This window comes from Trichomycterus rosablanca, chromosome 10 (assembly GCF_030014385.1).
Source record: "Trichomycterus rosablanca isolate fTriRos1 chromosome 10, fTriRos1.hap1, whole genome shotgun sequence".
Taxonomy (NCBI): Eukaryota; Metazoa; Chordata; class Actinopteri; order Siluriformes; family Trichomycteridae; genus Trichomycterus; species Trichomycterus rosablanca.
In genome coordinates, this window is record NC_085997.1 from 37,027,405 (window position 1) to 37,171,583 (window position 144,179).

The 144,179-nt window shown below is 38.2% G+C and overlaps 5 protein-coding genes and 1 long non-coding RNA gene across 6 annotated transcripts; 5 read left to right on the forward strand and 1 right to left on the reverse strand.

Moving 5' to 3' along the window:
* The first annotated feature begins 5,724 nt into the window (after window positions 1–5,724).
* On the forward strand, window positions 5,725–15,576 carry LOC134322117 (programmed cell death 1 ligand 1-like). Its single transcript, XM_063003987.1, has 7 exons — window positions 5,725–5,777; window positions 9,638–9,976; window positions 10,053–10,403; window positions 12,230–12,328; window positions 12,451–12,546; window positions 15,206–15,298; window positions 15,569–15,576. Exons 1-7 carry the CDS (start codon window positions 5,726–5,728, stop codon window positions 15,574–15,576), a joined length of 1,038 nt encoding a protein of 345 aa, XP_062860057.1. The 5' UTR covers window position 5,725.
* A 117-nt stretch (window positions 15,577–15,693) lies between these two features.
* LOC134322022 (uncharacterized) lies at window positions 15,694–48,859 on the forward strand. The gene is made up of 10 exons (XM_063003893.1): window positions 15,694–15,743; window positions 25,519–25,626; window positions 28,307–28,420; window positions 38,885–38,953; window positions 40,201–40,293; window positions 42,655–42,774; window positions 43,053–43,139; window positions 46,540–46,660; window positions 46,862–46,927; window positions 47,817–48,859. Exons 3-9 carry the CDS (start codon window positions 28,360–28,362, stop codon window positions 46,923–46,925), a joined length of 615 nt encoding a protein of 204 aa, XP_062859963.1. The 5' UTR covers window positions 15,694–15,743; window positions 25,519–25,626; window positions 28,307–28,359; the 3' UTR covers window positions 46,926–46,927; window positions 47,817–48,859.
* Window positions 48,860–57,988: 9,129 nt separating this feature from the next.
* On the forward strand, window positions 57,989–71,306 carry LOC134322118 (uncharacterized). The gene is made up of 6 exons (XM_063003988.1): window positions 57,989–58,059; window positions 58,187–58,350; window positions 60,718–61,056; window positions 61,182–61,532; window positions 70,845–70,906; window positions 71,217–71,306. Exons 1-6 carry the CDS (start codon window positions 57,989–57,991, stop codon window positions 71,304–71,306), a joined length of 1,077 nt encoding a protein of 358 aa, XP_062860058.1.
* A 17,915-nt stretch (window positions 71,307–89,221) lies between these two features.
* On the forward strand, window positions 89,222–93,269 carry LOC134322119 (butyrophilin-like protein 2). The gene is made up of 4 exons (XM_063003989.1): window positions 89,222–89,270; window positions 89,490–89,828; window positions 89,905–90,255; window positions 93,247–93,269. Exons 1-4 carry the CDS (start codon window positions 89,222–89,224, stop codon window positions 93,267–93,269), a joined length of 762 nt encoding a protein of 253 aa, XP_062860059.1.
* A 25,442-nt stretch (window positions 93,270–118,711) lies between these two features.
* LOC134321205 (uncharacterized) lies at window positions 118,712–119,960 on the reverse strand. The gene is made up of 2 exons (XR_010013803.1): window positions 119,898–119,960; window positions 118,712–118,866 (listed from the first exon to the last, which is right to left on the reverse strand). It is a non-coding gene; the product is annotated as an uncharacterized LOC134321205 (long non-coding RNA).
* A 14,868-nt stretch (window positions 119,961–134,828) lies between these two features.
* Window positions 134,829–138,817, forward strand: LOC134322023 (butyrophilin-like protein 2). The gene is made up of 5 exons (XM_063003894.1): window positions 134,829–134,906; window positions 136,574–136,912; window positions 137,034–137,384; window positions 138,386–138,484; window positions 138,615–138,817. Exons 1-5 carry the CDS (start codon window positions 134,855–134,857, stop codon window positions 138,743–138,745), a joined length of 972 nt encoding a protein of 323 aa, XP_062859964.1. The 5' UTR covers window positions 134,829–134,854; the 3' UTR covers window positions 138,746–138,817.
* Window positions 138,818–144,179: the final 5,362 nt, after the last annotated feature.

The window sequence follows — 144,179 nt, forward strand, 5'->3', positions numbered from 1 at the left end:
ACTGTTTATTTTTATTTACTGTATTTTGCATAAAAAGCACAGCAACACATTCTGTATATACTGTATAAAAAAAATCGTGAATCGTGTTTATTTGGGTCCGACCACAAGATCTCATCGACTTCACATGTGATGTTCTGGTGATCAGAGAACCAACTGTGTACCTGAGCAGCTCTGTGAAAACTTACACTGTCCCAAACAACAAACCTGGACTGCTCTGGTCCACCACAGAGAAGTTTTTTTTTCTAATCAATTAAACGCTTAAACCAGTGATGGTAAAACGAAGCTTTCCTGCAAACTGGTTCTGAACTGGGTTCATTACTCGAAGCTTTTTAAAATGCTGCACAGTGGCGCCTCATGTGGTCAAACCCAGTAGTGCACTGTACCCTAGTTTGGAGTGAAGCTTCTTTCATGTAATAAAGTCAACATTAAAAACGTCTCGTTTCTTTTTAAATAAATTTAAACAAAACCACTGTAATTAACACAACACTGCTGTAGCTGTGTGTTATTTTCCCACCTGTATTCAGGATCATCCTGCCACTGCGTTAATAATTAAAACGGGTGTGAAAAGATAATGTTGGATTAATGTGCTCGTCAGTGTTTGGCTACTAGCTAAGCTAACTCTTACAGTAGCCTAAATGCTAGAGGAGATTCTTACCATTTTGAACCGGAATGAGCGGTTTTAGTGCTGCAGTTTACAGTCACTGTTATACAGCAACACTAATAAATGAGTCCTAAACTTTTAACCCACTCCGATGTAAACACGGTGGTGTGGTACTGCTTTCTGCACCCAACACATCCTGCATCCCAAGGCCCCTTACGCAGCGTCTAAATTCGCCTGAATGAAAGGCTTTATACATTTATTTATTTACTCACCCCTATACCCTGGACAGAGTCGCAGTTCCACTGTAGGATGTCACACATACATACACACATAATTCATTTACCTTCTCATAACATTTATATTTTAGTAACATTTCAGGATAAAGCGCTTCCACAGCAAACATAAAATCATGTAACCGAGCTTTCTATAGGGTTCGTTTAACCACATAAAAGTTAATAAAAGAATAAGCGCACACGGACACAGAGTGAACATGAACCAGCACGAACTTTACTTTCTTCCTCTCGCCTCCTTTCCACACCAAAACAATAACATTTTACAGCGCCCCAATAGGGCATTCAATATAACTCATTCTTACATAAAAGTCTTTTACATACGCCCCCCCCCCCCCCCCCCCCCATTATAAAGTCCTCGTTTATACCATGCTCATTACTAAACAAAATCACAAACTGTAAAAATAAACAAAACAAATTATAAAATAAACACTAAATGTTAGTGCATCTTTAACAAAATCCCTAGTGCACTTGAGCATGTCACCTGTTGTTTGTCCACTTTTGTTCTTCTTATTTTTTTCTTTTTCTTTTTTTTTTTTTAAGAAAACAAAACATTTTCATTGAAAACATACCAAAAACTGGGCAGAAAAGTGGCAACAGCACATAACCCCAATACAACCCCATATATTCAACCTTAATTAATATATAACAAAGTCCTGAAAGTGAGATGGGGCACGCAGGACACGTCCAGTGCGGGACACAGCAGCCCTGGACTCTGGTAATCCCAGACCATCCTCCAGATCATTAGATAAGCCACCCAACCCTGGAAGAGCTGGCTGTGTGGCAGGAGCCTGGGCCGCTGGGGACGAATGATTTGGAGAAGAAGGCACAGAGGGCAGAGGCAGCGTATATGGCTTTAACCTGTTATGGTGAACCACCTGAACATGTTCCCCCAGGTCCATAGGGTTAGTAATGGTGTAGGTTAGGCCGGATTCCTCACCTGACTCCATCACCTGTGTAACCTGATAAGGGCCTTTCCAATGTGGTGCCAACTTAGTACGACTCTCTGTGGGATTATTTAACCAAACTAAACTACCCACTACATACGGACGGTGCCGGACCCCTTCATCACAGTACAATTTCTGATGTTCTCGAGCCTCAGCCAAATTTAGCCTAGTCGTCCCAAAGGCCCTCTCAAGCCGCTGCACCAGAGATGATACGAATTGGGTGTGGGACCCGAGCCCCTGAGACCCCAGCAACGTGGATGGTACCAGCACATCAACAGGAACCCATGCCTCACGGCCATGCATCAGGAAGAAAGGGCTGAAATGAGTGCTGCTGTGTTTGGACGTGTTGTAAGCGAAAGCAGTCTGTTTTAAAAAATTGTCCCACTCACCCCCACAAGAAAGCAGCTGCTTGGCTAACTGATCAATCAGCGTTCTGTTATGGCGCTCCACCATGCCATCTGACTTGGGATTATAGGCCGTGGTGCGGGTTTTCTTAATCCCTAACAACCGACAGAGCCCTTGAATTACCTCCGCCTCAAACTGACGGCCCTGATCGCTATGCAAGGTTTGGAACACCGTGTAACAGAACATAGTCATCAAATAGACATTGGGCCACTGATTGTGCTGTCTGGTTTGAGAGTGCGTACAGATTTACAAACTTGGTAAAGTAGTCCTCCACCACAAGAACATACCTATTACCCTTGGATGTCACTGGCAGCTCTAGAATGTCCGCAGCCACTCTTTGTAGAGGCCGACTAACAGGCAACCCCCCCATGGGTGCACGATGTTGTGGCACAGGAGACTTACGCGTCTGACAAGCCTCGCATTGTTCACACCAGCGCCTAATGTCACTGTAGCATGGAAGGCCAGTAGCATGTTTGTTGTGCTTTTTGCCCTCTGTTGTTGGATTTAACACACGGGCCACCGAGGCACCATCCTTGACACTGGTAACTATGTGTGCAATCACTACCCCAGTAGTCTCAGGTACATTAGGCTCTAAGTAACCCTCGAAAGTAACCGATGTCATATCAGAAGTGCTAGGAGCGTATACGTTAACTGGCACTAGCGTCTCACTAAGGGGAGGTACAGTAACTGTTAGGGCCAGAGAAACATTACAGCATTCAGGAACCACTTCCGCACTCCGCAAAAAGGGCACCTGAGTGTCCCACAGTTTTAGAACCCCCATGTCCAAATCTAGCTGAGCATGATTTCTCACCAGAAAATCCATGCCTAACAGTACTGCCTGAGTAGATTCCCTAAGAACATGGAACATGTGCTGCCACATCATTGACCCCAGCCTGAAAGTCACAATCATAGTACCCAACGTGTCCAACATCTGTCCATTCACAGCACGGGAGCCTACATAGGTTTCGATCAAGGGCCGGCTACGCAGAGCAGGGACTGACATACAAAATGCTGCGCTATTAAGTGACACAGAAGCCCCTTCACAAAAATCAACATTAACTGTGTCTGTTGGGACGTGCTGAATTGACTGGCCCCTTAGTGTAGAAGCTGACGTCTGGGCCTCGACATCAGCTACCGTCTGTTTCCCGGCTGAGTGGCACCGCGATCACGTTGAGGTGACTGGAAACGCACAGAACGGTGTGTCTGATCTTCCTCACCACAAGAGCGCCACCCAGGACTTGGGCTCCGCCGTCCCGCTGCCCTAGAAAAGGATGGCTGCACTTGGTCCTGATGCCGAACGTCTGAGCTGTAATCAGTATTACGCTGGGTTTGGCGGTCTGGCAACCGGCCCCTTTGTTGATCTCGATTCACCCAAGACTGACATCCCCGTTCGTTGCAGCTGCAGTTGCACCAGGAACGAGAAGGTGAACAAAAACCACGCCTGTTCTCAGCACCCCACGCTGTGGTCTGTAACCTCCTGTTTACCTCCAGCATCTCCTTCATTTCCAGTCGTAATGTAAACAAATCCTCACTAAGCTTATCAACCGCTCTCCTTAGACCACTGCTCTCAGACACTGAATGTACAGTCATTGGTTCTCTAGCAATGTGATTGTCGGTGTAGGCACTCACACAGTCAGCTCTTAAGGACTCCCTGGCATTTTCACATCGTCCTGCTATAATCAGGGCCTCCTCCTGTCTCTGCGCCACATCACCATACTCTGGGAACGCCTCCTGCACCAATCTGTTAATGTCTGCAGCATAAACTTCCAGACTCTCGTTAGGAACCCGCAAACGGGCAGCCAAGTTAGCTTTGAAACGGTCCAAAACTGTTTCTGCCCGAAAGCCTTGTTTAGTCTCTCCTTAACTGCAGTATAATCTGATTGCACAGCCGCAGGAAAACTGTCCCAAAAGTAAAAACGCAGCTTGACCCAGTCGTGTAGGAAGAATTCTTACTAGCTCGTAGTCATATTCAGTAGCATCCTCAGTTAGCGCCAAGCTGAGAAAGCTCTGCTTCCCGTCTCAAGTAAACGGAGCAGGTAGTTCTATTTTTAATCCACCGCGTGAAACGCTGTTTCTGCCGCTTCCGATATCGTCCATCCACATGTTGAAGTGCGCGCACGTATGAGCTAAAAAGCTAACTATACTGAAGAAGCTAACTGCATCAAACAGCATAAAACGCGACCGCGCACTTTTACATAGAAGTCCGAAATGCGTAAAAAAGAAACACCGCTGCCACCAATGTAACCGAGCTATCTATAGGGTTCGTTTAACCACATAAAAGTTAATAAAAGAATAAGCGCACACGGACACAGATACCCCTTTTCCACCGACGCGGCACGGAGCCCGTTCCGGTTCCCGAACTTGATTTTGAACCGGTTCTGCGTGTTTCCACCGGAAAAAAGAGGTTCCAGACAGTGAACTAGCGGGCCAATCTGGCACCACAGAATACTTGGTTTTTCAGCCCGAACCATGACGTCCATCTGTGGGCGGGTCGTGTTGTACAGCATAGCGCGTTAGCGAGTAAACCGGCTATCTCCGCCGAGAGTCGCGGTGAAACCGAAGCGCAAAACGCTTCTCACGTCAATAAACTAAAGAAAACAAAAACTGAGGCAAACTCGTCACGTCTTCTTATCACCGATTGTTAGATCGATGCTTTTTACATAAAAACAAACATCTGTAACAGCAGCACAAAAGCTCGCACATAAACCACACGCTCCACCATGATATTACTACTCTTAACTCTTAGTAAGTAACACCCACCGCTGATGACGCTGCCTTGTTCTCAAAAACTGGTGGAAACGCGGGTTGGTTCTCTACAGAACACCAAGGTTCAGAAAAACCTGAACAGAACCGGTTCAAGAACCAGGGTTTTTTTGGTGGAAAAGGGGTAAGAGTGAACATGAACCAGCACGAACTTTACTTTTTTTTCTTCTCTCATTTCCACACCAAAACAATAACATTTTACAGCGCCCCAACAGGGCATTTAATATAACTCATTCTTACATAAAAGTCTGTTACACTATTGTAGTTTATTGTAGTAATAATCATACAGCAGTGATATAGCAAAAATCCCTGCAATCCATATTCTGATATTTTCAGGTTTTACGGTGTGAATTATAAATGTTTGTGATGTTACTGTAAGCCGTGATCAGTGTTAGGAGTCGTGCTGCCCCCTGTCGGTGCTATTCTTCCTCTGCGTTGTGTTATGTTGTAGATGTTAAAACAGGAATAGAGAGACTTAACACCATGAATGTTGGTTTATGCAGCACAGCAGTACCAGTTTATTCTTTAAGTTCCAGTGCAAACAGTTCAGGGACTAAAGTGACAGTGACTTTTGATCTTTCATTTTTAGTTGTAAAGATCTTTGGTGTTATTTGATAGTGTTATCAGGGGGTTTCCACAGCACTGCTACAGTGGGTGTGGCACCACAGCAAGAGTGAAAGTGAAAGTAAACGTTTCTTCATTCAGCCTCTGTACAAACGATGGATCGAACGGTTTTATTTCTTCTGTCAGCGTTAATAATCAACTGTGATGGTAAACTTCACTTTTAATCATTATTCTGTTTGTGAGTTTATTGAACTGTTACTGAAATATCATTAAATTTGCAATTTAGCTACAGAAAAAAACGTAAAATGTAAGTAATCTGTTTATTTGTACTGCAAATATTTGAACGATCAACTATCAGATTTTCACTACAAGATTTACACAGGAGCAGGTTTTACACTCGGTGGCCTTTCTGTTTGAAATAATGATTCTTTCTGTTAATATGAGCTACAAACTTGTGTTTTTGTTCTTAAATTAAATTATTTGTTTGCTGATTTAGGTCTAGACTGCACATACAGCACGAGTACCATCAGTGGTGTAACAGCAGCTTTATTTCCTCATGTGCAGTTTCTTCTGAACTGACTGTGTGGCTGTAAACATCACCTCATGTCATCAGAACACTAAAACACCAGCAATAGTCACAATGTTAAAAACTTGTTTCTTTATCCAGGTGTGTGTGTGTGTGTGTGTGTGTGTGTGTGTGTCTGTGCATGTTTGAATTTTAAAAGTTAAGTTGAAACCGCCATGAGCAGGTAAACATTCAGTACTGCACACACGTCAGATGGAGCGTGTAACGTTGCAGCAGAATTCTGGTAATTGTAGACGACTGGACTGGGAAAAAATGCATAAATAGAAAATAAAAAAGCTTGTTACTATATTATTATTATTGTTATTATTATTATTATTATTTCACCGAAGTGTAAAAAACTCACTATCTTTAGTCAGTCATCAACATAAAAAGCCCCAAATACCCAAAATATTTAAGACATGAAAGTGAAACTTTTCATTAGTTAATTAGTTGGTCAGTGAGAAAGTAGCTACACACAAGTTTAATTTTAAGCAATAATAAATAATGGGACATGCCTGAATAAGAAAGCAGGTTTATTTTCCCTCCAAGCACAGTAATGAGGATATTTGGCAAGTCAAATATTCTTTAAGGCTTACAGCTGGAGATTACAGTGGTGCTTGAAAGTTTGTGAACCCTTTAGAATTTTCTATATTTCTGCATAAATATGACCTAAAACATAATCAGAAGTCCTAAAAGTAGATAAAGAGAACCCAGTTAAACAAATGAGACAATTATTGTACTTGGTCATTTATTTATTGAGGAAAATGATCCAATATTACATATTTGTGAGTGGCAAAAGTATGTGAACCTTTGCTTTCAGTATCTGGTGTGACCCCCCCTTGCAGCAATAACTGCAACTAAACGTTTCCGGTAACTGTTGATCAGTCCTGCACACCGGCTTGGAGGAACTTTAGCCCATTCCTGCGTACAGAACAGCTTCAACTCTGGGATGTTGGTGGGTTTCCTCACATTAACTGCTCACTTCAGGTCCTTCCACAACATTTCGATTTTATTAAGGTCAGGACTTTGACTTGGCCATTCCAAAACATTAACTTTATTCTTCTTTAACCATTTTCCTTTAGAATTCTCTGATATAATTCAGAATTCATTGTTCCATCAATGATGGCAAGCCGTCCTGGCCCAGATGCAGCAAAACAGGCCCAAACCATGATACTACCACCACCATGTTTCACAGATGGGATAAGGTTCTTATGCTGGAATGCAGTGTTTTCCTTTCTCCAAACATAACGCTTTTCATTTAAACCAAAAAGTTCTATTTTGGTCTCATCCGTCCACAAAACATTCTTCCAATAGCCTTCTGGCTTGTCCACGTGATCTGTAGCAAACTGCAGACGAGCAGCAATGTTCTTTTTGGAGAGCAGTGGCTTTCTCCTTGCAACCCTGCCATGCACACCATTGTTGTTCAGTGTTCTCCTGATGGTGGACTCATGAACATTAACATTAGCCAATGTGAGAGAGGCCTTCAGTTGCTTAGAAGTTACCCTGGGGTCCTTTGTGACCTCGCCGACTATTACATGCCTTGCTCTTGGAGTGATCTTTGTTGGTGGACCACTCCTGGGGAGGGTAACAATGGTCTTGGATTGGTAGAGTCCAAACTCTTTAGAGATGGTTTTGTAACCTTTTCCAGCCTGATGAGCATCAACAACTCTTTTTCTGAGGTCCTCAGAAATCTCCTTTGTTCGTGCCATGATACAAACATGTGTTGTGAAGAGCAGACTTTGATAGATCACTGTTCTTTAAATAAAACAGGGTGCCCACTCACACCTGATTGTCATCCCATTGATTGAAAACACCTGACTCTAATTTCACCTTCAAATTAACTGCGAATCCTAGAGGTTCACATACTTTTGCCACTCACAAATATGTAATATTGGATCATTTTCCTCAAAAAATAAATGACCAAGTATAATATTTTTGTCTCATTTGTTTAACTGGGATCTCTTTATCTACTTTTAGGACTTGTGTGAAAATCTGATAATTTTTTAGGTCATATTTATGCAGAAATATAGAAAATTCTAAAGGGTTCACAAACTTTCAAGCACCACTGTAGCTACTCCAAAATTGTTCCGATGACTACTCCATTGTTGGATGCATCACCAGGGACAACAAGTACAGATGACTGATCGAGAGCTTCACCATGTGGTGCAGTAAAAATGACCTGAAGCTCAACAGAAGAAAGACCAAAGAGACTGTGGTAGATTACCAGAGGTACAAAAGCCCCCTGTCTCTGTATTCATTCAGGGAAAGGAAGTAGAGAAGGTGGATTTCTACAAGTACCTTGGGGTAAATATTAACAGTAAACTACACTGGACACATACTACTGATGCTTTCTATAGAAAAGGCCAACGTAGGCTGTTCTTTCTGAGGAGGCTGAAGTCATTTGTGCACTTTTTTGCTGTGGTGTGCTGGGGTGGTGACATAAAGGCTGGAGAAGCCAACAAACTGAATAAGCTGGTGAAGACAGCCAGCTCTGTGGTGGGTCTGGAGCTGAACAGTCTGGAGGTCGTGGGTGAAAGGACAAAATCAGAGCCATCCTGGACAATCCCTCTCAACCTCTCAATGAGGAACTGTGGCTCAGCAGTTCATTTAGTCACAGGCTCATTTAATCATTTTTGTTTCCTTAATTTTTTGGTCAGGTTAGTAAGAGGTTTGGGTTTAAAGTTAGTGTGGGTTTTGTTTATTATTTTGGCCTTGCTTACCCCTGGAGAGAAGCTTGTTTTGACTGTATTATTTTATCTATTATTGTATCATTTGTAATTGTGAAGCTCACTTCAGTGTGAAATTGGTGTGTGTAATTTTGGTCCATGAGACACACAGATACCCTAGGCTGGCGTGTAACAGCAAGACAGAGAGCTTCAGACGTTCTTTTGTGCCCACTGCCATCAGACTGCATAACAATAGCAGAATATACAAAATGTCCTGACACTGACACCCCCCCCCCCCCCCCCCCCCCCCACACACACACACACAATAACTCAAAGATCCTTCTTCCCACACTTTTTTCTGCATTTGACAATGTGAAACATTATTCCTGTTGTATAATAATAATTGTACTTATATAGTTAATACTTTTATTTTATTTACCCTATTTTATTTACTCTATCTTTTACTGTATCACTCTGTGCTGGAGCTGCTAAAACAGTTGAATTTCCCACATGGGGATCAATGAAGGAATCTTATCTTGTCTTATAGCAAAAGATGGCAGCCCTTTGAGGTTTTATAGTCTTAAAATCTAAAACAAGATGTCACATCCATATTAGCTATTGAAAACTATTTGGAAGGCTACTTGCTGGGTTTAGTTTGAAGAAAGTGGAATCTATTTATTTTATCTGTGCAATGTTTCCTGTGCCACTGGCTACCACACGTACTCTAAAAGACAAAACTGATAAAGAAAGAAATAATCAGCAGTAGTGTTCAGGTCCAAACTAAAGCAGAGAACCAGTAAACCAAGTGTTCTTAACAATGTTTTGGTTTATTTCAGGGTTCCGTGTGCTGGGTCCTTCTGACCCTCTGAGTATCCAGCTTGGTGGCTCAGTGATGTTACCCTGCTGTGTTGAAACTCCTCTACCGATGGATGAGCTGGAAGTGGAGTGGAAGAGAACCGACACTTTAGTTCATTTGTGGCAGAATGGACAAAGTGAACCAGAGTCTCAGAACCAGGATTACAGAGAACGAGCACATTTCTTCTCTGAGGAGGTCAAACATGGAAACTTCTCACTCTTACTTACTAATGTAACCAGTAAAGATGCAGGAGTTTACAGATGTGTGGTTTATACAGGGAAGGAATCTAATGAAGCTTCAATTGAAATAAAGGAACCAGGTGAATGAATCCTGATTTCATTTGTTCCAGTTTAAATGGTTTCCTGTAAAGATCTTTCTAACAATTCTTCTTTCAGATCATCTGATTGTAACTGGAGGTCACGCTGTATCTGCTCACGCCGGTGAAGATGTCACACTGAATTGCTCAATCAAATCTCATTTACCACTAGAACAGATAGAACAGATTGAGTGGAGGAAAGTGGATGAAAGCATCTTAGTTCTGCTGTATGAATATGGTGAGGTTCTGACAGAATCCAGTGATGAGAGATACAGAGACAGAGTTGAGCTCTTCAGCAATGAAGAAGTTCAGAAAGGAAACTTCTCACTGAGACTGAAGAACGTCAGAACTGAGGACAAAGGGCTGTTCATGTGTGTAGCGTTTCATGAAGATTTATCAGCTAACGCCACTGTGGAAGTGCAGCAGCTTGGTAAGTCAACATCATCATACAAATGTATACATGTGAAGGTTTAGTGGAGCCTAGAACAGCTAAAGCAAGAGATTTACACAATCAAATTGACTTCTCCAAGCAGCCAACTGCATTTAAAAAACCCTAGGTATGAAATTTTAGTTGCCAGTACAATTAGTGGGGTATTTATTTTGCAGCTGTAACAGTCTCTAGTCCTCTGGGAAAGCTTTCCATAAGATTTTGGTGTCTGGAAAATTGGTTGAGAAGGCCTGGCTCAAAATCCAATCTATTCCAAATGTATTACAAAGATGTTCAGTTGGTTTAAGGTCAGAGCCACTAAAGGTCTTTTACACCAAATTTGTGTAAAAGTTAATGTACCTTACTGTTGCCCCAAAGTTGGAATCATACAACGACTAGGAATAACATTATAAGCACTGAGAGGTGAAGTGAATAACACTGATTATCGCTTCATCATGGCATCTGTTAGTGGGGGGGATATATTAGGCGGCAAGTGAACATTTTATCCTCAAAGTTGATGTTAGAAGCAGGAAAAATGGTCGAGCGTGAGGATCTGAGCGAGTTTGACGAGGGCCAAACTGTGATGGCTAGATGACTGGGTCAGAGCATCTTCAAAACTTCAGCTCTTGTGGGGTGTGTCCCGGTCTGCAGTGGTCAGTATCTATTAAAAGTGGTCCAAGGAAGGAACAGTGGTAAACCTGCAACAGGGTCATGGGCGGCCAAGGCTCATTGATGCATGTGGGGAGTGAAGGCTGGCCTGTGTGGTCCGATCCAACAGACGAGCTCCTGTAGCTCAAACTGCTGAAGAAGTTCATGCTGGTTCTGATAGAAAGGTGTCAGAATACACAGAGCATCACAGTTTGTTGTGTATGGGGCTGCATAGCCGCAGACCAGTCAGGGTGTCCATGCTGACCCCTGTCCACCACCGACAGCTCCAACAATGGGTGCGTGAGCATCAGAACTGGACCACGGAGCAATGGACGAAATGGCCTGGTCTGATGAATCACATTTTCTTTTACATCACGTGGATGGCCGGGTGTGTGTACGTCGCTTACCTGGGGAACACATGACACCAGGATGCACTATGGGATGAAGGCGAGCTGGCAGAGGCAGTGTGATGCTTTGGGCGACGTTCTGCGTTCTGCTGGAAAACTTTGGGTCCTGCCATCCATGTGGATGTTACTTTGACACGTAGCTCCTACCTAAGCATTGTTACAGACCATGTTCACCCTTTCATGTAAACGCTATTCCCTGATGGCTGTGGCCTCTTTCAGCAGGATGATGCTCCCTGCCACAAAGCTAAAATGCTTCAGGAACGGTTTGAGGAGCACAACAACCAGTTTGAGGTGTTGACTTGGCCTCCAGATTCCCCAGATCTCAGTTCGCTCGCCAAACAAGTCCGATCCATGGAGGCCCCACCTCACAACTTACAGGAATTAAAGAATCTGCTGCTGACATCTTGGTGCCAGATACCACAGCACACCTTCTGGGTGTCCATGCACAATATTAGGAAGGTGGTCATAATGGTATGCCTAATCAGTGTTTATTTTATATAATTTATTGTATACACCTTTTGGTAAAATGTATGCCTGAAATATCTGAACCTAATATTTTGGAGGGGTATCCACATATTTTGATTATTTAGTGTATAGTAAAATCTTTAGCACTTTAGCAATGGTGGTAGGTAAAATGTGCACAGCTATTAGAACCTAAAATGTGGTTAATCATGTACTATTATTAAAATATTAACAGTTTTGGGTTTTATTTACAGTCAGATGTTACATTATAACAACATTATTAAAATGAATCTCTGATTTCTGTGTTTGCAGGTTTTTCCTCTTTACATTATGGGATTTTTTTCCTGTGTTTTGTTGCACTTGGGTCACTTCTGTTGAGCTTTTCAGCATTTATTTATGTAAAAAACAACAGTAAGTCACGTCTTCATTTGATTAAAAGTTATAAATTTTAGATCCTACAGTACATTGTTACATTAGCATTACTTAATTGTGTTAAAATGAGGCATCCAAACAAATATTCATATTTTTTACAGACTACAGCAGAAGATCTTTGGCTATACAGTGCACACTTGTTGTTTTACCAAATATGGCTTTATTCTTTGCCTTTATTCTTTGGGGTGTAGTTGAGGGTACGTACTGGACTTTATACTTCTAATACAAATAGATACAAAAGATATTTTTTGCATGTGTAGATTATATTCAACTGCTTCAGTTTTAATATTTTATATACTTCTAGTACTTCTAATTTCCACTTATACAGTGTATCACAAAAGTGAGTACACCCCTCACATTTCTGCAAATATTTTATTATATCTTTTCATGGGACAACACTATAGAAATAAAACTTGGATATAACTTAGAGTAGTCAGTGTACAGCTTGTATAGCAGTGTAGATTTACTGTCTTCTGAAAATAACTCAACACACAGCCATTAATGTCTAAATGGCTGGCAACATAAGTGAGTACACCCCACAGTGAACATGTCCAAATTGTGCCCAAAGTGTCAATATTTTGTGTGACCACCATTATTATCCAGCACTGCCTTAACCCTCCTGGGCATGGAATTCACCAGAGCTGCACAGGTTGCTACTGGAATCCTCTTCCACTCCTCCATGATGACATCACGGAGCTGGTGGATGTTAGACACCTTGAACTCCTCCACCTTCCACTTGAGGATGCGCCACAGGTGCTCAATTGGGTTTAGTCCATCACCTTTACCTTCAGCTTCCTCAGCAAGGCAGTTGTCATCTTGGAGGTTGTGTTTGGGGTCGTTATCCTGTTGGAAAACTGCCATGAGGCCCAGTTTTCAAAGGGAGGGGATCATGCTCTGTTTCAGAATGTCACAGTACATGTTGGAATTCATGTTTCCCTCAATGAACTGCAGCTCCCCAGTGCCAGCAACACTCATGCAGCCCAAGACCATGATGCTACCACCACCATGCTTGACTGTAGGCAAGAGACAGTTGTCTTGGTACTTCTCACCAGGGCGCCGCCACACATGCTGGACACCATCTGAGCCAAACAAGTTTATCTTGGTCTCGTCAGACCACAGGGCATTCCAGTAATCCATGTTCTTGGACTGCTTGTCTTCAGCAAACTGTTTGCGGGCTTTCTTGTGCGTCAGCTTCCTTCTGGGATGACGACCATGCAGACCGAGTTGATGCAGTGTGCGGCGTATGGTCTGAGCACTGACAGGCTGACCTCCCACGTCTTCAACCTCTACAACAATGCTGGCAGCACTCATGTGTCTATTATTTAAAGCCAACCTCTGGATATGACGCCGAACACGTGGACTCAACTTCTTTGGTCGACCCTGGCGAAGCCTGTTCCGAGTGGAACCTGTCCTGGAAAACCGCTGTATGACCTTGGCCACCATGACTCAGTTTCAGGGTGTTAGCAATCTTCTTATAGCCCAGGCCATCTTTGTGGAGAGCAACAATTCTATTTCTCACATCCTCAGAGAGTTCTTTGCCATGAGGTGCCATGTTGAATATCCAGTGGCCAGTATGAGAGAATTGTACCCAAAACACCAAATTTAACAGCCCTGCTCCCCATTTACACCTGGGACCTTGACACATGACACCAGGGAGGGACAACGACACATTTGGGCACAATTTGGACATGTTCACTGTGGGGTGTACTCACTTATGTTGCCAGCTATTTAGACATTAATGGCTGTGTGTTGAGTTATTTTCAGAAGACAGTAAATCTACACTGCTATACAAGCTGTACACTGACTACTCTACGTTATATCCAAGTTTCATGTCTATAGTGTTGTCCCATGAAAAGATATAATGAAATATTTGCAGAAATGTGAGGGGTGTACTCACTTTTGTGATACACTGTATATAAAAATAATGAAACTTCATAGTGCCACCAGCCAGGTCTTCCATCCTAAAATAATAATAATAATATTAATATTAATAATAATAATAATAATAATAATAATAATAATAATAATAATAATAATAATATTTAAAAGCACCTTTCAAGATATTCATGGACACTGTACAACCACAGAACATGAAACAGCATGTAAATGTCATAAATGTCAAAACAATAAACAGCACAAAATGAAGAAGTTAAATAATTACAATAAAAAACTACAAACACAGATAAAACTCTCATGTCTGAGGAACTGAAGGCCAGACAGTGAGTCTCTTCCTTACCTCTGCAACACCAACGTTTACTGTCTGGTTTAGGTGTCAGCAGAATTCAGCTTCTCCATGTTCTGTAATAACAGGAAGTGATTAAAGCAAGTGATAAACAACCCATACAGATTATAGTAGTAATAGGTATTGTAACCGTAATAACTCTTATAGTAACTATAATATCTTCTATATTATAATGTGATATGCTATACAAACCAGTAATAAACTAAAATGGTCAGTAATTATTACATTTTAAATTAAGTAATGATGATAGAATATAAATGTTAATCTACTGCTTTACAGGCAAAATCAAAAATCATTATTTACTGTTAATGCTGTACCACTAAAAAGAACAATAAATCAGAATAGTTCTTTACAGATATTTAATAAAACATGAAGCTGGTTTGGCTGTGTTTGTTTTTAACAGCGTGATCAAACTCGGCTAAACTCAGTATATATCGCTACAGGCTGAGAGCCTAAATATTGTACTTTTGTACTTTTTATTGACCGTAATTAACAGTGCCAGTAAATCAAGGTTCTGCTTTACAAAGACAAAATTAACAATATAAAAATTTTTGTTTGGTGTATTTACTTCATTTGAGATGCAAATTATTAGAAGTGATTTTTGTTTGTTTCAGGGTTTTTAGCAGAAGCAGTTACTTGTTCAGCTCTAAATCTTGTAAGAATTATTTTCCTATTTTGGGCAGCTCCTTATTTAGAAGAATTTCTAGGTAAGTATTTATGTACTGAGTATTATTGCTAGAAGAGTACTTACGAGTCTGTGTTCCAATAATTTAATCACATTAAATATATTAGTATAAATATCCTGATGTTATACACTTGTGTTCTGCCTCTTCTGTCACATTACCACATTACCACATTTTGCAGAGGTGCCAGTATTTTGGAGGGGACAGTACATGCCCCTCACAAGTAAACTTACCCATACCTATAAAAATATTATGACAGTTTGAAAGAAGGTGAATGTAAAATGTGTTTTTAAGGTTATTGATTAAAAGTGATTGAGTCATTGTATGTAATCATATTACGTATATTTTTTGAAAATATATATTTAGTTTTCATTGTGATTTTATTTTATTACAGAGAAGCTGAGACAATTAATTATTGAATTTACAATTGTACTGGAATATTCTATAATAAGTAATGCTGCTTACTTAGGTAAGTACATGTGATATTACTGTCTCATCATTTTAAGGTTTTGCAAGTAGAGAACCATAAATAATAAAGTATAATATGTAATGCTGACCCTGGTGAAAAAAAATGATACTTAGGTATACTTATCTTCAATATGCTACAGTGCACTAAAGTATATTATTGTCACACTAATGATCAATACACTTAAAGAGTGCTAAAATGGAACAATAATTTTTGTACTTATTATGCTTTTATTGTACAAAAATAATGCAAAAGCTACACTTTAATTGTATTAAGTGTACTAAACTGTACTAAATTGAGACTATTTTAAGTATATTTAATTCATTTTAAGTATACTACAGCATGTGTATTTAACTCCATGTTTCACATATATTTAAAGTGAACTTAAAAACACATTTAATGAGTATTCCAAGTGCTAATATATACACCGATCAGCTATAACATTAAAACCACCTCCTTGTTTCTACACTCACTGTCCATTTTATAAGCTCCACTTACCATATAGAAGCACTTTGTAGTTCTACAATTACTGACTGTAGTCCATCTGTTTCTCTACATCCTTTTTTTAACCTGCTTTCACCCTGTTATTCAATGGTCAGGACCCCCACAGGACCACCACAGAGCAGGTATTATTTAAGTGGTGGATCATTCTCAGCACTGCAGTGACACTGACATGGCCTGATTTCCATACTTTATCCATATCTTTCAGTGCTGTCTTGCCTATAGCGATTCTTCGTCTGATTATAGATTATTAGATGGCACTAGTTAGCTATAATTCTGCCATTGAAAACTGTTTGGCCATGAAGTCCTGTTGATCAGGTGAAGCTATTTGACTGGACTGTGCAGAGGAAGGCCCAGGAGACCCAGGACTTCTGCAAAGTGAAGGCTGCACAAGAGATGGGTAGATGGGAACTTTAAACATACATTTACTCCCCCAGCTATCCCTTCAGTGGCTGCTGGACCTAGTATTGTCAGTAATGCTTCCTCTTCCACAGTAAGGCCTGTTGCAGATAACTGACCTACACCTGTCTTGGCCCTAATTTGTGCTCCAGTTTGCGCTGTAGACTTGGCATGCTTTTCTGGATTGATGCATGAAAGGTTAAAGCCTATTTATAGGCTTAATATGCAACAGCTAGTGATTGCAAATGTAATGTTTTTATACCAGTAATTTAAAGATCTATTGGTTAATAGTTTATAAAAAAGGTTTTCTTGAAGAATTATTTGCTATTGTGATGTAATAATAAGAAATGATATGATAATCTGTGATTCAGTGTTCGACTGGCGGTGCCTTTTCAGAGGCGGCGCAAACAAAGAACTACTTACACCTCGTTCTTAGTTTTGGAGACTTACGAGGGCTTTTGGGTAACACTCGCAAAATTGGCGTTCTTAAAGTTACGTCATTCTTAAAGTTATTTGTAAATCGCTAAGATTAATCGTTATCGGGAAACGCACCCCTGATTTGTACCTGTAGCTGCTGAGGGGCGGGGCGTAGGGGTGCAGGGGGGCGGGACAAAGTGGGAAATAGACGTAATTACAGACCAATCAAAGGAGCTTGTTTTAGCACACCAAGAAGCTTGTCTGTTTTGGCTGCTTAATGCCAAATAATCACAAAGTCTCAGTGTAGTTAGATCACGAAACATCATAACTCATGTCATAACTTCCTTATTAGTGTTGCTGTGGGTTTAATGGTAGATCTTGCCTGCGTGTTGCCTGCTAGTTAATGACAACTTTTTAGCTAATGCGTTTAACCCTGGTAGTCAGTGGTGGCTTACTTGTAACTTATATGATTTTCCCACCTTTGTAGATACTTGCTTGATGTTTAAATTTGGACTTGGTGGCCCTAATTCTTAAGTTGCTAATTTATCCTGATTACTACGACGACTGAATGGCATTTCCCTTAATGACACGATGGAGTTGCTCCGAACTGAGGTGATGGTAGTCATGGTGACGAGATCGCGACACCAGGTTACGTGTGACGCAAGCACGTAAGTGCGAGCCCTCCCGGAAGCCATTCAGATTGTATTGCAGCGCCTGCAGTTCGAAAAAAAGAGCCTTAACATGAGAGTCAGACTGAAGTCGGCCCAAGTCGACGATGATTGGACTATGATATTCAGAGGCAAGTCACAACTGTGATAGAAACATTTCTTCCCTTTCGCCCTTTGGTGGTGCGTCACCTGATCGCCCCAAGGAACGAGCCGCCCCTGCTACTAGTTCTATATTGGACATACTGCTGGCATTCGAGTTTCTTTCATCTCGTTTATATACATCCAAAAATGAATAAACCTGCACGAACTGACTATGCAGTAAACAAAACAAACTACAATCAAATATATTTTTAAAAGTCTTTCTGTTTATTTTTATTTAACGCTATTTTGTGATTGTGAGCTTCATCTGCGTTTAAAAGCCAAGGGAGCCTCTCAAGAGTGCATGAAGCCATGTTATAGTTCTGTATTACCTAGTGACATTTACCATTCACCACAACTGTATTAAGTATTACAGTATGGGTACAGTCAAATACATAACGTGTAAAAAATTCTAAAAATTATAAAGGGAAATTTTAATGTAATAAGCGATGTAGTTACCTAGTGACATGTACCACCTACTACCCCTAAATTACAGAAAAAAAGCTCTACAGTGTGGGTATAGTGATAAAGAATAAAATGTAAAAAATTAACAAAGGTAATAGTTTTCTAGGTTATAAGAAAATTTGCGTTTCATTTTTGTTAATTGTCTATATTTTATTCTTCATTACGGTACCCATGCTGTAGAACTTTTATTTTGTAATGTTTAACTTTACCACAGTTAAACGCTAATAGCTAATAAGTTGATATTAAGTAGCAAACACTCAGGCACAATCTACTATAAAATCCATAGCAACACGAATAAGAAAGTTATGACATTAGTTATGATGTTCCAAGCTCCTTGTAAAGAAAGAAATATAGAAAATTAACAAAAATCAAATAACACAAATTTTCATATAACGAAGGTTGTAATAGTTTCCTAGTTTATATGAAAATGTTATGTTTCTCCATTTTTGTTAATTTTCTGTATTTCATTCTTTATTACTGTACTCATGCTGTAGTACATTGTATGATTCGTTACTGTTCCCATGCTGTAAGACTTTTATTATGTAATGCAGTTGTAGTAAGTAGTGTAAGTGACATGGTAACTACTACAGCCTTCGTTATATGAAAAAGTACGTTTCTCCATTTTTGTTAATTTTCTATATTTCATTCTTTATTACTGTACCCATGCTGTAGTACATTGTATGATTCGTTACTGTCCCATGCTGTAAGACTTTTATTATTATTACTTTTATTATCTTTCTCCACATATCTACTCGTGACGTTATTTAGGGTCGTACTAAATCATAACATGTTTATTGTTTGTCTTACTCCGCTTTCCACCATCTTTCTTCTTCGCTACGAGCGCCTTTGAAGCTCCAAGTGCATTATGGGATAGCTTATCAGACCGTAAGTGTGCATAGTTTGCATACTCAAAAATGGCTGCCCAGGCAGTAGGTCATCTGGGTAAGTTTTGCTTACTTTTTAATATACAGTTAGGCCCAGAAATATTTGGACAGTGACAATTTTCATTTGTTGCTTGTTTGTGGGTCTTTCTGCCTTAAGTTTTGTCTTAAGCAAGTGAAATGCATGCTCGATCGGGTTAAGAATCTGGTGATTGACCCAGCCATTGCAGAATATTCCACTTCTTTGCCTTAAAAAACTTTGGCAGTATGTTTTGGGTCATTGTCCATCTGTACTGTGAAGCGCCGTCCAATCAACCTTGCTGCATTTGGTTGAATCTAAGCAGAAGTATATCCCTGTACACTTTAGAATTCATCCGGCTGCTTCTGTCTTCTGTCACATCATCAATAAACACTAATTACCCAGTGCCATTGGAAGCCATGCATGCCCATGCCATCACACTGCCTCCACCATGTTTTACAGAGGATGTGGTGTGCTTTAGATCATGAGCCGTTCCAAGCCTTCTCCATACTTTATTTTTCCCATCATTCTGGTACAGGTTAATCTTAGTTTCATCTGTCCAAAGAATGCTGTTCCAGAACTGGGCTGGCTTCTTTAGGTTCACAGCAACGGCTTCCAAATGCAAATGCCACACCTGGAATCAACTCCAGACCTTTTACCTGCTTAAGTGATGATGGATTAACGAGGGAATAGCTCATGCAGCCCATGAAATAGCTTTTGAAATAATTGTCCAGTTACTTTTGGTCCCTTGAAAAAGAGGCAGCTACATATTAAAGAGCTGTAATTCCTAAATCCTTCCTCCAATTAATGTGAATACCTCAAATTAAAGCTGAGAGTCTGCACTTTAAGCCCATATTGATTATATAACTGTATCTTGGATATGTTTTGGTAAACAGCTAAAATGCCTAAACTTGTGTCACTGTCCAAATATTTCTGGGCCTAACTGTATACTACGTATTCGGACATACTAACCACTCTCGCGTACTGCCTTTGCGTAATGTTCAGTATGGAAGTATAAGTTCCTTTGATTGGTCAGTAATTACATCTATTTCCCCCTTTGTCCTGCCCCCTGCGCCCCATGCCCCACCCCTCGCCAGCTACAGGTACAGATCAGTTTTGCAACACGCTGACTGAGATATTTGTTGCAAAACTCGTGGCGGGCAGATTTGAAACTGTGCTGTAAAGTTTTTATTCTCACATCGAAAATAAAAGTACAAATTTATTTTTTACAGGTACAAATTTTTTTACAGTTACAGATTTTTTTTTTACAGGTAGACATTTTACAGATTTTTTACAGGTACAAATTTTGCAGATTTCTTTTTTACAGGTACAAATTTTACAGATTTTTTTACAGGTAGAAATTTTACAGATTTTACAGATTTTTTTTACAGGTAGAAATTTCTGATGCGTTAGCGTGTTTTACCGCTGCACCACCTGAGCGCAATATTCAAAGCTATTGTAAATGTAATAGGCACGTAAGGTATTTTACCACAAAGTTGTTGTTGAACTGAATGTTTTTACATGTTTTCAAAATCTGCTTAATTTGACCTGTAATACTAAAGATATGTAACATAAACTTATTATTCTGAGCTCTGATCACTTGAAAATACACTTGACATGTATATTTTAACTCTTTCATTCATCCGTTTCTTATCATAATTAGTGTCCTTAGCTCATTAGGTAAAACGCAGGAATAATTTTAATGTACTCTTGGAGCACTTGGAATACTCATTAAATGTGCTTTAAGTTCACTTGAAGTGTATGTGAAACATGGAGTTAAATACACATGCTGTAGTATACTTAAGTTGAATTAAATATACTTAAAATAGTCTCAATTTAGTACAGTTTAGTACACTTAATACAACTGAAGTCTAGCTTTTGTATTATTTTTGTACAATTAAAGCATAATAAGTACAATTGTTCTCTTTGTAAAACGTGTTAAAAGCAGTTGTTTAACATATACCAAACATCTATTTGAAAACAAGTGTTTGAGAAGTACAACCCCAATTCCAATGAAGTTGGGACGTTGTGTAAAACATAAATAAAAACAGAATACGATGATTTGCAAATCCTTTTCAACCCATATTCAATTGAATACACTACAAAGACAAGATATTTAATGTTCAAACGGATAAACTTTATTGTTTTTTTGCAAATATTCACTCATTTTGAATTTGATGCCTGCAACACGTTCCAAAGAAGTTGGGACAGGGGCAACAAAAGACTGGGAAAGTTGTGGAATGCTCAAAAAACACCGGTTTGGAACATTCCACAGGTGAACAGGTTAATTTGAAACAGGTAAATGTCATGATTGGGTACAAAGGGAGCATCCCCGAAAGGATCAGTCATTCACAAGCAAGGTTCACCACTTTGTGAACAATTGCGTGAGCAAATAGTCCAACAGTTTAAGAACGTTTCTCAATGTGCAATTGCAAGGAATTTAGGGATTTCATCATCTACAGTCCATAATATCATCAAAAGATTCAGAGAATCTGGAGAAATCTGTGCAAGTAAACGGCAAGGCCAAAAACCAACATTGAATGCCCGTGACCTTCGATCCCTCAGGCGGCACTGCATGAAGAACCAACATCATTCTGTAACGGATATTACCACATGGGCTCAGGAACACTTCAGAAAACCATCGTCAGTGAACACAGTTCGTCGCTCCATCTACAAGTGCAAGTTAAAACTCTACCATGCAAAGCGAAAGCCATATATCAACAACACCCAGAAACGCCGCCAGCTTCTCTGGGCCCGAGCTCATCTGAGATGGACTGACGCAAAGTGGAAAAGTGTCCTGTGGTCTGACGAGTCCACATTTCAAATTGTTTTTGGAAATCATGGACGTCGTGTCCTCCGGGCCAAAGAGGAACAGGACTGTCCGGATTGTTATCAGCGCAAAGTTGAAAAGCCAGCATCTCTGATGGTATGGGGGTGTGTTAGTGCCCATGGCATGGGTAACTTGCACATCTGTGAAGGCACCATTAATGCTGAAAGGTACATACAGGTTTTGGAGCAACATATGCTGCCATCCAAGCAACATCTTTTTCAGGGACGTCCCTGCTTATTTCAGCAAGACGATGCCAAGCCACCTTCTGCATGTGTTACAACAGCGTGGCTTCGTAGTAAAAGAGTGCGGGTACTAGACTGGCCTGCCTGCAGTCCAGACCTGTCTCCCATTGAAAATGTGTGGCGCATTATTAAGCGCAAAATACGACAACGGAGACCCCGGACTGTTGAGCAATTGAAGTTGTACATCAAGCAAGAATGGGAAAGAATTCCACCTACAAAGCTTCAACAATTAGTGTCCTCAGTTCCCAAACGCTTATTGAGTGTTGTTAAAAGGAAAGGTGATGTAACACAGTGGTAAACATGCCCCTGTCCCAACTTCTTTGGAACGTGTTGCAGGCATCAAATTCAAAATGAGTGAATATTTGCAAAAAACAATAAAGTTTATCCATTTGAACATTAAATATCTTGTCTTTGTAGTGTATTCAATTGAATATGGGTTGAAAAGGATTTGCAAATCATCGTATTCTGTTTTTATTTATGTTTTACACAACGTCCCAACTTCATTGGAATTGGGGTTGTATATTAAATTAAATAAAACTTAAATGTAACTAAAAGTATACTTCATGGTAATGTATTTTTAATAAGTATACTTTATGATAAGTATGATAAGTGTACTTGCAATCATTTGATCAAAGTATTACATTAATGTTTTTAACATGTTTAAAATAAGTACAGACATTCAGTAGTTTATTTAAAGTACAGGTATATCTAGACAAATCTCAGTATATTTTAAGTACAGTTAAGTACATTTTTTACTAGGGGATAAAAACAAAAATCTAAAAAATCCTAAATATAAATGTAATAAAGTCAAACTTTAACATTAGATATTGTTTTATTTCGTATCATCTAAATATTATACATTCAGATGGGTGACAGCATTTTTGTGTGGCTCACACCAGGTACCAAAAGAAGAACCTGGACAGAAATGCAACAGAGTAAAATATAACGAGTAAAAATGAATCGAGGTGTTTTATGTAAAAATTACACTTTAATTCCTATAGGCCATAAAATATAGCCAGCTAGAAGTCTTTTTATGCTCAGTTAGAGAGTTGGGGGGAATTTCAAGGGCAAAGCAACACCATGAGCTCCCCATTGTGTTCTTCAAACCATTTTTCTCACAATCTAGTCATATCCAATTACCTGATTTGTATTTTTGTTTCCTCTACTGCTGCTGACCTCCACTCCTAACTGAGGAGGGCCATAACTAACAAATGCCCCCTCTGACACGTGCAGTGCCAACCACTACTTTTCACCTGTACAAGGCAGCTTAATATGGAGATTTGTATCACGCATGAAGAGTCACACACCAATATTTAATCTCCCTGTCTTAGTGCAGGCACCATTAATAAAAAGGCAGAGGTTTTAATTGCAACAGTCTTAAGAATCCCCTCCGGCCAATTATTGTCTGTGTAGGCCCTCAGCTGGCTATTACCAGAGCTGAGGTTTGAACTCACGAGTTTTAGATGTCAGCACTAGCGGGTTAGCGTGTTTTACTGCTGCACCTCTCGAGCACCCAGGATCCCAATCCCTCCACTGTACTGTGCTATCAGTTTTTTGTGCAAATGACCCACCTCTGTCTGGTTGTCTAAATCATCTAGAAAAATAAACAAAGTGTAAAGGACCACCTCCATGTAAAGATTCTTCCATGCTGAATGCAGTAAATGTATTATAATGCACTTATTAAAAAATAGCAAAATACTCACAATATGAGAAGCTACTCTGGCCATCTGCAACAACCCAGTTCTCGAAAAAAGTGGACAGGGAATCCAGGGTATAACATGGATTTAAGGTGTGGTCTCTTCTGGAAATAGAACATCATGTCACCTCTTGGACAATTTGTTCTCCCAGAGCCGTTCTGAGGCCCGAAAGTGTTGCAAACTCTGCCAGGTTCCCATGAAAAGATAAAGTATGCTGGTATTTTATGACAGCAGAATACCAGACGTTATTAGGCCCGGCATCAATATTCCCACCTGGAGCAAATTAATACTAAACGAGGCTCAGGACATTATGTGACTGTACACAGTGAGGATCCATTTTTGGCTGATGCAGTGAAGTGGCTGGTGACTGCACACCTTGGAAATAAATTAGAAGAAAAAGAGTGAAAAGGCAAGAAAACAAAAATAAGTGAATAAGTACATTTAAAATCCACAAAGTTGAATCAGTTCATCTGGACACAAGTTTGTTGTAGAGATACGTTTCGTCACTCAATCCGAATGACTTCTTCACATGATTGGGGTAATGCTCCAATGACGGCATTGTATGATGGTGAGAGATTGTGATGGTGGAGCGTTACCCCAATCATGTGTGAAAGACACACATGACCATTGTAATTAATGGTCATTGTGAATTTCATATAGACCTGATCACCAGTTCCATTGTTATGCAATGGGCGGTGATCGGTCGTTATGCAAATCAACTGCATATAAGGTTGGGGTATTCAACACCAGCTCAGACTGAAGAAGTCATTCGGATTGAGTGACGAAACGTATCTCTACAACAAACTTGTGTCCAGATGAACTGATTCAACTTTGTGGATTTGTGTACCTGGATTATTGAGCATGCATCAACAGATACATTTAAAATGTTACTGTGACATGCAATTGTTATGAAAAAGGAGGTTTAATTTGCATGTTTGAGGGGTGGTTATGTTTCGGCCTATTGTGCACACTCTTGGCAGGCTAAAACCCAGTCCTACATTTACTCAGTTACACACTCCAAGGGACACATTTTTGGGAGGTGGGAAAAACACAGTATCAGGAGAAAATCTGTGTAGACAACAAGCAAAAGTCCTCAAGGACAGTAAGTAAAGTTGAGGATTAAACCCCATGTTGCTATGCACCACCCACTCTAACAGATGTGCAACTGTGCTGCCCCAAATGTGACGGTTCCCCTTTATTAGCATATTTTACGGTAAGGCCCAGTACAAAATCTTCTTAAAATGCACATCAGATGAAATCAGTAAATTAAAATAAAATGAAAATGTCATATTTTAGCTATTTTCTTTCATACAAACTTATTACGAAAATAAACAGTTTATTACACTTTAGAAATCTGTATAAATTGCATGAAACTAAAGAAACTAAAATATTAATGTATTTTATTTGATTTTTTTCTTTTTTGACAGTAAGTACAAGGAGAGACTTTTCATTCATTATTTCTTCTATGTGTGTAAATATTCAATTTGATAAATCTGTATCATTGTGTTTTTGTTGTTTTAGCTTTTATTTGGTCTGTCTGGTATAAAAGAGACCCAAAAAATAATTATATAGACCTGACGTTACTACTAGCTGCAAACCTTATAGGGCTTGTCTGCTGCAGCTTACAAGGTAGGAATTTCAAAATTTGATATTTTTTCATATCATTTATTATAAAGTAGTCTGTAACTCCATCATATAAGCAGTGACACTTTTTAAGTAATTTTTTTTCCACAACAAAGAAAACATAAAACACATTTTTCAAAATGTTAAAAAGTTAACAAAACAAATAGTAAAATTGAGTGTAGGTGTGTTTCTGACTTCTAGTTGCTGATTGGTTAGATTGCCTGTGTTAGAAATTCGGCAAACATGAGACACGGTCTTCAGCATTAGAGTTTTTATTAACACATACAGACATATGGGCACAGCTTGGAAAACCAATAAAATCTGCCTCTAAATATTTTTGGGAAGGTTTTATCTACACTAGGAATGAGGGGAGGAAGTAACAAAAAGAGAAGGAAATTAAGGGGGAAAGGAAATGGGAATGGAAAGGGGATTACAAAGATGGTCTGGAGAACAAAGACTGGGGAAATTTGATAGAGATTGCTGGTTGTTATAGAATGTTTCCCTACCCAAAAGGTGTGAGGAGACAGGGTAAGGGAAGCAGTTATCATATGTTGAAAGATGAATATTTTTTCTCACCTGTTAAAATCATTATCAAACACACAGGAGATATTTTCAGTATCACACATACAAGTTACATTCTCTGCATTTCACAGGTGTTCTTATCCAGAACCACTCACAGACTTACAGATGTGCTTCATCAGTAAACACTTTCTTACTCTATTGCAAATCTACTGAAACCCTGTCAGAATAAAGGTTCGGATAGATGAACAGAATTTTATAGCTAGATGGATCAGTAAGTGCAGCCACTGACATTGTGACATCAGTGAGGTGATGATGTGGCATCAGTGGGGTGATGATGTGGCAGCGGTGATGGTGATGATGTGACATCAGTGGGGTGATGATGTGGCAGCGGTGAGGGTGATGATGTGACATCAGTGGGGTGATGATGTGGCAGCGGTGATGGTGATGATGTGGCAGCGGTGATGGTGATGATGTGGCATCAGTGGGGTGATGATGTGGCATCAGTGGGGTGATGATGTGACATCAGTGGGGTGATGATGTGGCAGCGGTGATGGTGATGTGACATCAGTGGGGTGCTGATGTGGCATCAGTGGGGTGATGATGTGACATCAGTGGGGTGATGATGTGGCAGCGGTGATGGTGATGATGTGACATCAGTGGGGTGATGATGTGGCAGCGGTGATGGTGATGATGTGACATCAGTGGGGTGATGATGTGGCAGCGGTGATGGTGCTGTGACATCAGTGGGGTGCTAATGTGACATCAGTGGGGTGATGATGTGACATCAGTGGGGTGATGATGTGGCAGCGGTGATGGTGATGTGACATCAGTGGGGTGCTGATGTGGCATCAGTGGGGTGATGATGTGACATCAGTGGGGTGATGATGTGGCAGCGGTGATGGTGATGATGTGACATCAGTGGGGTGCTGATGTGGCATCAGTGGGGTGATGATGTGACATCAGTGGGGTGATGATGTGGCAGCGGTGATGGTGCTGTGACATCAGTGGGGTGCTAATGTGACATCAGTGGGGTGATGATGTGACATCAGTGGGGTGATGATGTGGCAGCGGTGATGGTGATGTGACATCAGTGGGGTGATGTGGCAGCGGTGATGGTGATGATGTGACATCAGTGGGGTGCTGATGTGGCATCAGTGGGGTGATGATGTGACATCAGTGGGGTGATGATGTGGCAGCGGTGATGGTGCTGTGACATCAGTGGGGTGCTGATGTGACATCAGTGGGGTGCTGATGTGACATCAGTGGGGTGATGATGTGACATCAGTGGGGTGATGATGTGGCAGCGGTGATGGTGATGATGTGGCATCAGTGGGGTGATGATGTGACATCAGCGGTGATGGTGATGTGACATCAGTGGGGTGCTGATGTGGCATCAGTGGGGTGATGATGTGACATCAGTGGGGTGATGATGTGGCAGCGGTGATGGTGATGATGTGACATCAGTGGGGTGCTGATGTGGCATCAGTGGGGTGATGATGTGACATCAGTGGGGTGATGATGTGGCAGCGGTGATGGTGATGATGTGGCAGCGGTGATGGTGATGATGTGACATCAGTGGGGTGATGATGGGTAATGATGTGACATCAGTGAGGTGATGATGTGACATTAGTGGGGTGATGATGTGGCATCAGTGGGGTGATGATGTGACATCAGTTGGTTGATGATGTGGCAGCGGTGATGGTGATGATGTGACAGTATTTATGTTGAATGAAAACCAGGTGCAGTTGGTCTCTGCAGATTGTCTTTAACTTTCACAATATTATGAACAGTGGATGGTGTAAGACCCAAGCTGATCTTTTGCATTAAGAAATGTTCTGTTTGAACCAACTGACAATTATCTCATGAAGGCTTGGCACCATCATTATTGATTGTACTGACTGATCCTTTGGTGGATCACAGAATAAAAGATTTTGTCTTTTCCTAAAAAAATATAGTTGGGAGGTGCAGTAGGAGAAGTCAGAAGTTTAAGCTTTGTTTTGTTGAAGGTCATTGTAGCTTTCTGTTTGGATAAGAACTTGGACAGGTGTGTGTGTGTGTGTGTGTGTGTGTGTGGATTTACTCCAATCAAATAATTTGTGTTTGTTTTTACTCATAAATATCTTTTCAGAGAAATGTTTTTATTAACATCTATTTTTTTATTTAGAATTCTGCAACAAGGATCATCATAAAAAAATTATTGTTCTGAAATACTTTTTAATGGAATTAATCAGCTGGTGTCGAGTGGTGAGGATTCCTTTCCATTATGAGCGTAATCTTGGTAAGTAACTTAGTAACTAATGAGTTATTGCTCATAACATCACAGCCTTAATGGTTTTAATGTTTACTGCAACTATTATTTTTCTGTGACATTTAAAAATGTACAAAAAATGAATGTTTTTTCATGGGCTGGTGTGTCAAAGATATACATACAGCACACTCAGTATTTGTTTACATGTCGGTTTGCTCTTTTTATCATCACCGGCTGCTTTTTGGACCAGGGGCTTTTTGTCCTGCACAGCAGGCGATGTAAAATTTGCTTGGCTGTGGACAGTGCCATTTTTTTGATGGTTGCTAAATTAAATTTCCTCTTCGTATAGGGTGACAGTTTGAGTTTTTTCCTTGACCCGGAGACCACTGTTCCATGTGCTTTGTACCTACAAATGATTAGTTTGTAAAGATGATAAAAAATCTTTTAGAAATTGCTTAGTGACATTTTGCATTTGTGAACTAATAACCTTAATAGTAATAATAATAATAATAATAATAATAATAATGTGTTATTTATTATTATTATGTAGCGGAACGCTGCTAGAGAAACCGTGGATTATTCTTCAAAAACTTCTTTTTTTTCTATTTTATCCTAAGGCCTTCATGCCAGGATCTGCTTATAATCTGACCACTTTTACAACCCTGAAAGAGAACCTAAAGCTTCTCCCCCCACACTTACAAGCATCTTGCACCTATATTTATGACTTTACAAGGGCTAACAGTGTCACAGCTCGGACCAACTCTTATTTCACCGTAAGGGATATCTTAACTTTGTACAACCTCTCTGGAGGAAAGAGACAAGAAGGTACAAGAAGAGACAGACACCCAATTTACTCTCCCTCCCAGTGCATGCAACACAAACATCCTTCACTCTGTAATTGAACTGGGGTGCGTTTCCCAATAACGATTGATCTTAGCGATTTACGAACAACTTTAAAAACGACGTAACTTTAAGAACGCCAATTTTGCGAGTGTTTCCCAAAAGCCCTTGAAGCCCCGAAACTAAGAATGAGGTGCAAGTAGTTCTTTGTTTGCTCCACCTCTGAAAAGGCACCGCCAGTCGAAAACTGAATTACCGATTATCATATCATTTCTTATTATTACATCACAAAAAGCTAATAATTCATTAAGAAATTTTTTTTTTATAAACTACTAACCAATAGATTACTGGTATAAAAACATTACATTTGCAATCGCTATCTGTTGCATATCAAGCCTATAAATAGGCGCACAATTAACCTTTCATGCATCAATCCAGAAGCATGGCAAATCTTCTGCGCAAACGGGGGCATAATTTAGGAAAGAGAGGGCCAAGACAGGTGGAGGTCAGTTATCTGCAACAGGCCTTACTGTGGAAGAGGAAGCAACGCTGAGATTACTAGGCCCAACAGCCACTGAAGGGATAGCTGGGGGATTAAATGTATGTTTAAAGTTCCTATCTACCCATCTACCCCATCTCTTGTGCAGCCTTCACTTTGCAGCAGTTCTGGGTCTCCTGGGCCTTCCTCTGCACAGTCCAGTCAAATAGCTTCACCTGATCAACAGGACTTCATGGCCAAGCAGCTTTCAATGGCAGAATTATAGCTAACCAGTGCCATCTATTTCTTTGCCAGTTATAAAAATAATAAAATAATTTAAACATTGAAATACAACATATATATTTTATAGTCAAATTTGAATGAATGACCTATATATATATATATACAGTGTATCACAAAAGTGAGTACACCCCTCACATTTCTGCAAATATTTCATTATATCTTTTCATGGGACAACACTATAGACATGAAACTTGGATGTAACTTAGAGTAGTCAGTGTACAACTTGTATAGCAGTGTAGATTTACTGTCTTCTGAAAATAACTCAACACACAGCCATTAATGTCTAAATAGCTGCAACATAAGTGAGTACACCCCACAGTGAACATGTCCAAATTGTGCCCAAAGTGTCAATATTTTGTGTGACCACCATTATTATCCAGCACTTCCTTAACCCTCCTGGGCATGGAATTCACCAGAGCTGCACAGGTTGCTACTGGAATCCTCTTCCACTCCTCCATGATGACATCACGGAGCTGGTGGATGTTTGACACCTTGAACTCCTCCACCTTCCACTTGAGGATGCGCTACAGGTGCTCAATTGGGTTTAGTCCATCACCTCTACCTTCAGCTTCCTCAGCAAGGCAGTTGTCATCTTGGAGGTTGTGTTTGGGGTCGTTATCCTGTTGGAAAAAGGGAGGGGATCAGTTTTCGAAGGGAGGGGATCATGCTCTGTTTCAGAATGTCACAGTACATGTTGGAATTCATGTTTCCCTCAATGATTCGCAGCTCCCCAGTGCCAGCAACACTCATGCAGCCCAAGACCATGATGCTACCACCACCATGCTTGACTGTAGGCAAGAGACAGTTGTCTTGGTACTCCTCACCAGGGCGCCACCACACATGCTGGACACCATCTGAGCCAAACAAGTTTATCTTGGTCTCGTCAGACCACAGGGCATTCCAGTAATCCATGTTCTTGGACTGCTTGTCTTCAGCAAACTGTTTGCGGGCTTTCTTGTGCGTCACCTTCCTTCTGGGATGACGACCATGCAGACCGAGTTGATGCAGTGTGCGGCGTATGGTCTGAGCACTGACAGGCTGACCTCCCACGTCTTCAACCTCTGCAGCAATGCTGGCAGCACTCATGTGTCTATTTTTTAAAGCCAACCTCTGGATATGACGCCGAACACGTGGACTCAACTTCTTTGGTCGACCCTGGCGAAGCCTGTTCCGAGTGGAACCTGTCCTGGAAAACCGCTGTATGACCTTGGCCACCATGCTGTAGCTCAGTTTCAGGGTGTTAGCAATCTTCTTATAGCCCAGGCCATCTTTGTGGAGAGCAACAATTCTATTTCTCACATCCTTAGAGAGTTCTTTGCCATGAGGTGCCATGTTAAATATCCAGTGGCCAGTATGAGAGAATTGTACCCAAAACACCAAATTTAACAGCCCTGCTCCCCATTTACACCTGGGACCTTGACACATGACACCAGGGAGGGACAACGACACATTTGGGCACAATTTGGACATGTTCACTGTGGGGTGTACTCACTTATGTTGCCAGCTATTTAGACATTAATGGCTGTGTGTTGAGTTATTTTCAGAAGACAGTAAATCTACACTGCTATACAAGATGTACACTGACTACTCTAAGTTATATCCAAGTTTCATGTCTATAGTGTTGTCCCATGAAAAGATATAATGAAATATTTGCAGAAATGTTAGGGGTGTGTCACGTGGGAAGAAGGGAGGACTCACACGCAGAGATAAATTTAAATTATAAATTGTTTATTAATAACAAACAAAAAGTAAACAGAGAAAATAAAAAGGCAAACCAAAAAACCGATCGGAACCTCCGACGGAAGCCGCTAAGCAGCGAACCCAAAACATGACAAAAGGGAAAAAGGAAAAGAGCGGACACGAACCCCGGTCTCTAAGGCGAGAGCCGGGAGCGTTAACACCACGCCAATCTGGCGCAGGTAACGAAAGGCGCGTTAGCGCTGAAAGCGCTACGGTGAGCAGGTGCGGGAGAAAAACCTCCGGCGACGGCTAGCCCCAGCGCAGCGGTCGGCTAACGTAGGTATCGATCAGCGAGCGATCAGCTTACGGTCGCAGTAGCTGAAGCACGCCGATCTGAAAAAGAGAAAAACAAGTAAGTTCAGTTAGGCAAGCTCAAACATGCGGATTCGAACCGGGGTTGCTGGCGCTCCAACCGAGTGCCTTACGGAGTCGCCACCCAGCGGTTGTGGAATCCAATGAATAGATTCAATAAGTGCAATACAGCGGAGCACTGAACCAGCGCCGAATCACGGCATGCAACCGCTAATGCTAAATGCTAATCGGGTCAAACAAACAGCAGTACAAGGACTGCACGGCGTCGCACCACGCTATTTCTAAGAGAGGAGAAAGGAACACTAACTACCTCGACCTTACGGTCTACACACCCGGATGGCCTTATGCCACCAGGGGAAACCACCTAAGGCTACAAAATGAGCGTGGACGAGCTGCCACCAGAGAGCGAAAACAAACAAAAGGTGCGACACCCGCTGCTGCACGGAGCTGGCTTAAATAGCCAGCCCCACAGCTGCGGGTGATCAGCCCTAATGAGCCACCTATCACTTAAGGCCTTGTTTTCTGAGCTCTGTAAGATCTGTTTCGCTGGGAACCCGGGGCACGTTCACCAGCTACTACAGACCTCGTTATAGGGTGTACTCACTTTTGTGATACACTGTATATATATATATATATACAGTATATATATATATATATATATTAGGGCTGTCAAACGATTAAAATTTTTAATCGCGATTAATCTCAGAATTTCATATAGTTAATCGCGATTAATCGCATTAAAAAAAATCTGTGTAAATGTTATAGAAAACAAGGATTTTTAAGTGAAATGTTACAATTAAAATGGTGAACACATTTTATGCTAAATGTACTTATGTTAAAAACTGCTGGGACAAGAGAAAACTGTAAGGGAGTTTTATTCACTCACATACTAGGCAGTAATACTATCCAATGGTTTGATGGACGTTTCTACACGAAGTGAGTGTGTTTTGACCCTTTGGGGCTTCCATAGTTCATGGACAACGTGCTTGACTCAGCTGTCCGGTATTCTTTACCGTAACAGAATAAGTTAATAAAGTGTTCTGCTCCCGACAACTTGTGAATATAGCGTGTATTTATTTCTTTATTATGCAAGTGCAGATGCTACGACGCTCTTTTACATTATGTTAACAAACCGCAAATGAAAAACGGTGACATGTCCGACATTAAAACGTTTGTTTTACCAGTCAAGTCTCAACATGAACTAGAATTTGCGTTAATGGCACTATTTATCTTAATCGCGTTAAATTGAGATTGCGTTAATGCGTTATTATCGCGTTAACTTCGACAGCCCTAATATATATATTAGGGCTGTCAAACGATTAAAAATTTTAATCGCGATTAATCTCAGAATTTCATATAGTTAATCGCGATTAATCGCATTAAATAAAATCTGTGTAAATGTTATAGAAAACAAGGTTTTTTAAGTGAAATGTGAAAAGTGGAAGTTTCTACACGAAGTGAGTGTGTTTTGACCCTTTTGGGGCTTCCATAGTTCATGGACTAGCGTGCTTGACTCCGGTATTCAGTGCCGTAACAGATTAAGTTAATAAAGTGTTTTGCTCCCGACAACTTGTGAATATAGCGTGTATTTATTTCTTTATTATGCAAGTGCATCCCTACGACGCTCAGTTATATTATTTTAACAAACCGCAAATGAACAACGGTGGCAAGTCCGACATTAAAACGTTGGTTCTACCAGTCAAGTCTCAACATGAACTAGAATCTGCGTTAACGGCACTATTTTTTTTAATCGCGTTAAATTGAGATTGCGTTAATGCGTTATTATCGCGTTAACTTCGACAGCCCTAATATATATATATATATATATATATATACAGTCATGTGAAAAAGTTAGGACACCCCATGCGAATCTTTGTTTTTTTGAACATATTTAAACATATGAACATTTGAGCTTCATTTGAACAGTACTGAGAGATGGAGCTTATATAACTAAACAAATAAAACTGAAAAAATTACTTTTAAACACAAGTTGTGAAATGTAATGAACAAAAATGGAAATTTATTGTGAGGAAAAAGTTAGGACACCCCCACATTTATTACTACTAAAAATGTCTAAAATTAGAATCCAGTGCATCACATCAGCTACAATGATTAGACCATCGTTAGAGGACATTGGAATTTTATTTACTCCTCAGACATTAGTTTGGTTTGCTCTTGATTATTGAAGTGAGTGTTATTACCATGGTGAGATCTAAAGAGCTCTCTGAGGCCTTCAGAAAGAAGGTTGTAGATGCATATGGGAAGTCTGGGAAGGGACTTAAAAAGATCTCAAAACAATTAGAAATCAGCCATTCCACTGTCCGGAAAATCATTTACAAGTGGAGAACATTTAAAACAACTGCCAGCATGTCCAGGTCAGACTGTCCTAACAAGTTCAGCCCAAGAGCAGACCGCATATGTTCAAAAAGACAAAGGTTCTCATAGGGTGTCCTAACTTTTTCACATGACTGTATATACTGAGCAGCCATAACATTAAAACCAGTTAGTGTGTGTTGTGCTGTATGAGTGGATCAGACACAGCAGTGCTAATGGGGTTTTTAAACACCTCACTGTCACTTCTGGACTGAGAATCGTCCACCAATCAAAAATATCCAGCCAACAGCGCCCCATGGGCAGCGTCCTGTGAACACTGATGAAGATCTAGAAGATGACCGACTCAAACAGCATTAACAGATGAGCGATCGTCTCTGACTTTACATCTACAAGGTGGACCAACTAGGTAGGAGTGTCTAATAGAGTGGACAGTGAGTGGACACAATACTTAAAAACTCCAGCAGCGCTGCTGTTTTTGATCTACTCATACCAGCACAACACACACTAACACACCACCACCATGTCAGTGCCTCTGCAGTGCTGAGAATGATCCACCACCTAAATAATACCTGCTCTGTGGGGGTCATGTGGGGTCCTGACCATTGAAGAACAGCATGAAAGTGGAGCTGATAAAATTGACAGTAGGTGTAGAAACAAGGATGTTGTTTTAATGTTATGGCTGATCAGTGTGTGTGTGTGTGTGTATGTATATATACAGTGGTGTTCAAAAAAATAGCAGTGATTTAAAAAACGTGAATAAAGCACAAAATCATTATAATAACTTTTATTTCCATAAATGCAAATGCACTGAAAATACTCCACTTTCAATTCTAAATCAAAACATTAACAACATTTAGCCAGTTTGTGTTAATCCTTTACAGAAAGTTAAGAAAAATGAATATTAGGCTGTTCAAAAAAATAGCAGTGCAGCATTTTTCTTTAAAAACTAAAAAAAATATCTATAAACTGAAAAAAATGTTTGAGGTTTCACTTTACTTTAAATTACTGAACTAATATTTAGTGGCATAACAATTGTTTTCGAGATCTGTGTTGTATGGAGTCCACCAACTTCTGGCACCTCTGAACAGGTATCCAGTCCAGGATGATTAGATGACATTCCACAGTTCTTCTGCAATTTTGGGTTTTGCCTCATAAAAACGCATTTCAGATTTCAGCCCACAAGTTCTCTATGGGATTGAAGTCAGGGGATTGGGCTGGTCACTCTATTACCTCAATCTTGTTTGTCTGTAACCAAGATGTTTTGGGTCATTGTCATGTTGAAACACCCATTTTAAGGACATTTCTTCTTCGACATAGGGCAACATGATCTCCTCAAGTATTCTGATATATTTAAACTGATCCATCCTCAGAGAGTTCTTTGCCATGAGGTGCCATGTTGAATATCCAGTGGCCAGTATGAGAGAATTGTACCCAAAACACCAAATTTAACAGCCCTGCTCCCCATTTACACCTAGGACCTTGACACATGACACCAGGGAGGGACAACGACACACTTGGGCACAATTTGGACATGTTCACTGTGGGGTATACTCACTTATGTTGCCAGCTATTTAGACATTAATGGCTGTGTGTTGAGTTATTTTCAGAAGACAGTAAATCTACACTGCTATACAAGTTGTACACTGACTACTCTAAGTTATATCCAAGTTTCATGTCTATAGTGTTGTCCCATAAAAAGATATAATGAAATATTTGCAGAAATGTGAGGGGTGTACTCACTTTTGTGATACACTGTATATATATATATATATTTATATATATATATATATATATATATATATATATATATATATATATATATATATATATATATATATATATATATTAGGTAAGCACAATTCAAGTATAAAGTATAATTTAATATATATATTTCATGATAGGTAATATTTTTTATAAAGGTGATGTTGCGGTGTATAGACCCAGTGCGTCTGTGAGCTTTTTTAAAGGCAAATTGGCTTATTTAATCGTTTTTGTGCACGCAAAGTTCAAGTTAAGAAGTACTTAGTGAGTTACGAATGGGTCAGACTACTCTTAATTTACGAACAATTTTAAGTACTACGTTAGTTACGAAGGGTTAGCGTTACGAATGTTTTGGGAAACGCACCCCTGAACAGTATCCTTAGACATACTGTCTCAAGTTTACCTTTTATGTATCCCTTTTATTTTTGATACTGTCTTTGACCCAAAATATAGTGTTAAGAATTGTGTTTTACCAATATCCTGTATACAAAGCTAAAAGAACATTTGTACTGCACACTTAACTCACATATGTAACGATTTCTGTGTTAGACCTGTTTAATCTACATACTGTTATTTAGATTTTGTTCTTTTATTATGTTAGTGATGTTAAGAGTTAAATTTTACAAAAAGTTTTACAAACTTTCACAAAAGTTTCTTTGGGACCAACTTAGAATGTTCTTGTCAAAACTAAGTTTTCAGAGTCACCTACTGACCCCAAGTGAATAACTTGCATGGTGGGCGGAAACTTTTTCGTCACATGATTCTAATGAAAGTTTATCTCCCATTGGCTACAACTACTGCATGTCACACCTTTCAAACTGAGTTGAAAAGAGGCGACACTGTCATTTGTACCCAGGACTCGAGTAAGCCAAACCTCAAGGCTCTTCTTTGTACTGGTACCCAAGTGGTGGAATGAACTTCCTCTGTCTGTCCGAACATCTGAGTCTCTTGCTGTCTTTAAAAAATGATTAAAAACCTTCATCACCTCTTTACTGAGCACTTAAGCTGACATGCACTAACTTACTAACTAATGCTCTTATTCATTTCTTGAAAAAAAACAAAACACTAACTTTAGTTCTAACAGGTTTCAGCAGATTTGTATTCTTGGACTGTTGTTTACTTAAACTAGAGTAAGGTAATGTTCACTGTGGAAGCTCTTCTGTAAGTCACTCTGGATAAGAGCATCTGCTAAATGCCAAAAATGTAGAGTTTTAAAGCTATCTCAGACGTGTTAAAGAGTTAGGCCAAACGAGCTGGCTCAGTTGATTCAGTAGTTCACTGTTTGTGTTTCTGCAAGTTTGGATTTGACATGAATTGTCTATATATAGTATGCGTATATACATGGCGGCTCCCTGATTCCCGCAAGTCAGATAAAATCACACACACACACACGCAGGCGACACAGACTTTGTTCCTCATCGCATATTAAATCTGTTATCTGATATACAATCTAGTGCACTGTGTAGGGAACATAAACCAATTGTCTAATTTACTATCTAGTGCACTACTTAGGGAACATAAATTATTTTCTAATGTACAATCTAGTGCACTATGTAGGGAACATAAATCTATTGTCTTTCACACTATCTAGTGCACTATGTAGTACACATTAGTGTGTTTGTGACGCGAACAGTTAGCTTAGTAGCTCAGTTAGCAGTTCCCAAAAGTTCTATCACCCATATCCTTTGGTGTGTGCGAGAGGTTTTTTTTAGCTTTTTTAAGGTGTGTGTGTGTGTGGGGGGTGGGGGGGGGGGGGTGCAGTTGGCGCAGTTTTCCAGGGTGTGGGCGGTACACAAAATTTGCACAAGGGAATCCCAGATCGCAACCATCTGACGCAATTTGGGAACTGCTCCGTTGTAAACCACAACGTTGACTGCAGCTCCGTCTGTGCAAACTGAAAACAACTTAGTCTTTTGGTACGCAAACGTGCTTCTCGTTGTAATACATGCTGCGCATCGTTAATTTTGAGCGCGCATGCGCACCTGCGCATCACTTATGTGCATCCCTAATTATAACGATAGCAACTCTCTGATTACCAGTACTGTACCTTAACCACTGAGATTTACCCCAGCTTCCATTGTAGAGCATCGTTTGAACAAATTGGCAGTTATCCTGGTCAGTGGAGAGTCATTTTTAACCCTCTACCTGCCTTAAGCTTTATTGTCTCCTGTGTCTGTTGCCTGACCCTATTTTAATGAACCACCATATTTTTAAATTTGAGGAGCAACCTGACACTCACTGTATCCCACTGCTAGTAAAGCCAGAATGAAACCCTTTTCCCTCAGTCAAAGCTTTTCTTTTCCACACTTTTGCTATGGTCAGTGGTGAATGTTCCTTGCAGAACCTCCGTTTAGTAGATGTTTTTGTTTTTTGTATCATTCTGTGTAAACTCTTAAGACCAGGAGTTTAGCAGATTGTGACCAACAATCATGACACAGTAAAAGTTACACAGATCAGATTTTGTCTCCATTCTTGTTTGATTGGAACATTCACTGAAGCTCTTGATCTGTGTCAGTTGAATTTTATTATTTTGTGCTACTGACACGACTGGCTCAGTAATTACATGAATAAGCAGAATAAGGTGTTTCTAATGAAGTGGCCAGTGAGTGTATATAAATTTACTGTATCAGCACAGTTACCAATATGAATACTTTTGATAAAATGATAAAATTAAATCTTTCCAGCAATCTGGACCACATTAATATGATTAACTTTCTGTTTTTCAGCTTGGTTGTCCCTGTTGATAGTTTCATTACTGGGAACCTGTGGCATGTTGTTACACATCAGATATAAAAGTAGGTGAATGGAAAATAAATATATAAATAACATATAAATAAATATATAGGAGTAATTTTCACAACTTCAAACCTGCCTTTTTTAGACATATTCACATTTGCAGCATTAAAAATTATTAATATTTTCTTTTTCATTTGACAAACCCCCTCTCCTCAACTCCACTGCATATCTGTGTAGGTAATGATAGCTGAGAGGTTTAGGTCCTGTTGATCAGAAGGTAATAAATTAAAGCTGATATTGGTAAGTTTTTAGTCATCTTTAAGAACAGCCTTACTATCTGTAATTCTAAAAAAACACCCTGACCAGCTTACAGGAGGTATTATAAAGCAGGTGAGATGCTGGTTTTCCTTTAGCTTTTCTTTTTAGCAGCCAGCAGTCACTCATTTATAGTACAGAGAAGCTATACATACAGCTATACATACTTTATATGCTGTGTAAGGACCCTGGTGAAAGAGACGTCTGTGCAGAGTGCAGGGGTGAGAAGAGGAGGGATGTAGACGTGTCGGAAGAGGCGTGTGCAGCGACGTGCTCTCCTCGGATGCAATGTGGTATCTCTCAGCAGCGGAAGACAAATTAAATGCGCTAAATAAAAAAGTTATAGTTGTTTCTTGCCAATCAGCATCTTTTAAAATCTTTTTAAAACAATTAGTGCCCTTCAAACCTGTGCTAGAGAAAGAACATGCTAACCTTATGCTTTCTGATAAGTTACAGGTGTAAAACTGCTTACTCACCTAAACACCTACATCTGTAAATAACAAGTGTTAATAGAATAAAAAGTAAAGAGTTTCACCAGACTCTGTTGCATTTACACCTGCATTGTCTGCAATGTTTTAAATAAGTGAAATTTTGTAAAATGTAGTATCAGGATCTTGTAGGAGTTTTGTGGTAATTCAGGATTCTGGTCTGTAACAAGTTTAATAAATACGTAGTTTTAAATAGAGTGCTACGTGTGTTACACCCCTGAGCTCAGGCCAGTGTAAACAGATGATATCACCTGTAAACAGGGTGAAAACAATAAGACACAAGGAGTCATGGCTTGTCTTTACAAATGTCTCTCAAGTCTGAGACACAGACAGAGCGACAAACAGTAACATCTAGCCCGCCCAAACCATGCCGCTTTCCCTACTGGACATTCCTAGTCACAACAGTTAAAAACTGTCACTTATAATAAATACATACACAATGAAATGCACACCACATATCACAAATGTGAGTTTCACACATGCAAACTGAAATATTTTTGCAGAATTGTGCTGGACATCATTATATTTAATCTCTGAGGTCTTGGGTTTATTACTGGCAGTCTGCTTTCAATATACATTTCTGAAAACTGTAAAAGGTAAGAATCAGTCATATTTCATTATGTTTCACTGAAAGAGAATAAACTAGGGCTGTCGTTAATCGTGTTAATTAACGCGATTAACGCGTTAAAATTTTTATCGCAATTAAAAAAAATAATCAAGATTAAAATTTTTAATCTAACTATTTGGATGTAAAGCGCATGAACCGTACACGGAACACACTGGACTGTATAAAGCAGCATGTATAAAGTCCGGGGTGTTCTGTCCACACCGGATCTGGTTTTATACGGGCCGCATCTTCTGTTTTAAACTGCATTACTTGTGACCCGCCAGCGCAGTCAAACAGAAAAAAGTAATAAATTATTGTCGCTGTCCGATGAAAAACTACTGTTAGCGGTTTTTTACTATTTTTACATGTTGATGAAAAGATGAATGAAATCACGCAATCTTTGTAACGAGTATCTCCACTGGCTGCTAGACCTGTCCATCAAAACCGCGTAGCTCCACCTCCCTTCCCTCAGGTACTGTGTGAGACAGAAGTGAAACTGCATGATGTTTCATCTCTACAGTTTATTCAGGTTATTCTATCACATGGCTATAAACATAATTTATATTTGTGATGTTTGTAGTTTTTTTTTAAAACACATTCGTATCTGATGTTTATATGGAGTAAGTGTTTGCATGGACTGTATTAAATAACACTTTTTACAGCTACAGTTAATAACTTAAATATAACGTTTGGTAACTTTATTGTTTTAGGTATTTATAGATGTTTAAATGGTAATTTAGAACAGTATTTCCCAGTCATGTTTTTGCACAACACAGTATTAAAAGCTTTTCTTAATAGATCTATGAAATAATCATATCTGTGTTTTGTTATTGATGCATAATATTAGATTAAAATATTTTGAAAGGATGATTTCTGGGTTAGCCAGAAAGCTTAAGCACTCGCCAAGTCATTTTTATTATATTACAATTTTTTTTTTAAAAGGTAAAACTGTGCATTAAAAATACCAGAGGCAGGAATTGTAACTTCTGAGTGACTTTTAATTCATTCTGTTCAGCCATCAGCATATGCAATTTGTTGAAGGGGCCCAACTTTTTTTTTTTTTTTTTAACTGGGGCCCATGAGCTCCTAGTTACATCACTGGTGTTGCATCTAGAAATGGTTCTTGCAATAAAAATGTGCATAACTGTTCAAATTTGCTTAATTATTAGTTTGCGATTAATTTCGATTAATCACGATTAATTTGGCTCTTTAATCGCGATTAAAAAAAAATATCGCATGACAGCCCTAGAATAAAAGTTTTCTTTCATAATCTAGTTTACAAAATATTAGATCATACATTATTAGAAGATATTTAATCAGGACAGGATATGTTTCTTATAGCATCTAAATATACCATGACTTCTGTTTGGAGAGCTAAATTAGTTACATCCAAATGTTAAGGAAGTCGCTTCTGATGTGAGTCTGTAAAATTTCCCTGTATAAAAATAATGGCAGTGTTCTAGTTTTTAATAATGTCATTAAGTGAAGTGTAAAGTGTACTGGGTGTGACCCAAAAGTAAAGTGTTCTGGCTGTGACCCAGTACTGCCTTCTATGTTAAATCTTTTACTAAAGAGTAATGAAGCATTTAATGTTGTCTGTGTTAACTGCAGTTTAATACATAACTTCTTTTGTTTATGTGTTATTAAACATGGTGGCTAAGTGGGTAGTGCTGTTGCCTCACAGCAAGAAGGTCCTGGGTTCGATCCCCAGGTGGGGCGGTCTGGGTCCTTTCTGTGTGGAGTTTGCATGTTCTCCCCGTGCCTGCGTGGGTTTACTCCGGGTGCTCCGGTTTCCTCCCACAGTCCAAAAACATGCAAGTGAGGTGAATTGGAGATACAAAATTGTCCATTACTGTGTTTGATATAACCTTGTGAACTGAAGAACCTTGTGTGAAGATAAACTACTGTTTCCTGTCATGAATGTAACCAAAAAGTGTAAAACATGACGTTAAAATCCTAATAAACAAATAAACAAATTAAACACGTTTCCTTCTAACCACTTGTGTTATGCTGGGCTGAGAAGTTTGGTCTAATAAATCAATCAGTTTTAAAGTTTAATTGTTTTACTGGCTGCACGTTTAGTTTTTTTTTTTTAATTAGTAATTTCCCATTTGCACCCCCCACATGCTAGCGGTCACTGACTATTACCCTTCCCAATGACCTGTGGGGTTGTCAGCCATTCGTTTTCACCAGCCAGTGGTGGATGGAGGATTATGTGACCTAAACAACTGCAATTGAGGTTACAAAGAAAATTTGTGGTCGATGTTTTAATGATTAATCAGCAGATTTGTGGTGGATGTTTTTTATGAAATTTGTGTAAGAATGTATTTGTATTTTACCCATTTTGCAGACCGGGATGCTTGGATCTGTATGACTGTATATATATACATTTTGGTTTTGATGGAAGCTTTTAGCCACCCAGTTCAGTCATCAGTTCAGTCATCAGTTCAGTCATCAGCTCAGTCATCAGGTATTTAACTTTCATTGTGAACATTTAAGTACTAAAGTTTTGACAAAAATCTGTTAAACAATCAACTGTATTTTACAGCTTAAATTTAGAATTCGAGGAAAATAGAGGAATAGTGGAATTGTACAGTATGATTTATTAAATATAAGGCAATGCCACTAAAATACTAGCTGCTTGGGTTGTGAATAATTAATTATTTTATGCATTTTATTGTTAATTTAATTAAAATGTTTCAATTAAACAAATTTATAATAATAATTAATCATTCTGTCTCATTACAGATCGTAAGTTTGTGTACATGTTTGGTGCAGTGACTCTGATTATTGTGAACACTGTTGCTTTGTTAGTCGAGCTGATCCTAAAAACACGTGAGTAAAATCTACAGCAGTAACATCACATACAGTAACTCATCACATAACATCTAATCACATAACATCAACTCATCACATACAGTAACTCATCACATAACATCTCATCACATAGCAGCACATCACATAACAGCACATTAACATCAACTCATCACAAAACATCTTATCACATAACATCTCATTACATAACATCACATCATCACATAACAACACCTCACCACATAACACCTCATCACATAACAACACTTCATCATATAACTGCACCTCATCACATAACAACACCTCATCACATAACACCTCATCACAACACCTCATCACATAACACCTCATCACATAACAACACCATCATATAACTGCACCTCATCACATAACAACACCTCATCACATAACACCTCATCATATAACAACACCTCATCACATAACACCTCATCACACCTCATCACATAACACTTCATCACATAACAACAGTTCATCACATAACACCTCAGCATATAACATCACCTCATCACATTACAGCTCATCACATAACATCACCTCATCACATAACATCACCTCACCACATAACAGCATCTCATCACATAATATCACCTCATCACATAACACCTCATCACATAACAGCTCATCACATAACAGCTCATCACATAACAACACCATCACATAACATCAACTCATCACATAACAGCACCTTATCACATTACACCTCATCACATAACACCTCATCACATAACACCTCATCACAACACCTCATCACATAACACCTCATCACATAACAGCTCATCACATAACAGCACCTCATCACATATCACCTCATCACATAACAGCACCTTATCACATAACACCTCATCACATAACACCTCATCACATTACAGCTCATCACATAACACCTCATCACATAACACCTCATCACATAACATCACCTCATCACATCTCATCACATAACCTCTCATCACATAACATCACCTCATCACATAACACCTCATCACATAACACCTCATCACATAACATCACCTCATCACATAACATCACCTCATCACATAACAACACCTCATCACATAACCTCTCATCACATAACATCACCTCATCACATAACACCTCATCACATAACAACACCTCATCACATAACACCTCATCACATAACACCTCATCACATAACATCACCTCATCACATAACACCTCATCACATAACAACTCATCACATATCACCTCATCACATAACACCTCATCACATAACAGCACCTCATCACATAACAACACCTCATCACATAACATCACCTCATCACATAACACCTCATCACATAACATCACCTCATCACATAACACCTCATCACATAACATCACCTCATCACATAACACCTCATCACATAACAACAACTCATCACATATCACCTCATCACATAACACCTCATCACATAACAGCACCTCATCACATAACAACACCTCATCACATAACATCACCTCATCACATAACACCTCATCACATAACATCACCTCATCACATAACACCTCATAACAACACCTCATCACATATCACCTCATCACATAACACCTCATCACATAACAGCACCTCATCACATAACATCTCATCACATTACACCACCTCATCACATAACAGCACCTCATCACATAACACCTCATCACATAACACCTCATCACATAACATCACCTCATCACATAACAACACCTCATCACATAACCTCTCATCACATAACACCTCATCACATAACAACACCTCATCACATAACACCTCATCACATAACACCTCATCACATAACATCACCTCATCACATAACACCTCATCACATAACAACAACTCATCACATATCACCTCATCACATAACACCTCATCACATAACAGCACCTCATCACATAACAACACCTCATCACATAACATCACCTCATCACATAACACCTCATCACATAACATCACCTCATCACATAACAACACCTCATCACATAACATCACCTCATCACATAACACCTCATCACATAACATCACCTCATCACATAACAGCTCATCACATAACAACACCTCATCACATAACATCACCTCATCACATAACACCTCATCACATAACATCACCTCATCACATAACAACACCTCATCACATAACAACACCATCACATAACACCTCATCACATAACAACTCATCACATATCACCTCATCACATAACACCTCATCACATAACAGCACCTCATCACATAACAACACCTCATCACATAACATCACCTCATCACATAACACCTCATCACATAACATCACCTCATCACATAACACCTCATCACATAACATCACCTCATCACATAACAACAACTCATCACATATCACCTCATCACATAACACCTCATCACATAACAGCACCTCATTACATAACAACACCTCATCACATAACACCTCATCACATAACATCACCTCATCACATAACACCTCATCACATAACATCACCTCATCACATAACACCTCATCACATAACATCACCTCATCACATAACAACAACTCATCACATATCACCTCATCACATAACACCTCATCACATAACAGCACCTCATTACATAACATCACCTCATCACATAACACCTCATCACATAACATCACCTCATCACATAACACCTCATAACAACACCTCATCACATATCCCCTCATCACATAACACCTCATCACATAACAGCACCTCATCACATAACATCTCATCACATAACACCACCTCATCACATAACAGCACCTCATCACATAACACCTCATCACATAACACCTCATCACATAACATCACCTCATCACATAACAACACCTCATCACATAACCTCTCATCACATAACATCACCTCATCACATAACACCTCATCACATAACAACACCTCATCACATAACACCTCATCACAACACCTCATCACATAACATCACCTCATCACATAACACCTCATCACATAACAACAACTCATCACATATCACCTCATCACATAACACCTCATCACATAACAGCACCTCATCACATAACAACACCTCATCACATAACATCACCTCATCACATAACACCTCATCACATAACATCACCTCATCACATAACAACACCTCATCACATAACATCACCTCATCACATAACACCTCATCACATAACATCACCTCATCACATAACAGCTCATCACATAACAACACCTCATCACATAACACCTCATCACATAACAGCTCATCACATAACAACACCTCATCATATAACACCTCATCACATAACATTCTAGTCTGATTCTAGTCAGAATAACTAATAACCACACAAACATTTTTTGTGACTAAATTAAGTAATAAAAGTAGTTTTATCGATCGTATCACATCCATAAATCAATGATTCTAATAACATTGTTTATTTTATAGTCTCAATCATTGAGATTTTTTTTTAATATTTATCAGGAAATGGTGAACGAAATGTGAAGGATCTGACAGTTATAGTTCTACCATCTGAAAGTGTGTTTGCCGTTTGCTGTCTTATATTACAAATAAAGAGTTACCTGCATGATCTAGCTGTAAACAGGTACGTCAATAAATTACCTTTAAGAGAAAAGAAACTTAACATGTAAACACTTAAGATTGAGACTCGGTCATAACAATCCATTTAATCACTGCAGAACCAAAATAAAATGAGCAGGAATGTAGTTTAAAAGAAATCAGTGTTTCTCTGCAGTCATCATTTCTCATATATCACAAAAATAAATGCTTTTATGTTTTCATACAGGAATCAAACAATCAAGATGAATGCACTTTATACTGCAGCACCAACTGCACCTCAGAGTCTCTAGAGGTAAGAAGTTTCACCAATTACAATTTAAATACCAAATTACTTAAATTACACATTGGTACATATTATTAGTACTCATTATTAGTACTCCTCATACGTACACATTGTTAGTACATATTGTTAAAACTTATTATTAGTACATTATTAGTACCCATTGTTCGCAACCATTGTTAGTACTTACTGTTAGTATATATTGTTAGTACTCACTGTTATGAGTGCTGTATGAGCATGGACGGGTTAAGACTTGCCACTGTGCCAAAAAAAAAGACATAAATAGTCCAAGACAGTAAATAATCCAAAAGATTAAAAACCAGGTTCTTTATGTTTCACCCTTTACAGTACATAATATCATTCATTTGAATTTGAAATATTTGTGCTTAGATCGAAAGTCGGAAAAACAGTGTGATGTTCTGATGTCACTGTGTTATAACCAGGCTTGTTTTAGCGTGAAATAAAACCACATGAGATCAGGAATAATATAACAGGTCATCATCAGTAAAAACAGTCTGATGATGCATGAACTAATGCAGGTTAAGATTTGTATTGTGCATCACAGAATTCACATCTATAAACATAAACAGTGCCACAAAATCTGCAACTGTGATGAGCAGTACAGAGGTGTGTTGTTTCCAACATGTTTAAATATTAGGCGTCTTAATTAAAACATGAATAGAGTAATTAAAAACAAAAAATGAAATACTGATGTAAATAGGTAGGCTACCATATATAGTGTCTAGTGTTGGGGTAATGCTTCACAACAAAATTAATGATGTGTCTCAATTCCATTTGTAATGTTTTTAATTTATTTCCATGTATATACAGCATTTATTACATATTTTGCATCTATACAATCTGTACAATAATGTTTTGAATTATTTATCTGTTTTTACAGTGAGCTTGTGGTCTTTTGTGATCTTATTCAAGATTCAGATGTTTTATGCCATAACGCAAAGAAAAAATGTGCAAAGTGAAGCAGCATCTCCACTACAAGTCTTGATTAATGATTTCAATGAATACGCTAGAATTATTCTTTAATTACTTTAATTTCAGTGGATTTTGTTTCTAGAAGGCACAAATGTTGTGGATTTCTGTTATTAGTCGTCAGTTAACTGTTAACCATAACCAACCAGCATTCCATCAAATATAAAACACATCACAGAGTTTCATATGAACAACTTTATTCTTTATTCAATGTTAACAATTCAACACAGTGAACGCAGCAGTAATGTATAAACATAAACAATATGAGCAGGGCCAGTTCAGAGTTCTGAATCTAGATTTTAAACAGTAGCTGGTAGATTTTTTTATTACACAAAATTAAATAAAAGGACTTAATATATAAGTATCATAAAGTTCACCTTAATCACTTACTGTGATATTAGGACTTTAAATTGGTTATTATACTGACTAATAAACTTTAATGTACAGAATATCAAATAAAGTGGATCTGAAGAACGTTTTATAATAAAAAAAAGTTCATTTTTGCAATTTTTGTGCATTTTACTTAACAATGTCCAAGACTGTGTTTGATATAACCTTGTGAACTGATTAACCTTGTGTAATGAGTAACTATCGTTCCTGTCATGAGTGTAGCCAAAGTGTAAAACATGACGTTAAAATCCTAATGAACAAATAAACACACAAATTTAACAATGTTGTTTAAAATGGTACCATGAGTAAGAACAAAACACTCTATAACAGTAAATAAGTGTAAATAACTGCATTGTGTATGTAACTTTTTAAGTAGGAAAAGAATGAAATACGTGTGTATTTCTATTTCAAATAAATATGTTATCAGTCCAGTTGTGCTTTCTGAACGTTTTTAATGTGAATAGCATTGTTTTTATAACTAGCAGCTAAAACTGGTCATGTTGTTGCATTTGACAAACCCCAAGTTGGGATATTTTGTAAAATACAATAAAAACAGAAATACGATTTGTTTGCTGTCCTGAATTACAAACTTACAAAGCAAAGATTTTTCTGCTCAGCTTTATTGTTTTTTGTAAATAGAAACACATTTTGAATTCATATTCATACACATCACCCATACTGTTTGCTGTTTACCTCCATTTTCATTGTTCTTGTTTTACATGCTAAATTTAGCAGATTATCAGTTTGTACCTGTGAGGGATGCGTTTACTTGCCTAAGACTTCATTACACAGTTGTGGAGTGCAGTGTAAAATAAAGACTTTACCATGATTTCAAACACCTAATGACATGGGTGCCAGTTCTTGTCACTCAGGTTTAAATTTAGGTGCTGATCTGTTTTCTGGAGGTTCTTGGATCACATCTGACCATGTGGGCAATTTTTTACACAGTGTGAGATCACAGTTTGTGTTTTCTTCCCAACCTTGACAAGAGACGACTGTTCTGTGTGGTATTTAATAGGTGCAGTGGAACTTGCTTTGTTATCATGGGCATAGAGAGGTCTGATCAGCTGTACTTATACAGCTTTCTGCACCACTAAATGATTTCTTCAGCTGTGTGAAGACCCCACATCATCCCAATAGGATTAAGGTCCGGGCTTTGACTTGGCCATTCCAGAACTTTCCATTTCTTTCTTTTGATTCATTCCTTGGTGGTTTTACTGGAATGTTTTGGGTCGTTGTCATGTTGTGTGGTCCACCTCTGCTTCAGCTTCATTTTTTGAACAGATGGTCTTACATTTTTATCAAGCCCCCTCTGATACAGTGAAGAATTCATCATGGATTCTATAATGGAGAACTTGCCAGGCCCTGCTGCTGCAAAGCAGCCCCAAACCATGACATTTCCACCTGCATGCTTTACAGTTGGTATGAGGTTCATCTGCTCTAATGCTGTGTTTGGTTTATGCCAAAAATGTCTTCTGTTATTGTGCCCAAATAATTCTTTGGATTCATTTGTCCAACATTGTTCCAGAAGTCCTGGGGGGTATTCCAGAAAGCGGGTTTACCAAACTTTAAACTTAACCCTGAACTCAACGGAGTTGATTTGCAGTGTCGTAGCCAGAGTTTTCGGTTCCAGAAAAGCGGATCAGTGTTTGGTTACTCAATTCTGAGTAGATTGAACCCAGCAGAAGCGCGTTCACAGGAGTGGTGATAAATGGATTCACCATGGATGTGAATGAAAGAAAAGGTAGTCCGTCATATTGTACACTAATAAAACTGTAAATTTTAATGTTTGCGTTTGCAGATAATGAAAATGTTGTAGACATAAAAGTAATACAGCAGTGTCCATAAAAAAAAGAACATCGCAAATGGCAAAAAAAAAAAAAAATGCTTACAGAGTTAATGTGTGAGTTTAAATTATATATATAAAAAAAAACTTGTTAACCATTATTTAACATTTAGCAGAATAATGTTTAATATGTCAGTTGTAACATCTGTCTCGATTTTACACGGTTTTTTTTTTTAATTTACTCAATCTAGGTGTAAATCAAGTGGAATCAGATGCACATGGAAGCAGATAAAATGAAAGGAAAGACTGTTCAAGGCTCTTCATTACATGTAAATCATTAGTTTGTAGTGCATAAACTGTGGAATATTAAGAACTGCATTGGTACAGTCCGAACACTTTTTATTGCCATCTCTCCAGTGATTGGTGGTGTGGTTTCAAGCCTCCTGCAATTGTTAGTGATTTAAATGTCCCTAAATCCTGATGAATATAAATAATGTTCTTTAATAAAGAAACCATCTCCGCTCCCTCAGAGTGGGATGATACTGGGAGGCCTACAGAGGTACAGTATATGTTGAACATAGAACATTTCATTTGATCTACCATGATAATTTCATTTGATCTACCATGATAATGTGTATGACTGTCCTCTAACAGAATGTGATGGGCAGTTCCAAATCAGATGAGGGACCAGAGCTCAGCTTAGAACAGTAAAAATGTCTTACCAAATATCTGAAATATCTAGAACACAAAAAGCTGTTTGATCATAACATGCTATTTTTGTCTCTTTCTTTCAAGGTGGGTGTAAATGATCTATACAAGGTCCATCTGGAGAAACAAACTGCAAAGTGTGATCCTCAGGTGGAGCATATAAAACAGACATGGCTCGAAATTTAGTTGCTTGATTTTAAGGTGGGTGTCGGTGCTAAGGGTGTATAAATATGAATGTTCTTACTAAAGTATAAGGACAAGGAAATGAACTTGTTGCATTGTTTTATTTTCAGTGATCATGCAGAGAGCCTGAACATTTGGCTTCAATACTGGGTCGCATCACATATGATCTTGATGGAAACAGTAAGTTGCAGAACGTGTATTAAATGTTACACTGTTTTATTTAAAACATTTGTTAATTTTTTAAGATAATGGCCACTACCTGTATGTGGAGGGATATTCTGTCTGCTGTTCACATAATCCTTTTCATTTTTATTACTTTCTAGTTTTAATCTTAATTAATAAAGACAAACCTGTGATTCTGTGGCATTCCTCTGGAATGTTTATTACAGATAAACAAGCGTTAGGCATACTTTTCAGATGGACCAACATACAGTTGCCTTGCCTATATATTCAGCATCTCACACATTAATGAAAATGTTTTATTAACAAAAAATGCAATGCATAAAGTCTGCAAAGAAGTGAGGGCAATATTGCAATTGCAATATCAGATCTAGACCAATATAGACAGACAGATAGATAACAATCATGTTTTGGGGTTAATGACTACAATCAATAAATTTGAACCACAAATTATTTTAGCTTACTAAACTGTGTGTGTTAAAATTATTCTATATTAATCCATAACATTCCATCCATAATGTCATAATTAATGTTATAACAAGCCTTTTTATTATTATTGTGATTATTGTGATTAATAATGTTGTAACCGTACTTACTCTCCCCGAACTGACTGACTGATAAACAAAAAGGTTCACGGAGAAATTCATCAGGAAATAACAGGATATTTAATCTGAGATTAATAACTCGTTCCTGACTGAGATCTCTTCTCATAATGTGCTTGTCTGTATCTACTGGATCCTGGAGTAAAAGACGCACCAGGTGTGCATGAGAGAAGCGCGTGTAACCCAAGTCCTAAACTTAAACCCCGTGATGTAGTACTGAAAAAAATGGTGTGATACTGTTTTCTGCACCCCGACACATCCTGCACCCCAAGGACCCTTAGGCAACGATTAACTCCGCCTTATATAAAGTCTTATTTCATTGATTAATTTACTCATTGTCACTAACAGCAAAAACAACGTTGCAGATGTTAAAATTAGGGATTGTAAAAATATCGTTTCTACGTGGTTGTGTTTGGGGTGGAAGCGTTTCTGTTGTTCTGCTATCGTTGCTAAATAATCAAACAGCAGTGATGTAGCACAAATTCCTGCAGTCCATATTCTGATATTTCCATTCTGCATCGTTTGTGAGTTTAGAATCAAGTTTATTTAAGGTTTTACGGTGTGAATTACAAATGTTCGTGATGTAAATGTAACCCGTGTTCAGTGTTAGGAGTCGTGCTGCCCCCTGTCGGTGCTATTCTTCCTCTGCGTTGTGTTATGTTGTAGATGTTAAAACAGGAATAGAGAGACTGGACACCATGAATGTTGGTTTATGCAGCACAGCAGTACCAGTTTATTCTTCAAGTTCCAGTGCAACCAGTTCAGAGACTTTAATGTCAGACCTCAGTACAGCAGCTTCAGATCTACACCAGCACTGTCCTCCCCTTCACAGTGCATAATAATGAACTCACATTACTGTGTACCAATAAACAACTAATCATTTAAAAGTAACATGAACTGCAGAGTATAAAATGAAACATAACACATATGCACAGTCACACTGATTAAAGACTCGAACATTGGTAAACTGTGACCATGCTGCTTAATGTAAACGTAATAACATTTGGAGAAACAGTATAAAAGTAACACATTTATCACCCGTCATAACATACTCTTAAATAATCACAATCTAACTAAAAACTGAACACGGGTGTCTTACAAAATAGAGATTATTAACGGCAAATAATCAGAGCACCCCACCTTCACAATGCATAATAATGAACTTAGAGCTCATGTTTCCCTCTTAGTTCATGTGTGCTGGAAAGTAGGAGACTCACCCTAGACCCTCACCCTACAATAACATAAAATATATAAACATAATATTTAAAAATATATATATATAAAGAACATAAAATAAAACAAACAAACAAAAAACTACAGTAAGACTAAATGTGCATTTTAAACCAGTATGGTGAGCAATTGTACGTTGTGCAAATCAAACAGTACCAACTACAGTACAAACTACAGTACCATCTACAGTAAAATCTACAGTACCATCTACAGTACAAACTACAGTACCATCTACAGTACAAACTACAGTACCATATACAGTACAAACTACAGTACCAACTACAGTACCAACTACAGTACCATCTACAGTACCATGTACAGTACAAACTACAGTACCATCTACAGTACAAACTACAGTACCATCTACAGTACAATCTACAGTACCATCTACAGTACAAACTACAGTACCAACTACAGTACAATCTACAGTACCAACTACAGTACCAACTACAGTACCATCTACAGTACAATCTACAGTACCAACTACAGTACAAACTACAGTACCATCTACAGTACAAACTACAGTACCATCTACAGTACAATCTACAGTACCAACTACAGTACTATCTACAGTACCATCTACAGTACAAACTACAGTACAATCTACAGTACAATCTATAGTACCATCTACAGTACAAACTACAGTACAATCTACAGTACCATCTACAGTACAAACTACAGTACCAACTACAGTACAATCTACAGTACCAACTACAGTACCATCTACAGTACAAACTACAGTACAATCTACAGTACAATCTATAGTACCATCTACAGTACAAACTACAGTACAATCTACAGTACCATCTACAGTACAAACTACAGTACCAACTACAGTACAATCTACAGTACCAACTACAGTACCATCTACAGTACAAACTACAGTACCAACTACAGTACAATCTACAGTACCAACTACAGTACCAACTACAGTACCATCTACAGTACAAACTACAGTACAATCTACAGTACAATCTATAGTACCATCTACAGTACAAACTACAGTACAATCTACAGTACCATCTACAGTACAAACTACAGTACCAACTACAGTACAATCTACAGTACCAACTACAGTACCAACTACAGTACAAACTACAGTACCATCTACAGTACAATCTACAGTACCAACTACAGTACAAACTACAGTACCATCTACAGTACCAACTACAGTACCATCTACAGTACAAACTACAGTACCAACTACAGTACTATCTACAGTACAAACTACAGTACCAACTACAGTACAATCTACAGTACCAACTACAGTACCATCTACAGTACAAACTACAGTACCAACTACAGTACAAACTACAGTACCAACTACAGTACAAATTACAGTACCATCTACAGTACAAACTACAGTACCATCTACAGTACAAACTACAGTACCATCTACAGTACATACTACACTACCAACTACAGTACAAATTACAGTACAAATTACAGTACAATCTACAGTACAAACTACAGTACCATCTACAGTACAAACTACAGTACCAACTACAGTACCATCTACAGTACCATCTACAGTACCAACTACAGTACAAACTACACTACCACCTACAGTACCATCTACAGTACAAATTACAGTACCAACTACAGTACCATCTACAGTACAAACTACAGTACTATCTACAGTACCAACTACAGTACCATCTACAGTACAATCTACAGTACATACTACAGTACCAACTACAGTACCATCTACAGTACCATCTACAGTACATACTACAGTACAATCTACAGTACATACTACAGTACCAACTACAGTACCATCTACAGTACCATCTACAGTACATACTACAGTACCAACTACAGTACAAACTACAGTACCAACTACAGTACCAACTACAGTACCAACTACAGTACCAACTACAGTACATACTACACTACTATGAATGAACTTGAATAAATGAAACTTTACATGTGCTCTTCTTTGAGTGAAGTGCTACATCAAAATATGTCCCCCTAGAAACACACTAATAATCTTCGTACTTAATCTTCTTTTTTTTGGCGGATGGCAACTACATTTTTGGTGCATTACCGCCACCGTCTGGACTGGAGACACTTTCATCCTATTTATCCCTGATTCGTCCTGATTCGTCCTGATTCGTCACTTCCCTCTGCAAACTCCTGTCCACTAGTGATGGGAATTTCGGCTCCTTTAAGAGAGCCGGTTCTTTTGGCTCGGCTCACTAAAAAGAGCCGGCTCTTTCAGCTCCCAAGTGGCTCCTTAGATTTTTTTTGTTGCTTAAATTAATTTATTACCAAATTACATGTAAAATTAATTACTAATGTAAAAAAAATTGTATCAAATGTTTATTATTTAAATTGCTTAATTTATATACTCAACATGGAACAGAGTGCTCCAACAATAAATTATAAAATACAAAAACAAAGACCCATCTCAATTAGACAAAAAGATCTGATTGTGTATATTATTTGTACATTTGCATCTAGAGTGGGATGGCACGGTGGCTAAGTGGGTAGCACTGTTACCTCACGGCAAGAAGGTCCTGGGTTCGATCCCCAGGTGGGGCGGTCCGGGTCCTTTCTTTGTGGAGTTTGCATGTTCTCCCCGTGGGTTTCCTCCGGGTGCTCCAGTTTCCTCCCACAGCCCAAAGACGTGCAAGTGAGGTGAACGTTCCTGTCATGAATGTAACCAAAGTGTAAAACGTGACGTTAAAATCCTAATAAAAAAAAACTAAATAAACAATCATCTAGAGTGAAACAACACATCAACAAAGCATCACTCAACAAAATATAAATGAAAATGTGCAAAACAAAAAGAAAATCCAGGTGAAAGCATTCAGGTGACAGTATTTGTAAGTATTTAGTGAAGATTAGCATTCAGAAAAACCAAGCAGCTCATCTTTGAGGGGTTGATCCTGTTTCTCTTTTCTGTTATGATCTGCCCTGTTAAAAAAGTTTCTGTCTGAGGGGACAGATACACAGTCTATGTGCCATCACATGTAGAAGATGTGGGTAGACTGAACACTTGGTCTCCCAGTAAACACTTGGTTCAGTGGGTCTGAAATTCTCTCTAAAAGGGGATTCTCGTGTCCAAACTTTACTATTTCCTATCACTCATTTTCCTCACCTTTCCAGCATGTAATGTCTGGCTGTGTAAAGCGCTGAGTTCTCTCTCCCTCCTGTTTGTGTGCACGCTGTCTGTGTGTGTGTGTGTGTGTAACCCCTCCCCTCCTGCTCAGTGTAATTACACAAACGCCACCACGTATCTTGACCAATCACGTGCTGTTTTGACAGAAAAAAAAAAACGGATCCCGTCGTTCACTTTAAAGAGCCGGCTCTTAGAGCCAGATCGTTTGCGACCGACCCATCACTACTGTCCACTCACCGCCTGCAACAGCGCGTCACGCCGTCCTCCCATCGCCATCTCCAGCCGGACGAGAGCCCCCTCCAACCCTGGCTGGTCATGTGCGCAGATCCTGTCCAAAATATGACCACATTCCTCTTCGTTCTTAATACAAAATATTACAATTTGAAAACACAAAAGAAAAAATGTATCAAACATGTAAACAAACTTATAAAATATAAACTGTCATTTTATGGCAGTTAAAGTGACTCTTGATCTTTTATTTTTAGTTGTAAAGATCTTTGGTGTTATTTGATAGTGTTATTGGGGGTTTCCACAGCCCTGGTACAGAGGGTGCGGCACCACAGCAAGAGTGAAAGTTTCTTCATTCCGCCTCTGTACAAATGATGGATCTAACGGTTTTACTTCTTCTGTCAGCGTTAATAATCAACTGTGATGGTAAACTTCACTTTTAATCATTACTCTGTTTGTCTGAGTTTACTGATCTGTTAGAGAAATGTCATTAAATTTGCAACTTAGCTACAGAAAACAGTCAAATATAAATAATCTGTTTATTTGTACTGCAAATATTTTAACTATTAACTATCAGATTTTTACTGCAAGATTTACACAGGTTTTACACTCGGTGGCTTTTCTGCCTTTCTGCTCAGAGTGCCATCAGTGGTGTAACAGCAGCTTTATTTCCTCATGTGCAGTTTCTTCTGAACTGACTTGTGTGGCTGTAAAAATCACCTCATGTCATCAGAACATTACACAAACAATAGTCACAAAGTTAAAAACTTGTTTCTTTATCCAGTTGTTTGTTTGTTTGTGTGTGTGTGTGTGTGTGTGTGTGTGTGTGCATGTTTGAATTTTGAAAGTTAAACATAGGTTACTCTCAGAATCATTTCAGAATACTTTTTACTTTTTTATTAATAACCTCAATATTTCACTGAAACAATCTAAGCTATATGTAAGTTTATTCTAGGAAAAGTAAATCATTATCAAAAAGTATTTAAAAATGGTTCACTAGTATTGGCACCACTAGAAATTTAACTCAGTTAACAGATCCCCACGTGAAACCACCTTGAGCAGGTAAAAATTCAGTACTGCACACACATCAGATGGAGCGTGTAACATTGCAGCAGAATTCTGGTAATTGTAGACGACTAGATTGGGGAAAAAATGCATAAATAGAAAATTAAAAAATGACAAAAGCTTGTTACTATATTATTATTATTATTATTATTGTTATTATTATTATTATTATTATTATTATTATTATTATTATTATTATTATTATTATTATTATTATTATTATTTCACCCAAGTGTAAAAATAAACTCACTATCTTCTGTTTTACTAGGGTATAAATATTAAGTGATCCCAAAATATTTAACACATGAAAGTGAAACCTTTCATTAGTTCATTAGTTGGTCAGTGAGAAAGTAGCTACACACAAGTTTAAGTTTAAGCAATAATAAATAATGGGACATGCCTGAATAAGAAAGCAGGTTTGTTTTCCCTCCAAGCACAGTAATGAGGATATTTGGCAAGTCAAATATTCTTTAAGGCTTACAGCTGGAGATTAGCTACTCCAAAAGTGTTCGGATGACTCCTCCATTATTGGATGCGTCACCAGGGACAACAAGGATGAGTACAGAGGACTGATCGAGAGCTTCACCATGTGGTGCAGGAAAAATGACCTGAAGCTCAACATCAGTAAGACCAAAGAGACTGTGGTAGATTACCAGAGGTACAAAAGCCCCCGTCTCTGTTTTCATTCAGGGAAAGGAAGTAGAGAAGGTGGATTTCTACAAGTACCTTGGGGTACATATTAACAGTAAACTGGACCGGACACATAACACTGATGCTTTCTATAGGAAAGGACAAAGTGGGCTGTTCCTTTTGACGAGGATGAAGTCATTTTTGCTCCTTTTTGCTGTGGTGTGCTGGGGTGGTGGCATCGAAGCCAACAAACTGAATAAGCTGGTTAAGAAAGCCAGCTCTGTGGTGGGTCTGGAGCTGGACAGTCTGGAGTTTGTGGGTGAGAGGAGGATAAAGGACAAAATCAGAGCCATCCTGGTCAATCCCTCTCAACCTCTAAACGAGTAACTGTGGCGGCTGAGCAGTTTGTTTAGTCACAGGCTCATTCCACCCAAGAGCACGACGGAACACTTCAGGCATTCTTTTGTGCCCATTACCATCAGATGGCATAACAATAGCAGAATACACAAACTGTCCTGGCACTGACCAGCCAACAAAGCACACACAATAACTCAAAGATCCTTTTCCCCATGCTTTTTCCTGCACTTGACAATGTGTTCTGTTATACACAACATACATATGATATTACATAGTTTTCCTGTATAATTAAAATGTGTCATACTGTTGTATAATAGTTGTACTACAATTGTACTTATACAGTTTATTCTTTTATTTTATTGACCCTATTTATTTACTCTATCTTCAACTGTGTTACTCTGTGCTGGAGTTGCTAAAACACTCAAATTTCCAACATGGGGATCAATGAAGGAATCTTATCTTATCTTATCCTTTGAGGTTACACAGTCTTAAAATCTAAAATAAGATGCCACATCCATATCAGCAAACTATTTGGAAGGCTACTTAATGCTGGGTTTAGTTTAAAGTACAGTGTATCACAAAAGTGAGTACACCCCTCACATTTCTGCAAATATTTTATTATATCTTTTCATGGGACAACACTATAGAAATAAAACTTGGATATAACTTAGAGTAGTCAGTGTACAACTTGTATAGCAGTGTAGATTTACTGTCTTCTGAAAATAACTCAACACACATTAATGTCTAAATGGCTGGCAACATAAGTGAGTACACCCCACAGTGAACATGTCCAAATTGTGCCCAAAGTGTCAATATTTTGTGTGACCACCATTATTATCCAGCACTGCCTTAACCCTCCTGGGCATGGAATTCACCAGAGCTGCACAGGTTGCTACTGGAATCCTATTCCACTCCTCCATGATGACATCACGGAGCTGGTGGATGTTAGACACCTTGAACTCCTCCACCTTCCACTTGAGGATGTGCCACAGGTGCTCAATTGGGTTTAGTCCATCACCTTTACCTTCAGCTTCCTCAGCAAGGCAGTTGTCATCTTGGAGGTTGTGTTTGGGGTCGTTATCCTGTTGGAAAACTGCCATGAGGCCCAGTTTTCGAAGGGAGGGGATCATGCTCTGTTTCAGAATGTCACAGTACATGTTGGAATTCATGTTTCCCTCAATGAACTGCAGCTCCCCAGTGCCAGCAACACTCATGCAGCCCAAGACCATGATGCTACCACCACCATGCTTGACTGTAGGCAAGATACAGTTGTCTTGGTACTTCTCACCAGGGCACCGCCACACAGGCTGGACACCATCTGAGCCAAACAAGTTTATCTTGGTCTCGTCAGACCACAGGGCGTTCCAGTAATCCATGTTCTTGGACTGCTTGTTTTCAGCAAACTGTTTGCTGGCTTTCTTGTGCGTCAGCTTCCTTCTGGGATGATGACCATGTAGACCGAGTTGATGCAGTGTGCAGCGCATGGTCTGAGCACTGACAGGCTGACCTTCCACGTCTTCAACCTCTGCAGCAATGCTGGCAGCACTCATGTGTCTATTTTTTAAAGCCAACCTCTGGATATGACGCCGAACACGTGGACTCAACTTCTTTGGTCGACCCTGGCGAAGCCTGTTCCGAGTGGAACCTGTCCTGGAAAACCGCTGTATGACCTTGGCCACCATGCTGTAGCTCAGTTTCAGGGTGTTAGCAATCTTCTTATAGCCCAGGCCATCTTTGTGGAGAGCAACAATTCTATTTCTCACATCCTCAGAGAGTTCTTTGCCATGAGGTGCCATGTTGAATATCCAGTGGCCAGAATGAGAGAATTGTACCCAAAACACCAAATTTAACAGCTCTGCTCCCCATTTACACCTGGGACCTTGACACATGACACCAGGGAGGGACAACGACACATTTGGGCACAATTTGGACATGTTCACTGTGGGATGTACTCACTTATGTTGCCAGCTATTTAGACATTAATGGCTGTGTGTGGAGTTATTTTCAGAAGACAGTAAATCTACACTGCTATACAAGCTGTACACTGACTACTCTAAGTTATATCCAAGTTTCATGTCTATAGTGTTGTCCCATGAAAAGATATAATGAAATATTTGCAGAAATGTGAGGGGTGTACTCACTTTTGTGATACACTGTATGTAAAATCTATTTTTTCATCTGTGCAATGTTTTCTGTGCCACTGGCTACCACACATACTCTAAAAGACAAAACTGATAAAGAAAGAATAATCAATAGTAGTGTTCAGGTTCAAACTGAAGCAGAAAACCAGTAAATCAAGTGTTCATAACAATGTTTTGGTTTATTTCAGGGTTCCGTGTGCTGGGTCCTTCTGACCCTCTGAGTATCCAGCTTGGTGGCTCAGTGATGTTACCCTGCTATGTTGAAACTCCTCTACCGATGGATGAGCTGGAAGTGGAGTGGAAGAGAACCGACACTTTAGTTCATTTGTGGCAGAATGGACAAAGTGAACCAGAGTCTCAGAACCAGGATTATAGAGAACGAGCACATTTCTTCTCTGAGGAGGTCAAACATGGAAACTTCTCACTCTTACTTACTAATGTAACCAGTAAAGATGCAGGAGTTTACAGATGTGTGGTTTATACAGGGAAGGAATCTAATGAAACTTTAATTGAAATAAAGGAGCCAGGTGAGTGAATCCTGATTTCATTTGTCCCCATTTAAGTGAAAGCTTGTTTATGGAGGTTTATGACATTTTAACTATTTTAGAAAGAATATTTTACAGTGAGATCTTGCTAACAATTCTTCTTTCAGATCATCTGATTGTAACTGGAGGTCACGCTGTATCTGCTTATGCCAGTCAAGACATCACACTGAATTGCTCAGTAGAATCTTATTTACCACTAGAACAGATAGAACAGATTGAGTGGAGGAAAGTGGATGAAAGCATCTTAGTTCTGCTGTATGAATATGGTGAGGTTCTGACAGACTCCAGTGATGAGAGATACAGAGACAGAGTTGAGCTCTTCAGCAATGAAGAAGTTCAGAAAGGAAACTTCTCACTGAGACTGAAGAACGTCAGAACTGAGGACAAAGGGCGGTTCATGTGTGTAGCGTTTCATGAAGATTTATCAGCTAACACCACTGTGGAAGTGCAGCAGCTTGGTAAGTCAACATCATCATACAAATATATACATGTGAAGGTTTAGTGGAGCCTAGAACAGCTATTGGTAAGCTGTTGGTATTCATGTTTAGTTGCCAGTACAATTAGGGGGTATCTCTTTTGCAGCCTCAAGTCCTCTGGCTTTCCATAAGATTTTGGAGTGTGTCTGGAAAATTTACTGAAAAGATTATTCGAGGCATAGATGTTGGTTGAGAAGGCCTGGATCAAAATCCAGTCTAATCCAAATTTATTACAAAGATGTTCAGTGAGGTCAGGACCACTAAAAGTCTTTTACACCAAATATGTATAATTATTTAGTGTATAATAAAATCTTTAGCACTTCATTTAGAATGGTGGTAGATAAAATTTGCACAGCTATTAGAACCTAAAATTTGTATATTAATGTACAAAACAGTTTTGGTTTTTATTTACAGATGTTACATTATAACAACATTATTTAAATGAATTTCTGATTTTTGTGTTTGCAGGTTTTTCCTCTTTACATTATGGGATTTTTTTCTTGTGTGTAGTTGCATTAGTCTCACTGTTGTTGAGCTGCTCAGCATTTATTTCTGTAAACAATAATGGTAAGTCACGTCTTAATTAACTGTGTTAAAATAAGGCATCCAAACACAAATATTATTAATTTATTATTTTGCAGATTACAGCAGAAGATCTTTGGCTATACAGTGCACACATATTGTTTGACCAAATACGGCTTTATTCTTTGCCTTTATTCTTTGTGGTGTAATTGAGGGTACGTACTGAACTTTATACTTCTTATAGAAATAAGATATTTTTTGCATGTGTAGATTATATTCAACTGCTTTAGTTTTAATATTTTATATACTAATTTACACTTATATATAAAAATAATGAAACTTCATAGTGTCATCAGCCAGGTCTTCCAACCTAAAATAATAATAATAATAATAATAATAATAATAATAATAATAATAATTTTAAGCACCTTTCAAGATACTCAAGGACACTGTACAACCACAGAACATAAAACAGCATGTAAATGTTATAAATGTCAAAACAATAAACAGCACAAAATGAAGAAGTTAAATAATTACAATAAAAAACAAACACAGGTAAAACTCATGTCTGAGACAGTGAGTCTCTTCCTTACCTCTGCAACACCAACGTTTACTGTCTGGTTTTGGTGTTAGCAGAATTCAGCTTCTCCATGTTCTAAAGATCTTTAAAGAAATCCGCCACCAGCCAGTAAGGTAAAGTAACAGGAAGTGATTAAATCAAATGATAAACAACCCATTCAGATTATAGGGTAACACTTTACAATACGGGTACATAACTAAGTAACAACATAACAACAGTCGGAAACAAATTCCTTGTGTGTGTAAACATACTTGGCGAATAAAGCTGATTCTGATTCTGATTCTGATTCTAAGCATATACTAACACTTAACTACCAGTGTATTAACAATGAGTTTATACATAAACTTATAATTAGTGCATCATGAATTAATGATATGTATACATTAACAAATTAATGAGTGACATACTGTATGAATAGCCATTAATAAAGACAGCTGTTAACTACTAACATACTATTAAGTCATTCTGTTTAATTAATTAATTACTAACTGTATTAATTAACATTCTTTCAGTAATGCACAATACATTGTATATGCGGAGACTATTTAAATTAGACACTGTTTATACTGTATATCATCTTTATATATACATGTATATAGGTCAAATTATATACCAGTAGTTATCAGGTCTTGAACAACAGTTTTAGTTGGTGTTTTTAAGAAGGTACATGGAATCAGTATTCAACATATTATGTCATGACTTTACTTGGTGGGGCACATCATCATGAAGTCATGCTGAATGTAGACACATTTCATGATGCAAAGATACATTAACTAATGATGTGTAAATATGTAGTTAATTAATAAGTGGATAGTTTATTTAAAAATTTAAATTTGAATTATGAAGCAGTGCACCAAACCAATATATATAATATATAATATATAATATATATATATATATATATATATATATATATATATATATATATATATATATATATATATATGTAATAATATATATATATAATAGAAATGTCAATATTTTTTTCCATGCCATTCCCAGCTTTATTTAATGTTGTGTGTGAAACATAAAGGACAAGAAAACTGTTGATTACTGATTCCAATTACCTTCTCAACAACACCAACTAAAACTGTTGTTCAAGACCTGATAACTACAGGTATATAATTTGACCTATATACATGTATATATAAAAATGATATATAAACAGTGTCTAATTTAAATAGTCTACGCATGTACAATTTATTTTGCATTACTGAAAGAATGTTAATTAATACAGTAAGTAGTTAATTAGTTAACAGAATGACTTAGTATGTTAGTAGTTAACAGCTGTCTTTATCAATGGCTATTCATATGTCACTCATTAATTTGTTACTTTTTATTGACAGTAATTACCAGTGCCAGTAAATCAATGTCTTTACAAAGACAAATTTAAAAATATAAAGAAAAATGTTTGGTGTATTTACTTCATTTGAGATTATTAGTGATTGTCTTATTAGCGCTTGATGAAGTGATTTTTGTTGTTTCAGGGTCTGTAGCAGAAGCAGTAACTTGTTCAGCTCTAAATCCTTTAAGAATTCTTTCCCTGTTTTGGGCAGCTCCTTATTTAGAAGAATTTCATGGTAAGTATTTATGTTTTGAGTATTATTGCTAGAAGAGTACTTACGAGTTTGTGTGTTCTGATAATTTAGTCACATTAAATGTATTAGTATAAATATCCCTGGTATCCTGTTTCTTCTCGATACGTTTCTTATTCCATGTTCCCTTGTTGCTGATGTTATACACTTGTGTTCTGCCTCTTCTGTCCACCGCTTAGCAAATTTTGCAGGGGTGCCAGTATTTTGGAGGGGACAGTACATGTCCCTCACAAGTGTATGTAAACTTACCTGTACCTATAAACAAAAATATTATGACAGTTTGAAAGAAGAGGGTGAAGATGAAATGTGTTAGAAAGGTTGTTGATTAAAGTCATAAAGTAAATGTAATCTAATCATATTATATGTATTTTTGGAAATATATTTAGTTTTCATTGTGTTTATTTTATTACAGAGAAGCTGAGACGATTCATTATGAAATTAACAATAACACTGGAATATTGTATAATATATAGTGCTGCTATCTTTGGTGAGTACATGTGATTATTACTGTCTCATTTGCAAGGTTTTACATGAAGCAGTGCTGCTACCTCTGTCAGGTACCCATTAAAAGATAAAATATAGCAGACTGGACCAAGTCCGGCATCAACACCCCCCACCTGGAGCAAATTAATACTAAACGAGGCTCAGGACATAATGTGACTGTACACAGTGAGAATCCATTTTTGGCTGATGCAGTGAATTGACATGCAATTGTTATGAAAAAGGAGTTTCCATTTCCATTTATATTTTGGCTCACTGGTACAACTTTGGAGGGTTAAAACCCCCTCACACCAAGAGACACATTTTTAGGAGGTGGGAAAAAACAGTACCAGGAGGAAACTCATGTGGACAACATGCAAAATTCCCCAGAGACTGGAACTAGAGGCAAAGATCAAACTCCAGTCCTTAGAACCCATATTGCTAAGCACCACCCACTCTACCAGATGTGCAATCGTGATGCCCTAAATTTGACGGTTCCCCTTTAATTTACAGTCAGACCCAGTACAAAATCCTATTAAAACGCAGTTCAGATGCAGATTTCAGTGAATTAAATTTACATGCAAATTCATATTTCAGCATTTCCTTCTACATAACCTCTTCCATTTATTAAATTATAATCTTAAAACTTAAGCAATTACTAAAATAAACATATTACATTTAGAAATCTGTATAAGTTGCATGAAACTAAAGAAATTAAATTATTAATGTATTTTTATTAGATTTTTTTTCTTTTATGATTTGTGACAGTAGGTACAAGCAGAGACTTTTTATACATTATTTCTTACATTTGTGTAAATATTGAATTTTATGAATCTGTATCATTGTGTTTTTATGTTCTAGCTTTTTTTTGGTCTGTCTGGTATGATAGAGACCAAACAGTTAACTATTTATTACTGGCGATACTACTAGGTATGAACTGCTTCGTGTTTGTCATCAGCTTCTTACAAGGTAGGAGTTTCAAAATCTAATATTTTTTCCAAATAATTTATTATAAAGACCCTTAATCTGTACCTCCATCATATAAGTTACATTCTTTAGTTAACCTTTTTTTTCAATTTTATTTGAAACAAAATCTAATGTTTTAATGCTCCAACCTACATTTTTAAACATGGGCAAAAAGACAACAAAGAAAGTAAATGTTAAAAATGTTTTAAAAAAACACAAACAAATAAACAAACAAACCAAAACAAATAGTAAACATTGAGGGAATGTACAGGTATGTTACTGATTTCTTGTTGCTGATTGGTTAGATTGCCTGTCAAAATCATTATTAAGAGAGACTCAGAGATGGTTTGAACAGACACAGGAAGTGCTGCTGGTCTTCCTCGAGTTCTGATTGGTAAATCAAACCAAACTAGACCTGTTTCTTAAGGGTTATGTTGTTCAGAAGAAGTTTTGATCGTTCTCTAGGGTTTGTTGAGCGTGGTTCATTTCTGGCTTTGTATGCAAGCATTATTATTTTATATTTAATGCTGGCAGCTACAGGAAGCCAGAGAAGAGAGCACATCAGTGGGGTGATGCTGTTGTATCAGTTGGGTGATGATGTGGCACTGTTTAAGTTAATTAAAAACCAGTTCACCTGCCCATTGTACTGTCAATATTCTGTTTACTTTTCACTCTTATTTTGCCTCTGTCCCAACTTTTTTGAAGTGTGTTGCAGGCATTAAATTCTAAGCATGTTTCTATTTACAAAACACAATGAATTTGATCAGTGAAAACATTGGAAATAATTTCTTTCTCATTTATTCAGTAAAATAAAGATTCAAGATAATTAACAATCACTGATTCTTATTTTTACCATGTCTCACCTTTTCTGAAAATGATAATATAGCAGACAGGTTGTGGGGTTGATGGATGAGAGTAGTTGTCAAAATTCTTCAGTGGAAATTGGAGAGAAGCAGGTGAGTGAGTTAGGGGTTGAGGATCACCAGAATAACAGTAGCTGGAGAGTTGGTTGGTTTTGTTCATCTTTTCCTAAAAGAATATGGCAGAGGGATCATTAGAAGTGAAGATGGCATAAAGTGTGTGAGGCTCTGGAGCAAACTGTTTAAGTTCTGTTTTATCGACAGTCTTAGTAGCTTTCTCATCAGATGAGAACTTGGACAGGAGTGTGTGGTAAGAAAGGAGAAAATAATTAAGATTTAGATTTTCCGCACTTTCTCTCATCTCTACAAGTGTAAAAAGAGTCCACAACAGACTGCTTAAATGTTATGTCTAAATATTAAAAACAAAAATCAATCAGTACATTTATGTGTTTAACTAGATATTTGGGATTAATTTTTAGTTAACCATGATCAGTTTATGTGTATGTGGATTAATTCATGCATCATTTGCAAAGACAAATCTGCCTGATTCCAGCCTTGCTGAAGCACCTCCAGATCTATACTGATCCAATCAAAACCAGTTGTCTACAATCGAATATCGGGTTGAGTCATGTTTACCTCAAATGCACCTCATTACATGAATAATTTATACATTTTAATGGATTAAATTACTGCATGTCATTTGTATGGCAATGATCAGCAAACTAGTGTAACTCTGATCAAATTATTTGTGTTTGTTTTTCCTCTAAAATATCTTTTGAACAACCAAATAATTACTTAATAATTAAATTAATAATTTACTTTTTCACATACAGTGTATCGAAAAAAAGAATATATGCTGCATAATTACTTCCTTAAAGAACTGAACAACTGGTTTCGAGTGATGGCGATTATTTTCCATTATGAACGTAATCTTGGTAAGTAACATTAATTAGTAACTAATGATTTATTATATTTAACATGACAGCCTGAATCCTTGATTCTGATTAAAAAAAGCACAGCTCTGATGTACAAAGCTTTGAAATACTGACATGTGCAGGATGAATTGCAGGTACAGCTGAGGTCAAAAGTTTACATACAGTTGTCTTTGTGAATGTTTTCTGCAACTAATATTTTTCTACAAATGATTAGTTTGTAAAGATGATTAAAAAAAACCTTGAAAAAATGGCTCAGTGACATATTTGATTTGTGAAAATGTATCACCTACTTTCTGACTAGTACAGAACCTCCTAAACTTTATTACTGTAGTGATATGTCTGATAATAATAGCATTAAGGGCACAGAGGCATCATCACCAAATCAATGACAGTATAAAACTTTATGCATTACAGCATTTAGCAGACACTTGCACAAGACTTGCAATTATGACACCTACACCTACAAATCTGGTAATAAAAAAGTATCTTTACTCTCCTTTGTTACATTTCTACCTGCATTGCCGTCAACATCTACACAGTTTTAAATGGGTGGGATTTTGTAAGCTGTATCAGCATCTTGTGGGAGTTTTGTGGTAATTTAGGATTCTGGTCTGCACTAAGTTTATTAATAAGTATTAAGTAAGTGTTACATACAAACTGAAATATTTTTGTATTTTTGCAGAATTAGGCTGGACATTATTATTTTTAATCTTGGAGGTCTTGGGTTTATCACTGGCCATCTACTTTCAATATACGATTCTGAAAACTGTGAATGTTTAGGATACTCCCTGATGAAATGCTGGAAAAGATTCTAACATTATTTAATAAAATTTGGAGTGAAGGTAAATTACCAAAAATATGGAAAAAGGCAATAATTCTTCCATTTCATAAACCAGGAAAAGATCCAAATAATCCAGGGAATTACAGACCAATAGCTTTGACCTCACATTTAGGAAAGCTCATGGAAAAGATGGTAGTTGCTCGTTTGAACTACTTTTTGGAAAATAAATATTTGATTAGAAGTTATCAAACTGGATTCAGGAAGAACAAATCAACCACGGATGCACTAGTCAAACTCTGTAATGAAATAGAGAAATCATTAATTATGAAAGAAGGAATGATTGCAATATTTCTTGATATTGAAAAAGCATATGACACTATGTGGAGGGAGGGTTTATTAATCAAACTAGAGAAGATTGGAATTAAAGGTAAAATGTTTAACTACTTTGACTTTTTGTCACAACGTACCTTGAGGGTTAGAGTAAATAATGAATTATCAGAAGAATTCATAGTGGAAAGTGGAATTCCCCAAGGGAGCGTAATCAGTCCTATATTATTTAACATTATGATAAATGATATATTTGAAAAAGGAAGTGAAGGATTATTATATGCCGATGATGCTGTGGTATGGAAAAGGGGACGTAATGTCTCATATATAGTAAAAAACATACAAAAAGAAATAAAAATATTAGAGCAATGGGGAATGGACTGGGGTTTTAAATTCTCCATGCAAAAATCCAAAATGATGTTTTTTACTAGAAAGAAAATTACAGACAACTATAAAATAATGTTGTATAATCAGCAAATTGAAAGAGTTAAACAATTTAAATACCTAGGAATCTGGATGGATGAAAAAATGACATGGAAACATCATATAATACATATAGAAACCAAGTGCAAAAAGGTACTAAATCTCATGAGGATGATCTCAGGGCAATACTGGGGTGCAGATAGGCAATCCTTGATGAACATATATAAAGCACTAATCAGGTCAACCATAGATTATGGATGCATAGTGTATAGGTCAGCATGCATAACATCTCTCAGAAGATTAGACAGGATTCAATATAAAGGAATAAGGATTGCTTTAGGAGCCATTAAAACAACACCTACATGTGCACTTCTAGTAGAATCTAAAGAAACCACACTCAAACTAAGACATGATCAATTATCCTTAACATACTGGGTAAGGCTGAAAGGGAGTGAAAATAATCCATCTTTATCTGTTTTAAATGAATGTTGGGAATATCAAACAAAGAATAATGGTTTTGGATGGAACATTAACAACTCAGCAGAAAGATATGGAATTAAAGATTTTAAATTTAGTCCTACATTAGTGATGAGTAGGGTTCCACCATGGTTATTACCAACCCCAACTGTTGATATTAAACTACTAAAAGAAAAAACAGAACAACCAAATGAACAAAGTCTTACAGAATGGAGTCAACGGTACCTTATTACTAAATATTATGGTTTTATTAAAATTTTTACAGATGGATCAAAAGATCCAGAAAATGATCACTGTGGAATAGGAATCTATATTCCAAATTTTAAGAAAAAGTATAAATACAGAGTAAACAATTTTTTATCAATTTACTCAATAGAAATGATAGGAATAATAACTGCTCTGAGGTGGATCGAAGAAATCAAGCCAATAAGATCGGTTATATGTACGGATTCACTAGCAGCTTTAATAAGTTTAGAAACAGGTAAATCAGTAAGAGAGGATTTAGTTATGGAAGCTAGGCATATCTACAGTCATCATTTCTCATACATCACAAAAACATGCTTTTGTGTTTTCATACAGGAATCAAACAATCAAGATGAATGCACGTTATACTGCAGCACCAACTGCACCTCAGAGTCTCTAGAGGTAAGAGGTTTCACCAATTACAATTTAAATACCAAATTACTTAAGATTAGTACACATTATTAATACTCATTATTAGTACACATTATTAGAACACATAAGTACTTAATAATTAGTGCACATTACTTAAGCAGTCGTAGTGCTTTATGAGCAACAACGGGTTAAGATTAGACAATTTGTAAATGATCCAAAAGATGAACAACAAGGTTCTTTAACAAGTAATTCAGAGAATTTTAAAAGTTTCACAGTTATTATTATTATTATTAATTTAAAATATTTGTGCTTAAAATGAAAGCCGAAAAAACATGATCTTCAAATGTCATTGTGTTATAACCCAGCTTGTTTTAGTGTGAAATAAAACCACATGAGATCAGGAATAATTAAACAGATCTTGGTCAGTAAAAACAGTCTGATGATGCATGAACTAATGCAGGTTAAGATTTGTATTGTGCATCACAGAATTCACATCTACAAACATAAAAATCCACAAAATCTGCAACTGTGATTATAACGAAGCCTGTAGTAGCTGGTGAACGTGCCCCGGGTTCCCGGCGAAACAGGTCTTACAGAGCTCAGAAAACTAAGCCCTAAGTAGTGGGTTACTCATTAGGGCTGATCGCCCGCAGCTGTGGGGCTGACTATTTAAACCAGCTCCACACAGCTGCGGGTGTCGCACCTTCTGTTTGTTTTCCGTCTCCTGTGGTAGCTCGTCCACACTATTTCTTAGCCGTAGGTGGTAGCCCTGGTGGCGCAAGGCCATTCGGGCAGGTAAAACCGCAAGGTTTGAGGTATTGAGGGTTTTCTTTACTTCTTAGAAATTGGGTGGTGCGACGCCGGGCAGTCCGCGAACTGCTGTTTGTTTATCGCTTTAGCCATTAGCATTAGCGGTTGCACGCCATGCCTCTGTGTGGCGCTGGTGTCTAGCTCCGCTATTAGAACTCTTATTGAACGCTGTAATCGAATTCGGTAACCGTTGGGTGGCGACCCCGTACAGCGTTCGGTCGGTCTGCCAGCGATCCCGGTTCGAATCCGCAAGTTAACCTTGCCTAACTGTGCTTGTCTTTTTTCCTCCTTTCAGGTCGGAGTGCCTCTGCCCCGCGACCGTGAGCTCGTCGCACTCCGAATAGTTTTCCCCGAATGTCTACCGCTGTTCCGGGGTTGGCGTTAAGCAGAGCCTTTCCCTCTCGCCTCGGCTTACAGCAGCGTCTTCAGCGCCAACGCGCTTTCGTTTTGCAGTGCCGCGTTAGCGCGGTGTTAACGCTCCCGGCTCTCACTACGGAGACCGGGGTTCGCGTCCGTCCTGTTGTGCTTTTTTTCGCTGCACCCGCAGCCTTCCGTCGGAGGTTCCGATCGTTTTTTTGGTTTGCTTTATTATTTCTCTGTTTTATTTTTCTATTGATTATTATTTAAAAACAAAAATAAAAGCTTTATTTTTATCTTATTCCTGCGTTTGAGTCCTCCCTTCTTCACCATCGTGACAGAAAGGTGCGACCAGTATGGACTCAGCAGAGCCACAACCAATCGCGGACGCACTACGCCACCAAGGAGTGGCGTTGGGCAGGCATGAGGTGGCCCTCAATGAGCTGGCTCAACGGGTAGCCGCCCTTACCCGGCACCCGCCCACCTCTGAGCCCACCCCTAATCCCGCTACCCACTCTGGGGAGTCTGGAGTCCGTGACACCCCTATCCCTCCCCCCGAAAGATATTCGGGGGACGCGAGGAGGTGTCGCGGCTTTCTTCTTCAGTGTGCTTTAGCGTTCGAACTTCAACCCTCTCGCTACCCCACTGAGCGTTCTAAAGTCGCCTACATTGTCTCCTTGCTTTCCGGCAGAGCTTTAGAATGGGCTACTGCTCTCTGGGAGCAAAACGCACCCGAGTGCTCCTCCGAAAGTGCGTTCAAGGAGGCTCTCAAGGAGACCTTCTTTCACCCTTCAGGGGGCCGTGAGGCAGGCCCATGCCTGCTCGAGCTCAACCAGGGCAACAGATCGGTAGCTGATTTTGTTGTGGAGTTTCGAACGCTAGCCGCAGAGTGCGGTTGGGACGAGGGGGCTCTTACCGCCATTTTTCATCGTGGCCTCTCAGGTAAGATTAAGGACGAGCTAGCCACTAGGGACCCACCCACTACACTTAGGGCTTTTTATACGCTGGCGATTTCCATCGACACTCGTCTTCGCCAGCGTGCGCGCGAACGGAATACCTGTCCTCCGTTTATTCGCGCGCAAGCCACTCCCACTGTCTCTCCACCCGAACCGGAGTCCGAACCCATGCAGCTCGGGTCGTCAAGACCCGATGCCCGCTCGGCATCGGGCTCGACTTCCCGAACCAGTCGTCCGTTAAACAACTAAGCCGCTCTCGTGCCAGGGAGACGAGAGGGGGCGCACAAGCCTTAGGGCTTGTGTAGATTCGGGGGCGGTGGAGAGTTTTATAGATGTCAATCTGGTACACAGGCTGGGGATAGAGGTCCAACCGCTAACCAGGCCGGTCTCGGTCCATGCTGTGGATGGTCGAGCCGTAGCGGGTAGCCCGGTTACCCATCGGACGCAATCGTTAACGTTGCGTCTAGATGACCACGAGGAACGGATCACCTTCTTAGTGACTCACGTTCCTCATCTCCAGGTGGTCTTGGGTCACTCGTGGTTACAAAGACACAACCCCCAGATCGACTGGGTCACCGGGTCAATCTTCATCTGGGGAACACGGTGCCAGGATTCGTGCTTGCTTCAGGCTGGTACGAAGTCCGCTCCGCCAGTACTCAGAATGGAGACCCCGGATCTGACCACAGTTCCTCCTGTGTACCACGATTTACGGGAGGTTTTTAGCAAGTCCCGGGCGCAGGACTTGCCCCCCCCACAGACCGTTCGACTGCGCCATCAACTTGTTGCCTGGCACAACTCCCCCTAGAGGGCGCCTTTTCTCGCTCTCCGGTCCAGAGAAGGTCGCTATGGAGGAGTACGTGCGTGAGGCCCTCAAACAGGGGTTCATCCGTCCTTCGTCCTCCCCAGCTGGGGCAGGGTTCTTTTTTGTAAGCAAGAAGGACGGCACCCTGCGCCCCTGTGTCGACTACCGCGGTCTAAATGCCTTAACGATCAAGGATCGGTATCCGCTGCCGCTGATGGCCACGGCTTTTGAAGCCCTTCAGCGAGCGTCTATTTTTTCAAAGCTCGATTTACGCAGCGCGTACAATTTGATCCGGATCCGGCAGGGGGATGAATGGAAGACTGCGTTCATTACGCCCACTGGCCACTATGAGTATCTGGTGATGCCGTTTGGGTTAATGAATGCCCCCGCAGTCTTCCAGAGATTTATCAATGAAGTCTTGCGGGAGACTCTTGGTAAATTCGTCTATGTCTACTTAGACGATATTCTTATCTTTAGTCGGTCCATCGACGAGCATATAGGGCATGTCCGACGAGTTCTCCAGCTCTTGCTCGACAACCATTTGTTTGTCAAGCTGGAGAAGTCCGTCTTTCACTCCCCCACGGTTTCGTTCCTGGGGTTTGTAGTTTCCAAGGGCACCCTGCGCATGGACACGGCTAAAGTATCTGCTGTGGAGAAATGGCCTATTCCGAGTTCTTTACGCCAACTGCAAAGGTTTTTGGGCTTTGCTAACTTTTTTCGGCGTTTTATTAAGAACTTCAGCTCTATCGCTGCTCCATTGACGGCCCTTACTGGCAAGGGCGCTTTCAATTGGTCGGTGCAGGCCCAACAAGCTTTTGATAAGCTAAAAGTTCTCTTGACGACTGCACCAGTCTTGCAGTTGCCTGATCCTGATGAACCCTTCGTGGTCGAAGTGGATGCCTCAGAGATCGGGGTAGGGGCAATCTTGTCCCAGAGAGTGGGGCCAGGAAAGAAGCTGAATCCGTGTGCCTTCTTTTCGCACCGCCTGACTCCGGCTGAGCGGAATTACCCGGTCGGAGACAAGGAACTGCTAGCCATTAAATTGGCTTTAGAGGAGTGGCGACATTGGCTCGAGGGGGCCAAACATCCTTTTCTTGTCTGGACAGATCACAAAAATTTGTCGTTCATCCAGCAAGTAAAAAGGATGAACTCACGTCAGGCCCGGTGGTCCCTATTTTTCAGAAGGTTCCACTTCACACTGTCGTTCAGACCGGGATCCAAGAACGTTAAGCCGGATACCCTGTCTAGACAGTGGGAACCGACTAGGCCGGAGACCGGACCTGATCCCGTGATCCCCTCGACCCAGATAGCTGCCCCAGTCACCTGGGGTATTTCTAAGGTCATTCGGGATGCCCAAAGGGCTGAACCCGACCCCGGTAGGGGACCTCCTGACAGACTGTACGTACCTTCATCCGTACGGCGTCAGGTTTTTGAGTGGGCTCATGCTTCCCCGTTTGCGGCGCACCCAGGCGTGACTAAGTCCCTGGTTTTGCTGCGCCGAAGATTTTGGTGGCCGGGGATGGAGAATGAGGTACGCGACTTTGTCCGTGCCTGCTCTGTGTGTGCTCTGAACAAGAGCCCCAGAGAACGCCCGAGGGGTCTTCTCCATCCGTTGCCAATACCTGCTAGACCGTGGTCCCACATCTCCCTGGACTTTGTGACAGGCTTGCCAAAGTCCAGAGGGTTCACGGCGGTATTGGTAATTGTCGACCGGTTCACCAAGTCTTGCCTCTTTGTTCCGCTGCCCAAGCTGCCATCCGCCATGGGCACTGCGCAAATCATCCTTCAACATGTGGTGAGAGCGCATGGGGTCCCATCAGACATTGTGTCAGATCGGGGCCCGCAGTTTGTGAGTCAGTGCTGGCGGGCCTTTTGCCAACTTATTGGCGCTAAGGCCAGCTTATCCTCCGGTTACCACCCGGAGTCGAATGGGCAGTCGGAGAGGCTTATCCAGGATCTGAGCAAGATGCTCAGGTGCCTGACGGCAGGGAATCCGACCACGTGGTCGGATAAACTGATGTGGGCAGAGTTTGCTCACAACACCCTGCAGCATTCGGCGATTGGCATGTCACCGTTTGAAGCTCAGTTCGGATACCCTCCGCCGCTCTTTCCTGAGCAGGAGCAGCAGGTAGCGGTCCCGTCTGTACAGCTTCATGTCCGCCGCTGCCGCGCCGCCTGGCGCAAGGCTAGGCAGGCTCTTATAGCCACCCAGCGCTCTGTGAAGCGCAAAGCTGACCGCAGGCGACAGCCGGCTCTTACCTTCCGGCCAGGCCAAAGAGTACTTGTCTCGACGAGGGATCTCCCCGTTCGAGGTGCCCCACATAAGTTGGCACCCAAGTACATTGGTCCGTTCAAGGTGGTAAAGCGGATAAACCCGGTGACGTATAGGTTGGAGCTTCCTCCTCACATGAAAGTGCATCCAACCTTCCATGTCTCCCATCTCCGACCATTTGTGTGCGGGGGAGTTTTACCCCCTCCCAAACCTCCCGCCCCTCGTATCATCCAGGGTGCCCCTGCCTTCACGGTCCGCCGACTGCTGGATAGCAGGAAGGTTCAGGGTAGCACCCAATACCTGGTGGATTGGGAGGGTTACGGCCCTGAGGAACGTTCATGGGTACCGGCTCGTCAGATCCTGGACCCTGAACTGATCCGCGAGTTCCGACGGAACCGAGCTGCGGGTCTTGGGACCTCAGGTGCTGTCCCTAGAGGAGGGGGTTCTATAACGAAGCCTGTAGTAGCTGGTGAACGTGCCCCGGGTTCCCAGCGAAACAGGTCTTACAGAGCTCAGAAAACTAAGCCCTAAGTAGTGGGTTACTCATTAGGGCTGATCGCCCGCAGCTGTGGGGCTGACTATTTAAACCAGCTCCACACAGCTGCGGGTGTCGCACCTTCTGTTTGTTTTCCGTCTCCTGTGGTAGCTCGTCCACACTATTTCTTAGCCGTAGGTGGTAGCCCTGGTGGCGCAAGGCCATTCGGGCAGGTAAAACCGCAAGGTTTGAGGTATTGAGGGTTTTCTTTACTTCTTAGAAATTGGGTGGTGCGACGCCGGGCAGTCCGCGAACTGCTGTTTGTTTATCGCTTTAGCCATTAGCATTAGCGGTTGCACGCCGTGCCTCTGTGTGGCGCTGGTGTCTAGCTCCGCTATTAGAACTCTTATTGAACGCTGTAATCGAATTCGGTAACCGTTGGGTGGCGACCCCGTACAGCGTTCGGTCGGTCTGCCAGCGATCCCGGTTCGAATCCGCAAGTTAACCTTGCCTAACTGTGCTTGTCTTTTTTCCTCCTTTCAGGTCGGAGTGCCTCTGCCCCGCGACCGTGAGCTCGTCGCACTCCGAATAGTTTTCCCCGAATGTCTACCGCTGTTCCGGGGTTGGCGTTAAGCAGAGCCTTTCCCTCTCGCCTCGGCTTACAGCAGCGTCTTCAGCGCCAACGCGCTTTCGTTTTGCAGTGCCGCGTTAGCGCGGTGTTAACGCTCCCGGCTCTCACTACGGAGACCGGGGTTCGCGTCCGTCCTGTTGTGCTTTTTTTCGCTGCACCCGCAGCCTTCCGTCGGAGGTTCCGATCGGTTTTTTGGTTTGCTTTATTATTTCTCTGTTTTATTTTTCTATTGATTATTATTTAAAAACAAAAATAAAAGCTTTATTTTTATCTTATTCCTGCGTTTGAGTCCTCCCTTCTTCACCATCGTGACAGTGATGAGGTGTGTTGTGATGTAACAAGTCGGACGTTCAGATCGCTCATGGATTTGTGATAATCGTTATTGGCAAATTAATTCAGGTCGATAAATCACTTATTCACTACTATTTGTCTCTATTAGTATTTTTTTTTTTTAAAAAACGTCTTAATAGATAAGTACAGAAATTATTAAACAAAAAATAAAAATAATGATATACAGTGCCATCAGAAAGTATTCAAACCCCATTCACTTTTTCCACATTTTGTTACATTAGACATATTCGAAATCTGATTTGAGGATAGTTTTCTTTTAAAAAATCTACACAAAATAGCCCACAATGACAAAGTGAAAACATGTTTTGAGACATTTTTGTAAATCTTTTAAAAATGTAAACATTTAAACATAATAGATACATAAGATCTACACTGATCATCCTTGAGATGCTTCTACAACATGATTGGAGACCACCTGTGGTCAATTCAGTTGATTGAACATAATTTGGAATGGCACACACTTGTCTATAAAAGGTCTCACAGTTGACCGTGCATATCAGAGCAGAAACCAAGCAATGAAGTCAAAGGAATTATCTTTAGACCTCAGAGACCGGATTGTGTCAAGGTACAAATCTGGGGAAGGATACAAAAAAATTTCGGCAGCATTGAAGGTCCCGAAAAGCACTGTGGTCTCCATTATTCTGAAATGGAAAAAGTTTGGAATCACCAGAACCCTCCCTAGATCTGGCCGCCCGACCAAACTGAGTAATCGGGGTAGAAGGGCCTTGGTCAGAGAGGTGACCAAGAACCCAATGGTCACTAAGGCAGAGCTCCAGTGTTCCCTTGTGGAGATAGGGAATCTAGTAGGTCAACCATTGCTAACACACTGCACCAATCAGGCCTTTATGGTAGAGTGGCCAGATGGAAGCCACTCCTCACTAAAAGGCACATGACAGCCTGCTTGGAGTTTGCCAAAAAGCATCTTAAGGATTCTCAGACAAGAGGAATCTATAAGCGTCATGTCTGGAGAAAAACAGGCACTACTCATCGCCTGGCTAACATCATCCCTACTGTCAAGCATGGTGGTGGCAGCATCATGCTGTGAGGATGTTTTTCTGCAGCAGGAACTGGGCGACTAGTCCGCATAGAGAGTAAGATGACAGCAGCCAAATATAGAGAGATTCTTCAAGAAAACCTGCTCCAGAGAGCTCTGGAACTCAGACTAGAGCGACGATTCATCTTCCAACACGACAATGACCCAAAGCACACAGCCAAGATGACAAAGGAGTGGCTTCAGGAGTGAATGTCCTTGAGTGGCCCAGCCAGAGCCCGGACTTGAATCCAATTGAACATCTACAGATGCTGCCCATCCAACCTGACTGAGCTTGAGGGGATCTGCAAATAAGACTGAGAGAAAATGCCCAAAAACAGGTGTGCCAAGCTTGTACAGACATACAAGAAGACTTGAGGCTGTGATTGCTGCCAAAGGTGCTTCAACAAAATATTAAGCCATGGGTGTGAATACTTATGTACCTATTATGTTTAAATGTTTACATTTTTTATAAATTTACAAAAATGTCTGAAAATGTTTTCACTTTGTCATTATGGGCTATTTCATGTAGATTTTTTTTTTTAAAGAAAACTATACTCAAATCGGTTTTCAAATATGTCTGTAACATAACAAAATGTGGAAAAGTGAAGGGGTGTGAATACTTTCTGATGGCACTGTAAAAAGGTAAAAGTCTAGTGTCTTGAACCCTGTAGTGTCTAGTGCCGGGGCAATGTTTTACAATGAAATTAACAATAGCTCAATTTAATTTGTGATTTTGATTTATTTAAATGTTTCTATACATTGTTACATTTTATACATTTATACAGTGTTTTGATCTGTAGCGTTAATTTTTCTTTTTGTTTTTTACAGTAAGCTTGTGGCCTTTTGTGATCTTATTAAAGATGCAGACATTTTATACCAAAAAGAAAAATGTGCAAAGTGAAGCAGCATCTCCACTACAAGTCCTGATTAATGATTTAAATAAATACGCTGGTAATTTTCTGTTTCCTTTCAGTTCAGTGTTTGTTTGTTTTTTGTTTTTTTTTCCCCAAGAACACATTCAAATGTTAACAAATTCTTTTAACCCATAACTGACTTATAAGTTGCGATTAACTGTTAACCATAACCAACCATCGTCCCATCAAATATAAAACACATCACAGAGTTTCATATTAACAGTTAAGTTTATTCATTATTTAATGATAACAGCTCAACACAGTGAACGCAGCAGTAAAGTATAAACATAAATGATACGAGCAGGGCCAGTTTAGAGTTCTGAATCTAGATAAAACAGTAAACAGTAGCTGGAAGATTTTTTATTACACAATTAAATAAGAGGACTTAAAACATAAGTATTATAAAGTGCAGCTTAACCACTTTGTGAGCTTGCGTTTATTATACAGACTGATAAACTTTAATATACAGAATATTATATCAAGTGGATCTAAAGAACATGTTTTATTATAAAAAAGTAAACTTTTGCAATTCTTGTGCATTTTATTTTATGATGTAGTTTAAAATGGTACTGGAGTAAAAACAAAACACTTTGTATATAAAAGTTGATGGGTGTAAATAACTGCATTGTGTATGTAAATATTTAAGTATGAAAAGGATGAAATATGTATTTACATATTTTCTATGTCAAATAACTGATACTGTGAAATCAAATTTTTTTTGTATGTACATATGTGCATGTAAATAATTTATAACCAGTAGCTAAAACAGATCTTGTTATTCATTTTACCCAATTTCCAAAAAAGGTGGTAAATTTTTTTTTTAAATGGAATAAAAACATGAATCTGATTTGTTCTTTGTCCTGAATCTTTATTCAACTGACAAACTTACAAAAAAAAAATTCTGCTCATCTTCACTGTATTTTGTAAATAGAAACACATTTTAAATTCATAGTCATACATACACAAGTCACCCATGCTGTGGTAACTGATGCTCCCCTATAACCCGGTTGGCTTTTGCACCTCGCTGATAACAATCCTGACGTCTGTTTTTCCCTGAAACAAACTGAAACTCATCTGAGCTCATCATGGTTCTTCTCTGTCTTTCGATCAATCCAAGATGAGCTTCAGTCAAGAGAATTTGGCAAATTAATGTGTAGAATTAACGTATGGAGGAAAGGATATGCTATATGAATAATTATAACTTTAAATTGTACAATTACTTCACACAAGTCCTGAACATTAATGTTTCCCTTTGTAATGCATCATGAATCAGGACGACCTTAAAGAAATATTTAGATGTATAGAAGTTCCTCTTGACTGTAGTTCCTGCACTTGTCCTGCCTCCTCAGGAACCTTCTTCCCTCCTCATGGATCAGCCTGCCTGCAACCAATCAGCAACACCACCACACCCATTACCCAAAACATATACACCATAAAGTAAAAACATTACAATTTATTTTTATTTACTGTATTTTGCATGAAAAGCACAGCAACACATTCTGTATATACTGTATAAAAAGAAAGGAAAAACAGGCTTCTAACTGGCAAAAATTTAGGCTGAATCGTGTCTATTTGGGTCCGACCACAAGATCTCATCGACTTCACATGTGATGTTCTGGTGATCAGAGAACCAACTGTGTACCTGAGCAGCTCTGTGAAAACTTACACTGTCCCAGACAACAAACCTGGACTGCTCTGGTCCACCACAGAGAAGTTTTTTTTATTTTTATTTTTTATAATTAATTAAACGCTGAACATAAACCAGTGATGGTAAAAGAAGCGTTCTGAAGCAGTGAAGCTTTCCTGTAAACTGGTTCTGAACTGGGTTCATTACTCGAAGCTTTTTAAAATGCTGCACAGTGGCGCCTCAAGTGGTCAAACCCAGTAGTGCACTGTACCCTAGTTTGGAGTGAAGCTTCTTTCATGTAATAAAGTCAACATTAAAAACGTCGTTTCTTTTTTATAAAAAAATTAAATTATAAAATTATCATGAAATAACTGAAATGATCTTACATATAATTTAATCTTATATATTATTTATATCAATATTATATATCCTTCACAATCATGTTAACCAAGGCATCATCAATCATTTGTTTTCTGGTACCTGAAGCACATAAAATACACATGTAATATATATCAGGTCTTCTATAAGTGTGTACCATTACTGTACACAACAAACCATATAGATGTAGAATCCGGATTCACTAGAATATAAAACCGGCGGTTTAGGTTTCATTTCAACTGCTCACACCACCCAGCTGAACACATCATATGAGTGGTGTTTTATCTTCAATAAATGCTACATAAGGAATAACAAACGTTGCTGTTTAATATGCAAAAGATCATTATTAATCCCAGAGGAAAATCTGCAATTTTATTTAATTTTATGTTACATAAATAAATAATAAAAATTCAAATAACAAATGAACTGAAGTTTTTCTATCTATACCTTGGCTGCTACCACACAGGTGCCATCACAGACACTTAACTGAAAGAACGCAGTTTCACTACCATGATTACCACACACTACTGTAAACAAAACCAGTGTGTTTAACACAACACTACTGTAAACAAAACCAGTGTGTTTAACACAACACTGCTGTAAACAAAACCACTGTGTTTAACACAACACTACTGTAAACAAAACCACTGTGGTTAACACAACACTACTGTAAACAAAACCACTGTGTTTAACACAACACTGCTGTAAACAAAACCACTGTGTTTAACACAACACTGCTGTAAACAAAACCACTGTGTTTAACACAACACTACTGTAAACAAAACCACTGTGTTTAACACAACACTACTGTAAACAAAACCACTGTGTTTAACACAACACTACTGTAAACAAAACCACTGTGTTTACCACAACACTACTGTAAACAAAAGCACTGTGTTTAACACAACACTACTGTAAACAAAACCACTGTGTTTACCACAACACTGCTGTAAACAAAACCACTGTGTTTACCACAACACTGCTGTAAACAAAACCACTGTGTTTACCACAACACTGCTGTAAACAAAACCACTGTGTTTACCACAACACTACTGTAAACAAAACCACTATGTTTACCACAACACTACTGTAAACAAAACCACTGTGTTTACCACAACACTACTGTAAACAAAACCACTATGTTTACCACAAAACTACTGTAAACAAAACCACTGTGTTTACCACAACACTACTGTAAACAAAACCACTATGTTTACCACAACACTGCTGAAAACAAAACCACTATGTTTACCACAAAACTACTGTAAACAAAACCACTATGTTTACCACAACACTGCTGTAAACAAAACCACTGTTTACCACAACACTACTGTAAACAAAACCACTATGTTTAACACAACACTACTGTAAACAAAACCACTGTGTTTACCACAACACTACTGTAAACAAAACCACTATGTTTAACACAACACTGCTGAAAACAAAACCACTATGTTTAACACAACACTGCTGTAAACAAAACCACTGTGTTTACCACAACACTACTGTAAACAAAACCACTATGTTTAACACAACACTGCTGTAAACAAAACCACTGTGTTTACCACAACACTGCTGTAAACAACACCACTGTGTTTACCACAACACTACTGTAAACAAAACCACTATGTTTAACACAACACTGCTGTAAACAAAACCACTATGTTTAACACAACACTGCTGTAAACAAAACCACTGTGTTTACCACAACACTACTGTAAACAAAACCACTGTGTTTACCACAACACTACTGTAAACAAAACCACTATGTTTAACACAACACTGCTGTAAACAAAACCACTGTGTTTACCACAACACTACTGTAAACAAAACCACTGTGTTTACCACAACACTGCTGTAAAAAAACCCACTGTGTTTAACACAACACTACTGTAAACAAAACCACTGTGTTTAACACAACACTACTGTAAACAAAACCACTATGTTTAACACAACACTACTGTAAACAAAACCACTGTGTTTACCACAACACTACTGTAAACAAAACCACTATGTTTACCACAACACTACTGTAAACAAAACCACTATGTTTACCACAACACTGCTGTAAACAAAACCACTGTGTTTACCACAACACTACTGTAAACAAAACCACTATGTTTAACACAACACTGCTGTAAACAAAACCACTGTGTTTAACACAACACTACTGTAAACAAAACCACTGTGTTTAACACAACACTACTGTAAACAAAACCACTGTGGTTAACACAACACTGCTGTAAACAAAACCACTGTGTTTAACACAACACTACTGTAAACAAAACCACTATGTTTAACACAACACTGCTGTAAACAAAACCACTGTGTTTAACACAACACTACTGTAAACAAAACCACTGTGGTTAACACAACACTGCTGTAAACAAAACCACTGTGTTTAACACAACACTGCTGTAAACAAAACCACTGTGTTTAACACAACACTGCTGTCAACAAAACCACTGTGTTTAACACAACACTGCTGTAAACAAAACCACTGTGTTTAACACAACACTGCTGTAAACAAAACCACTGTTTACCACAACATTACTGTAAACAAAACCACTGTGTTTACCACAACACTACTGTAAACAAAACCACTGTGATTAACACAACACTACTGTAAACAAAACCACTGTGTTTAACACAACACTACTGTAAACAAAACCACTGTGTTTAACACAACACTACTGTAAACAAAACCACTGTGTTTAACACAACACTGCTGAAAACAAAACCACTATGTTTACCACAACACTACTGTAAATAAAACCACTGTGTTTAACACAACACTACTGTAAACAAAACCACTGTGTTTAACACAACACTGCTGTCAACAAAACCACTGTGTTTAACACAACACTACTGTAAACAAAACCACTGTGTTTACCACAACACTGCTGTAAACAAAACCACTGTGTTTAACACAACACTACTGTAAACAAAACCACTATGTTTAACACAACACTACTGTAAACAAAACCACTGTGTTTAACACAACACTACTGTAAACAAAAACACTGTGTTTACCACAACACTGCTGTAAACAAAACCACTGTGTTTACCACAACACTGCTGTAAACAAAACCACTGTGTTTAACACAACACTACTGTAAACAAAACCACTGTGTTTAACACAACACTACTGTAAACAAAACCACTATGTTTACCACAACACTACTGTAAACAAAACCACTGTTTAACACAACACAGCTGTAAACAAAACCACTGTGTTTACCACAACACTGCTGAAAACAAAACCACTATGTTTACCACAACACTACTGTAAACAAAACCACTGTGTTTAACACAACACTACTGTAAACAAAACCACTATGTTTACCACAACACTGCTGTAAACAAAACCACTATGTTTACCACAACACTGCTGTAAACAAAACCACTATGTTTACCACAACACTACTGTAAACAAAACCACTATGTTTACCACAACACTGCTGTAAACAAAACCACTGTGTTTAACACAACACTACTGTAAACAAAACCACTATGTTTACCACAACACTGCTGAAAACAAAACCACTGTTTACCACAACACTGCTGAAAACAAAACCACTGTGTTTACCACAACACTACTGTAAACAAAACCACTGTGTTTAACACAACACTACTGTAAACAAAACCACTGTGTTTACCACAACACTGCTGTAAACAAAACCACTGTGTTTACCACAACACTGCTGTAAACAAAACCACTGTGTTTACCACAACACTGCTGAAAACAAAACCACTATGTTTACCACAACACTGCTGTAAACAAAACCACTATGTTTAACACAACACTGCTGAAAACAAAACCACTATGTTTACCACAACACTACTGTAAACAAAACCACTATGTTTACCACAACACTGCTGTAAACAAAACCACTATGTTTAACACAACACTGCTGAAAACAAAACCACTATGTTTACCACAACACTACTGTAAACAAAACCACTATGTTTACCACAACACTACTGTAAACAAAACCACTATGTTTACCACAACACTGCTGAAAACAAAACCACTATGTTTACCACAACACTGCTGAAAACAAAACCACTATGTTTACCACAACACTACTGTAAACAAAACCACTATGTTTACCACAACACTGCTGAAAACAAAACCACTATGTTTACCACAACACTGCTGAAAACAAAACCACTATGTTTACCACAACACTACTGTAAACAAAACCACTGTGTTTAACACAACACTACTGTAAACAAAACCACTATGTTTACCACAACACTGCTGAAAACAAAACCACTATGTTTACCACAACACTACTGTAAACAAAACCACTGTGTTTACCACAACACTGCTGAAAACAAAACCACTATGTTTACCACAACACTGCTGTAAACAAAACCACTATGTTTACCACAACACTACTGTAAACAAAACCACTGTGTTTACCACAACACTACTGTAAACAAAACCACTGTTTACCACAACACTACTGTAAACAAAACCACTATGTTTACCACAACACTACTGTAAACAAAACCACTGTTTAACACAACACTGCTGTAAACAAAACCACTATGTTTACCACAACACTGCTGAAAACAAAACCACTGTTTACCACAACACTACTGTAAACAAAACCACTGTTTAACACAACACTACTGTAAACAAAACCACTGTGTTTACCACAACACTACTGTAAAGAAAACCACTGTGTTTACCACAACACTGCTGTAAACAAAACCACTGTGTTTACCACAACACTACTGTAAACAAAACCACTGTGTTTACCACAACACTACTGTAAACAAAACCACTATGTTTACCACAACACTACTGTAAACAAAACCACTGTGTTTACCACAACACTACTGTAAACAAAACCACTGTTTAACACAACACTACTGTAAACAAAACCACTGTGTTTACCACAACACTGCTGTAAACAAAACCACTATGTTTACCACAACACTGCTGTAAACAAAACCACTATGTTTACCACAACACTACTGTAAACAAAACCACTATGTTTACCACAACACTACTGTAAACAAAACCACTATGTTTACCACAACACTATTGTAAACAAAACCACTGTGTTTAACACAACATTACTGTAAACAAAACCACTGTGTTTAACACAACACTACTGTAAACAAAACCACTGTTTAACACAACATTACTGTAAACAAAACCACTGTGTTTAACACAACACTACTGTAAACAAAACCACTATGTTTACCACAACACTACTGTAAACAAAACCAGTGTTTAACACAACATTACTGTAAACAAAACCACTGTTTACCACAACACTACTGTAAACAAAACCACTGTGTTTAACACAACATTACTGTAAACAAAACCACTATGTTTAACACAACACTACTGTAAACAAAACCACTGTGTTTACCACAACACTACTGTAAACAAAACCACTGTGTTTAACACAACACTACTGTAAACAAAACCACTGTGTTTAACACAACACTACTGTAAACAAAACCACTGTGTTTAACACAACACTACTGTAAACAAAACCACTGTTTACCACATTACTGTAAACAAAACCACTGTGTGTAACACAACACTACTGTAAACAAAACCACTGTGTTTAACACATTACTGTAAACAAAACCACTATGTTTACCACAACACTACTGTAAACAAAACCACTGTGTTTAACACAACATTACTGTAAACAAAACCACTGTGTTTAACACAACACTACTGTAAACAAAACCACTGTTTACCACAACACTACTGTAAACAAAACCACTGTGTTTAACACAACATTACTGTAAACAAAACCACTATGTTTACCACAACACTACTGTAAACAAAACCACTGTGTTTAACACAACATTACTGTAAACAAAACCACTGTGTTTAACACAACACTACTGTAAACAAAACCACTGTGTTTAACACAACACTGCTGTAGCTGTTTGTTATTTCACCTGTATTCAGGCTCATCCTGCCACTGCGTTAATACTTAAAACGGGTGTGAAAATATAATGTTGGATGAAAGTGCTCGTCAGTGTTTAGCTACTAGCTAAGCTAACTGTTACAGTAGCCTAAATGCTAGAGGAGATTCTTACCATTTTGAACCAGAATGAGCGGTTTTAGTGCTGCAGTTTACACTCACTGTTATACAGCAACACTAATAAATGAGTCCTAAACTTTGAACCCACTCTGATGTAAACACAGTGGTGTGGTACTGCTTGCTACACCCGACACATCCTGCAACGCAAGGACCCTTAGACAGTGTCTAACTTCGCCTGAATGAAAGGCTTTATACATTTATGTATTTACTCACCCCTATACCCTGGACAGAGTCGCGGTTCCACTGTAGGATGTCACACATACATACACACATAATTAATTTAGCTTCTCATAACATTTATATTTTAGTAACATTTCAGGATAAAGAGCTTCCACAGCAAACATAAAATCACGACATATTTACACCCCTAATTTTAACATTTACATTTTAATATTGTATTGAAGTCGTTAAAATTTGGAATGAAAGACTGTTTCAGAAAGGTGAACACAAAGTTAAAGGTGAAGCAGGAAATTCCTCAGGATGTAATTTGTTGGTCAGGTTTGAACCAACCAGCTCACTACTGTAAATAGAAGGTTCCCTGGTGGTGTGTTTACAGGCTCCTGAAAAGAAATGAATCAACTTTTAAAGATGAAATTAGTTCACTTCAGTTTCTCCTAATCATCAAGTATAATTTCAGTTTCTACATAATTGGTTGTGACAATGTATGACATTAAACTTAAACTGATGAATCATGTAACTACCTGTCCTGTCAGTCATGAGTCATGAGGTTAATTGATAGTGTAATTTGGGCTGGTACAGAGGGTGTGACACTTAAGTATGATACAAAGAACAATGATAGTGAAAATAAGTTTTCAGTCAGCAGAGTCTCTTTCCAGACGATGGAGCGATTTATTCTGATTTTCCTGTCAGCGTTAATAATCAGCAGTGATGGTAAACTTTACTTTTAATTATTATTCTGTTTGTGAGTTTATTGATTTGTAACATTAAGTTTATAAATCTCTTTTTGACACTGTATAGAGCAGAAGTGACTCCAGTCCTGGAGAGCTACAGTAATTTACATCAGATAATAAAGTAGCCCATTACTGACTCAGAAACCTCTAGACCTGAGGTCACCAACCCAGTGCCCGCGGGCACCTGGTCGCCCGCAGGGACCACATGAGTCACAGGACATGTTCTAAAATAGCACTAGTGACTACAGAGCTTTGTCTAGAAATTGAATTTGTGTTGCTGATCTTTTTGAATCAATAACACAACTTGCATTGATGTAGATTTAAAATATGAATATGAATAACTCTGACTTTCAAATATTGAAACTGATTTAGATTAATAGAGATAAATAATGTTACATGTTGAATTATATCTGTTTCCTACCATGGTAAATCGTTGTTAATAATTTTAACATTAACATATGATAAGTCTCTTCATATATATGAATATTAATAATAATAATAATAATAGTAATAATATCATTAAAGGTGAACCGTGCAACTTTATGGTATTCAGGAAGTTTGTATCAAACCAGTAGCCCTTCGTATTATTCAGTGCCATTGAAGTAGCTCTCGGTCTCCAAAAGGTTGGTGACCCCTGATCTAGACTAATATGTTCTTGCACAATAGTCTCTAGAGTTTACAGAACTAGATGCATGGGATAAATGACCAGTTAGCTGAATGTCTGAGGTGAAGAGTCTCTTGTTGATGATCAAGAAAAATAATGGGAGTGAGTCAAACTAAAATACTTCAGTAACCACTGGGGTGATCGGAAAAACTGCAGCTCAAACCAGTCAAACCAGCTGTTCTTTTGCCACTGGCTACCACACACACTTTAAAGGACATTACAAAACTTATATAGAGACAATCTTCAGTAGTGTTCAGGTCAGAAACATGAACTGTGTGCTATACAATTTGCTTATATTTGTTATATTATTGCTGTAAACAAAATGATTCTGTGATTGACAACACGACTGCAGCCATTTTTCCCACATGTATTCAGGCTAATACTGCCACTGCATTAATTTTTTAAATGAGTGTGAGTTTGTGAGTGTACCATTAAGTTTATAAATCCCCAGTCTTGGAGAGCTACTGAAATTTACATCAACAATAAAGTAGTCCATTACTGACTGATGTAGTAAAGGAGAACTCAAATAACTGTAAGAATGCAGAAGCTGTCGGTTGAACCACAGATGTGTGTAAAAACGATTACTAAATTAGTTAATATTTGTAAATGCTAAAGACACTGAGTGTGTTTACATGTACATAATAACCAGAGTAGTTCAATAAAGTCGATTCTTACATTAATCAGATCATTTGGTTTACATGCACTTCAGTCATCTAATGAAAGGAAACTTCTGTATTTACATGAGTAAGTACTGATCAGAAACCTCTAATCTAATATGTTCTTGCACAATAGTCTCTAGAGTTTACAGAACTAGATGCAGGGGATAAATGCCCAGTTAGCTGAATGTCTGAGGTGAAGAGTCTCTGGTTGATGACCAAGAAGAATAATGGGAGTGAGTCAAACTAAAAGACTTTGGTAACCACTGGGCTGATCAAAAAAACTGCAGCTCAAACCAGTCAAACCAGTTTCCTGTGCCACTGCCTACCACACACACCTTAAAGGACATTCCAAAATTGATGAAGAAATTATAATCAGTAGTAGTGTTCAGGTCCAAACTGAAGCAGAAAACCAGTAAACCGAGTGTTCATAACAATGTTTTGGTTTATTTCAGGGTTCCGTGTGCTGGGTCCTTCTGACCCTCTGAGTGTCCAGCTTGGTGGCTCAGTGATGTTACCCTGCTATGTTGAAACTCCTCTACCGATGGATGAGCTGGAAGTGGAGTGGAAGAGAACCGACACTTTAGTTCATTTGTGGCAGAATGGACAAAGTGAACCAGAGTCTCAGAACCAGGATTATAGACAACGAGCACATTTCTTCTCTGAGGAGGTCAAACATGGAAACTTCTCACTCTTACTTACTAATGTAACCAGTAAAGATGCAGGAGTTTACAGATGTGTGGTTTATACAGAGAAGGAATCTGATGAAGCTTCAATTGAAATAAAGGAAGCAGGTGAGTGAATCCTGATTTCATTTGTTCCAGTTTAAATGGTTTCCTGTAAAGATCTTTCTAACAATTCTTCTTTTAGATCATCTGATTGTAACTGGAGGTCACGCTGTATCTGCTCACGCTAGTGAAGACGTCACACTGAATTGCTCAATCAAATCTCATTTACCACTAGAACAGATAGAACAGATTGAGTGGAGGAAAGTGGATGAAAGCATCTTAGTTCTGCTGTATGTAAATGGTGAGGTTCTGACAGACTCCAGTGATGAGAGATACAGAGACAGAGTTGAGCTCTTCAGCAATGAAGAAGTTCAGAAAGGAAACTTCTCACTGAGACTGAAGAACGTCAGAACTGAGGACAAAGGGCGGTTCATGTGTGTAGCGTTTCATGGAGATTTATCAGCTAACACCACTGTGGAGGTGCAGCAGCTTGGTAAGTCAACATCATCATACAAATTTATACATGTGAAGGTTTAGTGGAGTCTAGAACGGCTAAAGCAAGACATTTAGTCAATTAGACTTCTCTAAGCAGCCAACTGCATTTAAAAAACCGTGGGTATTCATTTTTAGTTGCCAGTATCTCTTTTGCAGCTGTAACAGCCCCCTGTTAATCATCTTTACTGAAAAGATTATTTAAGGAATTTATGTTGATTAAGGATGCCTGGTTTAAAATCCAATCTATTCCAAATTTATTACAAAGATGTTCAGTTGGTTTAAGGTTAGGGCCACTAAAGATCAATGTACCTTACTGTTGCCCCAAAGTTGGATTCATATATTTCTAATTGATTTTATACACCTATTGGTAAAATGTATACCTGAAATATCTAAACCTAATAATGAGGATGTCCACATACTTTTGATTATTAAGTGTATAATAAAATCTTTAGCACTTCACTTTGAATGGTAATAGGTAAAATGTGCACAGCCATTAGAACCTAAATGTGATTAATCATGTACTATTATTAAAATATTAACAGTTTTGGGTTTTATTTACAGTCAGATGTTACATTATAACAACATTATTAACATGAATCTCTGATTTTTGTGTTTGCAGGTTTTTCCTCTTTACATTATGGGATTTTTTTCTTGTGTGGAGTTGCATTAGTCTCACTGTTGTTGAGCTGCTCAGCATGTATTTCTATAAACAATAATGGTAAGTCATGTCTTCATTTGGTTATTAGTTATAATTTATAGACCCTGAAGTACTGTACGTTGTTGCATTAACGTTACTTTACATTTTCAGCATTTAGCAGAAGCTTTTATCCAAAGTGACTTACAGAACACAGTCTAAGCAACTGAGGGTTAAGGGCCTCGGTGGGGCTTTAACCAGTGACCTTCTACTTACTAGTCCAGTACCTTAACCACTAGGCTACAGCTGCCCTACCTACTTGTGTTATTAATTGTGTTAAAATGAGGCATCCAAACATAAATATTTGTTATTTATTTATTTTGCAGACTACAGCAGAGAATCTTTGGCTTTACAATACATATTTTTAATTTTACCAAATATGGCTTTATTCTTTGCCTTCATCCTTTGGGGTGTAATTGAGGGTAAGTTTTGTACATTATTCTGTATACGTCTTATACAAATAAGATATTTTTTGCATGTGTATGTAATATTCAACTGCTTTAGTTTTAATATTTTATATACTTTTAGTACTTCTAATTTCCACCTATATATAAAAAATAATGAAACTTCATAGTGCCATCAGCCAGGTCTTTCATTCTATAATAATAATAAAAATATTTTATTTATAAGCACCTGAGGGACAGTGGTAGCCTAGTGAGTAGAGCTTTGGGCTATCAACCGGAAGATTGGCGGTTCAAATCCAGGCTCTGCTATGCAGCCACTGTTGGGTCCTTGAGCAAGACCCTTAACCCTGTCTGCTCCAGGGGCGCCGTACGATGGCTGACCCTGCGCTCTGACCCCAGCTCCCAAAACAAGCTGGGATATGCGAAGAAAGAATTTCATTGTACTGTACAACTGTATATGTATATATGACAAATAAAGTATATCTTCTTTCAAGATATAATAATAATAATAATACATTTTATTTATATAGCGCTTTTCAAGATACTCAAAGACGCTTTACATAAGACAAATAATCAAAACAAATACATACACCATTCAAATCATAGTACAAAATCAAAATAGTAAATCAACATCAAGAATAATTAAGATAAAAACAAAGAGAGCAGCATGAGACAGTTCATTAAAAATTAGCTAAATTATGAGAGAGAACAACAAATATAGAACAATTTCTTAAAATTAGACAGAAACAGGACAGATTTACATGCAATCAGTAAACTGAAAACTTTACAAGTTTTAGGATCTAGGACTTCACATTTCTGTCGTGATCTAAGTATAAAACTAATTAAAAAGAATAGCAAAAATAAAAGCATTTATTTCGTGTTGTTACAAGTTAAATGCCACTCTGAATAGATGAGTTTTGAGAAGTGACTTGAATTTGGACAGGTCAGGACAATCTCGTAGGTGTTTGGGAAGAGCATTCCATAAAGATGGAGCAGCTATGGAAAAGGCCCTATCACCCCAGGTCCGGTGCTTGGTCCTAGAGGGTATGGACAGTAGGTTAGCCTCAGAAGAGCGAAGGCTACGGGAGGGAATGTGCTGATGGAGCAGGTCGGTGAGGTAGGATGGGGCCTGATTATGGAGAGCTTTGTGAGTGAATTGAAGAATTTTGAATTGAATGCGTTGAGTAACGGGAAGCCAATGAAGTTTTTGTAGAACAGATGTAATATGATCACGGGAGCGAGTATGAGTAAGGAGGCGAGCAGCTGAATTCTGGATATACTGAAGTTTTTTTAGGATTTTGTTAGATGTACCATAAAGGATGCTATTGCAATAATCAATTCTGGATGTAATAAAAGCATGAATCAATGTTTCGGCGGCAGAAAAGGAGAGTGATGGACGTAGACGTGCTATGTTTTTTAGATGAAAGAAAGCAGTTTTGGTGATGTGATTTACATGGAGGTCAAAAGAGAGGTTGCTATCAAAAATTACACCAAGATTTCGGATGTTAGAAGACAGAGACAAAGTGTCATTATCAATGGTAATTTGAAATTTTTTTGTGGTTTTAGCCAGGGATGTAGGACCTACGATGATCATATCAGATTTTTCAAAGTTTAATTTGAGGAAATTGGCTTTCATCCACAATTTCATTTCAGTGATGCAATTTGTCAGAGTTATCAAGGACACTGTACAACCACAGAACATGAAACAGCATGTTGATGTCATAAATGTCAAAACAATAAAAGGACAAAAGGAAGAAGTGAATAAGTTAAAAAAGTAAAAACTTCACAGACACAGATAGAACTCTCATGTCTGAGGAACTGAAGGCCAGACAGTGAGACTCGTCCTTACCTTGTCCTAACTCCAACGTTTACTGTCTGGTTTTACTGGCAGATTTCAGCTTCTCCATGATCTAAAGATCAATCTGCCACTGACCAGTAAGAACAGGACGAATGATAAAAAACCTATACAGATTATAGTAGTAGTAGGTATAGTAACCATAATAACTCTTATAGTAACTATATTAACTCCCATATTCTAATGTGATATGCTATACAAACCAGTAAAAAACATACTTGGTCAATAATTATTACATTTTAAATTAAGTAATGATGAATGAATCTAAATTTAAATCTACCGTTTTACAGGCAGTTGTAATCAAGCCAGTCAAAATCATTATTCACTGTTTAATAATGCCATACCACAAAAAAAAATGAATCAGAATATTTAATAAAACTAGCATCCAGCTGGTTTGGCTGTGTTTGGTTTTAACAGCACAATCTAACTCTGCTAAACTCGTATAAATCGCTACAGCCTGAGAGCCTAAATATTATACATCTGTTCATTATTATCAATATAAAGAAAAATGTTTGTTTGGTGTATTTACTTCATTTAAGATGCAAATTATTAGAAGTGATTTTGTTTGTTTCAGGATCTGTAGCAGAAGCAGGTACTTGTTCAGTTCTAAATCCTTTAAGAATTATTTTCCTATTTTGGGCGGCTCCTTATTTGAAAGAATTTCAAGGTAAGTATTTTTGTACTGAGTATTATTGCTAGAAGAGTACTTACGAGTTTGTGTTCCAATCATTTAGTCACATTAAATGTATTAGTATAAATATCCCTGGTATCCTGTTTGTTCCTGATACGTTTCTTATTCCATGTTCCCTTGTTCCTGGTTATACACTTGTGTTCTGCCTCTTCTGTCACATTACCACATTACCACATTTTGCAGGGGTGCCAGTATTTAGGAGGGGACAGTACATGCCCCTCACAAGTATATGTAAACTCACCCCTACCTATAAACAAAAAATGTTAAGACAATTTAAAAAAAAGAATGTAATCTAATCATATTGCATATATTTTTTGGAAATATATTTAGTTTAAATTTAAAATTTAAAAATGATTTTATTTTATTACAGGGAAGCTCAGACGATTAATTGGTAAATTTACATTTACAGTGGAATATTGTATAATGAGTACTGCTGCTTTCTTAGGTAAGTACATGTGATTATTACTCTCTCATTTCAAGGTTTATAAATAATAAAATGGAAACAACAATTTTTTGTACTTATGCTTTAATTGTACAAAAATAATGCAAAAGCTTAATTTTGTATTAAGTGTACTAAACTGTACTAAACTGAGATTAGTTTAAGTATATTTATATTTAAGTATATGTGTTTTTTAGCGGGCGGCACGGTGGCTTAGTGGGTAGCACAGCAAGAAGGTCCTGGGTTCGAACCCCAGGTGGGGCGGTCCGGGTCCTTTCTGTGTGGAGTTTGCATGTTCTCCCCGTGTCTGCGTGGGTTTACTCCGGGTGCTCCGGTTTCCTCCCACAGTCCAAAGACATGCAAGTGAGGTGAATTGAAAAAACTAAATTGTCCAAGACTGTGTTTGATGTAAACTTGTGAACTGATAAACCTTGTGTAATGAGTAACTACCATTCCTGTCATGAATATAACCAAAGTGTAAAAACATGACGTTAAAATCCTAATAAACAAACAAACAAACAAACATACAGTCAAGCTGTAAATTATTCACAGCTATTCACTTTTTTGTTACAGCTTTATTCCAAAATGAATTAAATTCATTTTTTCTCTCAAAATTCTACACACAATACCCCATGATGACAAAGTGAAAAAAGTTTGTTTGAATTGTTGGTAAATTTATTACAAATAAAACATAAAAATATAACGTACATAAGTATTCACAGCCTTTGCCATGACACTCAAAATTGAGCTTAGGTGCCTCCTGTTTCCACTGATCATCCTTCAGATGTTTCTACAACTTGATTGGAGTCCACCTGTGGTAAATTCAGTTGATTGAACATGATTTGGAAGGGCACACATCTGTTTATATAAGGTCCCATAGTAGACAGTGCATGTCGGAGCACAAACCAAGCCATGAAATCCAAGGAATTGTCTGTAGACAGGATTGAATTGTGGCACAGATCTGGGCCAAGGTACAGAAAAATTTCTGCAGCATTGAAGGTGCCAGTGAGCACAGTGGCCTCCATCATCCGTAAATGAAAGTTTGGAACCACCAGGACTCTTCCTAGAGCTGGACGCCCGGCCAAACTGAGCAATCGGGGAAGACGGGCCTTGACCAGGGATCTGAGCAGGAACCCGAGGGTAACTTTGACAGAGCTCCAGCGTATCCTTGTGGAGATGGGAGAATCTATCAGAAGATCAACTATCCAGGCAGCACTCCACAAATACTGCCTTTATAGTGGAGTGGCCAAACGCAAGCCACTCCTTAGTAAAATACACTTTGCCAAAACTTGGGGTTGAATTCAGCTATGACCAGGGTGTAAGGAGTCAGTAATAATTTTGTCTGCCCGTTTGTTGGTTCTTGAAGATGACAAGTCCTGGAGAGAGGGCAGAGGAGCACCAATGATTTTCTCAGCTGACTTTACCAGTCGCTGCAGTCTGTTCCTGTGTTGTGTTGTAGCTGCTCCAAACCAAACTGTGATGGAAGTGCACAGAACTGATTCGATGGCCGCATGTGTAGGACTGCTGGAAATTGTGAGTGAGAGCAGTGCTGGTGAGTGTCTCCTGAAGTCCACTGTCATCTCTACAGTCTTGAGCGTGTTAAGCTCCAGGTTGTTTTGATTGCACCAGTGCACCAGCTGGTCGATCTCTCGCCAGTAAGCAGATTCGTCTCCGTCGCGAACCAGACCAATGATTGTGGTATCATCTGCAAACTTCAAGAGTTTAACAGATGGGTCACTGGAGATGCAGTCATTAGTGTAGAGCAAGAAAATCAGTGGTGAGATAACACTTCCCTGTGGAGTACCAGTACTGACTGTCCGAATGTGAGAAGTGACTTCTCCTAGCTTAACCTGCTGTGTGGAGTTTGAGAGCTTCTGCAAAGAAGAATGGGAGAAACTGCCCAAAAATAGGTATGCCAAGCTTGTAAAATGAACAAAAATGGAAATTTATTGTAAGGAAAAAGTTAGGACACCCTATGCCCTAATAGCTGGTATTTCCCCCTTTGGCTGAAATAACCTCAATTAGACATTTCCTATCAACTGGGAGAAAGTGTTTCCCTCTCCTCCATGCAGAATATCTTCAGCTGACATTCCAGAACTCTCCATTTCTTTCTTTTGAGTCGTTCCTTGGTGGATTTACTGGAATGTTTTGGGTCGATGTCATGTTGCATGGTCTACCTCCGCTTCAGCTTCAGTTTTTGGACAGATGGTCTTACATTTTCCTCAAGAACCCTCTGATACAGTGAAGAAATCATCATGAATTCTATAATGAAGAGCTTGCCAGGCCCTGCTGCTGCAAAATGCTTCACAGTTGGTATGAGGTTCTTGTGCTCAAATTCTGTGTTTGGTTTGCACCAAACATGTCTTCTGTTACTGTGCCCTAATAATTTAGCTTTAGATTCATCTGTCCAAAGCACATTGTTCCAGAAGTCCTGGTCTTTGTCTCTGTGTTTCTCTGGTAAACTTTAGTCTTGCTCTGATGTTTTTTTGACAGCAAGGGTTTCCTCCTTACACACCTCCCATGAAAATCAAACTTGTGAATCTCTTTCTGGTGGTAGATGCATGAACCTTGACATCAACTGTGGCAGGAGCTGTAGTATACTTAAGTTACATTAAATATACTTAAAATAGTCCCAAAAAGTTTATTACACTTAATACAATTAAAGTGAAGCTTTTGTATTATTTTTGTACAATTAAAGCATAAGTACAAAAATTGTTGTTCCATTTTGGCACTCTTTAAATAAGCCTTTGTAAAACGTGTTAAAAGCAGTTGTTTAACATACTTTGCAAAAACATACCAAACATCTATTTATATTCAATTTAATTAAACTTACATGTAACTAAAAGTATACTTCATGATAATGTATCTTTTAAAAGTATACTTTTTGATCTGATAATTTTTTTAAAGTGTACTTGCAAAGTATGACATTAATTTATTTTTAAGATGTTTTAAAGTATATCTAGACAAATCTCAGTGTATTTTAAGTACAATTAAGTACATTTTTTTACTAGGGGATAAAAACAAAAATCTAAAAAAAATCCTAAATATAAATGTAATAAAGTCAAACTTTAACATTTGATATTGTTTTCCTTTGTATCATATCTAAATATTATACATACAGATGGCTGGGTTAATATTAAACTTCACATCGGGTACCAAAAGAAGAACCTGGACAAAAATGCAACAGAAAAAAATATAAAGAGTATCAAGTAGAATCAATGTGTTTTATTTAAAGATTACACTTTAATTCCTATTATAGCCAGCTAGAAAGACTTCTTTTTAGAGAGTTTGGGGAATTTCAAGGGCAAAGCAACATCATGAACTCCCCATTATGTTCTTTAAACCATTTCTGAACAATGTGTGCATTGTGGCAGGGAGCATTATTGTTTCTTAATAGATTTTTCTCACAATCTAGTCATATCCAATTACCTGATTTGTATTTTTGCTTCCTCTACTGCTGCTGACCTCCACTCCTGACTGTGGAGGACCATGACTAACACATGCCCCCTCTGACATTTGCAGTAGACAACCACTACTTGTCACCTGTACAAGGCAACGTAATATGGAGATTTGTATCATGTATGAAGAGTCACACCAATCTCCATTATCCCCCTTCTCAGTGCAGGCACCTTGAATCAAATGGCAGAGGTCGTAATTGCACCAGTCCTGAGGAATCCCCTCTGGCCAGTTATTGTCTATGTAGGCACTCAGCTGGCTATTACCAAAGCTGAGGTTTGAACTCACGAGTTTGAGATGTCAGCACTAGTGGGTTAGCGTGTTTTACTGCTGCGCCTCTTAAGCACCTCACAATCCCTCTACTTGTTTGTTTTTATTCTACCCTGTACCATCAGTTTCTTGTGTAAATGACCCACTCCTTTATAGTTGTCTAAATCATCTAGAAAAAAAAACAGAATGTAAAGGACCACTTCCATGTAAAGGTTCTTCCATGCTGAATGCAGTACATGTATTATAATGCACTTATTAAAAATAGCAAATTCTTAGAACTAGTCACAACGTTACAAAGTTACAATATGAGAAGCTACTCTGGCCATCTGCGACAGCCCAGTTCTCAGAAAAAGTGGATAGGGAATCCAGGGTATAACATGGATTTAAGGGTGTGGTCTCTTCTGGAAATAGAACATCATGTTGCCTCTTGCATCCTCTGCCAGGTTCCCATGAAAAGATAAAGTATGCTGGTATTTTATGACAGCAGAATACCAGACGTTATTAGGCCCGGCATTAATATTCCCAGCTGGAGCAAATTAATACTAAACGAGGCTCAGGACATAATGTGACTGTACACAGTGAGGATCCATTTTTGGCTGATGCAATGAAGTGGCCGGTGACTGCACACCTTGGAAATAAATTAGAAGAAAAAGGCAAGGAAACAAAAATAAGTGAATAAGTAACTACCATCCAGCACAACATTTAAAATGCTACTGTGACATTCAATTGTTATTTAAAAGGAGTTTCCATTTGCATGTTTGAGGGGTGGTTATGTTTCGGCTGATTGTGCACACTCTTGGCAGGCTAAAACCCAGTCCTACATTTACTCAGTTACTCACTCCAAGGGACACATTTTTGGGAGGTGGGAAAAAACAGTATTAGGAGGAAATCCGTGTGGACAACAAGCAAAAGTCCTCAAGGTCCTCAAGTAAAGGGGAGGATCAAACCCCGTGCTGCCCCAAATGTGACGGTTCCCCTTTAATTAGCATATTTTACATTCAGGCCCAGTACAAAATCTTCTTAAAATGCACATCAGATGCAATCAGTAAATTAAAATAAAATGAAAATGTCATATTTAAACTATTTACTTTTATACAAACTTATTACTAAAATGAACAGTATATTACACTTTAGAAATCTGTATAAATTGCATGAAACAGGTACAAGGAGAGACTTTTCATTCATTATTTCTTCAATGTGTGTAAATATTCAATTTGATAAATCTGTATCATTGTGTTTTTGTTGTTTTAGCTTTTCTTTGGTCTGTCTGGCATAAAAGAGATCAAAAATTTAATTATATAGAAACGACGTTACTAATAGCTGCAAACCTTATAATGTTTGTCTGCTGCTGCTTACAAGGTAGGAATTTCAAAATGTGATATTTTTTCATGTCATTTATTATAAAGACCCTTAGTCTGTAACTCCATCATATAAGCAGTGACACTTTTATGTAATCATTTTTTATTTGTCAGTTATACTAAAAACACATTTTTCAAAATATAAAAAAGTTAACAAAACAAATAGTAAAACTGAGTATAGGTGTGTTTCTGAATTCTAGTTGCTGATTGGCTAGATTGCCTGTGTTAGAAATTCGGCATACATGAGTCAGGAGAGTTTTTATTAACACATACAGACGTATGGGCACAGCTTGGAAAACCAATAAAATTTGCCCCTAAATATTTTTGGGAAGGCTTTATCTACACTAGGAATGAGGGGAGGAAGTAACAAAAACAGAAGGAGATTAAGGGGGAAAGGAAATGGGAATGAAAAGTGGAGAACAAAGTAAACGTGATAGAGATTGCTGGTTGTTATGGAGGGTTTCCCCACCCAAAGATGTGAGGAGACAGGGTAAGGGGAGCAGTTATCATATGTTGAAAGATTAATATTTTTTCTCATCTGTTAAAATCATTATCAAACACACAGGATATATTTTCAGTATCACACATACAAGTTACATTCTCTGCATTACATTCTAAATGCTGAAAATGTAAATATAAATGTAAATTTCACAAGCATTCTTATCCAGAACCACTCACAGACTTACAGATGTGCTTCATCAGTAAACATCATTTATGTTGAATAACGTTTATGTTGAATAAAAACTAGGTATGCAGTTGGTCTCTGCAGATTATCTTTCACAGTATTATGAACAGTAGATGGTGTAAGACCCAAGCTGAACTTTTGCATTAAGAAATGTTCTGTTTGAACCAACTGACAATTATCTCATGAAGGCTTGGCACAAAGTGGTGAGCCACAACTCATTATTACTTGTATTGACTGATCGTTTGGTGGATCTTCCTTTTATACCCAGTCACGATTCCCTCATCTGTTACCAGTTCATCAGCTCTATGTGAAACAGCATAAATTGAAAATTCTACCAACTTCTAACTTTCATTTAGCCTCTGTCTGAGTTTTTAAAAATGTATTGCAGGTTTTAAATTCTAAATGTGTTTATATTTACTAAATATAATAAAGTTGATCAATGTAAAACACTGAAAATCTTTTCTTTCTCTTTTAGTCAGTTAAAGATTCAAGGGAATTAACACATCACATGTTCTTTTTTACTGCATTTTCTAAATATCCAAACATGAGTTTTAGATAATATAAGATTCAGCAGAAATGTTTTTGGCTTGATGAATGGAAGTAGTTGTCAAAATTCTATTGTGAAAAAGGAGAGAAATGGGTGAGTGGGTTGGAAGTGAGGATCACAGAATAAAATATAGTAGGTAGGTGGAGTAGCAGAAGTCAGAAGTTTAAGCTTTGTTGAAGGACATTGTAGCTTTCTGATTGGATAAAAACTTGGACAGGTGTGTGTGTGTAGAAAAGAGATCATTAAGATTTAGAATTACTCCAATCAAATCATTTGTGTTTGTTTTTACTCATAAATATTTTTTCAAAGTAATGTTTTTTTATTAACATTCTTTTTTATTTAGAATCCTGCAACACTGATCATCATAAAAACATTATTGTTCTGAAATACTTTTTAATGGAATGTATCAGCTGGTCTCGAATGGTGGGGATTTCTCTCAGATATGACCGCAATCTTGGTAAGTAACTTAGTAACTAATGAGTTATTGCTTAAAACATCACAGCCTTAATCCTTGATTCTGGTTGGTCAGAAGGTGTTGATTAAGTTTCTATAACAGCACAGCTCTGATATACTCTAAATCTTTCATAGTCTGAAATATTGACATTTTGAGGGTGAATCACAGGTACAGATGAGGTCAAAAGTTTACATAGAATTGCACGTAATGTCTGTTTTGGCAGTTTGGAGGTTTCAATGTTTACTGCAACTATTATTTTTCTGTGACTTTAAAAATGTTCAATAAATTGATGTTCTTTCATGGGCTGTTGTGTCAAAGATATACATACAGCACACTCAGTATTTGTTTACATGTCAGTTTGCTCTTTTTATCATCACTGGCTGATTTTTGGATCAGGGGCTTTTTGTCCTGCAGGTGATGTAAAATTTACTTGGCTGTGGACAGCAGCATTGTTGGCACGGCAGTGTTAACTTCATTCCTTAACCTCAGGTGGGTAAACAGGTTTCCATCAGAACCACCTCGGGGTAAAACAACAGAAACTGTAGTTAAAAATGTAAAATGTGAGTTGAGTAAAACAGTTTTGCAGTGAGTAGCTTTAGACTCCGGCAGCCCTAATTATTACAGCATAACTAAAAGGGAGAGCGAGCAGGTAACAAGGTCATGAAGGCTTTCATAGGACATCAGCGCCCATCTCCCCACCGTCATCAAACCTGAGTGATCCGATAAGAGAGGCAGGACGACAGCAACCCAACATCCCTGATCACCACAAGTTTCTAAGACCAAGAACCCCCAAGATCTGCGCCTTCGTCTATATTTGGGGTGGACAGCTCAGGCCCCAGAGTCCAGAAGCCAAACGCAGCCAGGAGCCAACATGCAGCAGCAGCAAATCTGACAAAACATGCGAGCACCAGACCGCCCAGACCCCTGACCTTCAGGACTGGAGCCACACACACTCTAGTCTGGAAAAAAAAAGTTATCAATTTTAGCTAACTAATCAGTTTTTTAGCGTCATTAACAGATAGTATATTTTTTTATATTACGTGAATAAAAGACAGCAACTCTAGCAATATTATTAATGTGTGTATCAAAGGAGAGATCTGAGTCTGTTGTGACATCTGAGCTGGGAGTAACAGAGAACGTGTTTAGGTTTAGCACCAGGTTAGACAACTTGTCTCTTGCAGCTTTAGAGCCAACAAGTAAAACCTCAGTTTTATCTGAATTAAGTAAAAGAAATTTACACAACATCCAGTTTACACAATCTTCTATCTTACTGATTGTGTCAGTATCATTTTGTTTGGCTGATATATACAGCCGTGTGTCGTCTGCATAGCAGTGAAAATGAATGTTTATGAATAATTTCTCCTAATGGAAGCATATAGAGTGTAAATAATAGCGGTCCCAGTACTGTGGAACACCACACTTTTCCGAGCATTTATTATTTACATAAACTAATTGAGAGCGGTCAGTCAAATAGGATTTAAACCAAGAGAGTGCGAGTCCTTTAACACCTACTGTATTTTCTAGCCTCTCCAGTAAAATGTTACAACGCTGCACTAAGATCTAATAGAACAATAAAAGAGACACATCCATTATCAGAGGACGGTTTTGGTACTATGGTTGAGTCTAAATCTTGATCGACATTTTTCATGAATACTGTTTTCATTCAAATAAGAACATAATTGTTTGGAAACTGCTTTTTCTAATATCTTAGAGCAAAAGGAAGATTTGAAATTGGCCTATAATGAGCCTATAACATAGAACGTGTGGATCAAGATTAGGTTTATTAATCAGGGGTTTAATCAGGGGCGGCTCGTTCCTTAGGCCGACCGGGTGACACACCACCAAAGGGCGAAAGGGAAGAAATTCTTCTATCACATTTAACCAGTGCTAAACTATCTGTGACTGTTCTGGACAGTCTAGCTGCGTCCGGAATTGCATACTTAGAGAGTACGTACTAGATTTGAGGAAGTATGCACTACTCGGCCGGTAAAGAAGTACGCACTTTCAGTACAGAAGTGTACAGTTTGCACGCAACACCCCTACGTACTACATCCGCTATTTTACCAACGTCAAGTGATGACGTGATGACGTAATATCACCAGTTACAAACCGCATGCTCATTTCAAGCCCCACCTGCTTCGAACACCTACACAGCAGTTGAATTATGGGATACATTAGCGGACCGCAAGTGTGCATCGCTTGAATACTCAAACATGGCTGCCTCATAAGTAGGTCATCCGGGTACTTCTCGCGTACCTTTATATGTATACTGTGTATTTGGACATACTAACCGCTCTTGCGTACTAATGAGTATGGAAGTATGCAATTCCGGACGCAGCTTCTGTCTTGCCTCGGAATATCGTAGTCCAATCAGCGAGTTGTGTTCCGTACAGTACCACCCCTTTTGGGCGATTTCAGTCTGATTGAAAATCGCCTGGATCGCTCTGATACTGGGGCTACACTATCTAAGGTTGTGCGGAATACGGTCTCTAAATGTTGATTTGCCTGATCTAGATCTTTAGGATCTGATGGTGATATATTTGGCAATTCTGGTAGGCAGTTTATGAACGCTGCTGCAGTTGCAGACGTAGTAGTGTGCTTACATTTAAAACGATGTGGTTGCTGTATATTATTGGACAGGGACACTTCATATATTAGTAGGGAGTGATCAGAAATTAAGTCATTCTGTGGTACGATTACCAGGTTGTCTATGTTCATACCATAAGTAAGTATTAAATCTAAGGTAAGTTTACAGCGGTGAGTGAGTCCTGTTACATTTTGTGTAATACCTATAGATTCTAAAATAGAATCAAACGCAATTTTGAGCAGATCATACATATTCTCATAATAAATATTAAAGTCACCAACAATTACAATTTGCAATTTGTAAAGAAAATCTGCAAATTCGTGAAGAAATTCACGACCACTAACACGTGGCTTATGTTCATAACTGTAACCCGGAGGAGATGCTTCATTTAAACTTAGATACTCATCAGGTCTAGCCCAGGTCTCAGTTAAACAAAGTGCACTAAGACAATTATCTGTAATTATTTTATTTACAATTACTGTTTTACATTCAAGTGATCTAATGTTTAGAAGTGCTAACTTTAGTTTAGCTAGTGGTTTTATGATGCTCATTTAGATTAATTTTAATTAGGTTATTATAACATACTTTTTGATTTTGTTTTTGCTTACACCTGCCACGGTAAACAGACACAGTCTCAATGGTTTGTGACCTAAGGATTTCAGGTGACGTCTGATTGCAACTCGCAGACAGTCGGTTAGGCCTGTTAGTCTGCTGCCTGGTCTTGGCTCTAGATAGTCAATTACCACTATTGGCCGCTACACTAACGCGGTGGTAAAGCCTGTCACTGCAAGAAATGCGAGCAGCACCCTCCCACGTGGGGTGGACACCATCCTGCTTCAAAAGACCAGGCCTTCCCTCAAAGGTGGACCAGTTATCTACAAAATCAATGCAGTTTTCTGAGCACCATTTAGACATCCAGCGGTTCAGCGACAACAACCTGCTGTAGGTTTCGCCACTGGGTCGACTCGGTAAGGGGCCAGAGCACACTACTGCCTCAGACATCGACCTAGCTAACTCACACACCTCTTTAACATTACACTTAGTAACCTCAGACTGCCGTAAACTAACATCATTTGTGTGGACGTGGATAACAATCTTAGAAAATCTACTGTTAGCATTAGCCAGCACTTTAAGATTTGCTCTGATGTCAGGCGCCCTGGCCCCCGGAATACAAGTGACTATGGTTGCTGGTGTCTCTATGGGGGTTGCAATACGCACGTGTCGGAGCTGAGAATCTCCTATAACCAGAGCACTTACATTAACAGGCTTCTCAGCGGGTGGGTCACTGAGTGGGGAAAACCTGTTGGACATGTGCAACTGAGATGGTCGGTGGTTTGCCCTACGACTATGTCGCCGAGACGTCACCCAGTCGCCCCGCTGTGAGGGCTCTAATGCCGGAGTCTGGGGTTCTACACCTGAACTAGTATTTTTTTTTTTACTGTTAAAGCTGAATCTAAGCACTCACTACTAGTAGTCTGTTTTAAAGCCTGAATATGCCCCTCTAACACTGAAATCTTCTCCATCAGACTAACAACTAATCCACACTTATCACATATAAAATTATCACCAACAAAATTATGACCAACAAGTATGACACAGTAAAAGTTACACAGATCAGATTTTGTCTCCATTCTTGTTTGATGGGAACATTAACTGAAGCTCTTGATCCGTGTCAGTTTTTAATTTTTTTTTGTGCTATTGACATGACTGGCTCAGTAATTACATGAATAAGCAGGTGTTCAAGTGTTTCAGTGCCCAGTGAGTGATATACAGTGGGGAAAATAAGTATTTGATCCCCTGCTGATTTTGTAAGTTTACCCCCTTACAAAGACTTAAACAGTCTATAATTTTTATGGAAGGTTTATTTTAACAGAGAGAGAAAAAAATCCAGAAAAAAACATTAAATAAAAGTTATAAATTCATTTGTATTTAATTAAGGGAAATAAGTATTTGATCCCCTACCAACCAGCAAGAATTGACAAGCTCCTCCTGTGTAATTCTGGACTGACCTCACCTTTCTCAGAATCATTCTTACCCCACGAGGTGAGATCTTGCATGGAGCTCCAGAGCGAGGGTGATTGACTGTGGTCTTGTATTTCTTCCATTTTCGAATGATCGCACCAACAGTGATCTCTTTCACACCAAGCTTCTTGCTGATGGTCTTGTAGCCCATTCCAGCCTTGTGCAGGTCTACAACCTTGTCCCTGACGTCCTTTGATAGCTCTTTGGTCTTGCCCATGGTGGTGGAGAGATTTGAACAGAAGAAACTGATTCTGTGACAGGAGTCTTTTATACAGGGACAGGTCTAATTTGTGTGCCTTTTGTGCACATAACCGGTCTGTGGGGGTCAGAATTCTTGCTGGTTGGTAGGGGATCAAATACTTATTTCCCTTAATTAAATACAAATTAATTTATAACTTTTATTTAATGTTTTTTTCTGGATTTTTTGTTGATATTCTGTCTCTCTCTGTTAAAACAAACCTTCCATAAAAATTATAGACTGTTCAAGTCTTTGTAAGGGGTAAACTTACAAAATCAGCAGGGGATCAAATACTTATTTTCCTCACTGTATAAATTTACTGTATCAGCACAGTTATCAGTATGAATACTTTTGATAAAATGATAAAATTAAATCTTTTCAGCAATTAATATGATTAACTTTCTGTTTTTTCAGCTTGGTGGTCCTTAATTATATTTCCATTTCTGGGAACCTGTGGCATGTTTTTACACATCAGATATAAAAGTAAGTAAATGGAGAACATTTTATAGGAGTAATTTTCACAACGTCAAACCTGCTTTTTTTTTGACATATTCACATTTGCAGCATTAAAAATGATCAATGTTTTTTTTTATTTGACAAACCCCCTCTCCTCAACTCCACTGCATATTTGTGTAGGTAGTGATAGCTAACTGGTTTAGGTCCTGTTGATCAGAAGGCCTTACAATCTGTAATTCTAAAAAAAAACACCCTGACCAGCTTACAGGAGGTATTACAAAGCAGGTGAAATGCTGGTTTTCCTTTAGCTTTTCTTTTTAGCAGCCAGCAGTCACTCATATATTGTACAGAAAAATTATACATCAAGTATAATACACACTGCTTGTGTCAGTGCCCCAGCCAGACAATAAAAGTTTCTTTCTGTTGTAGTGTAGTGCAATGAGTTGAAACCCTATCTTTCATCCCTCCTTCAGATTGTCTATTACTTAAGTCCTTGCAGTGGTGGTTTAGTGAATTAGGCTGCTGTGCTCCTTACCTGAAACAACGTTCTATTCTGAATAATAACATAAGTTCCTGTTTTCTAAAGTTTAAAACTTCATTACTGGGCGGCCAGGTGGTGCAGCAGGATATTAAGCTAGCACACCAATGCCGAGATTCTGTAATCACCGGTTCGAAACTCAGCGTTGCCTCAAGCCGGCTAGTGGGCATAATTGGCAGTGCCTGCAGCAGATACTAACAGGCCACCGTCTCTGCTGGGATGGGATGACCAGACTGTGTGGGTGGGTCTTCATATGCTGTGTAAGGACCCTGATTGAGTGCTTGGGCGAGAAGAGGAGGGCTGTAGATATGTCGGAAAAGGCATGCGCAGCAACATGCTCTCCTCGGATGCAATCTGGTATCTCTCAGCAGCGTAAGACAAATTAAATGCGAAATAAGGAGAAAATGCATAAGAAAAAAAAACTTAATTACTAATCTGACGTTTTAGTAAAAGTGTTTTATTTCCATCCTAAATAAAAAAGTTATAGTTGTTTCTTGTTTCTTGTATAACTGCTTACTCAAAAAAAAGAGACACGAGGAGTCACGGCTTTACAATACCTCTCACTTCTGAGAGACAAAGCGACAAACAGTAGCATCTAGCCCGCCCAAACCATGACGCTCTACCTACTGGACATTCCTAGTCGCAACAGTTACACAATGAAATGCACACCACATATCACAAATGTGACCACACTTTGTGGGTGTCACACATGCAAACTGAAATATTTTTGTGTTTTTGCAGAATTGTGCTGGACATTATTATATTTAATCTTTGAGGTCTTGGGTTTATTACTGGCAGTCTGCTTTCAATATACATTTCTCAAAACTGTGAAAGGTAAGAATCAGTCAAATTTCATTATGTTTCACTGAAAGAGAATAAAAGTTTTCTTTCATAATAGCTTACAAAAAGTAAGATAAAATCATACATAATATGAAGATATTTAATCAGGACAGGATACGTTTCTTATAGCATCTAAATATACCATGACTTCTGTTTGAAGAGCTAAATCAGTTACATCCAAATGTTAAGGGAGTCGCTTCTGATGTGAGTCTGTAAAATTTCCCTGTATAAAAATAACAGCAGTGTTCTAGTTTTTAATAATGTTATTGTTCTGCAGTAAACAGACTTTAGTAAATCTCAGTAAAGTGTTCTGGCTGTGACCCAGTACTGCTTTCTATATTAAATCCTTTAGTAAAGAGTAATGAAGCATTTGAAGTTGTCTGTGTTAACTGCAGTTTTATACATAACATCTTTTGTTTATGTTATTAAACACGTTTCCTTCTAACCACTTGTGTTATGCTGGGCTGAGAAGTTTGGTCTTATAAATCACCAAACGGTCACTGACTATTACCCTCCCCAATGACATGTGGGGTTGTCAGCCATTTTTTTCAGCAGCCAGTGGTGGATGGAGGATTATGTGACCTAAAAAACTGCAATTGAGTGTAGAAAGCAGATTTGTGGTTGATGTTTTAATGATTAATCAGCAGATTTATGGTGGATATTTTTTATGAAATTTGAGTAAGAATGTATTTGTATTTTTCCCATTTTGCAGAGCGTGATGCATGGATTTGTATGAATGTATATATCTACATTTTGACTTTGATGGAAGCTTTTAGCCACCCAGTTCAGTCATCAGTTCAGTCATCAGCTCAGCCATCAGCTCAGTCATCAGTTCAGTCATCAGTTCAGTCATCAGGTATTTAACATTCATTGTGAACATTTAAGTACTAAAGTTAAGTTCCAAGTTAAAAAATCAACAACATTTTACAGCCTAAATTTAGAAGAATTTAAGAAAAATAGAGGAATTGTGGAATTGTACAGTATGATTTATTAAATATAAGGCAGTGCCACTAAAATACTAGCTGCTTAGTTTGTAAATAGTTAATTAAATTATGCATGCTATAATTAATTTAATTCAAATGTTTCAATGAAACAATTTTTGATAATAATAATTAAACATTCTTTCTCATTACAGGTCGTAAGTTTGTGTACATGTTTGGTGCAGTGGCTCTGATTATTGTGAACACTGTTGCTTTGTTAGTCGAGCTGATCCTAAAAACACGTGAGTAAAATATACAGCAGTAACATCACATACAGTAACTCTCATCACATAACATCACCTAATCACATAACATCTCATCACATAACAGCATCTCATCACATAAGAGCATCTCATCACATAACATCTCATCACATAACATCTCATCACATAACATCTCATCACATAACAGCATCTCATCACATAACATGTCATCACATAACAGCATCTCATCACATAAGAGCATCTCATCACATAACATCTCATCACATAACATCTCATCACATAACATCTCATCACATAACAGCATCTCATCACATAACATGTCATCACATAACAGCATCTCATCACATAACATCTCATCACATAACAGCATCTCATCACATAACAGCATCTCATCACATAAGAGCACCTCATCACATAAAAGCACCTCATCACATAACATCACCTCATCACATAACACCTCATCACATAACAACACCTCATCACATAACATCTCATCACATAACATCACCTCATCACATAACACCTCATCACATAACAGCATCTCATCACATAAGAGCATCTCATCACATAACATCTCATCACATAACATCTCATCACATAACATCTCATCACATAACAGCATCTCATCACATAACATGTCATCACATAACAGCATCTCATCACATAACATGTCATCACATAACAGCATCTCATCACATAACATCTCATCACATAACAGCATCTCATCACATAACAGCATCTCATCACATAAGAGCACCTCATCACATAAAAGCACCTCATCACATAAAAGCACCTCATCACATAACATCACCTCATCACATAACATCACCTCATCACTTAACACCTCATCACATAACAACACCTCATCACATAACATCAACTCATCACATAACTGCACCTCATCACATAACAACACCTCATCACATAACATCACCTCATCACATAACACCTCATCACATAACAGCACCTCATCACATAACACCTCATCACATAACCTCACCTCATCACATAACATCAAGTCATCACATAACATCACCTCATCACATAACATCACCTCATCACATAACACCTCATCACATAACAGCTCATCACATAACAGCTCATCACATAACAACACCTCATCACATAACATCACCTCATCACATAACTGCACCTCATCACATAACATCACCTCATCACATAACACCTCATCACATAACAGCTCATCACATAACACCTCATCACATAACAACACCTCATCACATAACATCACCTCATCACATAACTGCACCTCATCACATAACATCACCTCATCACATAACTGCACCTAATCACATAACAGCTCATCACATAACACCTCATCACATAACAACACCTCATCACATAACATCAACTCATCACATAACAGCACCTCATCACATAACTGCACCTCATCACATAACAGCTCATCACATAACACCTCATCACATATCATCTCATCACATAACATCACCTCATCACATAACAGCACCTCATCACATAACAGCACCTCATCACATAACACCTCATCACATAACAGCACCTCATCACATAACATCACCTCATCACATAACACCTCATCACATAACAGCATCATATCACATAACATCACCTCATCACATAACATCACCTCATCACATAACATCACCTCATCACATAACATCACCTCATCACATAACAGCACCTCATCACATAACAGCACCTCATCACATAACATCACCTCATCACATAACATCACCTCATCACATAACAGCACCTCATCACATAACACCTCATCTCATCACATAACATCACCTCATCACATAACAGCACCTAATCACATAACAGCACCTCATCACATAACATCACCTCATCACATAACATCACCTCATCACATAACAGCACCTCATCACATAACACCTCATCTCATCACATAACATCACCTCATCACATAACAGCACCTCATCACATAACAGCACCTCATCACATAACATCACCTCATCACATAACATCACCTCATCACATAACAGCACCTCATCACATAACAGCACCTCATCACATAACAGCACCTCATCACATAACATCACCTCATCACATAACATCACCTCATCACATAACAGCACCTCATCACATAACACCTCATCTCATCACATAACATCACCTCATCACATAACATCACCTCATCACATAACAGCACCTCATCACATAACATCATCTCATCACATAACAGCACCTCATCACATAACAGCACCTCATCACATAACATCACCTCATCACATAACATCACCTCATCACATAACAGCACCTCATCACATAACACCTCATCTCATCACATAACAGCACCTCATCACATAACATCACCTCATCACATAACACCTCATCACATAACAGCATCATATCACATAACATCACCTCATCACATAACATCACCTCATCACATAACATCACCTCATCACATAACATCACCTCATCACATAACAGCACCTCATCACATAACATCACCTCATCACATAACAGCACCTCATCACATAACACCTCATCTCATCACATAACATCACCTCATCACATAACATCACCTCATCACGTAACATCACCTCATCACATAACAACACGTCATCACATAACAACACCATCACATAACAGCACCTCATCACATAACAACACCTCATCACATAACACCTCATCACATAACATCACCTCATCACATAACACCTCATCACATAACATTCTAGTCTGATTCGTCAGAATAACTAATAATCACACAAACATAAAATTGTGACTAAATTAAGTAATAAAAGTAGTTTTATCGATCGTATCACATACATAAATAAATTATTCTAAGAACATTGTTTATTTTATAGTCTCAATTATTGAAATTTATTTTTTTATATTTATCAGGAAATGGTGAACGAAATGTGAAGGATCTGACAGTTATAGTTCTACCATCTGAAAGTGTATTTGCCGTTTGCTGTCTTATATTACAAATAAAGAGTTACCTGCATGATCTAGCTGTAAACAGGTATGTCAATAAATTACATTTAAGAGAAAAGAAACTTAAGATAGAGACTCGGTCATAACAATCCATTTAATCACTGCAGAACCAAAATAAAATGAGCAGGAATGTAGTTTAAAAGAAATCAGTGTTTCTCTGCAGTCATCATTTCTCATATATCACAAAAATAAATGCTTTTATGTTTTCATACAGGAATCAAACAATCCAGATGAATGCACGTTATACTGCAGCACCAACTGCACCTCAGTCTCTAGAGGTAAGAGTTTTCACCATTTACTATTTAAATACCAAATTACTTAAAGTACACATTGGTACATATTATTAGTACTCATTATTAGTACTCCTCATAAGTACACATTGTTAGTACATATTGTTAAAACTTATTATTAGTCCCATTATTAGTACCCATTGTTAGTAACCATTGTTAGTACTTACTGTTAGTACATTGTTCGTACACTGTAAGCCCGGATAAGTTCAATCTACTTAAAAAATTTGAGGAAACCGGTTGCCTTAAAAAAGTTAAGTAATGTATAATGAAAACTTGAGTTAGCATAACTTAAAACATTAAGTTATTACACCTAAAAGGCAAGTTGATTAAACTTTATTTTTTTGGTTATACCAACTGCTTTTCCCAATAATTCTACTTATTATCTTGAGCTCAATGGACAAAAATATTGATTCCTTCTTAGTTTTCATGTTAATTACGTTTTAAATATCAATTAGAAATGTTTATAGAAAAACAGACAGAATAATAAAATTATTTTTCTTTATTTCACTTCAGAAGTATTTACTTAAAATACAACATGTCAAGAAAACATCTTAAAAACTGTACAAACAGTATATAAAGTTCTGATGAAACACAAACAGCTCTTCACAGTAACCATGAACCTGAACTCAGTTTCACACAGCAAGCTGATTTCTTAACGTTTGGCTGCAGCTCTCTAAAACAAAACAAAGAAACAAGAAACAGAAGTATTAATATCAACATTAATACCATTCATTTAAAGATTAAAATAAAGCAAGCCAGCACACTCTTTGCCTCGTATGAAGGCTAGCATGCTAGCATGTAGCCTAAACACAGCAAATAAAGCAGCGCTGTTTGATTATTTATTTAGTGTCAACATTAAGATCATTTATTTTAAACAAAATTGTTAAGTAAAGTACAACACTTACCAAAATTGGACGGAAGATGAAAAAGTCCCATCAGACTGGTGTACATGCTACTCAAAAATAGCACAATGAGTAAGAAAATGTTCGTCCACTTAGTTTAACAAAGGTTCCACTTCACAAAAGACATTTGAGAAAGACAAGTTTACTTTTGCAAAAAGCCTTAAATGAAAAGTAAAAAGTAATTTGCAACAACAGGTTACAAAAGTTAAAACAAATGGCTACCCGAACACAAGAAAATCATTTTTGCCTGATTCACCAACAGCAAGCTGAAAAAAGGCGGGCTTACATGTAAATGGTGGGCGTTTTTCTGTTTAATTACCTTAACTTAACTTTTTTAAGTTAATCTGATAGAAAAGTATTTTTTTTTGTTTAGTAAACTTAAATCTTTTAGCACATTTAAATGTGTACTCAAATGAGTACATTGTACTCTGCATTTTTTAGTGCAGCAAAAAAACTTAAATAATTTATGTAAGTTGTACTAAAAATGTTTGATTAGATATAAAGTCCGGGCTAACAGTGTACCCATTGTTAGTATATATTGTTAGTACTCACTGTTAGTATATATTGTTAGTACTCACTGTTATGAGTGCTGCATGAGCATGGACGGGTTAAGACTTGCCACTGTGCCAAAAAAATAAGACAGTAAATAATCCAAAAGATTAAAAACCAGGTTCTTTATGTTTCACCCTTTACAGTACATAATATCATTCATTTGAATTTAAAATATTTGTGCTTAAATTTGAAAGCCGGAAAAACAGTGTGATGTTCAGATGTCACTGTGTTATAACCCGGCTTGTTTTAGAGTGAATTAAAACCACATGAGATCAGGAATAATATAACAGATCGTCATCCGTAAAAACAGTCTGATGATGCATGAACTAATGCAGGTTAAGATTTGTATTGTGCATCACAGAATTCACATCTACAAACATAAACAGTGCCACAAAATCTGCAACTGTGATGAGCAGTACAGAGGAGTGTTGTTTCCAACATGTTTGAAAATTAGGCATCACATTTAAAACATAAATAGAGTAATTAAAAACAAAAAATGAAATACTGATGTAAATAGGTATGCTACCGTATATAGTGTCTAGTGTTGGGGTAATGCTTCACAACAAAATTAATGATGTGTCTCAATTCCATTTGTAATGTTTTTAATTTATTTCAATGTTTATATACAGCATTTATTACATATTTTGCATCTGTACAATAATGTTTTGAATTATTTATCTGTTTTTACAGTGAGCTTGTGGTCTTTTGTGATCTTATTCAAGATTCAGATGTTTTATGCCAGGACGCAAAGAAAAAATGTGCAAAGTGAAGCAGCATCTCCACTGCAAGTTCTGATTAATGATTTAAATGAATGTGCTAGTAATATTCTTTAATTACTTTAATTTCAGTGGATTTTGTTTAGGCACAAATGTTGTGGATTTCTGTTATTAGTCGTCAGTTATCTGTTAACCATAACCAACCAGCATCCTATCAAATATAAAACACATCACAGAGTTTCATATGAACAACTTTATTCTTTATTTAATGTTAACAGCTCAACACAGTGAACGCAGCAGTAAAGAATAAACATAAATGATACGAGCAGGGCCAGTTCAGCATTCTGAATCTAGATTTTAAACAGTAGCTGGTTGATTTTTTTTTTACACATAATTAAATAAAAGGACTTAAAATATAAGTATTATAAAGTTCACCTTAATCACTTACTGTGATATTAGGACTTTAAATTGGTTATTATACTTACTAATAAATTTTAATGTACAGAAAATCAAATAAAGTGGATCTGAAGAACGTTTTATAATAAAAAAGTTCATTTTTGCAATTTTTGTGCATTTTACTTAACAATGTCCAAGACTGTGTTGGATATAACCTTGTGAACCGATTAACCTTGTGTAATGAGTAACTACCGTTCCTGTCATGAGTGTAGCCAAAGTGTAAAACACTGTTACAATCCTAATAAACAAATAAACAAATAAACTTAACAATGTTGTTTAAAATGGTACCATGAGTAAGAACAAAACACTCTGTATATAACAGTAAATACGTGTAAATAACGGCATTGTGTATGTAACTATTTAAGTAGGAAAAGAATGAAATATGTATTTCTATTTCAAATGAATATGTTATTAGTCCAGTTGTGCTTTCTGAACGTTTTTAATGTGAATAGCATTGTTGTTATAACTAGCAGCTAAAACTGGTCATATTGTTGCATTTTACAAACCCCAAGTTGGGATATTTTGTAAAATACAATAAAAACAGAAATACGATTTGTTTGCTGTCCTGAATTACAAACTTACAAAGCAAAGATTTTTCTGCTCAGCTTTATTGTTTTTTTGTAAATAGAAACACATTTTGAATTCATATTCATACACATCACCCATACTGTTTGCTGTTTACCTCCATTTTCATTGTTCTTGTTTTACATGCTAAATTTAGCAGATTATCAGTTACTGTGCAATAAAATGTGCACAAGTTTGTACCTGTGAGGGATGCGTTTACTTGCCTAAGACTTCATTACACAGTGATGCAGTGCAGTGTAAAATAAAGACTTTACCATGATTTCAAACACCTAATGACATGGGTGCCAGTTCTTGTCACTCAGGTTTAAATTTAGGTGCTGATCTGTTTTCTGGAGGTTCTTGGATCACATCTGACCATGTGGACAATTTTTTACACAGTGTGAGGTCACAGTTTGTGTTTTCTTCCCAACCTTGGCAAGAGACGACTGTTCTGTGTGGTATTTAATAGGTGCAGTGGAACTTGCTTTGTTATCATGGGCATAGAGAGGTCTGATCAGCTGTAGTTATACAGCTTTCTGCACCACTAAACGATTTCTTCAGCTGTGTGAAGACCCCACATCATCCCAATAGGATTAAGGTCCGGGCTTTGACTTGGCCATTCCAGAAGTCTCCATTTCTTTCTTTTGATTCATTCCTTGGTAATTTTACTGGAATGTTTTGGGTCGTTGTCATGTTGTGTGGTCCACCTTTGCTTCAGCTTCATTTTTTGAACAGATGGTTTTACATTTTTATCAAGCCCCCTCTGATACAGTGAATAATTCATCATGGATTCTATAATGGAGAACTTGCCAGGCCCTGCTGCTGCAAAGCAGCCCCAAACCATGACATTTCCACCTGCATGCTTTACAGTTGGTATGAGGTTCATCTGCTCAAATGTTGTGTTTGGTTTATGCCAAAAATGTCTTCTGTTATTGTGCCCAAATAATTCTTTGGATTCATTTGTCCAACATTGTTCCAGAAGTCCTGGGGGTATTCCAGAAAGCGGGTTTACCAAACTTTAAACTTAACCCTGAACTCAACAGAGTTGATTTGCTGTGTCACAGCCAGAGTTTTCGGTTCCAGAAAAGCAGACCAGCGTTAGGTTACTCAATTCTGAGTAGATTGAACCCAGCAGAAGCATGTTCACAGGAGTGGTAATAAATGGATTCACCATGGATGTGAATGAAAGAAAAGGTAGTCCGTCATATTTTACACCAAATTTTAATGTTTGCGTTTGCAGATCATGAAAATGTTGTAGACGTAAAAGTAATACAACAGTGTCCGTAAAAAAAAGAACGTCGCAAATGTCAAAAAAATGCTTACAGAGTTAATGCGGGAGTTTAAATTATATATATAAAAAAACTTGTTAACCATTATTTAACATTTAGCAGAATAATGTTTAATGTCAGTTGTAACATCTGTCTCGATTTTACACGTTTTTTCTTCTTCTTTTATTTACTCAATCTAGGTGTAGATCAGGTGGAATCAGATGCACATGGAAGCAGATAAAATGAAATACAAAGACTGTTCAAGGCTCTTCATTACATGTAAATCATTAGTTTGTAGGGCATAAACTGTGGAATATTAAGAACTGCATTGGTACAGTCTGAACACTTTTATTGCCATCTCTCCAGTGATTGGTGGTGTGGTTTCGAGCCTCCTGCGATTGTTAGTGATCTAAATGTCCCTAAATCCTGATGAATATAAATAATGTTCTTTAATACAAATAAAACACTGTTGAAGGACGATAAAGAAACCATCTCCGCTGCCTCAGAGTAGGATGATACTGGGAGGCCTACAGAGGTACAGTATATGTTGAACATAGACATTTCATTTGATCTACCATGATAATGTGTGACTGTCCTCTAACAGAATGTGATGGCCAGTTCCAAATCAGATGAGGGTCCATCCACATCCAAAGCTCAGCTTAGAACAGTAAAAATGTCTTACCAAATATCTGAAATATCTAGAACACTGCTGTTTGATCATAACATGCTATTTTTGTCTCTTCCTTTCAAGTTGGGTGTAAATGATCTATACAAGGTCCATCTGAAGATACAAATTGCAAAGTTTGATGCTCAGGTGGAGCATATAAAACAGACACGGCTAGAAATTTAGTTGCTTGAATTTAAGGTGGGTGTCGGTGCTAAGGGTGTATAAATATAAATGTTCTTACTAAAGTATAAGGACAAGGAAATGAACTTGTTGCATTGTTTTATTTTCAGTGATCATGCACAGAGCCTGGCCATTTGGCTTCAGTATTGGGTAGCATCACATAAGATCTTGATAGAGAACAGTAAGTTGCAGAACGTGTATTAAATGTTACAGTTTTATTTAAAACATTTGTTCATTTTTTAAGATAATGGCCACTACCTGTACGTGGAGGGATATTCTGTCTGCTGTTCACATAATCCTTTTCATTTTTATTACTTTCTAGTTTGAATCTTTATTAATAAAGACAAACCTGTGATTCTGTGGCATTCCTCTTGAATGTTTATTACAGATAAACAAGCGATAGGCATACTTTGCAGATGGACCAACATACAGTTGCCTTGCCTATATATTCAGCATCTCACACATTAATGAAAATGTTTTATTAACAAAAAATGCAATGCATAAAGTCTGCAAAGAAGTGAGGGCAATATTGCAATTGCAATATTGTAATATTGCAAATGTGCAGCTTAGGGATGTTGTTTATGTATTTGGCGTGGGGGGGGGGGGGGTGAGAATGGTTAAAACACTTATGTCCTCGTATTTCCTTCAGTTCCTCAGATTTTGTTTGTATTAAAAAGACGAAATTTTAATAAAATAAAATCCACATCTATCAGCTACCCACCCACACACAGCTGTAACATACATACATATGATAATATGTGTAAAGAAATAATACTTGAATAGACCCATGACAGGGCAGTTGCAACATTCATAGATATGTACTAAAATCATTGTTTAACAGAATTTTGCAAAGACTTTTTTTTATTTGTGTAGAGATTGGGTTTTCACTCATTAATTTGGCTGTAAAAAAAAATACTACACTCTAAAAAGTCATGTGTTCAAAACGACACACACTGTGTGGAATTTCAACACATGTACGGAGTGTGCTCAGGGACGACACATACTGTGTTGATTTAAACACAGTAAATGTGTCATCCTGTTTTTGCACACCCACCGTGTTAGGATACTTAACACAATGTGTTGTTCAACACACAATGTGTGTTGATTATGTGTAATCAAGAAAATGGGTGATATGGGTAAAATAAAGACGAATACACATGTAGCCATTTTATTTTACTGTATAATATTACAATGGTTAAATAACATTATTTTTTACAGTTTAACAGTAAATGTACAAAATATATCTTCCTTGAACTTTTCCATTCTTAAAGATGGTTGCAAAAACTCGTAAAACGTCTGCTCCTCTGTCCTAAAAGAAAGACAAAAAATATCATTACAAGGTACTGTGTAATCACATTACAAAATATGAACTGAGACGTTTACAACATTTAATATTTTGAATAACATTCTGATTAGTCAACCAACCAAATGAGTAATCAGCTAACACAACTAATATTCCTCCAAATTTGTCATCAAATGTCTAATTATTCACATAGGCTGTTTAACAAATTATTAAACAAGTCACCTGAAAGCTACAGTTACAGAATACAAGCTAAAATGTTTCCTTTACCAGAATAAAGTAAATCGGATGATGCATTTTGGAAGGGTTGTGCTTTACCCTAAATATATCCACCACTACTACTTTAATGCTAATAACAATAAGCAATGTTGCTAATGATTCGATTTAAAGAACCGATTCTTCCGAACCGATTCTGCACTTCCGAACCAAATGCATTAGGACCACCAATGAATCAATCGATTCAGTTTTTCGATTCGTTTAAACAAATGATTTAAAAGAACCGATTCAGTAAAACGAACTGAGCTAAACTAGGCTTAAACAAATGTTAGCATGATTAAAATTCGCTTCTCATAATGAGATTTAACTTAAATAATGTTACTCAATCGCTGTAATCACATAGTCAGTTAAGTAAATTACCTTGAGAAAACGAAAAACAGAGGGTTTCTGAGGTAATTTTATCCACAGTCAGTCTGTTTTGGTGCCATTTTGAGCAAACTAAAAGTCCAATTAATGGTTAGCCAGTTGGCTAACGATAAATAATACCAATAAAAAGAAAGACTAGTCAGGTTTAACAGAACATTTATTGCTCAATAGGAACAGAAAAGCAAACTTAGGTTTATATTAATGTAATTCAGTGCCTCCTTTTTTACTTAACTAAGTCAATGGTCAATTAAAGTCGATTGTTAAAACAGGTCACAGGGTTAAAACCTACTTTTTATAGCTTTGCTTGACTTCATAAAACACACAACAAAACACTGATAAATATGAACTACATAAACATTAATAAAACAAAGTCAATACTAGTTCCTTTTGCAACTTACCAATAAGGGTATAAGGATGAGTCCTGCTGCCTTTCCTTGCATGGTCCAGAAAGAGGGAATCAACCATGAAACACAGATATACTTGATAGGAGAAATGTGATTGGTTAACGCATATGTTTATTTATTAATTTATTTAAAATCTTACATGTGAAATAATCTATGTTTTTAGTCATAAATGCCATTATTTTATCCAACAAATTTAAGTAAAATTGAATAAATATATATTTTTAAACAATGTATTTTCTCACAGTTCTACACATAAATGTGTAGACTAACTATTGGTGTTACTTTACACGTGTCTGTGTAAAAAGGGGCCAGAAATGACACAAAACGTGTTACAGACTGCAGGACACAGTAGCTGTGTAGAAAAAATGACACATTACTTCTTAGAGTGTACTAGTAAAAGGATATAGATAGATAGGTAGGTAGGTAGGTAGGTAGGTAGGTAGGTAGGTAGGTAGGTAGGTAGGTAGATAGATAGATAGATAGATAGATAGATAGATAGATAGATAGATAGATAGATAGATAGATAGATAGATAGATAACAATCATGTTTGGGGTTAATGAGTACAATCAATCGATTTGAACCACAAATTATTTTAGCTTACTAAACTGTGTGTGTGTGTTAAAGTTATTCTATTAATCCATAACATTCCATCCATACTGTTATAATTAATGTTATAACAAGCCTTTTTATTAATATTGTGATTATTGTGATTAATAATGTTGTAACCGTCCCCACTCTCGCCGAACTGACTGACTGTGATAAACGGAAAGGTTCATGGAGAAATTCATCAGGAAATAACAGGCTGTTTAATCTGAGATTAATAACTCGCTCCTGACTGAGATCTCTTCTCATCATTTGTTTGTCTGTATCTACTGGATCCTGGAGTAAAAGACGCGCCAGGTGTGCGTGTCTTAAACTTGAACCCCGTGATGTAGTACTGAAAAAATGGGTGTGGTACTGTTTTCTACACCCCGACACATCCTGCACCCCTAGGACCATTAGACAACGATTAACTCCGCCTTATATAAAGTCTTATTTCATTGATTAATTTACTCAGTCACTAACAGCAAAAACAACGTTGCAGATGTTAAAATTATGGATTGTAAAAATATCGTTTCTACGTGGTTGTGTTTGGGGTGGAAGCGTTTCTGTTGTTCTGCTATCGTTGCTAAATAATCAAACAGTAGTGATGTAGCACAAATTCCTGCAGTCCATATTCTGATATTTCCGTTCTGCATCGTTTGTGAATTTAGCACCAAGTTTATTTAAGGTTTTACGGTGTGAATTACAAATGTTCGTGATGTAAATGTAACCCGTGTTCAGTGTTAGGAGTCGTGCTGCCCCCTGTCGGTGCTATTCTTCCTCTGCGTTGTGTTATGTTGTAGATGTTAAAACAGGAATAGAGAGACTGAACACCATGAATGTTGGTTTATGCAGCACAGCAGGACCCGTTTATTCTTCAAGTTCCAGTGCAAACAGTTCAGAGACTTTAATGTCAGACCTCAGTACAGCAGCTTCAGATCTACACCAGCACTGTCCTCCCCTTCACAGTGCATAATAATGAACTCACATTACTGTGTACCAATAAACAACTAATCATTTAAAAGTAACATGAACTGTAGAGTATAAAATGTAACACAGCACTAATGCACAGTCACAGTCTGATTAAAGACTCGAACATTGGTAAACTGTGACCATGCTGCTTAATGGAAACGTGATAACATTTGGACAAACAGATAGATAGATAGATACTTTATTGATCCCGAAGGAAATTAGAGATAAAACAGTAAAAACAGTAAAACGGTATAAAAGTAACACATTTATCACCCGTCATAACATACTCCTAAATAATCACAATCTAACTAAAAACTGAACACGGGTGTCTTACAAAATAGAGATTATTAACGGAAAATAATCAGATTTGCAAATCAAACAGTACCAACTACAGTACAAACTACAGTACCATCTACAGTACAAAATACAGTACCAACTACAGTACCAACTACAGTACAAACTACAGTACCATCTACAGTACAAAATACAGTACCAACTACAGTACCAACTACAGTACCATCTACAGTACCAACTACAGTACCATCTACAGTACAAAATACAGTACCAACTACAGTACCAACTACAGTACAAACTACAGTACCATCTACAGTACCAACTACAGTACCATCTACAGTACAAAATACAGTACCAACTACAGTACAAACTACAGTACAAACTACAGTACCAACTACAGTACCAACTACAGTACCATCTACAGTACAAAATACAGTACCAACTACAGTACAAACTACAGTACCAACTACAGTACAAACTACAGTACAAACTACAGTACCATCTACAGTACCAACTACAGTACCATCTACAGTACAAAATACAGTACCAACTACAGTACAAACTACAGTACCATCTACAGTACCAACTACAGTACCATCTACAGTACAAAATACAGTACCAACTACAGTACAAACTACAGTACCATCTACAGTACCAACTACAGTACAAAATACAGTACCAACTACAGTACAAACTACAGTACCATCTACAGTACCAACTACAGTACCATCTACAGTACAAAATACAGTACCAACTACAGTACCAACTACAGTACCATCTACAGTACCAACTACAGTACCATCTACAGTACAAAATACAGTACCAACTACAGTACAAACTACAGTACAAACTACAGTACCAACTACATTACCATCTACAGTACCAACTACAGTACAATCTACAGCACCAACTACAGTACCATCTACAGTACCACCTACAGTACAATCTACAGCACCAACTACAGCACAATCTACAGTACCACCTACAGTACCAACTACAGTACCATCTACAGTACAAAATACAGTACCAACTACAGTACCAACTACAGTACCATCTACAGTACCAACTACAGTACAATCTACAGCACCAACTACAGTACCATCTACAGTACCACCTACAGTACAATCTACAGCACCAACTACAGTACCATCTACAGTACCAACTACAGTACCACCTACAGTACCAACTACAGTACAAACTACAGTACCATCTACAGTACAAAATACAGTACCAACTACAGTACCAACTACAGTACAAACTACAGTACCATCTACAGTACCAACTACAGTACCATCTACAGTACAAAATACAGTACCAACTACAGTACCAACTACAGTACAAACTACAGTACCATCTACAGTACCAACTACAGTACCATCTACAGTACAAAATACAGTACAAACTACAGTACCAACTACAGTACCATCTACAGTACCAACTACAGTACAATCTACAGCACCAACTACAGTACCAACTACAGCACCAACTACAGTACAATCTACAGCACCAACTACAGTACCATCTACAGTACCACCTACAGTACAATCTACAGCACCAACTACAGCACAATCTACAGTACCAACTACAGTACAATCTACAGCACCAACTACAGTACCATCTACAGTACCAACTACAGTACCACCTACAGCACCACCTACAGCACCAACTACAGTACCATCTACAGTACCAACTACAGTACCACCTACAGTACCACCTACAGTACCAACTACAGTACCAACTACAATACCATCTACAGTACCAACTACAGTACCATCTACAGTACAAAATACAGTACCAACTACAGTACCAACTACAGTACAAACTACAGTACAAACTACAGTACCATCTACAGCACCAACTACAGTACCAACTACAGTACCAACTACAGTACCATCTACAGCACAAAATACAGTACCAACTACAGTACCAACTACAGTACCATCTACAGTACCAACTACAGTACCAACTACAGTACCTACAGTACCAACTACAGTACAAACTACAGTACCAACTACAGTACAAACTATAGTACCATCTACAGTACCAACTACAGTACCATCTACAGTACAAACTACAGTACCAACTACAGTACCAACTACAGTACAATCTACAGCACCAACTACAGCACCATGTACAGTACCAACTACAGTACCAACTACAGTACAATCTACAGCACCAACTACAGTACCATCTACAGTACCACCTACAGTACAATCTACAGCACCAACTACAGTACCAACTACAGTACAATCTACAGCACCAACTACAGTACCATCTACAGTACCAACTACAGTACCAACTACAGTACCAACTACAGTACCACCTACAGTACAATCTAAAGCACCAACTACAGTACCATCTACAGTACCAACTACAGTACCACCTACAGTACCATCTACAGTACCAACTACAGTACCAACTACAGTACAAACTACAATACCATCTACAGTACCAACTACAGTACCATCTACAGTACAAAATACAGTACCAACTACAGTACCAACTACAGTACCTACAGTACCAACTACAGTACAAACTACAGTACCATCTACAGTACAAACTACAGTACCATCTACAGTACAAACTACAGTACCAACTACAGTACAAAATACAGCACCAACTACAGTACCAACTACAGTACCAACTACAGTACAATCTACAGCACCAACTACAGTACCATCTACAGTACCAACTACAGTACCAACTACAGTACAATCTACAGCACCAACTACAGTACCATCTACAGTACCACCTACAGTACAATCTACAGCACCAACTACAGCACCATCTACAGTACCAACTACAGTACAATCTACAGCACCAACTACAGTACCATCTACAGTACCAACTACAGTACCAACTACAGTACCACCTACAGTACAATCTACAGCACCAACTACAGTACCATCTACAGTACCAACTACAGTACCAACTACAGTACAATCTACAGCACCAACTACAGTACCATCTACAGTACCAACTACAGCACCAACTACAGTACCAACTACAGTACCATCTACAGTACAATCTACAGCACCAACTACAGTACCATCTACAGTACCAACTACAGCACCAACTACAGCACCACCTACAGTACCAACTACAGTACCATCTACAGTACCAACTACAGTACCAACTACAGCACCAACTACAGCACCACCTACAGTACCACCTACAGTACCATCTACAGTACCAACTACAGCACCAACTACAGTACCAACTACAGTAGTCAACTTTATTTACATAGCGCTTTTTACAATACACATTGTCTCAAAGCAACTTTACAAAATCCAGGACCAACAGATACAAAAACCTCTGTTGAGCAAGCCGAGGGCGACTGTGGCAAGGAAAAACTGCCTGAAAATTACAGGAAGAAACCTTGAGAGGAACCAGACTCAGCAGGGCCCCGTCCTTCTTGGGTGGTCTGGAGGATACTTTAAATAAATGCACGATTTACACAAAGCATACAAACACAGAATTAAATGATCTAAAAGTTATAACTGGTAATAAATAGATAAATAGATTAATAATAATAGAGTTGTTATTCGCTCTAATCTTAATAAATAAATAAACAATAAAGTCTGTAGTTCTTGTCATTCTTGGTGCAGTTACTCCCGACCCGTCACATCTGGCATAAGCAGCATCGTTGGCACGGCAGTCTCGACTTTAATCCTTAACCTCGGCGGGTAAACAGGTTTCCATCAGAATGCCCTTGGGGTAAAACAATAGAGAATGTAGTTAATAATGTAAAATGCTAGTTGAGTAAAACAGTTTTACAAAGAGTTTTAGACTCCGGCAGCCCTAAATATTACAGCATAACTAAAAGGGAGAGCGAGCAGGTAACAAGGTCATGAAGGCTTTCATAGGACATCAGCTCCCATCTCTCCTACCCAAACCTGAGTGATCGGACAAGAGAGGCAGAACGACAGCAACCCAACATCCCTGATCACCACAAGTTTCTATGACCAAGAACCCCCAAGCTCTGCGCCTTTGTCTATACTAATCAAAAGCCTGAGAAAATAAATATGTTTTCAGTCTAGACTTAAACATTGAGACTGTGTCCGAATCCCGAACAGAGGCAGGAAGATTATTCCAGAGTTGTGGAGCTTTGTAAGAAAATGCTCTTCCACCAGCTGTGGTCTTTTTAATTTTAGGAACTATAAGTAACCCTGCATCTTGTGAACGAAGTGGACGTGCTGGGTTGTAGTGATTAATAAGTTCACTCAGATACTGTGGTACAGACCATGTAGTGCTTTATAGGTTAGTAAAAGTATTTTGTAATCAATGCGGAATTTAACTGGCAGCCAGTGTAGAGATGATAGAACAGGACTAATATGATCAAATTTTTTAGTTCCAGTTAACACTCGAGCTGCTGCATTTTGAACTAACTGAAGTTTGTTTATGGATCTACCAGAGCATCCAGGTAGAAGAGCATTACAATAATCTAACCGAGAAGTTATAAACGCATGGATCAGTTTTTCGGCGTCATTAACAGATAGTATATTTCTTATTTTAGAAATATTACGCAAATGATAGAAAGCAACTCTAGTAATATTATTAATGTGTGTATCAAAGGAAAGATCTGAATCTATTGTGACACCCAAGTTTTTTACATCTGGACTGGGAGTAACAGAGAACGTGTTTAGGTTTAGCACCAGGTTAGACAACTTGTCTCTTGCAGCTTTAGAGCCAACAAGTAAAACCTCAGTTTTATCTGAATTAAGTAAAAGAAAATTACACGACATCCAGTTTTTTATGTCGTTTACACAATCTTCTATCTTACTGATTGTGTCAGTATCATTTGGTTTGGCTGATATATACAGCTGAAATTTCTCCTAGTGGAAGCATATAGAGTGTAAATAATAGAGGTCCCAGTACGGACCCCTGTGGAACACCACACTTTACTTTTGTAGTTTCCGAGCATTTATTATTTACATAAACAAATTGCGAGCCGTCAGTCAAATATGATTGAAACCAAGAGAGTGTGAGTCCTTTAACACCTACTGTATTTTCTAGCCTCTCCAGTAAAATGTTACGATCGACCGTATCAAACGCTGCACTAAGATCTAATAGAACAAGAAAAGAGACACATCCATTATCAGAAGACATGAACAACTCGTACTCTAATTAATGCGGTTTCGGTACTATGATTGGGTCTAAATCCAGATTGAAATTTTTCGTGAATACAAATTTCATTCAAATAAGAACATAATTGTTTGGAAACGACTTTTTCTAATATTTTAGAGACAAACGGAAGGTTTGAAATTGGCCTATAATTAGCTAGTACATGTGGATCAAGATTAGGTTTTTTAATCAGGGGTTTAATAACGGCACTTTTAAACAATTTAGGTACATACACAAGGCTAAGGGATGCATTGATTAATGTAAGCAGGGGCTCTACAATAGCTGGGAGTAAATCTTTAAGTAAACGAGTTGGAACAGGATCGAGTATACACGATGATGACTTAGATGATTTAATCAACACAGTTAGTTCATTTTGGGAGATTGGATTAAAGGAATTTAGTTGGATTAACTCCTTACTATTATCATCACTATTCTCACCAGTGCTGCTCAGAGTGAGTCCAGACTTAACATTGAGAAGTGACACATTTTTTCTATCTTATCCTTAAAAAAATCATGGCTGGTACAGTCGGGTGGCTATTAGATTCAGTTTTTATTCCAAGCTATCTTATACACCTCCAGTGTAGTGTGCCGCCACTTGCGTTCTAATTTCCGTGCTGCTTGTTTAAGTGCGCATGTGTGGTCATTGTACCATGGAGCAAGTTTTTTCTCCTTAATCAGTTTAGTTTTGAGTGGGGCTACGTTATCTAAGGTTGTGCGCAGTACGGTCTCTAGGTTTTGAGTTGCCTGATCTAGTTCTTTAGGTTCTGATGCTGATATATTTGGTAATTCTGGTAGGCTGCTGCAGTTGCAGATGTAATAGTGCGCTTACATTTAAAACGATGTGGTTGCTGTATATTATTGGACAGGGACACTTCATAAATTAGTAGGGAGTGATCAGAAATTAAGTCATTCTGTGGTACGATTACCAGGTTGTCTATGTTATACCATAAGTAAGTATTAAATCTAAGGTATGTTTACAGCGGTGAGTGGGTCCTGTTACATTTTGGGTGATGCCTAAAGATTCTAAAATAGAATCAAACGCAATTTTGAGTGGATTACACTTATCCTCATAATGAATATTAAAGTCACCAACAATTAAAGCTTTTTTAGTTGATAAGACTAATTTTGAAAGAAAATCGGCAAATTCGTTAAGAAATTCTGAGTAAGGACCAGGGGGTCGATAAACAGTAACCAGTTTAAACATACTAGTTTTATCAGATGAACATTTATTGGTTATGTCAGAGATAAGAACTTCAAACGAGTTTGTTATGGGAGATGATTTTACAGTAAGACCTACAGGTATGTCTTTATCATAAATTGTGGCTATTCCTCCACCACGACCGCTAAGACGTGGCTTATGTTCATAACTGTAACCCGGAGGAGATGCTTCATTTAAACCTAGATACTCATCAGGTCTAGCCCAGGTCTCGGTTAAACAAAGTGCACTAAGACAATTATCTGTAATTATTTCATTTACAATTACAGTTTTGCATGCAAGTGACTTGATGTTTAGAAGTCCTAACTTTAGTTTAGCCTTACTAGTGTTTTCATGATGCTCATTTAGATTCATTTTAATTAAGTTATTATGACATACTTTTTGATTTAGTTTTGGCTTACACCTGCCACGGTAAACAGACACAGTCTCAATGGTATCATGTTAGGTACCCCTTTAGCCTGGCTAAGTGCAGCAGGCATTGGTTCCACAAGTGGACAGAAATATCTGGAGGGGTGTTGACCCGTGCCACCTGGATAGCCACCCACAGGTCAGTGGTATTTGTAGGTGCAGGATCTCTGGTCCCTCTGTGAGATATTCCCAGTACATGTGACACTGGATTAAGGAATGTTAAATGTTCCACCCGTCTGGTACCCACAATCTTGCCTCGCTTAAACTCCATTAATTTGCATCGCCTTGCCATGAGCACACTGGCCAGTGGTCAACCTTACTCACAAGATAATACCTCACAACTTATACAGATATGGGTATTCCCAAGCCGTCCCTGCTATCCCTTGACCTTTAGCATATCCATGTATAGTGTTTATATACTGGTGTGAAACTGAAAAATAAACAACCTGAAGCAAACAGCAATTTATACATCCATATGTAAACAGTGATGTATTTTTTTTGTTTGTTATAAATTTCTACAAATTTGGTTGTGACAATGTATAATGTTAAACTTACATTTACGAAATTTAGCAGACACCTTTATCCAAAGCGATTTTACAATTACAGTATACAGTTTTAAGCAACTGAGAATTAAAGGCCTTGCTCAAGGGCCCAACAGCAGCAACCTGGCAGTGGTGGGGCTTAAACCAGCGACCCTCTGATCACTGGTCCAGTACCTTAACCACTAGGCTACAGCTAGCCCACCAACTTGAACTGATGAATCATATAACCAGTAACTACCTGTCCTGTCATGCATCAAACCAAAGTGGAAACCATCACCATAAAATCTTAATAAATAAATAAATTCATTTTCAGTTGTGAAGAGTCATGATGTTATTTGATAGTGTAATGTGGGTTTATACAGCCCTGGTACAGAAGGTGTGTCACTTAGGTATTATACACAGAACAATGATAGTGAAAATAAATGTTTTCAGTCAGCAGAGTCTCTTTCCAAACGATGGAGCGATTTATTCTGATTTTCCTGTCAGCGTTAATAATCAACAGTGATGGTAAACTTTACTTTTAATTATTATTCTGTTTGTGAGTTTATTTATCTGTAACATTAAGTTTATAAATCTCTTTCTGACACTGTATACAGCAGGAGTGACTCCAGTCCTGGAGAGCTACAGTAATTTACATCAGATAATAAAGTAGTCCATTACTGACTGATGTTACTCTTTTAGTAAAGGGAAACACAAATAACTGTAAGAATGCAGAAGCTGTCGGTTGAACCACTGATGTGTGTAAAAACTATTGCTAAATTTTTTAATTTTTGTAAATGCTGAAGACACCGAGTGTGTTTACATGTTCATAATAACCAGAGTAGTTCAATAAAGTCGATTCTTACATTAATCAGATCATTTGGTTTACATGCACTTCAGTAATCTAATGAAAGGAAACTTCTGCATTTACAGTGGTGTTCAAAAAAATAGCAGTGATTTTAAAAAAGCGAATAAAGCACAAAATCATTATAATAACTTTTATTTCCATAAATGCAAATGCACTGAAAATACCACACATTCAATTCTAAATCAAAACATTAACAACACTTAGCCAGTTTGTGTTCATCCTTCACAGAAAATTAAGAAAAATGAATATTAGGCTGTTCAAAAAAATAGCAGTGCCAGCATTTTTCTTTAAAAACTAAAAAAAATGTATCTATAACATGAAAAATTTTTTAAGGTTTCACTTTACTTTAAATTACTGAACTAATATTTAGCGGCATAACAATTGTTTCCGAGATCTGTGTTGCATGGGGTCGACCAACTTCTGGCACCTCTGAACAGGTATTCCAGTCCAGGATGATCAGACTACATTCCCCATTCTTCTGCAATTTTGATTTTGCCTAAAAAAAACGCGCTTCAGATTTCAGCCCACAAGTTCTATATGGGATTGAGGTCAGGGGATTGTGCTGGCCACTTCATTACCTCAATCTTGTTTGTCTGTAACCAAGAGGTTTTGGGTCATTGTCATGTTGAAACACCCATTTTAAGTTCATTTCTTCTTCGACATAGAGCAACATGATCTCCTCAAGTATTCTGATATATTTAAACTGATCCATGATCCCTCGTATGAGATAAATAGACGTAACACCACGGTATGAGAAACATCCCCATATCATAGTTTTGTACCACCATGCTTTACTGTCTTCACAGTGAACTTTGGCTTGAAGTGAGTGCTCGGGGATCGTCTGACATACTGTCTACGGCCACTAGACCCAAAAAGAACAATTTTGCTTTCATCAGTCCACAAAATGTTGAGCCATTTCTCTTTGGACCAGTTAATGTGTTCTTTGGGAAATTTGAACCCATTCAGGACGTCTGTTTCTTAACAACGGGACTTTACAAGGAGTTCTTGCTTGTAAATCGGCTTCACTTAATCATCTTCTGTACTCACTGGTAACTCCAGATGTTCCTTGATCTTTCTGGAGGTGATCACTGACTGAGTATTTGCCATTTTGGCTATTCTTCGATCCATTTGAACAGTAGTTCCACGCTTCCTTCTGCATCTTTCAGGTTTTGGTTTTCACTTTAAGGCATTTGAGATCATTTTAGCTGAGCAGCCTATAATTTGCTGCACTTCTCTGTATGTTTTTCCCTCTACAATCAACTTTTTAATCAAAGTACGCTGTTCATCAGAACAATGTCTGGAACAACCCATTTTACCCAGTATTTCAGAAGGAAATGTGCTATGACCAACCTGTGCAACATTTGCCCCCCTCCTACCTTAAATAAGGGTCAAAATTGACACCCGTTCTTCTGCAGAATGAATGACTTCACCAAGTGAACTCCTCACTGCTATTATTTTGAACAACCCCCTTTCAATTAATGCTTTGATTACTCAGAATGAGCAGCATGCACGTCCTAATTGTTGGGTTTGTTTTGTTTTCATTACTCTACCACACTTTCAAGTGAATTATTTGCTATGTAGAAATAGCATTTCTAATAAAAACAGAGATTTATCAGGTTAATGGTGTTGGACTGCTATTTTTTTGAACACCACTGTACATGAGTAAGTACTGATCAGAAACCTCTAATGTAATATGTTCTTGCACAATAGTCTCTAGGTGTCTGAGGTGAAGAGTCTCTTGTTGATGACCATGAAGAATAATGGGAGTGAGTCAAACTAAAAGACTTTGGTAACCACTGGTGTGATCAGAAAAACACTTCAGAATGTTAAACTGCAGCTCAAACCAGTCAAACCAGTTGTTTCCTGTGCCACTGCCTACCACACACACCTTAAAGGACATTCCAAAATTGATGAAGAGATAATAATCAGCAGTAGTGTTCAGGTCCAAACTAAAGCAGAAACAAAAACTGTGTGCTATACAATTTGTTTATATTTGTTATACACTGCCTGGCCAAAAACAAAAGTCACACACTCTAATATTTGGTTGGACCGCTTTTAGCTTTGATTACGGCACGCATTCGCTGTGGCATCGTTTCCACGAGCTTCTGCAACGTCACAAAATTTATTTCTGTCCAGAGTTGCATTAATTTTTCCCCCAAGATCTTGTATTGATGATGGGAGATTTGGACCACTGTGCAAAGTCTTCTCCAGCACATCCCAAAGATTCTCAATGGGGTTCAGGTCTGGACTCTGTGGTGGCCGATCCATGTACGAGAATGATGTCTCATGCTTCCTGAACCACTCTTTCACAATTTGAGCCAGATGAATCCTGGCATTGTCATCCTGGAATACGCCCGTGCCATCAGGGAAGAAAAAATCCATTGATGGAATAACCTGGTGGTTCAGTATAGAGCAGGAGTGACTCCAGTCCTGGAGAGCTACAGTAATTTTAAACAGATAATAAAGTAGTCCATTACTGACTGATGTTACTCTTTTAGTAAAGGGAAACACAAATAACTGTAAGAATGCAGAAGTTGTCGGTTAAATCACTGTAGTGTGTAAAAACTATTGCTAAATTTGTTAATATTTGTAAATGCATTTCCTTTCCTATTTCTGAAACATTCATTTGAAAGATTTAGCTTGTTAGTAAACGAAGCTGTTCCTGATTTCAGTGCAATTCACAACCATGCAATTTCTTCCAGACGTCTAATCTCTTGAGATATGATGAAGGCTAGTTCAGAATAAACAGCAGATAAAATTAGGAAAGAAGAAACGTATCTAACCTCACACTTAGTCCACTGATGCCAGATTGCTAGAACATTGCGAACAGGGGCAAAGATCCATGGGACATGAAAAAGCTGGACACAAAGACAGAGAAATCACCAAACTGTCCCAGCATATAGAAACACCCCAGTATCAGAAAAGTATGTAACAACAAGAAACAGAAAGCCGTGATCTATTCATGTACTTTGGCCTAAGAAGAGAGAAAATGGCTTTTTGGGACGTCCAGTCTTTTATTACACTTTGGTTACATTCATGACAGGAACGGTAGTTACTCATTACCCAAGATTCATCAGTTCACAAGTTTAATGTCAAACACAGTCATGGACATTTTAGTATCTCCAGTTCACCTCACTTGCACGTCTTTGGACTGTGGGAGGAAACCGGAGCACCCGGAGTAAACCCACACAGACACGGGGAGAACATGCAAACTCCACACAGAAAGGACCTGGACCGCCCCACCTGGTGATTCAACCCTGAACCTTCTTAATGTGAGGCGACAGTGCTACCCACCGAGCCACTGTGCCACCAAAACGAAAACAGCTAGATTATTAAGTGCTGTTATAACTCAGTAGTAAACATGCTACTGTCCCAACTTCTTTTTCAACAATATCTGCAACCGTTCTTGGGATTTCGACGTCGTTTTTGTACCTGACTGAATAACTGGAACATAAAAAGAAAGTTAATTGTGGGTTTTGTAAAAAAACATTACTATTTGTATGATTAACTGGGTGACAAAATAGTTTTGTGACAGTCTCCTTAATCATTATTATTAATTATAACTGAATACAGTTGGTTACTTTTCTGAGTCCATATAACCAGCGCACCACCTGACTGCACCCATTAAACTGACTGGAAAACCTTGGAAGCTTTGTACAGATTCTAGAACCCAGATCACAGATTTCTTTTGTCTCTTAGAGTCACTTTTAGGTCTGGATGGAACAGTAGTCTCTACATCACCTTACAAATAAACAGACATTTGTTCAGACAGGGAGATGTAATCCAAGAATCACCCACAAACAAAAGCTGCTGACACACTGATCACACTGTCCACAGGTCAAGCTAGTTTTATAGACTGAAAAAGTCAGAAGAAGCATCTCAAAGCTCGACTGAAGTTGTTTTCTGATCACATGGACCAAAACAAAGCAAATAAGCAGCAGCAGGAGCTTCTTTCTCGAATTGCAGCACATGATGCAAAGCAGACAATGCAGCAACAACCTAATGCATTAATAACTAATATAAACATTATATAACACCAATGAGTTAATGTCACTACATTTCTTGTACAAAACATATAAAAGTAAATGAAACTCTTAACATAAACTGTGTGCTGTAAAATTAGTTATATTTGCTGTAAACAAAATGATTGTGTTTGACAGAACACTGCTGTAGCTGTGTGTTATTTTTCCCACCTGTATTCAGGCTAATTCTTCTCCTGCGTTTAGTCTTAAAAGGGGTGTGAAAAGATAATGTTGGATGAATGTGCTCGTCAGTGTTTGGCTACTAGCTAAGCTAATTGTTACTGTAGCCTAAATGCTAGTGAAGATTCTTACCATTTTGAACAGGAATGAGCGGTTTTAGTGCTGCAGTTTACAGTCGCTTTCATCCAGCAACACTAATAAACAAGTCCTAAACTTAAACCCACTGCCGGTGTAAACACAAAGCTAAGCTGCAAAAACATCTGGTGTGGTACCGCTTTCTGCACCCCGACACATCCTGCACCCCTAGGACCCTTAGGCAGCGAGTAACCTTGCCTGAGTTAAAGTCTTATTACGTTTATCTATTTGCTCAATGTTACTAACTAAAAAAACAACGTTGCAAATGTCAAAATTAGGGGAAACCCACCCAGACATGCAACATACAAACTCCACACAGAAAGAACCCAGACCGCCCCGCCTGGGAATCGAACCCAGGACCTTCTTGCTGTGAGGTGACAGTGAAAAAATACTCAGACACTTCAGTTGCATGATGGGATTTGTTATTTCTAAGTTTCAGATGGTATCACAGGAGTGTACTGGGGGTTAGAAGTGTCTCTTGATTTTTCATTTTCAGTTGTAAAGAGCCCTGGTGTTATTTGATAGTGTTATCGGGGGTTTCCACAGCTCTGGTACGGAGGGTGTGGCGCTGAGGTAGAATACAGGAAGTGTGATAGTGAAAGTAAAAGTTTCAGCTTCTGTACAAACGATGGACCGAATGGTTTTAATTTTTCTTCCAACTTTAATAATCAACTGTGATGGTAAACTTCGCTTTTAATCATTATTCTGTTTGTGAGTTTATTGAACTGTTAGTGAAATGTATTTGTAAAAATGTTAACTGGATACAGACTAAATAGTGAAATTAATAAAAGTAATCCATTTCTTTGTACTGCAAATAATTTTATCAACTATCAGATTATTACTACAGGTTTTACACTCTGTGAACTTTCTGTTTGTAATAATAACTCTTTTTGTTATTATAGGACAACGAATTTAAATATGATTTATTTGTGTTGTTTGTTTGTGTTGAACTAAAACATTTGTTTGCTGATTTTAGGCCTAGACCGCACATACAGCATACGTGCCATCGGTTGTGTACAGGGATGGACTGGCCATCGGGAGGGTCGGAAGTTTTCCCGGTGGGCCGCTCTGTATGTGGGCCACTGAGAGAGTGAAAAATAAATTCTGTTTTAAATATTCCTGAATAATAATCCTGAAGTGTGCATTGGCCCGCCACAGTATCCTCGCTGCATGTCCATTGGCCAATCACAGAAATGGCCCTCCCCCAGGATAAATCGTAATCACAATCACCAGTACAAAAACTATGAATGAGTGCGAGATGGAGAATGGGTCGAAAAAGCCCGTGATAAAAAAAAAAAAAAACAGAAGAAGCTGCAAGCAGATGCAGAAAAGTGCAGGAAACTGGACAACCTTGTTTGGCAGGGAGGAACTACTGCATAGCCAAAGAGCAGAAAAGGTGTAGTTACAGCCCAGCGCCTCTGCTTCGTTACTAGTAACGCCGTTTAAGAAGAGACTGTGGGTACAAAACATTTCTTTTAACAGTCACTGATTGATTAATAAGTAGTTATCTAAGCTACTGTTGGATACCAGGGGCTTTAAACCAGCCGTTTTAAGGACGATTTTTGTAAAAGTTCTATGATATCATGTCCAACATAGTGCACTACATAGGGCGGTGGATATAATTTGAGATGGTACCATTAGTCTCTGCTCCTCATCTTGTCCTCTATAATACAGGACGGAAAATGCAGTTGTTCAGGACATGTTTAGAGTGATTATGTGCATAGCTCACATGGTTAATTTCCGTTGTCAACATATAAAGTATTTATTTCTTTGCTCATCGGAGCAATGCACTAATTTGGAACAAACGTGAATCACGTGTGAATAAAAGTGCGAAAAAAGCATATTTACCAGTGTTAAAGGTTTAATGAAAGAAAGGTTTAATTTTATTTTATTTCTTGCGGTTTAATGAGACAGGATGGGGAAATCCAAAAGAACCATTTAATAAATTGTAAATTTTGTGTGTGATAGATGTATAGAACTATTAATCCCAAAGGAAAGTGTTGGAAATATATAGATATTTGTTTGTAGTTATTTTTGTATTATTTTAATTTTTATTATAGTGAGTTATTAACTTCAGTGGTAAGATAGATGAAAACTATTAATATCAATCATCTAACATTTGATTAGGCGGTGATGTGTGTGGCGCGATGTGCTTGTAGTGGGCTGGTCAAGAAAAAAGTCCAGGGCTGAATTTTGTTCCCAGTCCAGCGCTGGTTGTGTAACATCAGTTCTGTTTTTTCATGAGCAGCTTCTGATGGACTGGCTGTGTGGCTGTACTGTTCAAGTCCAAACTGAAGCAGAAAACCAGTAAACCGAGTGTTCATAACAATGTTTTACTTGATTTCAGGGTTCCGTGTGCTGGGTCCTTCTGACCCTCTGAGTATCCAGCTTGGAGGCTCAGTGATGTTACCCTGCTATGTTGAAACTCCTCTACCGATGGATGAGCTGGAAGTGGAGTGGAAGAGAACCGACACTTTAGTTCATTTGTGGCAGAATGGACAAAGTGAACCAGAATCTCAGAACCAGGATTATAGAGAACGAGCACATTTCTTCTCTGAGGAGGTCAAACATGGAAACTTCTCACTCTTACTTACTAATGTAACCAGTAAAGATGCAGGAGTTTACAGATGTGTGATTTATACAGGGAAGGAATCTAATGAAGCTTCAATTGAAATAAAGGAAGCAGGTGAGTGAATCCTGATTTCATTAGAATTTTTTCCTGTGAAAGTTTGTGCAGGTTTATAAAGTTTAAACTATTCCAGCAAGAATATTTTACAGTGAGCTCTTTCTAACAATTCTTCTTTCAGATCATCTGATTGTAACTGGAGGTCACGCTGTATCTGCTTATGCTGATGAAGACGTCACACTGAATTGCTCAATCAAATCTCATTTACCACTAGAACAGATAGAACAGATTGAGTGGAGGAAAGTGGATGAGAACATCTTAGTTCTGCTGTATGAATATGGTGAGGTCCTGACAGACTCCAGTGATGAGAGATACAGAGACAGAGTTGAACTCTTCAGTAATGAAGAAGTTCAGAAAGGAAACTTCTCACTGAGACTGAAGAACGTCAGAACTGAGGACAAAGGGATGTTCATGTGTGTAGCGTTTCATGAAGATTTATCAGCTAACGCCACTGTGGAGGTGCAGCAGCTTGGTAAGTCTACATTTCCAAAAGATTTTGGAGAACGTCTCGTAAATTGCACCCATTTACTCAAAAGATAATTTGAGGCATTGATGTTGGTTGAGAAGGCCTGGCTCAAAATCAGTGTTCCAATTTATTACAAGAGTGTTTAGGTCAAGGTCAGGGCCACTAAAGGTCTTGTACACCAGATTTGTGTAAATGTTAATGCACATTCATGCTGGAACAGGAAAGAATCTTCCCCAAACTTTTACCATGAAGTTGGAAACATTTATCTTATTTTGTATAATTAATTTAATACACTTGTTGGCTAAAATATCTGAACTTTACATTTAGGAAGGGTGTCCACATACTTTTGATCATATAGTATATTTGTTCTAACAGAGTTGTGTACTTAAACTAGAGTAGGTAATGTTTACTGTGGAAGCTCTTCTGTAACTGTATCTGGATAAGAGCGTCTGCTAAATTCTAAAAATTCATTCATTCATTCATTTTCTTTTCTGCTTATTCAATCAGGGTCCCAGGGGGGTGCTGGAGCCTATCCCAGCTTTTCAATGGGTGCAAGGCACACAGTTACACCGGATGCCAGTCCATCGCAGGGCAGATACACATACACATACACACACACACATATACACACACACACACACACACATTCACTTATAGCGTAATTCAGTGTCTCCATTGAACCTGACTGCATGCTTTTGGACTGTGGGAGGAAACCGGAGCTCCCGGAGGAAAACCACGCAGACACGGGGAGAACATGCAAACTCCACACAAAAAGGAACCCAGACCGCCCCGCCTAGGGATCGAACCCAGGACCTTCTTGCTGTAAGGTGACAGTGCTACCCACTAAGCCACCGTGCCGCCCCCTAAATGCTAAAAATATAAATGTAAAATCTATAGCACTGTATTTAAAATAAGGGGAAGTAAAAGTCAAATTAGGAAAATAATTTAACTATTATTAAAAATACAACAACATTATTGAAATTAATTTCTAATTTTTGTGTTTGCAGGTTTGTCTTATTTACATTATGGGATTTTTTTCCTGTGTTTTGTTGCACTTGGGTCACTGTTGTTGAGCTTCCCAGCATTTATTTCTGTAAAAAACAACAGTAAGTCACGTCTTTATTTGATTAAAAGTTATAAATGATAGATCCTACCGTACAGTGTTGTTTTAATGTAACATAATCGTGTTAAATGAGGCACAAAAACATTAATATTCTTTGTTTGTTTATTTTGCAGATTACAGCAGAAGATCTTTGGCTATACAGTACACACTTGTTGTTTTACCAAATACGGCTTTATTTTTTGCCTTCATCCTTTGGGGTGTAACTGATGGTACACACTGGACTTCATACTTTAGATGCCATTAATATATTTATTGTTTGTTTGTTTGTTGTTGTTTTTGTATTGGCAATATTCAACTGCTCTGATATTTTATATTGTTTTAGTGCAAATTTCCACTAAATACTATTTAACTGTATTTATAAATATATGATGATCTGGTTGCACAGCAGTTTAATTTCACCACCACGAGGACTCGGTTTTGAAACTTCGGTTTTTGGTGCCAGCCTGGTCTTTCATCCTACAGACACAACTGACGAGTTTATTACCTCTGCAACACCAACGTTTACTGTCTGGTTTAGATGTCAGCAGAATTCAGCGCTCTTCTCCTTTCTAAAGAAATCTGCCATCAGCCAATAAGAACAGGAAGTGATTAAAGCAAGTGATAATCCATGTAGACAAGATTTTAGACTCCTTTTAACTCCAATATTTTAATGTGATGCTACACAAACTAGTAAGGAACAAAAAAAAGTAACTGAATTAGGCAACATTTATTACATTTTAAATTCAGTTATGATAAATTAATGTACATTTTATTCTACTGCTTTACTGGCAGATGTCATTAAGTCAGTAAAAATATTATTTATGGTTTAATAATGTCAGACCACTAAAAACAACAACACAAAATCAGAATAATAGTTTGGTTATATTTCTTTTACTAATGTGTTTGGTTGGTGTGTTTTCTTTCTTTGTTAATTTGAGATGCTAATTATTAGAAGTGATTTTTGTTTGTTTCAGGGTTTTTAGCAGAAGCAGTTAATTGTTCAGCTGTAAATCTTGTAAGGATTCTGTTTCTGTTTTGGTTGGCTCCTTATTTGGATGAATTTCAAGGTAAGTTTTAAGGTACTAATAATTTTGCTAGAAAAGTTTTTTTTGATGAAAGATGTTTGTGGTCCAATCATTTAGTCACAGTATAAGAAAAATAGAAGAAATCGTGCTGAAACTGCTATGACTGGAATAGTTTATTATTAGTTTACATATAAAAAAGCTCCACTTCTTTAGAACAACAATAACAAACTATAACTGAAAAAAAAGGAAATGTTATAAAATAATTCTTAAATCTATGTGTGCCACAATCTTTGTCAGTACTACATTTAGGAATCACCTTTTATACTAATCTGGGCTGGTGGGGGCCATGACGGTGCAGATGACTAGCAGTGCTGGTTCCTTTAACTGATGGTCTCTGCACCCAATTAAGGATTTATTAACTTCAGCTGGGGAAGACCTTTATTATCCAACTTTGTTGGTCACTTTTTGTGTTTTTATAAGGTCGAGATGTATTCTTTTGATCTTTATCCTGGTAGCGTTTTATTCTTAAAAGTTGACCATGACACGCAAACTGCCCTGGACACAAGTGAGTTGTCCTACACAGCCAGTTAATAAAGGTTCTTCTCTTGTTGAAAGTTAATGATTAATGAGGCACAATAACCACTTATCAAAGGATCCGTCATGGTCAGTCATCTGTGCTTCATCTGTCATACTGTAACCCACATCCCTGCCAAATTATACATCAGATGGGCTTGATACAGCGCTGGAGTTTCTTCTTCCTTAACAGCAGAGAATTTCTTCTAACATTCCACTTAAACAACTTCCAGTTATATACAATTACATTTATGGCATTAAGATGCTGATGACTGATTATAATTTAAGCAATTGAGGGTTAAGAACCTTGCTCAAGCCGCTCAGGTGGTGCAGCGGTAAAAACACTTTGGAACCAGAGCTGGGATCTCGGATACATCGTATTGAATGTCAGCTCTGCCTGCCGGCTGGGCTAAGCAGCCTCATCAACAACGATTGACCTGTTGTTATTAAGCCGGATAGGGTCTCTCTCTCATAACTAATGCAATTACGACTGTGCTGGCTGATTGATGGCACCTGCACAAAGATGCTGAGAAAAGAGTCAGGGTGTGTCTCTCCATACACAGTGCTGATCTGCATTGCACTCATCAAAGTGTAGGTGATAAGATGCACACGGCTGCTGCCCACGTGTCAGAGGGGGCGTGGGTTAGCTTTGTTCTCCTCAATCAGAGCAGGGATCAGCATTAGTGGAGAGGAAACGTATCGGGCAAATTGGATGCACTAAAATGTGAGAAAAAGGGGAGAAAATGCAACAAAATAAAAAAGACTTGCTTAAGAGTCCAAAAGTTGCAGCCTGGCATTGGTGGGGCTTAAACTAGCAGCCTTCCAATTACCAGCCCAGTCCTTTAAAGGCTTGGCTACCACTGGTCTAGGGGTAAAATTAGGGCTGGGCGATATATCGAGATTTTATAAAATATCGATATATTTTCATACGCGATATAAGATAAGACAATATCGCATATATCGATATAGATGTTGCGTTCCAGTTAGATCCGACAGTTCGTCTTTCTCTTCTCCCAGTTTCTCTGTCTGCACATGTTCACCTGCCCCGCCCCCCTCCCTCGCTGCCCCGCCTCTCTCCCTCACTGCCCCGCCCCTCTCCCTCACTGAACACAACTCCCCCCTCCCCACCGCTTCACCAGTAAGTCCTGCAGGCAGCGATATCATGGAGACGGATAAAGACGTGACAGAAGCTATCGAAGAGGAGCTGCTTACTAAAAAGAAAAATAATGACTCTTTTTGGAATTATTTGGAGATGGTTCGAATTCAAAGTGTCAGATGAGCAGCAGAATAATGTATTCTGTAGAGAACGCCGAAAACAAGTCCAGACAAAAGGTTCCAGCTCCGTGTACCTTTGGTCATTCGTTTTCACTTCAAATCCCAAAGTTAAAAAACAAGAAAACGAGTCGTTATTCGTTTCAAAAACCAATACAAGCGCATGCACGCGCTGACATGCACGTATTTACTTCACATTAAGTGTTGAGAAAGTAATAATAACGTAGCGGTGCGTCTCCTGTTGTTCTGACTCTTGTGTTTGTGTATGTGATGTGCATATATTTGCTCTATCTGTAAAAAACAAACATTATGGGGAGTGATTTCTGTACTGGATGTTGTACATGATCATGTTAGTTTATACTGGACGATCGCCCGACACGTCATTTATTTCTTTATCTTCTATTATAGTATTTCTTGTTGTCGGCCAATAAACAACCAAAAATTAATAAAATTGCATGAACTAACTCTGCAGTAAACAAGGAGCAAACAGCAATTAAACAACAAATAAAGCTGTTAAATAATAATAAAGTGCACGAAGCAGAACGCTGATTAAAATGCATTATATACTGTAATAGTTACACAGTAACATGAACGATTAGATCTGCCTGTATTACAGAACTGAGTTCTATACGGTATAAAAAAATATTAATGTTAATGTTGTGGCGACATATACATAAAATAATGTATAAAGTCGAAACATGGGGGGGGGGGGGCTCTGGGGTCGGGGGGTTAACGAGGGGTTTACTTTAACGGGGTTTTACTTTTAATGTCACACAAGCTCAGCCGGAAACCATTTCATTCCGACATCTTCCCTACACACTCGCTCCCTGCGCCCTGTAGTACACTTAACATTCTTAAAGGGCCATACAATATATTTGTAATTCACATTACATGACAGATGAGGGCGGCACGGTGGCTTAGTGGGTAGCACTGTCGCCTCACAACAAGAAGGTCCTGGGTTCGATCCCCAGGTGGGGCGGTCCGGGTCCTTTCTGTGCGGAGTTTGCATGTTCTCCCCGTGTCCGCGTGGGTTTCCCCCGGGTACTCCGGTTTCCTCCCACAGTCAAAAACATGCCACCAGGTTAATTGGAAACACTGAATTGTCCTATACATACCTAGCCGCTAGATGCACTAGTGCATTGTAGTGCCGGTCCCAAGCCCGGATAAATTAGGGAGGGTTGTGTCAGGAAGGGCATCCAGCGTAAAAACTGTGCCAAATCAATGAGCGATCATGAGGATGACTCGCTGTGGCGACCGCTGAAAAAGGGAAAAAGCCGAAAGAAGAAGAAGAAGATTACATGACAGATGAGATGTTAGAAAACAACTTTTTTTTTTTTTCTTAGAATAGCTGGTTTTTTTTTTTTTTTTTTTTTTTTTTTTTGGAAAAGTAGTTCTTGTGTGAAGCTTCCCCAGCATGAATATTAATAAAAGTGCCTGTAAAAAAATTGGAACATGTAGCTTTGTCTCAGAAGTGTCTTTTTGTTATTACCTTATGGGATGAAAAAATATCGAGATATATATCGTATATTGCCGTTCAGCAAAAAATATCGAGATATTATTTTTGATCCATATCGCCCAGCCCTAGGTAAAATTTATTATTAAATGTGATGTAATTATATTAAGTATATTTATTTTAAATCATGATTTTATTTTATTTTATTACAGTGAAGCTCAGACGAATTATTACTGTATTAACAATTACACTGGAATATTGTACAGTAAATGCTGCTTTTATCTTTGGTGAGTAAATGTGATTATTACTTTTTAATTATTTACAAGGTTTTGTATAAAGCAAGTAGAACCACAGAATGAAAAATAATTTCTATGATGCTGTGAGCTGAATTGTTCTATTGTTATAATGTGTGAAATGAACCAAGATGTTTGTGTATGAGTTACTGAACTATATTGAAATGTAAATGCTAATCTAAACAAAATGAGTAGAAACATGTATTTGCAGTTGTGTGTGAATCCAAATCATGTTAGATATGCAGTAAATCTGACTGGTGATGAATCTACTTGCATTTTGTGCACAATGAACCACTCAAGTTTCTAAATGGTAAAATTCGATTTCATCACAGATCTTGCATATCTGTTTTCTGTTCTAGGTTTTTTTTGGTCTACCTGGCATCAAAGAGACCAAACATATAATTTCACATACCTGGCCATTCTAGTAGCTTTAAACTGCTTCATCCTTATCTGGAAATGCATTAGAGGTAGGTTATTATTATAAAGAACCTTAATCTGAACCATCATATAAGCAGTGACATTTTTTTCAATGTTTGTATTTTTGTCAAATCTATTTAAATTACACTTACATTTTCAAACGTGCAAAATTAGAAAACAGAAATTAAATGTTTTTAAAAAGCTTATAAAACAAAGAAACTAACAAAAACAAATATTAAAAATTAAGTTTATGTGTGTTACTGACTTCTTGTTGCTGATTGGTTAGATTTCCTGTTAAAATCATTATTAAACACACTGAATATTATTTCAGTTAAATATCACACAGTTACATTCTCAGCATTTAGCAAACGTTCTTATATAGAACGACAGACAACTAAACACAAATCTGCTGAATTCCTGTTATAATAAAAGTTTAGGTAGAAAAACAGAATTTTGTAGCTGGATAGATCAGTAAGTGCAGATTAGTTTTAATTGTAGTTCTTAGTAAAGAGGTGATGAAGGTCTTGATGATGATGTGACATTAGTGATGATGATGTGACATCAGTGATGATGATGATGTGACATCAGTGATGATGATGATGTGACATCAGTGATGATGATGATGTGACATCAGTGATGATGATGATGTGACTTCAGTGGGGTGAT

Bases quoted from the DNA above. Each gene is read 5' to 3' on its own strand.
- LOC134322117 (XM_063003987.1), top strand. From the start codon at position 5,726: ATGGATCGAACGGTTTTATTTCTTCTGTCAGCGTTAATAATCAACTGT. The intron at 5,778-9,637 runs GTAAACTTCACT...GGTTTATTTCAG, and splicing joins GTTAATAATCAACTGTGATG to GGTTCCGTGTGCTGGGTCCT. The intron at 12,547-15,205 runs GTACGTACTGGA...TGTTTGTTTCAG, and splicing joins TCTTTGGGGTGTAGTTGAGG to GGTTTTTAGCAGAAGCAGTT.
- LOC134322119 (XM_063003989.1), top strand. From the start codon at position 89,222: ATGTCTGAGGTGAAGAGTCTCTGGTTGATGACCAAGAAGAATAATGGG. The intron at 89,271-89,489 runs GTGAGTCAAACT...GGTTTATTTCAG, and splicing joins GACCAAGAAGAATAATGGGA to GGTTCCGTGTGCTGGGTCCT. The intron at 89,829-89,904 runs GTGAGTGAATCC...TTCTTCTTTTAG, and splicing joins AATTGAAATAAAGGAAGCAG to ATCATCTGATTGTAACTGGA.
- LOC134322118 (XM_063003988.1), top strand. From the start codon at position 57,989: ATGTGGTGCAGGAAAAATGACCTGAAGCTCAACATCAGTAAGACCAAA. The intron at 58,351-60,717 runs GTGAGAGGAGGA...GGTTTATTTCAG, and splicing joins GGACAGTCTGGAGTTTGTGG to GGTTCCGTGTGCTGGGTCCT. The intron at 70,907-71,216 runs GTAAAACCGCAA...TCCTCCTTTCAG, and splicing joins GCGCAAGGCCATTCGGGCAG to GTCGGAGTGCCTCTGCCCCG.
- LOC134322022 (XM_063003893.1), top strand. From the start codon at position 28,360: ATGGAATTAATCAGCTGGTGTCGAGTGGTGAGGATTCCTTTCCATTAT. The intron at 28,421-38,884 runs GTAAGTAACTTA...TCTGTTTTTCAG, and splicing joins CCATTATGAGCGTAATCTTG to CTTGGTTGTCCCTGTTGATA. The intron at 42,775-43,052 runs GTATTTAACTTT...GTCTCATTACAG, and splicing joins GTCATCAGCTCAGTCATCAG to ATCGTAAGTTTGTGTACATG.
- LOC134322023 (XM_063003894.1), top strand. From the start codon at position 134,855: ATGGACCGAATGGTTTTAATTTTTCTTCCAACTTTAATAATCAACTGT. The intron at 134,907-136,573 runs GTAAACTTCGCT...ACTTGATTTCAG, and splicing joins TTTAATAATCAACTGTGATG to GGTTCCGTGTGCTGGGTCCT. The intron at 136,913-137,033 runs GTGAGTGAATCC...TTCTTCTTTCAG, and splicing joins AATTGAAATAAAGGAAGCAG to ATCATCTGATTGTAACTGGA.